Source organism: Dama dama, chromosome 20 (genome assembly GCF_033118175.1).
Source record: "Dama dama isolate Ldn47 chromosome 20, ASM3311817v1, whole genome shotgun sequence".
NCBI lineage: Eukaryota > Metazoa > Chordata > Mammalia > Artiodactyla > Cervidae > Dama > Dama dama.
In genome coordinates this window covers 46553470-46697648 of record NC_083700.1, presented here as the reverse complement: position 1 = coordinate 46697648, position 144179 = coordinate 46553470, and the positions used below count along the sequence as shown (strand labels likewise).

Genomic DNA, 144179 nt, shown 5'->3' with positions numbered 1-144179 from the left:
TCAGATTATAAATCAGACCACAGCATTACATAGTTGAGAACCACCCCCCAACAGTTCCCCATCACAGAATAAAATTCAAACTTATCATCATGGTAAACAAGGTTCTGGTTACTCTCTAGTAACATATCTGGTTACTCTCTAGTTCTCAGACCTCATTCAAAATACTCTGATCTCTTATTCTCTGCCCTCCTAACGTTAGTGTTTTGGTTCTTTGTCAAAAAACCAAGCTTGGGGCTCCCCTGGTGATCAAGTGGTTAAGACTCAGCACTCCTAACCCATGGGGTCTGGGCGTCAAATAAATACAAATAAATATTTTTTTAAAAAGTACCAGTCTTGTTTCTAACTTAGGGCTGTTAAACTGCTCTGGTCATCCATGACCTCATGCTACACATCTTTACTGAGCACTTATCATATGTTAGGCTGTTTTATGCAAAATAGAAAACAACAGTGACTAAAGCACCTGCTCTCAAGTAGTTTACATTTTAGTGCCTAAAGACATTTTCTATCATCTCTCATCAGGACTCCTGGAAGAGCCTCTTAACTGTCTGCTTCTAGTATTAATCCCTTTAAATCTCATGCTTCATCCAACACTCAGAGGGGGCCAATCTCCAAAAAGACAGGCTTTTTCTGAAGATTCTACATAGAACAATGCTCATCTCTCCATGCCAAGTCCCTATAACTTTCTATTCTTCTTTATTTTTTTCATTCCCTTTCAGCAATCTAAAATGAACTTATTTGCTAACTTTTAAGCTTCATAATCGTGGCAATTTTGTTTTTTTTTTTTAATCCCTGTGACCCCAACTTCTTAAACTGCACCTGAAACATTGTATAAATTTAATAAATACTTGTAGAGTGAATACATGAAGAAGGATGTCACAATATGCAACTTGCATAAGAAAGAGCTTAAACTGAGTGGAGTTCATTTCTTTGGGGAGTGTATATGAAATGGTTCCAAGCTTGGAACTATCCAGTACGTAGAGAGGAAGGAGCCTTGGAAGGAAGCATAGCTACTTATTAAGGGACTACCTATAAAAAACCTGGGACACTGGATGAGTGTGTGCTAAGTCACTTCAGTCATGTCTGACTCTTTGTGACACTATGGAATGTAGCCTGCCAGGCTCCTCTGTCCATGAGATTTTCCAAGCAAGAATATTGGAGTGGGTTGCCATGTCCTTCTCCAGGGGATCTTCCTGACCCAGGGATGGAATCCACGTGTCTATGTCTCCTACAATGGCAGATGGGTTCTTTACCACTAGCGCCACCTCGGAAGTCCAGGACAGTGGATCCCAACTCTTTAATTGCTCCATATTGAATAATTTGCATATGCTTGTACCAAAATCACAGTTATCCTCTGAAGAAAGTGAAAACTCTTCTTGAAAGTAACAGTTCAGTTCAGTTCAGTTCAGTCACTCAGTCGTGTCCAACTCTTTGCAACCCCACGAACCACAACACACCAGGCCTCCCTGTCCATCACCAACTCCCGGAGCCTACCCAAACTCATGTCCATTGAGTTGGTGATGCCATCCAACTATCTCATCCCCTGTCATTCTTTTCTCCTCCTGCCCGCAATCTTTTCCAGCATCAGAGTCTTTTGAAATGAGTCAACTCTTCACATCAGGTAGCCAAAGTATCGGAGTTTCAGCTTCAGCATCAATCCTTCCAATGAACACCCAGGACTTACCTCCTTCAGGATGGACTGGTTGGATCTCCTTGCAGTCCAAGGGACTCTCAGGAGTCTTCTCCAATACCACAGTTCAAAAGCATCAATTCTTCAGGGCTCAGCTTCCTTTATAGTCCAACTCTCACATCCATACATGACTACTGGAAAAACCATAGCCTTGACTAGATGGACCTTTGTTGGCACAGTAATGTCTCTGCTTTTTAATCTGCTGTCTAGGTTGGTCATAACTTCCCTTCCAAGGAGTAAGAGTCTTTTAATTTCATGGCTGCAATCACCATCTGCAGTGATTTTGGAGCCCAAAAAAATAAAGTCAAGAACTGTAAACTTGCTGGTGATAGTGTAGAGGGAAGGTGAAGACAGGAGTCAATGTGGACCTATAAGACAAAGGGGGAAAGGAGACAGGGAAGTCAACTCACCTTGGGGAAAATACCCTAAGTGAAGCATGCCTGTTCATTCCTGCACACACAGCTCCAGCCTACCTGCTCCTCTGCTCTCTTAAACACAAGTTTGTTCATCTGCAAGGCACAATTTTTGAGACAGAGCTAGAAATCAGCAATCCCATTCAGGGAAGAAAATGTTTACATATGGATCTGCACAATTGTAATCAGAGTTAACATTTGCAATAGCACTTGTCATGTGTAGGCACTGTTATACATGCTTTAGATATATTAACTTGCTTAATTCTTATTCTCCATGAGGTAGGTACAATTCTTCCCATCCTACAGGTGATGTACAGAAATGGTGCAGTGACCTGCCCAAGCCCTCACAGCTTTTAAGTGGCTGAGTAGGAACTCTATGCCAGGAAGTTTTATTCCATCATCAAAACAGTTAACCTCTACAGTCATGTAAAATAAATTTATGTCAGTTCAGTTCAGTCGCTCAGTCGTGTCTGACTCTTTGCAACCCCATGAATCACAGCACATGAGGCCTCCCTGTCCATCACCAACACCCGGAGTTTACTCAAACTCATGCCCATAGAGTCAGTGATGCCATCCAGCCATCTCATCCTCTGTCATCCCTTTCTTCTCCTGCCCCCAATCCCTCCCAGCATCAGGGTCTTTTCCAACGAGTCAACTCTTTGCATGAGGTGGCCTGAGTATTGAAGTTTCAGCTTCAGCATCAATCCTTCCAGTGAACACCCAACTTATCTCCTTCAGGATGGACTGGTTGGATCTCCTTGCAGTCCAAGGACTCTGAAGCGTCTCCTCCAATACCGCAGTTCAAAAGCATCAATTCTTCAGCGCTCAGTTTTCTTCACAGTCCAACTCTCACATGCATACATGACCACTGGAAAAACCATAGCCTTGACTAGACGGACCTTTGTTGGCAAAGTGATGTCTCTGCTTTTTAATATGCTCTCTAAGTTGGTCATAATTTTCCTCCCAAGGAGAAAGTGTCTTTTAATTTCATGGCTGCAGTCACCATCCACAATGATTTTGGAGCCACCCAAAATAAAGTCTGACACTGTTTCCACTGTCTCCCCATCTATTTCCCATAAGATGATGGGACCAGATGCCATGATCTTAGTTTTCTGAATGTTGAGCTTTAAGCCAACCTTTTCACTCTCCTCTTTCACTTTCATCAAGAGGCTTTTTAGTTCCTCTTCACTCTCTGCCATAAGGGTGGTGCCATCTGCATATCCGAGGTTATTGAAATTTCTCCCAGCAATCTTGATTCCAGCTTGTGCTTCATCCAGACCAGTGTTTCTCATGATGTACTCTGCATATAAGTTAAATAAGCAGGGTGACAATATACAGCCTTGACATACGCCTTTTCCGATTTGGAACCAGTCTGTTGTTCCATATCCAGTTCTAACTGTTGCTTCCTGACCTGCATACAGGTCTCTCAAGAGGCAGGTCAGGTGGTCTGGTGTTCCCATCTCCTTCAGAATTTTCCACAGTTTATTGTGATCCACACAGTCGAAGGCTTTGGCGTAGTCAATAAAGCAGAAATAGATGTTTTTCTGGAACTCTCTTGCTTTTTCGATGATCCAACGGATATTGGCAATTTGATCTCTGGTTCTTCTGCCTTTTCTAAAACCAGCTTGAACATCTGGAAGTTCTTAGTTCACGTATTGCTGAAGCCTGTTTTGGAGAATTTTGAGCGTTACCTTACTAGCATGTAAGATGAGTGCAATTGTGCGGTACTTTGAGCATTCTTTTGAATTGCCTTTCTTAGGGATTGGAATGAAAACGGACCTTTTCCAGTCCTGTGGCCACTACTGAGTTTTCCAAATTTGCTGGCATATTGAGTGCAGCACTTTCACAGCATCATCTTTCAGGATTTGAAATAGCTCAACTGGAATTCCATCACATCCACTAGCTTTGTTCGGAGTGTTGCTTTCTAAGGCCCACTTGACTTCACATTCTAGGATGTCTGGCTCTAGGTGAGTGATCACACCATTGTGATTATCTGGGTCGTGAAGATCTTTTTTGTACAGTTCTGTGTATTCTTGCCACCTCTTCTTAACATCTTCTGCTTCTGTTAGGTCCATACTATTTATGTCCTTTATTGAGCCCATTTTTTCATGAAATGTTCCCTTGGTATTTCTAATTTTCTTGAAGAGATCTCTAGTCTTTCCCATTCTGTTGTTTCCCTCTATTTCTTTGCATTGATCACTGAAGAAGGCTTTCTAATCTCTCCTGGCTATTCTTTGGAACTCTGCATTCAAATGGGAATATCTTTCCTTTTCGCCTTTGCTTTTCGCTGTCTTGTCTAACTCAATGAAACTAAGCCATGCCGTGTGGGGCCACCCAAGATGGTCAGGTCATGGTGGAGAGGTCTGACTGAATGTGGTCCCCTGGAGAAGGGAATGGCAAACCACTTCAGTATTCTTGCCTTGAGAATGCCATGAACAGTATGAGAAGGCAAAATGATAGGGTACTGAAAGAGGAACTCCCCAGGTCGGTAGGTGCCCAATATACTGCTGGAGATCAGTGGAGAAATAAGTCCAGAAAGAATGAAGGGATGGAGCCAAAGCAAAAACAATACCCAGTTGTGGATAGGACTGGTGCTATAAAGAGCAATATTGCATAGGAACCTGGAATGTTTGGTCCATGAATCAAGGCAAATTGGAAGTGGTCAAACAGGAGATGGCAAAAGTGAATGTCAACATTCTAGGAATCAGGAAACTAAAATGGACTGGAATGGGTAAATTTAACTCAGATGACCATTATATCTACTACTGTGGACAGGAATCCCTTAGAAGAAATGGAGTAGCCATCATAGTCAACAAAAGAGTCCGATATGCAGTACTTGGATGCAATTTCAAAAATGACAGAATAATCTCTGTTCGTTTCCAAGGCAAACCATTCAATATCATGGTAATCCAAGCCTATGCCCCAACCAGTAATGCTGAAGAAGCTGAAGTTGAACAGTTCTATGAAGACCTACAAGACCTTTTAGAACTAACACCCAAAAAAGATGTCCTTTTCATTATAGGGGACTGGAATGCCAAAGTAGGAAGTCAAGAGAGACCTGGAGTAACAGGCAAATTTGGCCTTGGAGTAAGGAATGAAGCAGGGCAAAGGCTAATGGAGTGCTGCCAAGAGAACGCACTGGTCATAGCAAACACCCTCTTCCAACAACACAAGAGAAGACTCTACACGTGGACATCACCAGATGACCAATACCGAAATCATACTGATTATATTCTTTGCAGCCAAAGATGGAGAAGGTCTATACAGTCAGCAAAAACAAGACCAGGAGCTGATTGTGGCTCAGATCATGAACTCCTTATTGCCAAATTCAGACTTAAACTGAAGAAAGTAGGGAAAACCACTAAACCATTCAGGTATGACCTAAATCAAATCCCTTATGAATATACAGTGAAAGTGAGAAATAGATTTAAGGGACTAGATCTGATAGACAGAGAACCTGATGAACTATGGACGGAGGTTCGTGACATTCACAGGAGACAGGGATCAAGACCATCCCCATGGAAAAGAAATGCAAAAAGGCAAAATGGTTGTCTGAGGAAGCCTTACAAATAGCTGTGAAAAGAAGAGAAGCGAAAACTTATGTAATTGACCTGTTAACCAACTTTATTTTCCATTCATGAGTAGAAATGGAAACTAAAGGAAAAAAAGACACTTGAGATAAATATACCACACCATAAAGAACCAAGGGAACAAACAAGACAATTAACACTATAGGAAACAAAATTAATTCAAGATGCTAGTAAAATTCTAATAATATCCTTAAAAAATTTTTGAGAGGCTCTTGTGTCCATTAAATACTATCAGAATGTCCTGAGAAAAGAGCAACTGAGAAAAAATTATTCCTGGAAATTTGCAAAATTGTTGCTCAAAAAATTTGAATAGTATATCTAAAGCTTAAAATGAATATCTTATAAGACCAAACAATGGTATAGAAGATAAAGGTAAAGAAATTTCAAGGAACATAATGCAAAAAGATAAGTAGACTTAAAATATGATAAAAGTAGTTAATAAACATGAAAAATTGATTCAAGACATGCAACATCTTACTATTAACAAAGAAAGAAGGTGAGCAAGAAAGTAAGAGTAAGAAATAAAAAGCAAGAAGGAGAGGGAGCAAGAAAAGGAAGAAGTAGGGGGAGAAAGAATGAAAGAAATAATGAAGGAAAATAGAAGTGAGAACACAACATTAATAGAAGACAATGAAAAAAAATGACATAATTAAGCAATAATAGAATAAATAGAGGCATGAGCCTATATTGAAATGCTATGAGTATTAGTGGGGGAAATTTTTTTAGACGTATATGGAAGAAAGCTCATGATATATAAAAACTACAATGATTAAAGGAAAATTCTAAAATCTTAAAGACAGAAACAGTAAGTGCTCTACAAAGAAGTGGGAATCAGAATTGTTTCAGTAACTCTGGATATTAGAAAGCAATAGTGGAGGGCTTGACAAAATCTAAAACTGGAAACTAGAATTCAACATCTAATCAGGGACTGGATGCATGTAAGAACTCAAAAAATATATTCCACAAAAAAAAAAAAAAAAAAGAAATCTTTGAAGGCTTAAAAATGTGCTTTGACGAGTTACGGTATTAATACAAAATAGGATGGTATCTATACACTAAGACTAGAAACTACTAGTCTAAATTAATGCAGAAATGAAGAAGGCTCTGTGAAGCATCACTTCAGAAAGGTAGTAGATTCTTTTAAAAAAATACAAATATGAAATGTGAAATTCTTTTGTCAATAAAGAAAAGAAAAAGCAATCAGAAATTTAGAAAAGCACAAAAAGTTGCACAAGAAAAATTATTCTAGGAGACAAAAAATGTGATATGCTTTTCAATAATTAATTTGTGTTTTGTAAAGAACAACATCCATTTAACTTAATCTTAAAACATTCCATTTTGAGCAACAATTTTTAATCACCTGGGGTTAAACTTTTTCCTCTGCAGTAAATTATACAATTTGAATATCAGTGGATATATTTTATAAATATTATAAATGCTGTTTTTCACTTATAAATTTTAGATTTAAGTTATTATCAAAGGTCATAAAATCTTTGCTTATAGTCATAGAGTGATTAAAGTTAACGGCCCCTTGTTGTTGTTGTTCATTCACTCAGTTATGTCCGACTCTTTGCGACCCTGGGACTGCAGCACGCCAGGCTTCCCTGTCCATCACCAACTCCCAGAGCTTGCTCAAACTCATGTCCATTGAGTCGGTGATGCCATCCAACCATTTCATCCTCTGTCATCGCCTTCCCCTCCTGCCTTCAATCTTTCCCAATCTTTCAGGGTCTTTTCTCATGAGTCAGCTCTTTGCATCAGGTGGCCAAAGTATTGGAGTTTCAGCTTCAACATCAGTCCTTCCAATGAATTATCAGGACTGATTTCCTTTAGGATGGACTGGTTGGATCTCCTTGCAGTCCAAGGGACTCTCAAGAGTCCTCCAACACCAAAGTTCAAAAGCATCAATTCTTCAGCGCTCAGCTTTCTTTATAGTCCAACTCTCACATCCATACATGATCACTGGAAAAACCATAGCTTTGACTAGATGGACCTCTGTCGGCAAAGTAATGTCTCTGCTTTTTAATATACTGTCTAGGTTGGTCATAGCTTTTCTTCCAAGGAGCAGGTGTCTGTTAATTTCATGGCTGCAATCACCATCTGCAGTGATTTTGGAACCCCCAAAAATAGAATCTCTCACTGTTTCCACTGTTTCCCCTTTTATTTACTGTGAAGTTATGGCACCAGATGTCATGATCTTAGTTTTCTGAATGTTGAGTTTTAAGCCAACTTTTTCACTCTCCTCTTTCACTTTCAACAGGCTCTTTAGTTCTTCACTTTCTGCCATAAGGGTGGTGTCATCCGCATACCTGAGGTTATTAATATTTCTCCCTGAAACCTTGATTCCAGCTTGTGCTTCATCCAGTTCGGCATTTCACGTGATGTACTCTGCATATAAGTTAAATAAGCAGGGTGACAGTATACAGCCCCTTAGAATGTGAAATTATAAAAATGACTGCAACTGGAAGATGGCATGAGGAAATATGAAGGATTATGTAGGGGAGATCACTTCTCATACGATATAAAGGGATTTCAGTAGGTTATGCCTAAATTTTATGAATTAAGATATAGAACCATAAATGTTTAAAATCACAAACCTAACCACAAGAGTAATTAAAACCATAAACTGAGTGGTAGAGGAAGGGAAAGGGAGAAGTAGAAAACAGTGTAACTGTGGTCACTTTCTACTTGTAACATTGATACAGCCAATACTGCCTAAATCAAAAAGTACTCCTTCATGTTTATCACTTAGGGATACAATAGTAACCTCCAGAAGAACCAATTTTTATCATTTTTATGATAAGTAAATAGTCAAATGAAAATTGCAAAATTCTTTGTATCAAGGTGACACCTTGGCTGAAACCAAGTTAATTAGTCCTCATGTCATCTGGCTGAAAAATGATAAAATTCTATTATAGAGTGATAATATGTAATCCTAAAAGAATGAATTATAGCAGATGTGTAAATTATTTTTGATGTGAATTATGACCATTCCTCAATTCAGCTAAAGAGCAAGAAATTTAAGATAAGCAAAGATGAATAAATAAAATGCAAAATGTACTTAAACAAACATATTAGTTTTTGCTCCTAACAATATCTCACCGGCATCCAGTAATAAGCTTTTATTACTATTATTATGTTGTTACTATTATTGTTATTATTTTGCTCACAGGGCTGCAGGCTGGCTAGGACAACTTCAGCTTTTGGGTCCACTGCATACTTTTGGGAGTGGTTCAGCTCCATACTCATATTAAGTAGCCCAGGCTGATTTGGGGCAGCATTCATCTGCAGAATGCTTTTCTCATGGTAAAGCCTGGAAGTTCCTGTAGGGATGAGTAAAAACATACTGCCTCTTGGGGCCTCCGTTCAAAATTCACACAATCATTTCTCTCTTCAATCCCCTGGGCAAAGTATATCACATGCTCAATCTCAAAATCAAAGAAGGCAGAGAATATAATTCCTGTGGAAGCAGAGAGGGGAATAAACATTCGCTCAAAAATAATCTAAGCCATCATAGACTATATATGAAGTTATTCCTTTCTATTGAATACTGTTGAATTTACTCAGAAATACATTTCAGAAAATTATTATTCCAATCATGACTTTACCTATATTTGTTTCCCCAAAAGTAAAAAGGCCAGTAAAAGCCTTGCAAGTCAAGTTACCAGTAACATCAAGCTAATAGAGTAATATACAACCAAACCTTTATTTATCATCCCACTGAAACCAACACTAAAACAAACCACATGGTAAATTTTTCTCAAAAAGGAGAAGTATCATTTTTTCATTGTCTCAGCACACACAATTATGTATACATGATATTAGTTCTAAAAACATAACATTCGCCATTTGTGTGAATGAGTATATATACAGCATTTGGCGGGAATTGCTCACTTTGTCCTTTTGCAATGCAATATCACTTAGGATATTAAAAATAAATTAGCGCATTGGACACAACAGAGTCTGGTGAAGGTTGACTAAGAGGAGCAGCATTTCTCAAAACAAACAAACAAAAAAAAATTCTTAGTATATATTTGAAAGCTCTTTAAACATATAAAATGTTACTTTTAACCAAACATATATGTATTTATATATCTATTACATAGTAACCTAACTTTCTTTCTTTCATCTCTGCAAAAGAAGAAATATTATCAACTTTTAGATAAACATTGATTTGAACTTCATAAATCAAGTATGGCTAGTCATTACTTTTTGTGACCCTATGGACTGTAGCCCACCAGATTCCTTTGTCCATGGGATTTTCCAGGTAAGAATACTGGAGTGGGTTGCCATTTCCTTCTCCAGGGGATCTTCACAACCGAGAGATCAAACCCAGGTCTCCTGCATTGCAGGCAGAAGCTCTACTCTCTGAGCCACCAGGGAAGCCCTTACATTATTTAGACATTGCTAAAACAGAGTTCCTTTGCCAACAAAGGTCTGTCTGGTCAAGGCTATGGTTTTTCCAGTGGTCATGTACGGATGTGAGAGGTGGACTGTGAAGAAAGCTGAGCGCCAAAAAATTGATGCTTTTGAACTGTGGTGTTGGAGAAGACTCCTGTGAGTTCCTTGGACTGCAAGGAGATCTAACCAGTCCATCCTGAAGGAGATCAGTCCTGGGTGTTCATTGGAAGGACTGATGCTGAAGCTGAAACTCCAGTACTTTGGCCACCTCATGAGAAGAGCTGATTCATTAGAAAAGACCCTGATGCTGGGAGGAATTGGGGGCAGGAGGAGAAGGGGACAACAGAGATGAGATGGCTGGATGGCATCACCGACTCGATGGACATGAGTTTGAGTAAACTCCAGGAGTTGGTGATGGACAGGGGGGCCTGGCGTGCTGCAATTCACGGGGTGGCAAAGAGTCAGACATGACTGAGTGACTGAACTGAACTGACTGAACTGAAAAGAGAGTTCCAGAAAAACATCTATTTCTGCTTTATTGACTACGCCAAGGCCTTTGACTGTGTGGATCACAATAAACTGTGGAAAATTCTGAAAGAGATGGGAAAACCAAACCACCTGACCTGCCTCTTGAGAAACCTGTATGCAGGTCAGGAAGCAACAGTTAGAACTGGACATGGAACAACAGACTGGTTCCAGATAGGAAAAGGAGTACGTCAAGGCTGTATATTGTCACCCTGCTTATTTAACTTATATGCAGAGTACATCATGAGAAACGCTGGGCTGGTCTGGAAGAAGCACGAGCTGGAATCAAGATTGCTGGGAGAAATATCAATAACCTCAGATATGCAGATAACACCACCCTGTGGCAGAAACTGAAGAGGAACTAAAAAGCCTCTTGATGAAAGTGAAAGAGGAGAGTGAAAAAGTTGACTTAAAGCTCAACATTCAGAAAACTAAGATCATGGCATCTGGTCCCATCATCTTATGGGAAATAGATGGGGAAACAGTGGAAACAGTGTCAGACTTTATATTTTTGGGCTCCAAAATCACTGCAGATGGTGATTGCAGCCATGAAATTGAAAGACGCTTATTCCTTGGAAGGAAAATTATGACCAACTTAGAGAGCATATTAAAAAGTAGAGACATCACTTTGCCAACAAAAGTCCGTCTAGTCAAGGCTGTGATTTTTCCAGTGATCACGTATGGATGTGAGAGTTGGACTATGAAGAAAGCTGAGCACCAAAAAATTGATGCTTTTGAACTGTGGTGTTGGAGAAGACTCTTGAGAGTCCCTTGGAGTGCACGGAGATCCAACCAGTTCATCCTAAAGGAGATCAGTCCTGAATGTTCATTGGAAGGACTGATGTTAAAGCTGAAACTCCAATACTTTGACCCCCTCATACTAAGAGTTGACTCATTGAAAAAGACCCTGATGCTGGGAGGGATTGGGGGCAGAAGCAGAAGGGGACGACAGAGGATGAGATGGCTGGATGGCATCACCAACTCGATGGACATGAGTTTGAGTAAACTCCGGGAGTTGGTGATGGACAGGGAGGCGTGGCATGCTGCGATACATGGGGTCACAAAGAGTTGGACATGACTGAGCGACCGAACTGAACTGAACTGAAAAGAGCATTAAACTTAAACTTAGAGACATAGAGAAATATCACTTGGATCTGGTTGATTGGCCATCATGCTCAACAATATGAGTTCACTTTAGATGCAATTTACACAAGTTAGCTGATAATAGTCCAAGCAGGGACAAAGGCTGATTGAGAAGCATATCATCTTTCTCTTCATGTATCTCTGTTTCTCTTTTTCATCTTCTTTCTTCATTTCCAGTTCAGGAAATACAGTCCTCATGCAAACCTAGTTAAAAAGCTATTGCCATCTTGTCCTGCTCTCTTGGACCTCCCAGCATATTCCCTCCCCTAAATTTCTGAACTGTTGAGATTTACACATATTTTAATGATTAAAACAAATATGCATATCTGTACTGAATAGAATAAAAGCCCTGCAAAACTTTGTATTATCCTCAGACTGTAGAGAACCTATTAAACAAAAAAAAAAAAAAAAATCAATAAAATTTCAACTGATTGAATAATTTAACAAAGCCTTTTGCTGGAAAAAACATATATATAGATACCAATATCTGTCTATCTATAGACAGAGAGGAAGACATGTATACACATATATAAGTAGCTTTGTATACATATGTATACATACATATACATGTGTATATATATATATATGCATGTGTGTGTGTGTACAGATATATATCCCAATAAACTTATGCAAATATAATATACACTATTTTCATGATTTTCCTGAATAAAAAACATCTAGATAAACCTTCCTAAATGTTTTCCTGACTTATACTTTATAACAAATCAATAATTTAGTGCAGTAGCGTCAGTGGGGCATAGAGATTGTCCAAAAAATATATCTCAGGGTAACTTCATAAATTTTGTTTAATTTTTTTGTAAGACATATACATATATTCTTATCTTTTGCTAAGTGATTTGTCCAGTGTTTTTGAGTTGACCTTTTGTCCTTAATGGTCTTTCAGGTCTCTACCAATCAAATATCTCACTCTTATAATTGCAAACTTTTAAATAAATAAATAAATTGAAATTTTCACCAATTCAAATTAATTCATGTCTTCCTAAACCAGGCAAATTTGTGATACTTCCTGGTACATAAATAGAGCAAGTAGAATGCTTAGTTAACAAAGATGACCCACTTTATAGGTACTCACTAAATATTTGTTGAATGATTCAATGTATGAATCCTATAAAATCAGAACTGAAAGACTAACTTGGTTCATTTTTCTTTATTTCACAAAACTTCAACCCCCAAACACGGGGAAAGTCACTCAGTGAAAGAGAATGTGAGTATCTATATTAATTCCTTATGAATGCTTCAAAGATTTAAATACAGATTTACAAGATGAATTTGTCCTGGATGTATTTCTTAAATGATCTTTTTTTTTCCACTATCACAACTGCTTTAAATTATTGATTAGTCAGTAGAATATAAGTCAAGAGTACATTTTAGTGAGAGACATTTATGCAGGAGCACCATGAAATGTACATGAGTTTGAGTAAACTCCAGGAGTTGGTGACAGACAGGGAAGCCTAGCATGCTGCAGTCCATGGGGTGCAGAGAGTTGGACACGACTGAGCGACTGAATTGAACTGAACCATGAAATAGGGTTCTCTTTAAGTTTTTGAGTATGAGGTTCCCTGAAGAGTCAGTGGGTAAAGAATTTACCTGCAATTCAAGAGACACAGGAGATGTGTGTTTCGGTGAAGATCCCCTGGAAGAGGAAAATGGCAACCCACTTGAGTATTCTTGCCTGAAAAATCCCATGGACAGAGGGGCCTAGTGGGCTACAGTCCAAAGAGTCCCAAAGAGTCAGACACAACTGAGTAACTACATACACGTGTAAATATTCCACTAAGTGATTTTGCTGATGTGGTCATGATGATGTGCTGCTTATATCTCTTGTGGGGAGCAAAATTCATTGAAGGCCTCAGCAGCCGACGCTCCTTTAGATCCACCCCATTTGGAGGCTGATTATATCAGGGCTGTGGCTTCCAGACACAAACTGAACATGGTGAAGGGGAAAAGATGAGTCTTACAAGACATGGTACTCTTAATGAGTGGCTTTGGCTCAAGGACTCTCTGTTAGACTGATCAGAACTTTCTCAGAACTGAGCTTCAGTTGAAGACTCTTTGCATTGGTCTATCCTTCCTCCTCCCCTCTTTCACAAGTGTCAAACCCATCTGGCAGTCTGAATGTTCTTCCCATTTTTTTTTGGATCAGTGCACTGATCCCTTTATCTTTTATACCCAATAAATCTCATACACTTCTAATCTCCCATTGGTTTCTCAGACTACCCAAACAAACAGAACTGAACAATTGAGTTGAAAGTGGTTTTTTCTCTTTAAAATCTTCTCCAGGGTTGGAGAATCATGTAGGCTTTTATAGAACTCTTACTCTGTCCAGTACAGATATGTGAATTAGTATTAACCATTAAAATATGAATAGATCCCAACAGTTTGAAACTTTGATTTATAGTAGAAATGGCAGAAGGGCAAGGCAAACCCAAAATAGCTTTCAGCTAAGTCTGCATGGGTATATTAAGCCCCTGGGTTGGAAACAGAGATAGGAGATGAAACAGAGAATCATGGCCTACTTCTCACTAGCCCAGAGTGTCTCTGCTTAGAGTTTCACTGGCTAATTCATTCAAACTGCCTCCAAAGTGAAGTCAGGTAGCTAAAAACACTGGTTGTTGGACACAATCAAATCCAAGAGTTATTGCTGCTTTATTTCTGACCCCAAGAATTAGTATTTTTTAGCACAGTTTGAAAGTGAAAAATTATGAACTCATAAATTAGCATTTCCAGCACAGTTTAAATGTCATTTAAAAAAAAATTTTTTTTTATGGGTAGCCAAGCTTCATTTGTGAAATTCAAAACAAAGTTTATCTTAAAAGATCTGATCAAACTATTCTGTTTTAGTACAGGTAAAAAAAAGTCAAGATTTCTTTTTTTTTTGGTCAAAAAAGTCTGTCTAAGGAGCCCTCAAATACATACTTATATGTTATCTAATTTTTAAAGTAGCATTTTATTCCAATTTAACTTCATTAGGTTGGCAGCAATGCTTTGGATGTACTTTACCTATTCAATGTAGCAATTCTTTTTTTTTTTCCATTAATTTTACATCAAGTTTGTTTTATTGAATTTTACTATTATTTTCTTATTGTAAATATGAAAATAATTTTGAAACAAGGAAGAAGTTATAAATTGCATAAGCTGTAGAAATGTTAAAATATAACATAAAAACTACAATATATAAATACTTGCATTGGTTGACAAAACAGAGGAAACATTACTTGAAGTCATTACAATTGTATACCTACACAACTATCAAAGAAAAATTATTTTAGTATGAACTATTTAACAGACACTACTGGGACACCTTGAGGACATCTAGAAAAAGAATAAAATGGTGTTGAAAATATCAAATGTAAATGAGAATAAATGGAGAGGCCAGAGAGTGTTGCTTGAAATGGGTGTGGGACTCGCTGGCCTATAGAGGAAATCATTACAAAAATCCACTAAGGTAACAAGTTCCTCGGTCCCAGACATATTACAGTTTCTACTTCATATGTACAAAGTTAGTTTTCCTTGCCCCAACAAATATGCCTTTTGGGGGCTTCCCTGGTGGCTCAGAGGTAAAGAATTCACCTGCCAAAGCAGGAGACATGGGTTCAATCCCTGATCTGGGAAGATCCCACATGACGTGGAGCACCTAAGTCTGAGCACTGTAACTATTGAGTCTGTACTCTAGAGCCTGGCAGCCACAACTACTGAGCCCATGCAGTCTAGAGACTGTGCTCTGCAATGAAAGAAGCCATCTCAACGAGAAGCCTGAGTACTGCAACTAGAGAGTATCCTCTTCTTGCTGAAACTAGAGAAAAGCCCACATAGCAAGAAAGACCCAGCACAGCCAAAAATAATAAATAATTTTTTAAGTGTCCTTTGGAGGATGTGTAATCATGATTATATCGTTATTTGCCCATTCAGTGTCTCTATTTGACCATGTATGAGTGGAGATGAGTTATAACGCAACCACTTCAGGTGAGGGGAAATTATGACACAGGCCAGCCATACCTGCCTCCAAAAACCTCTGACAAAGGCAAATCCTGGGTTTAAATCAGAAGATTCATCATTTACTAATATATTTCCCTGATTGTAAATCAGCTCTCTTCCCCAAAACCACTCCTAAGAGAATATAAACTCCTTTGGGGCAGGTGTCTTTGTAGATGTGTTCTACTGTTGCATCCCAAGCACCAAGAATAGTGGCTAGCATAGAGTAGGTACTCAAACAATAACATGTATTGAATGAATAGGTCTCCCTCCCTAAGGAGACTGTAAGACACTTGGGAACAAGAACCATATTGAACTGGGTTTTGTACATCCACCATCCAGTTCATTCTCTGAGACCTCTTTGCATCAGTGAATATTTGTTAAATTAATTATTTGGAAGTAGAACCAGTAGAAAAAAAAATTTCTTTCCAATCCAGAGATAGGGCTTTGGAATCTACCTTTGGGACAAGCATAGATGTCTTTGTTTATCAGGTGTCCTGCAAGCTCTTCTAGTCAGCTGTAGGGTTCAAGGACAAGTATGACAATGCAATTCATTTTCTATGAAATTCACATAGAAGCTGATTCAGTTCTCAGGAGAGAGCATGAAATAAGGTAGCATTTACTGGATCTCAAGCATTTAAACATCACTTTTAAAGTTGCTTCTTCCCCTACATCACAGCTGCACTGATATATTTTTCAATTATTTATTATAAAACAATTTTTTATCTAAAGAAGACTTGTACAGATAGTACATAGAGTTCCCATATACCCTTCACCCAGTTTCCTCTAATGCTGACATCTTATACAACCATGAAACACTTGTCAACACATGGAAATTAACATTGATACGGCACTACTAATTGTACTGTACTTGTATTTTACCAGTTTTTCTACTATCATCATTTTTTGTTCCAGAATTCAACCCAGAATACCACGTTGCATTTATAATGATTCCTTAGTCCCCTTCTAAACTGTTATAATTTCTTGGTCTTTCCTTGTTTCTTCATGATCTTGCCTAACAGACACTTATGAAGATTTGTGGTCAGTAATCCTATAGACTGTCTCTTAATTTGAGTATGTCTACTGTGTCATGATTAGACTAAGTTTATAGATTTGGAGGAAGAATCTCACAGAGGTGAAGTATACTAGTCCATTAATTTTTGTATTCCAAATGATGCTGCTATTTTACAAAACAAAGTGAACATTTTATATCACATGCAACACCTGTCAAAACTGGTGCCAGTGTTGGACTATGCTAAGCCTAGAAATCCCAGTACGTAGTTCTTTTGTTTACTAAAGCAGTGGAATACATGCACTAGAGATACAAGCTGGATGCCTAGCCTGGAGTGGAGGTCAAGGCCTAAATTAATTGTGAGGGTGAAAACACCTGCCCCTGCTTTGGTCCTTCTAGTGAAGGAAGCTTCACTTCTCTCAGAAGCTTCTGGAGAAAAGAAAATGAGAAAGAGACTATTTAGTGGGCAAATATCCAAGTTTCTTATATTGATATCATGAGTAATGACAGTATAATAAATTGCATATTGTAAATGCAATAAGTATTTGTTGATTAATAAACAAATAAATGGCCAGACAACAAAACCACGTCATCTGTATGACTAACAGAATACTGAGCTCTCTGGGCAATGGATCTGGCCCAAGATGTCTGGCAGTTTTTCTCTTTAGATGTCATAGTGACCTGCAAAATTAGCTTTACAATAGGTAGTTGAAGAGAAACTGCTGGTAAGATCACATCAAAGGTTACATTAAGTATAAAAGTTAGAAATTAAGTCTAACCACACATAATAAGCTTCTTCTTGCTGCCTTTTTGGACCAAAAGGAAGATCCTAGGAAAGATCTTTTTGTTTCCCTTATTTTAATTAAATCAATATATCTAACAATCTTAAGGCACTTACATTTTTAATAACATTAAAATGAAGTATATTATAGACATTGCTGACAAGAGCTTACTTTCTCTTGCCAAACTTAATGCAGAATATATTATTGGTCATATTTTATTTTCATTATTTTTAAGGGCTTTACCTGGAGGAATCTAAAAATGCACACATCACTGAAAAGGCAGTTTTGCTCTTTCAGAAATAATTCCTCCTTAAAGAATGTCGCTGGCTTAAAGAAAATTTGGAATAGGTTTTCTCTTTGAAAAAACTCATGTGATTGAAGAGATTTCACCTTCAAAGAGTTTTACTCCAGAGGGAGCCCCCTTTGAGAATTTTAAGCACTGCATGGGAAATGTATTCTTTGAAGATTTTCATGTTAAAAAACAGTTGCATGACTTGGGTATCCTCTTTGAAGTTTTTTTTTAACAATATTTAAAGGATTTCCCCCTTTGAATGTTTTCATGTTGTTGAGTACTGATTTTCTGAAAAATGTTATTCTCTATTCAAGTGGCTTGCTTTTCTTTTCATTTTTCCCTATTATTAACATACCTTTAATTATTTTGTTCTGATAAGAGAGATTGAAGATATTAATATACCAGGACTCCTCCTAACTGCTATAAAACTAGGATTGGATGTCTCAGCCTCACCCTGCATCAAATCAGATTCAGAAGTACTATAAAAATTACTACCCCATTTAAGGAACCAACATAGAAATATGACCTAGCATAGGAAGCTCTGTAAGAATTGTCAGTGTCTGGATGAATTACTCAAGAGCAGCATTAAGTGATTACAGATAATAGAGAACACCTTAATGAATTTTATCATTGTGTCCCTAAATCGGATACAGCTCAAGAAGAGACAAATCTTTTAGAGTAGATTAGATGAGGCATATAAAGACTAATATCTGATTTCTTTTATTTGACTAACTTCTATAAGACTCTACAATATTGTATCAAATAGGACACAAAATAAATAAGATATCAGCCTTACTCTTGAGAAGTTTACAATCTTACAAGAAGGCATAAAATGGACACAAATAGCTATGATGTCAGATTTCGTGTTAATTAAGTGCATCAGTAGTAAAAGCCCTTATCAGTGTAGAGAGAAAAGAAAGACTGTTTCTGATTAGAGGGATAAACATCTTCATATAGGAGGGGACATTTTAGATAAGCATTAAGGCAGTGTTTCCAACTGGAGAATATAACAGTAACCCATAATTGGGTCAAGAAATCTATCTAGTGGGATGAGATTAGCATTTTCTTTTAGTGATATGGAATGGTAGAGAACAGAACACAATACAATCAAAAAGAAGTTTTCTATGACTCAAAGTAAGGGAAAATATACTTTCAGGAAAATTTTGCTTTTTTATTTTTTATGTACATATGTATGTGCATTAGGTTGCAAGTAAAACATGTTTCTTTCAGTAGGTCTCAGTAAAACAAAGCAAACAAAGCAAAAACCATTTGAAACTCACTACGTTAAAAATGGAAAAGATTCAAGGAAGAAAATGAGCTAGGAGAATAGACATAGTTTTGGCAGAGGTCAAAAGATAAAAACATACTGAAGGATAAAATAATTCAGTGTCTTGAAGATAGAGTTCACTAGAGGAGTGAGAAAAGAATGGAAAAGTAAAATGAGGTGAGGAAAGGAACAAATTTTGTATAAACTTGAAATCCAAGCCAAAGACTTCATGTATTATTCTAATATAGAGAGGAACCACTGAAAATCTGGGGGAGGAAGTAACAATATCAGAGTTTGTACTAGGAAGATTAATCCATCAGGGATAGGTTGCAGGAAGTAGAAATTATACATGGGAGAGAGATTAGTCGTATATTGCAATACTGGCTGAACAAGAGTGGAGTTTGTCATTTTTTAACTAAATATTGTGGCTTAAAGAGTAAAGTGTCTGCCTGCAATGCAGGAGACCCAGGTTCAATCCCTGAGTCAGGAAGATTCCCCTGGAGACAGAAATGGCAACCCACTCTAGTACTCTTGCCTGGAAAATCCCATGGACGGAGAAGCCTGGGAGGCTGCAGTCCATGGGATCCTAAAGAGTCGGACACGACTGAGCGACTTCACTTTCACTTTCACATATATATAGACATCATAAATACAAATTTTAAAATTCTAAAGTAGGATTAAGAAGCATAACTTATTGTGTTTTTCTTATAAAGAAATAAGCTTAAAAAAAACCTTTCCTTCTAATTGTATTCTTTAAATAAGAATGAAAAAAATTACACAACATTGTGACAATGCTACAAGTAAACACTGCAAAAACTGGGAATGAATTAATAGGTCTTTTCTTATTTTTTTTATTATTATTAGCTTTCTTTTTCCTAATCACTTAAAAATTAAAACTTCAAGAATTTTTGAAGGTATGTCACTGTTATACTAATAATGTTTATATAAAGACGGAATTCATATTGCTAATATGGCTAAGCATCACCATAACTTAGGAAAACTACTCAAATGCCAGAATTCTACCTCATACCCCACATATTTCAGCCTCTAGCATAATTTCTGATAAACAGTAAGTTCATGGACATCACCAGATGGTCAATACCAAAATCAGATGGATTATATTCTTTGTATCCAAAGCTGGAGAAGCTCTTTACAGTCAACAAAAACAAGACCAGGAGCTGACTGTGACTCAGATTATGAACTGCTTATTGCAAAATTCAGACTTAAATTGAAGAAAGTAGGGAAAAGCACTGGACCATTCAGGTATGACCTAAATCAAATTCCTTATAATTTTACAGTGGAAGGGACAAATAGATTCAAGGGATTAGATCTAATAGAGTGCCTGAAGAACTATGGACAGAGGTTCATAGCATTGTACAGAAGGCAGTGATCAAAACCATACCCAAGAGGAAGAAATGCAAAAAGGCAAAATGGTTGTGTGAGGAGGACTTACAAATAGCTGAGAAACGAAGAAAAGCAAAAGGCAAAAGAGAAAGGAAAAATATATCCATCTGAACGTAGAGGTCCAAAGAATAGCAAGGAGAAATAAGAAAATCTTCCTCAGTAATCAATGCAAAGAAATAGAGGAAAACATCCTGGAGTGTGAAGTCAAGGGGACCTTAGGAAACATCACTAGAAACAAAGCTAGTGGAAGTGAGCTATTTAAAATCCTAAAAGATAATACTACTAAAGTGCTTCACTCAACCTGCCAGCAAATTTGGAAAACCCAGGAGTGGCCACAGGATTGGAAAAGGTCAGTCTTCATTCCAATCCCAAAGAAAAACATTGCCAAAGAATGTTCAAACTACTGCACAATTGCACTCACCTCACACACTAGAAAAGTAATGCTCAGAATTCTCCAAGATAAGCTTCAGCAACTGAGAACTTCCAGATATTCAAACTGGATTTAGAAAAGGCAGAGGAACCAGAGATCAAATTGCCAACATCCATTGGATCATAGAAAAAGTAAAAGAATTCCAGAAAAACATCTACTTCTTCTTCTTCTTTGACTATGCTAAAGCCTTTGACTGTGTGAAAGTCACTCAGTCATGTCCAACTCTCCGCTACCCCATGGACTATACAGTCCAAGGAACTTTCCAGGCCAGAATACTAGAGTGGGTAGCCTTTCCCTTCTCCAGGGGATCTTACCAACCCAGGGATCAAACCCAGGTCTCGCATTGCAAGTGGATTCTTTACCAGCTGAGCCATCAGGGAAGCCCAAGAATATTGGAGTGGGTAGCCCATCTATTCTCCAGCAGATCTTCCAAACCCAGGAATCAAACCATGGTTTCCTGCATTGCAGGTGGATTCTTTACCAGCTGAGCTACCAGGGACTGTGTGGATCACAACAAACCATGGAAAAGTCTTAAAAAGATGGGAATATCAGATTACCTTACTTGACTCCTGGGAAATTTGCATGCAAGTCAAGAAGAAACAGTTAGAAATGGACATGGAACACCAGACCGGTTCCAAATTGGGAAAGGAATATGTCAAGGCTGTATATTGTCACCTTGCTTATTTAATTTATATGCACAGTACATCATGAGAAATGCCAGGCTGGATGAACCACAAGCTGGAATCAAAGTTGCAGGGAGAAATATCGATAACCTCAGATATGCAGATGACACCACCCTTATGGCAGAAAATGAAGAGGAACTAAAGAACCTCTTGATGAAAGTGAGAGAGGAGAGTGAAAATGCTGGTTTAACACTAAACATTCAAAAAACAAAGATCATGGCATCTGGTCCCATTACTTCATGGCAAATAGAAGGGGAAACAATGGAAACAGTGACAGACTTTATTTTCTTGGGCTCCAAAATCACAGCAGACAATGACTGCAGCCATGAAATTAAAAGATGCTTGTTCTTTGGAAGAAAAGCTATAACCAACTTAAACAGCATACTAAAAAGCAGAGACATTATTTTACCCGCAAAGGTCCATATAGTCAAATCCATGGTTTTTCCAGTAATTATGTATAGATGTGAGAGTTGGACCATAACGAAAGCTGAGCATTAAAGAATTGATGCTTTTGAACTGTGGTGTTGGAGAAGACTCTTGCATGTCTTGGACTGTAAGGAGATCCAACCAGTCCATCCTAAAGGAAATCAGCCCTGAATATTCACTGGAATGACTGATGTTGAACCTGAAGCAACAATACTTCTGCCACCTGATGCAAAGAACTGACTCATTGGAAATGACCCTGATGCTGGGAAAGATTGAAGGCAGGAGGAGAAGGGGATGACAGAGGATGAGTTGACATCAGAGGATGAATGACAGGATGGATGACATCACCGACTGCATTGACATTAGTTTGAGGAATCTCTGGGAGTTGGTGATGGACAGGGAGGCCTGGTGCTCTGCAGTCCGTAGGGTCGCAAAGAGTCAGACACGACTGTGCAACTGAACTGAACTGAATTTTTCTATGCTTGCTTGGCATGTAGAACTACAGGATTCCCACTGAAATTTGAATTCATATAACAATGGTATTTTTGGTATAAATATGTTCCATTTCAGAAAACAAATACTTTTTTACTATAAGGATGTTCCAAATATTCAAGTTACACAAAATTACACTAAAAAAATTGATTTTTCTGACATTCAAATTTCACTGTCTCGTATTTTTATTTGGCGAACTGTAATAGTAGGAGTTCATTAATATTAAATTTTAAAAATGAATGCTTATATATGTTTTTTTTTTACTGGTGCAAAATAGACATAATATAAAATGTATAATTTTAACCACTTTAAGTGCACAATTCAGGGGCATTTAGTACATTCATGTTGTTGTGCTATCATCACCATGATCCACCTCCAGATCTTTCACCATCCCAGACTGAAACTCTGTACCCATGCACACACTATTCTACCTTTTGTCTCTATGAACTTGTCTATTTAAAGTCTCTCATATAACTGGAGCAGGCTTCCCGGATGGCTCAGTGGTATAGAATCCACCCGCAATATAGGAGACACGAATTCAATCCCTGGGTCAGGAAGGTCCCCTAGAGAAAGAAATGGCTTCCCACTGCATTATTCTTGCCTGTGAAATTCCCTGGCCAGAGGAGCCTGGAGGGCTACAGTTCATGGGGTCGCAAAGGAGTTCAGCATTACTTAGTGACGAAACAACCACAACAACAGCTTAACTGGAGCCCTGAACCCCTGACACAATGTCTGACCGTGGATCCCTAACAAAGCCTTCTTCCCAACTGCCACTCTGGACTGGCACAATAACCTGTTACAACATGTTCAGTAAGCTACTAGAGCAAATATTTGTTAGTGTAAGTTGCATTCTTTTTTATTATTTTGAAAAATTTACAATCGCTAATACATCACTGGGCATTTTGAAATGATGTGTGGAGACTATAAATTTAATATTTAAAAATCTTTGTTTAATTTTCAGCTCTATTAAAGCAATTTTGTACAATTCTCCATATATATGAGATGGTTGCTAAGGAACTATTCAATGTAAATATCAAGTAATTCAGGTTTGGGCTTCAAAGGGCAAAGAGCTAAATTTTAGAGATCTTTGGAAGATAATAGTGGTTTTCTTTCTTTCTTTTTTTTTTTTTGTCCCCAGCTTGAAAATGCAGAGAGGTATTCTGAAGTCTCCGTTTGTTTCTGTGCAAGATGGATCAACCATGACGCCCATGCTTGTCTATCATGACACTCATCCCATCTTACAGTGATTAACACCCTCCTTTGAACTAAGAATTATGCTGTGTGAAAACTGTCTTGTGTACCCTCCTCAGTTCCTTGGGTCTAATAAATTGCTATTTATTTTTGCTTTAAGAAATCAATTATGTTTTGAAGAAATTTTTTAAATGAAAAAAAAACCTTTAAATATACCACATATTCACCTTTTCAGGCATTTTTATTCCTTCATTAGGATTTAATTCCCTCTCTAGTTAATTTTCCTTTTATCTGAGGAAACCATAGTACCAATATGCTGATAATTTTCTCAACTTTGTCTGTCTGGAATAGGATTTCATTTTCCTTAACTTCTGAAAGATATTTTCTCTGAGTATAGAATTCTAGTTTGAAAGGAAAAATTTTCAACACTTTAAAGATGTCATTGCACATCATCTGGATTGCAATTTTTTCTGGAAAGAGATCTGCAATCATATTTTATTTCTTCTGTCTGGTTTTAAGATTTTCTCTTCGTCACTGATTTTCAACAATTTGATTATGATGTGGCATATGTAGGGGTTTTTTGTGTGCTCATCGTGATTGGTGTCTCTTGAATTCTTGAATCTGTGAGTTAATAGTTTTATCAAATTTGGAAATTTTTCATTCATTAATTTGTCAGGTATTTCCAGTCTTCCCTTCCCTATTCAGAACTTCAATTATCCATGTTTTAGACTATTTACTATTGTACCATGGGACATTGAAATTCTGTTCATTTTTCTTCAGTCTTTTCTTCCTTTTTATATATCAGTTTGGATAGTTTCTATTGATTTTTATGTCTTCAAGTTCATTGATCTTTTCTTCAGCAGTGTTTAAAAGCTCCATTAAACCTATCCACAAAATATTTTATTTCAACTATTATCTTTTTCAGCTCTAGAAGTTCCATGTGATTTTTTAATTTCTTAGTTATATATATTATATAAAAATGATTTTATATAAAATAATCTTTTAACATCTTTTATTTCTGTCATTATATTTATATTTGCCATTATATTTATAAGCCTATGTATAATCACTTTTAAAACTTCTGCTAAAACCCAACATCCCTATAATTTTGAGGTATATTTCAATTAATTTACATCTTTCTTGCATGAGTCTCTTTTTCTGCTGGCTTACATGTCTTGTAAATTTGTATTGAGTTCCGGACATAACAAAGTTTACTTTGGTCTGTATCATGTTTCACTGTCTTTTAAAGAGAGTTGAATTATTTTGGTAGACATTTAAGTTAGTTTTGGGCTTCCCTGACAACTCAGATGGCGATAAAGAATCTGACCACAATGCAGGAGACCCTGGTTCAAGCCCTGGATCAGGAAAATCCCCTGGAGAAAGAAATGACAACCCACTTCAGTATTCTTGCCTGGAGAATTCCATGGACAGAGGAGCCCAGTGGGGTACAATCCATGGGGTTGCAAAGAGTTGGACAAGACTGAGTGACTAATACTGACTTTCAGATCAATTTAGCTACTTTCATATCAATTTAACACATTTTTAGGGGGAGGGGTGCTTGGTCAGGGAAGGTGAAGAGTAATCTTAACACCGCAAGGGTTGTTTAGCTCCACTGTTAGAGCATGACATTTCTGTGGTCTCCACTGAATACACGGGAAATTCAATGAAGACTCTACCACGGTTTGTGTGTCTGTTTAGTCGTTCAGTTGTGTCTGATTCTGTGTGACCCCATGGACTGTAGCCCTCCAGGCTACTCTGTCCATGGGATTCTCTAGGCAAGAATACTGGAGTGGGGTGCCATTCCCTTCTCCAGGGAATCCTCCCGACCCAAGGATGAACCTGGTTCTCTTGCATTGCAGGCAGATATTCTTTACCGCCTGAGCCACCGAGGCTATACCCAGACAAAGATACTGGAGCTCAAATATCTCCCCACCCTGTGAGAGCAATGATCACTACTCAGCTTACAGATCATCAGTCATTCTTTGACCAGCTTTACAGAGGTTTATTCCATGCATGTGTAGCTCAGTATTTGCCAGTAGACTCTAGGGTAACTCTCATAGATTTCTGGAGCAATTCCTCTGCTTTCCTTCTGTTTCAGATTCTCATCAGTTCAAATTTCAAGTGATTCAGCCTCTTCTAAATCTGATATCTGTCACTTCAACTTAGTGAGACTGTCATATCGTGCTTTGTTTAATTCTCTCCTCACCATATTTCAGAAAGTGCCTTCAGGGACAAATTGGACAGATCATAGGGCTCACTTCATTTTTTTCCTTTTCTCAGTCTTGCACTGTTTGTTGTCCAGTGTATGAAAACATTTGTTTATATTTTTCAAGTTTTACAGTGTTTCTTATTTTAATGGTAGGAGGGCATGTCAGGTCCCAATTACTTTTTATGGCCAAGGATACTAATGAGCCCAGCCCAGATTCTTATCTGTGATTGACTTGTCTTGGCTATTTACAAACGAAATTTCCATTTTTCCCTGCTATATTAGCCAAGAACTCTGATCTCACTATATAGAAATGTGTTCAGGTTGATTACTCCTGAGAGCTAGAGATAGAACACAGCAATCTTAGAAGAAAAAGTATATAGAGTGGCCTACTCCCTGTGGACATAATTTCTGCTTTAAGGAAAGGACCTTTTCCACATTGCAGCTGGGCCAGATGCCCAGATTGGTGAACTTTATGGCTACCAGGGTTCACTCAGGTCTTGGCCGCTATTTCTTAACCCACGTGGTATTAATTCCATTAATATTCTTTGTTTATGAGCACTTGTGTCTGGTATGGATGAAATATTTCACAGCAAAAATTCAGAGTTTCACACTGCAATACAATAAAGGATTTGGTAGATCAAGGTTTTAAAAAAATGTAGTTTCTACCCTCAAGGACCTATAAGGTATGTGTGGTAATATAGTTGTGGGCCCAGACTTAAAGAGAGAATTAGAAAACAACAGATAAAAATAGGTGATGGAGAGCCACAGGATATCATTACAGCAAAAAAAAGAAAGAGTTTTAGTGTGACTTATTAAATGACTCCAGTAAAGTAAGCAGAAATTAATTAGGCAAAGGAAATGTGTTATTCAGTGTGGTGTACTGTGGGAAAGTTGGGAAGGTCATAAACAGGTGTAAACAAGGGCGTTGAGGCAAGAATGATATGCTAGGTGCAGGAACTATTGGTGTCCTATTTATCTGGGGCATAAAGTGGGAGACTGGGAGTGTCCAAAAGTGAGGTTCAACAACATGAAGAGTTTGCATACCATGTAAATAAAGCTTGGACTTTACAGTGAAAGGGAGTCATTAAAATATTTTGAGAAGAACGATTCCATATTCAGATCTGGTTTTACAGAAATCCTGTGGAGTGTAGAGTTCATATGAATAAGAATAGTGGTTAAAAGAGTCAAAAGTTATTATAGTAATTGAGTTAAGAGAAGATGCTTGTCCCTGAACAAAATTAAGTGATAGTGGGAGTCATTGACAGATTAAGGACCTGGATGATATAATATCCAGGAACTATAAGAGGTACCCTTCATCCTCAAAATTAGAGGAAATGAGTAAGGGTGAATGGTTTGTCTAAATTATCTCATAGGTAAGGGATGTCCAGTTAAGAGAGATTATATATCATGGCCTCAGTTTTCTCAGTGGAAGTAGCCTGAAACTGAATGGAGAGTTTGATAAGATTTGTGCCAATTTGGATTCGGAGCTGAGGGAGAGGATGCTAAGTACCACTCAAGGGATTAATAGAAGAAGCTGAGGATCCAACTGAGTTTTTTGAAAATATGATTTTATGGAGGCAACATCTGTAAGACTGGGAGATGTTTCACCAGTGGCACTTAACTGTTCAGGTGGAGGAAAGAGAAGGTGATACATTAGAGCTTTGATTGGAATGCTATCGGGAGGAATTGGGAGTATAGCACTTGGGAGTTTTGTTGTTGTTTTTGTTTTGAGCAGTAGTTAAAAGCTTTCTCTAAATAATCAAATCTACCTTCTAAAACTTCTTTCTCATACTCCTATAATGAAGGGAAGAGAAATGTATTCATCAGAATTCCTCTAGGGAAGAACAGTATTACAAGGAAGAATTATTTCTTGATGTTTTGAGTGAGACCCTCAGAGACAAGTTGAAGCAATAAATGATGGTTACTAAAACTATGCACATGAGAGAGGAAGGACATTTTGTTTTGCTTCAACGGAGAGAAGAGCACAAAATCAGGAAGAGAGAAGAAAAAGAAAGTTGTAGAAGTCTCACCTCAGCACAATATAACTTCATTGTCACCTCCAAATATTCAGGATCAATCTCATGGATGCTTGGTGGAAGCCAATTTATTACGTAAACTAAACAAGGGATTGAATTTCACATATATGTTAGTGCAAGCTGTAAGGATGTAGGAAATATAGACACAGGCTGCTGCTGCTGCTAAATCGCTTCAGTCGTGTCCAACTCTGTGTGACCCCATAGACGGCAGCCCACCAGGCTCCCCAGTCCCTGGTATTCTCCAGGCAAGAACACTGGAGTGGGTTGCCATTTCCTTCTCCAATTCATGAAAGTGAAAACTGAAAGTGAAGTCGTTCAGTTGTGTCTGACTCTTTGCGACCCCATGGACTGCAGCCTACCAGGCTCCTCCGTCCATGGGATTTTCTAGGCAAAAGTACTGGAGTGGGGTGCCATTGCCTTCTCCAATAGACACAGCAGCTGGAGGTAAAGTAGATCATAAGAATCTAAGCTTCCAGGAGTGGACACTGGTGATTCACATCAACTTTATCTATAGTGGCAGGAAAGCCTCCACAATAGCTTCTCAGGGGTAGAATTCAAACCAGTCCCTCCATATCTCCTGACTGCCTGGCATATGCCTTACACATGGGAAGCATTCAATAGATAAACTCCATTCTGAGTCATCTGTCTCAAAGATGCATGCTACCTTTTACAAGAGAACAGGAAAGAAAATAGTGACTGGATCTGTAACCTTTCACTGCCTTCAAATAAACAACTCAAAGCACAGTTCCGCACTGTCATTTTCATATAACAAGGGCACAACATTTTCAAGCATTGGAGTGCTACGAAAGCACAGGTAAGTGTTCTAAGAAAGACTGGACTAACAGAAACATGCTTGCATTAAGTATCTATTGTGAATTTATGTGGCTAGGCTGTAGGTAAAGCCACTCATAGCAATCTGCACCCAAAGCCATAGGTGTCTGTTTCTAAAGGTTAAATGCTGGCTCTCTGTTCTCCTCTGGCTGGTTCAGGACATTATCTGCCAAAAACTTATCATGTTGGCCACTAAAGTGCCTAATACCAGGTTAAGCGATAATCAAGCTAAATTCATGCTTAGGATTCTAGCAAGATAGGAGTGTCACATTTTTTGCTTGTTTGTTTCAATGAAAGGCTTTCAAACAGTCACTAGAGGAAAATGCATTGGTCAAGGTTTAGGGGTTTTTCCCCCATCCTAAATTTTGGATTAAATTGTGAGCTGGAGAGATTTGAGGGGCCGGGGCAGTTTTCTTAGGCCCCTTTAGAGTCTCTGGATGGGTCTGATAATCAAATTGACAAAGATTAACAAGAGAAAAGCACACAAATTTTATTGAATTTTTACATGTACGGGGAGCCTTCACAAGAGAACAAAGACCTGAAGAGGTGCCTAGAACAGGAAACTGTTATTTTATTCCTCTTAGAAAAAGAAGTAGTAAGTTTGTGAAGAATTGACCAAAGCAGTTTGGGGTATGGGTGGTGAAGAAATAACTAGGAAGGTAAGGGTGAGTTTAACAAGGTCTGTTTGTGCAGATTTCCCCACCTCTGGTAATAAGAATGTTGTCTTTCATTCTGGTACAGGAAGTGAATCTTTCACATATTTTTCTTCTTCTTCAGAGAAGAAGAGTATTGGGGGGTGATGGGAGGTCAGAGTGACCTTCCTGCTTCTGCCCTTTTCAAAAAATAAGATATTAACTATAGTAAGGTTACCTATTTTAGTGAGTCCAGACCCCATAAGATGGAAACCTTAATTTTGTAACTAATTATGTCTTAAAAAAACCACTCTGGCTTATAAAATATCTGGTGGATATTTTCAGCAGACTTATCCAGCTTGGTGGCTCAGATGGTTAAGAATCCACCTGCAATGCAGGAGACCCAGTTTCGATCCCTCGGTCAGGAAGATTCCCTGTAGAAGGGAGTGGATACCCACTCCAGTATTCTTGCCTGGAGAATTCTATGGACAGAGAAGCCAGGCGGGCTACAGTCCTCAGGGTTGCAAGAGTCAGTCATGGCTGAGTGACAAACACTTTCACATTTCAACAGACATAATGGTGATGGGTCCTAAGCAAAAAGGTACCAAACAAGATGAGGTAGTCACTGAAGAAAGGGGAAATAAATGTCCAAGTTCACTTGACAAAGATGAAAGGCAGCAACTATTTCACCATTTCATCTTATTCATTTGCTGTCAAGTCTGAAGTAACTCAAACTTTTCCAGCTAACAACATGTTGACTAATAAAAATCCTTAGGGGACTGATTGATCAAATAGATAAGAATTATTCATAAATTAACCATAATTATCATATCAATTGTATGTAAATTAATTACTTCTGAAGTACTTAAGGGTGTTGAAGGTGCTTAGAAATAGTTTATAGTTAATGTTATTTTAAACATTCTGCTTACACTTAGACAATTAAGTCGTGTTGTTTGTAAGTAAGGAATTCTTTTGGGGAAGATGAACTTTATATAAGTATGACTCAATCTCCGAAGTTCTAAAAGCCACAAAAATCTGAATATTGTGGAGTTTTTCTTTTAAAAGTTTTATTGTAGGCTTCTAAATCTTCTCTCTCTCTCTTTTTTTTTAAAGAGATTTTGGGAAGGAGATCCAGAAGATATGCCTACACTTGACAAGTATTAAAAAAGGTCCAAAGATATATTTCATAAATTATTAAAACCTTGGCTTAAAATATACCCAAATTGGTCACTTTGCATTCCAAAGCACATACAACATCAGAGTAGCCAGGCTGCCATCTTCTATTTAACTATATTCATGTGTCCAATGGAATGTAGGGAGAGAATAATCTCTTCCTCTGCTTATTTAAGTTCTCCAATTTGGACCTGTAAATTAGACTGACAAAAGACAGATTAACAAGAGAAAAGCAAACAGAAGTTTATTAACATGTATATCCCAGGTATGAAAGGAGAGACTCAGGGATTAGTAACTCAAAGGGATGGCTAGACCTTCAGTTCATACAGTATTTTAACAAAGGAATAAAAATTTTTAAAGAAGTAACAAGACAAAGGAAAAGGAACCTCTAGGTCTCAAATTGTTAGAAGATAAATATCTGTGTATCCAATGGTTAGTAAAGGCTAGTTAGTAAACTTTGTTATGCTGATTCCTCTGGTGCTGTCTCCAAGCTGATAAGGGTCTAAATTTCTAAATCTGTCTCTAGTGGGGGACATCTTTGTAAATGTTTGTCCTCCTTTTAAACAAATTAGGAGGAGAACAGAGGACTTTTCTTTCATCTGCTTCTTCTCAATTGCCTTCAGCTCAAAATCATTCTTATGCCAAAGTGGTGTATTTGGGGTGGCAAATTCTTCTACTCTCAGGGACAAGATTTTGTTTGCTGCTGTTAAAACAGCAAACTTCTGTATTGGTAGACAATAGAAAAAAGAGATAGCTTTTGATGAGACATAAATAAGCCACGCTGCTTGTTAATAACAAAAGAAAATATTTGTCCATTGCATTAATCAAGGTAAAATCAAAATAATATCAGATTACTAGCATTAACATTGTTACTGATCTCAGGTTCAGCTTTCACTGCTCAAAAGCCAATAATTTGAGAGACAAGTGTCCGTAGAAGGAAAGGTGCTTAATCAAAATAATATCAGATTACTAGCATTAACATTGTTACTAATCTCAGGTTCAGCTTTCACTGCTCAAAAGCCAATAATTTGATAGACAAGTGTCCACAAAAGGAAAGGTGCTTTAATCAGAAAGGCAGGCAATCTGGGGAGATGGTGGATATGTGTCCAGAGACTAACTCCAAAGATTCTGCTGAGTCAGGACAGTTTTTAAAGTTTTAAAAGGGGGAAGAATCTCAGTAAGTCATCAGGTCAGGAGGTTGGGTTCTAGTCATTCTCCATTGAGTGCCGACTGGCTGACTCTCTCTTCAGATGTTATTTTACCAGAGTGATCTGCCTGGAGGAATCCTTTGGGAACTGTTAGGAGTAGAGAGCTAATTATTCTTTACTTAATTCTTCATTCTTCTTTATAGATAGGAAAAAAATCAACAAGTTAGACAAGGCTGGTGTGCATTCAGGAGAGCATAAGTCAGGTGTTAGTTTTGACGGCTTAGTGATCTCTTTCCTATAATTAGATTCTTTTAAGGTTAGAGGAGAATAGAAATTGGCAAACAGGAAAGGGGCAAAAAAGCTGCTTTCAATATCAGTGGGAAAATACCCAATTCTCCTTTTTAGAAGCTTCAAATCAAAGACAATCTCCAGGCTATACTAAGTGTCATGAAAAAGTTGCTGACATAAATATCTTGGTGCTTTATGTATTTCAGTATTTTAGAGAAACTATGAACTCTTTATTTGGCTTTTCCCCCTCTTCAGAGATATCAAGAGTCTCCAATGGGTAACAGTTTTACAAAACAGTCTTGTAACTTTCAAAAATTTAAAAGTGGAAATATCTACCCTGATTTCCTACCAAAACATCTTATAGGAACCTCACATATTCTGCTGCTTAAAACCTTCCAACAGCTTCTTGTTGCATTGCCTTTAGGATAAGGTTCAAAATCCTTTCTTTTTGTTGTTCAGTTGCTAAGTCATGTCTGACTCTTTGTGACTCCATGAACTGCAGCATGCCAGGATTCCCTCTATCTCCCAGAGTTTGCTCAAACTTATGTCCATTGACTCGGTGATGCCATCCAAACACATCATCTTCTGTCCTCCCGCTTCTCCTCCAGCCCTCAATCATTCCCAGCATCAGGGTCTTTTCCAAAGAGTTGGCTATTTCCATCAGGTGGCCAAAGTATTGAAGATTCAGCTTCAGCATCAATCCTTCCAATGAAAATTCAGGGTAGATTTCCCTTAGGATTGACTGGTTTGATCTCCTTGCTGTACAAGGGACTCTCAAGAGCCAAACTTCTTAGGTAGGTACACACAGACATTTCATTACCAGGTTGTCTCTTTACACTCCATTCCTTACAACAAAATCTCCAACACCACTATTACCTCTCTGTACAGGTTCCATGGAGAAGGAAATGGCAACCCACTCCAGTATTCTTGCCAGGAGAATCCCGTGGACAGAGGAGCCTGGCGGGCTATAGTCCCTGTGAAGACAAGAGTCAAACATGACTTAGTGACTAAACCACCACCACCACAGGTTCCAAACACTTCATTCTTTCTCCTGACACCCTCTTTTGCACGTGCTGTTTCCTCTTATCTGAAATGCTCTTGCCTGTCTCATTTATTGGCAACCTGAGGCCTGAAGCTTCAACCACCCAGAGAACTCTCTCCATCTCACATTCTCCCCAATACTGCAGGCCTTCCTTTATGCTTCCAATTTTACGAGAGCTGTACTGAATTTTCTTTTTTTTTTTTTTTTTTTGCACTGAATTTTAATAATTGATTTTCCTAGCTCCTCCTTAACAGTTCAGTTCAGTTCAGTTGCTCAGTCATGTCCAACTCTTTGTGATACCATGGACTATAGCATGGCAGACCTCCCTTTCCATCACCAACTCCAGGAGTTTACTCAAACTCATGTCCATTGAGTCGGTGATGCCATCCAACCATCTCATCCTCTGTTGTCCCCTTCTCCTCCTGCCTTCAATCATTCCCAGAATCAGGGATTTTTCTGATGAGTCAGCTCTTTGCATCAGGGGCCCAAAATACTGGAGTTTCAGCTTCAGCATCACTCCTCCCAATGAATACTCAGGACTGATTTCCTTTAGGATTGATTGGTTGGATCTCCTTGCAGTCCAAGGGACTCTCAAGAGTCTTCTCCAACACCACAGTTCAAAAGCATCAATTCTTCAGCACTCACCTTTCTTAATAGTCCAACTCTCACATCCATACATGACTACTGGAAAACCATAGCTTTGACTAGTAGGACCTTTGTTGGCAAAGTAATGTCTCTGCTTTTTAATATGCTGTCTAGGTTGGTCATAACTTTTCTTCAAACGAGCAAGCTTCTTTTAATTTCATGGTTGCAGCCACCATCTGCAGTGATTTTGGAGCCCCCCAAAATAAAGTTTGTCACTGTTTCCATTGTTTCTCCATCTATTTACCATGAAGTGATGGGACCAGATGCCATGATCTTAGTTTCTAAATGTTGAGTTTTAAGCCAACTTTTTCACCCTTCTCTTTCACTTTCATCAAGAGGCTCTTTAGTTCTTCTTCACTTTCTGCCATAAGGGTGGTGTCATCTGTGTATCTGAGATTATTGATGTTTCTCCTGGCAAACTTAATTCTACCTTGTGCCTCATCCAGCCCAATGAAGTACATTTCACCTGATGTACTTTGCATATAAGTTAAATAAGCAGGGTGACAATATACAGCTTTGATGCACACCTCTCCCGATTTGGAACCAGTCTTGTTCCATGTCCAGTTCTAACTGCTGCTTCCTGATCTGCATACAGATTTCTCAGGAAGCAGATCAGATAATCTGGTATTCCCATCTCTTTCAGAATTTTCCACAGTTTGTTATGATCCACACACTCAAAGGCTTTGGCATAGTCAATAAAGCAGATGTAAATGTTTTTTCTGGAACTTGCTTTTTTGATGATCCAACAGATATTGGCAATTGAATCTCTGGTTCCTCTGCCTTTTCTAAATCTGGCTTGAACATCTGGAAGTTCACGGTTCACATGTTGTTGAAGCCTGGCTTGGAGAATTTTGAGCATTACTTTGCTAGCATGTGAGATGAGTGCAATTGTGTGGTAGTTTGAGCATTCTTTGGCATTGCCTTTCTTTGGGATTGGAATGAAGATTGACCTTCCAGTACTGTGGCCACTGTTGAGTTTTCCAAATTTGCTGGCATATTGAGTGCAGCACTTTCATAGCATCACCTTTCAGGATTTGAAATAGCTCAACTGGAATTCCATCACCTTCACTAGCTTTGTACATAGTGATGCTTCCTAAGGCCCACTTGACTTCACATTCCAGGATGTCTGGCTCTAGGTGAGTGATCACACCATCATGATTATCTGGGTCATGAAGATCTTTTTTGTATAGTTCTTCTGTGTATTCTTGCCACCTCTTCTTACTATTTTCTGCTTCTGTTAGGTCCCTGCAATTTCTGTCCTTTATTGTGCCCATCTTTGCATGATGATCCCTTGGTATCTCTAATTTTCTTTAAGAGATCTCTAGTCTTTCCCATTCTATTGTTTTCCTCCACTTCTTTGCATTGATCACTGAGGAAGGCTTTTTTATCTCTCCTTGCTCTCCTTTGGAACTCTACATTCAAATGAGTATATCTTTCCTTTTCTCCTTTACATTTCATTTCTCTTCTTTTCACAGCTATTTGTAAGGCTTCCTCAGACAAACATTTTGCCTTTTTGCATTTCTTTTTCTTGGAGATGGTCTTGAGCCCTGCCTCCTGTACACTGTCATGAACTCTGTCCATAGTTCTTCAGGCTCTCTGTCTATCAGATCTAATCCTTTGAATCTATTTGTCACTTTCACTGTATAATCATAAGGGATTTCATTTTCCGTATTTTCTTCAGTTTAAGTCTGAATTTGGCAATAAGGAGTTCATGATCTGAGCCACAGTCAGCTCCCGGTCTTGTTTTTGCTGACTGTGTAGAGCTTCTCCATCTTTGGCTACAAAGAATATAATCAGTCTGATTTCAGTGTTGACCATCTGGTGATGTCCATATGTAGAGTCATCTCTTGTGTTGTTTGAAGAGGGTGTTTGCTATGACCAGTGCATTCTCTTGGCAAAACTCTATTAGCCTTTGCCTTGCTTCATTCTGTACTCCAAGGCCAAATTTGCCTGTTACTCCAGGTCTCTCTTGACTTCCTACTTTTGCATTCTAGTCCCCTATAATGCAAAGGACATCTTTTTTTTTGGTGTTAGTTCTAGAATGTCTTGTAGGTCTTCATAGAACTGTTCAACTTCAGCTTCTTCAGCATTACTGGTTGGGGCATAGACTTGGATTAGCGTGATATTGAATGGTTTGCCTTGGAAACGAACAGAGGTCATTCTGTTGTTTTTGAGAATGCATCCAAGTACTGCATTTGGACCATTTTGTTGCTTATGATGGCTACTCCATTTCTTCTAAGGGATTCTTGCCCACAGTAGTAGATATAATGGTCATCTGAGTTAAATTCACCCATTGCAGTCCATTTTAGTCCACTGATTCCTAAAATTTCGATGTTAACTCTTGCCATCTCCTGTTTGACCACTTCCAATTTGTCTTGATTCATGAACATACCATTTCAAGTTCCTATGCAAGAGTGCTTTTTATAGCATTGGACTTTACTTCTATCCCCCATCACATCCACAGCTGGTTGTTGTTCTTTCTTTCTGGAGTTATTTCACCACTTATCTCCAGGAGCATATTGGGCATCTACTGAGCTGGGGAGTTCGTCTTTCAGTGTCCTATCATTTTGCCTTTTCATACTGTTCATGGGGTTCTCAAGGCAAAAATACTGAAGTGGTTTGCCATTCCCTTCTCCAGTAGACCATGTTTGTGCCTCTTGGAGGGCACAGGCAGAACCTTGTGTGCACCAGGACCCAGGAGAAAGGAGCAGTGTCCCCACAAAAGACTGACCCAGATTTGCCTGTGATTGTCCAGGAGTCTCCAGCGGAGGCGTATGTTGATGGTGGCCTGCTGTAGGGTTGGAGGCACTGAGTGTAACAGTGCATGGAGCTTCTGAAGGAGGTCACCATTATCTTCATTACCTCCACCATAGTTTGGCCCCAGGTAAATAACAGGGAGGGTAGGCAGCCCCACCCATCAACAGAAAATTGGATTAAAGATTTACTGAGCACCAGCCCAGGTGAGATGCATGAGACAAGTGCTCCGGCCTGGTGCACTGGGAAGACCCAGAGGAATCGGGTGGAGAGGGAGGTGGGAGCGGGGATTGGGATGGGGAAGACGTGTAAATCCATGGCTGATTCATATCAATGTATGACAAAACCCACTGAAATGTTGTGAAGTAATTGGCCTCCAACTAATAAAAAAAAATAAAATAAAATAAAAAATAAAAAAAAAAAAGATTTACTGAGCAAAGCCCTGCCCATCAGAACAAAACCCAGTCTCCCCCTCAGTCAGTCTCTCCTGTCAAGAAGCTTCCATAAGCCTTCTATCCTTTTCCATCAGAGGGCAGACAGACTGAAAACCACAATCACAGAAAACTAACTAATCTTATCACGTCGACCACAGCCTTGTCTAACTCAGTGAAACTATGAGCCATGCTGTGTAGGGCCACCCAAGATGGATGGGTCATGGTGAAGAGTTCTGACAAAACGTGGTCCACTGGAGAAGGGAATGGCTTCTCCTTCTATCAGAAGTCAAATTAGATGAGGCTGAGGACTGTTGGACTGTTTTGTTTCTTTGCTTGTTTTCATCCTTATGGCTTCAGTACCTCACACAGAGATTTAAGATATGGTACATTTCTAGTAAATTATATGTTAAATAACTTAATTTTCAAAAATTTTGAACAGCCACAGTCAATGTATTTCCATACTTAACACAGACAGTGTTAGACTGCAGTCTCATACTGTTTTATCTTCTTCTAAGTTTCTGCTTAAATATTATTTTATCAGAATTGGCTTCCCTAATTTCCCTATTAAAACACATCACTCAGTTCTCATTTATTGCCTTTTTCCTAACCTGCCTTGCTATTTTTCTATCTAGCAGTTATCATCTCCTGACATATATATGAATATATATAAGTTTATGCATACATGAATATATACACACACACATATAGTGTGATCATATTCCTAGTGCCTAAAATAGAGTCTGAAACATAGAAAGTGTAAATTCTTTCATTTAACAAATATTTATTGTTAATAAGATTAGTATTTTGTAGATCCAGGCACCATTCTAAAGGCTTGGGGTACATTGATGAGCAAAGAGCTTTCCCTTGTGAGTGTCCAGGGTGAGAGACTATTGAAGGAAAGAAAGGAAACAAAAAATAAGTTTAATACAAAAGGAAATTGTTTACTATATTGAAAGATGTTATGAAGAAGTGAAAGTAGGGTAAAGAGGATCAGATTTACTACAGGGACAATTTACACTATTATTAAATAGGACAGTCAAACAAATATTTATGAATAAATAAACATTTATTGATTATATAAATATGTATTGTGTGAATACATACTTGTCTAATGAATGAATGAATATCTCTTATTGCATGTGGTCAACTATTTTATACCTATTTAAACTTGCAATAGTTAAATAACTTTGGCTCACCAACAACAACATGAATGGTAACTTCTAGAGTGGAAACTTATTTTTGTTTGAACTGGATATTTCACCTCATGTAAAAAGGAATCGAAAATCTATATTTTCAAGTAAAATAACCTGATCATAGACTCTTCGAGTTGGAAGGAAACCTATACACCTCTAATCATGCCATTTCACAATATTTCTTTTAGCAAAAAATCATTTAGTGCCACCCAGTTTAGGCAACTGACACAAGAGCCAGCTCTCCTGAACTACCCATCCTTTGCTCTTTCCATTTCTAATTCAGACAGTCTTTTCTGAGTCAAATTACTAGCTTTATATAAATGCAACACACTTTATATCAATAGGTAAAGTCAATTTGTTTTTCTGTATTTCAGTCTTCCAAACTATGAAACAGGATAAGGAGGAAAAGATATGCCATCTACTGTTCAGCCAGATCACTAGAAATAATAATTTCTAAGTAAACTTTCTCCTAACTTTCCACTTTAGCTCATTTGTCTTATATATCTAATCACTTATTCATATATTCAAACATTTTTATTGAGTGTCAATTCTGGTCCAGGCACTGTGTTAAGCATGTACAATAGAGAGATGATTACCACTTGATTTAGCGAAGTCTATTCATTAATTCATTTCATAATGATTTATTGACTATTTGCTTTGTGCCAGGCATTGTTCTAAGTGTTGGAAGAGCAACAAAGGACAAAAAAATGCAAATTTATTGTTCTTCTGTAGTTTGCATTTTGGTCGATGAGACAAATAATAATCAATTAAACATTTAGACATACAGTATACTCTTAGGCTGTTAATTCTTAAGGAGAAAAAAAGAAGTAAGGCAGAGAATAAAGTAATGGAAGAGAGTTGTTATTTCAAGCAGAACTGTTTGGGAAGGCCTCTCTGAGGTGGGGTCACTTCTGAACAAGACTAGAAGGAAGGCAGAAAAACATGCAAAGAGAGAAAAGCATTCAAGACAGCTCAGCCTGAGACTGACATGCTTGGCAGTAGATTCTGGATTCAGCAAGGTGGCCTGTATCAGTGGTATGCTGGAACTGGCTTGTGCACGGGCTTGAGAACCAACTAGGCTCGCATCTTCCCAAATTCATGTTTATGGCTTGAAATCAAACATGGAGGAAGTATTTGAAAGTGCAAGTGAAAGAAAGTGAAGTCACTCAGTCATGTCTGACTCTTTGCGACCCCATGGACTGTAGCCCACCAGGTTCCTCTGTCCATGGGTTTTTCCAGGCATGAAGACTGGAGTGGGTTGCCATTTCCTTCTCCAGGAGATCTTCCCAACCCAGGGATTGAACTCAGGTCTCCTGCATTGTAGGCAGACGCTTTACCATCTGAGCCACATGCAAATCAGCAAACATGACCAATCAGAGCTTTTCTCCCGGTTGTGAAACATTTTCCAGTGTTCAGCCTCTGCTCCCATGCACTGAGGCAGAGGAGAGTAGTGGTGGTGAGATTATCTCAGGGGGCAGATCTGACTTCCATGAGACCGGTTCACATGGTGGAGATCTGGCCAAAAGCTTATGCTTGTTTTCTTAAGCATCCCTACAGTTTCCCCACACTACATTTACTTTTTCCAATTGGCAGAGTATGAGTCCCAATTAATGTGTAGAGAGAATCTTAACCTTTACCCTTTATATATAAACAGTAGATTTCATTTATTAATCCAGAACCTAGAAATGCAGATCAACAGTGGTTAAAAGCAAAATAAAATATTTATTAAATGCAAGTAATACAAAGAATTTGACTAGCTTGCTAGCTTAAGGGGGCAAATAGAGCAAGAGTGAAAATGAGAAAGAGAGAAACTCAAGAACAGGAAAACCATTGGGCCTTAGGAACGACAGAAATAGGAACTGGAAAGCCTGATAGTCGAGCAGCATAAACACTCATTCAGTTTTATTCTTTCTTTGCATCAGTTACATTCTTTTAATCCTTCTACAGACCAGTTATCTATACTCATTAGCTCATATGGTAGAATTCATTTGCTAGAATATGATCGTTTTACTTCTGGATTCAGATGTTACCTTTCTAACCACATAAGAAGGCCAGTTGAAAGATTTTTCTCCTACCTCTAAATTTCTAGGTGGAAGAATCTGACTGATTCAGTTTCCTAAGCTGCACACCCCTAGTCTAATTACCTATGTCCAAAGGAGCTGGGCTCTCACAATACAAATCTGACTGCTGGAAGCCCATCCATGTAAAAAGAGTCAAGGAATGAAGAAGGAGGTAGATATTTTTATGGGTAAAGCAAATATCCTATAAGTGCTCACATCAAAATACTTCAGATCTGATTCTAGAGTAGAAAATAACTCTAAAAATTAGAGTTCAATCTACCGCCAAATGCAGTGACTTCTGCTATCCTCTCTCTGACCCATGGATGTATTCAGTATCTGCTTGGATAGCAGAAAGCTGACTAAAGCCTGAGGCAGCTCATTCCAGAGTGAGGCAGTTTCATTGTTAGAAGGTCCATTCGTATACAGAGCTGAGATCTCTATAACTTCAATCCATTCTGCTTTGTGGAACAATATATGCCTAAATTCTTCCTGGCAGCCCTTTATTTATTAGAAGGGGGTCACAGAGAGTCGGACACGACTGAGCAACTGAACTGAACTGAACTGAACTAACACGTTCTTCACTGATGTTCCCCAGAGTAAAAACATTTCCAACTCCTTCATTCTTTTTCTCTGGTATGAATCGCCTATCCTTCAGTACTTTAATAATTAGTTTGCTTTCAGTTGCCTAAAAAAGATATTTTTGTTTCAAGTGTATAAAGCCCTAAAGGAATCACCTTGGCTCACATCATTGGCAAGTCCAGAGTTTTCTGCAAGTGGGTGATCCAGTAGCTAGGTTGCTCATTCATCCTTTAACAAAGGATTGAGGAGCACCTACTATGTGCCAGGCATTTGTACTAGGCACTTGAGGTATGTCAGGCCCCAAATAAACCACCATTCTACAGCTTATATTCTAGTGGAGAAAGACTGATGGTAAACAATAAATGTAAAAATATAAACAAATTGAATAGTAAGTTAGAATGTGGTAGGTGCTTTTAGTAAAATAAAAAAGTAGAACAAGGAAAGGGGGCTGAGATTGTTGAGAGTGGGGTACAAAGGCTGTATCAGGGTAACATTCTTTGAGATTTGAATGAAGACTTAAAGATGAAGACTTTTTGGGGGTGTACATAGGAGATGGGCAGGGGATATTTGAAGGAAGAGAAGAGAAACAGATTTAGAGAAGATACTAAGGTGAGACAGTGCCTGCAATATTCTAACAGGAAAGGCCAGTACATCAGTAAGGAATGAGTATAAAAAAGGAGAGTCATTAAAGATGAGGACAGAGACAGGACAGGGGACCAGATCATGTCAGATTTATAAACCTTTGTAAGGACCTTGCCTTTTACTCAAAGTGAAATCAAGCTCCATTTCCAGCTTCTGAGCAGAGTAGTAACAAGATTTTGCTTACAAAAGAAACTCCCTGGCTCCTATTAAAAATAGATTATTGGAAGGATAAGGAAGCTGTGGTACATATACACCATGGAATATTACTCAGCCAGTAAAAAGAATTCATTTGAATCAGTTCTAATGAGATGGATGAAACTGGAGCCCATTATACAGAGTGAAGTAAGCCAGAAAGATAAAGACCATTACAGCATACTAACACATATATATGGAATTTAGAAAGATGGTAACGATAACCCTATATGCAAAACAGAAAAAGAGATACAGAAGTACAGAACAGACTTTTGGACTCTGTGGGAGAAGGCGAGGGTGGGATGTTTCAAGAGAACAACATCGAAACATGTATATTATCTAGGGTGAAACAGATCACCAGCCCAGGTTGGATGCATGAGACAAGTGCTCGGACCTGGTGCACTGGGAAGACCCAGAGGGATCGGGTAGAGAAGGAGATGGGAGGGGGGATTGGGATGGGGAATACATGTAAATCCATGGCTAATTCATGTCAATGTATGACAAAAACCACTACAATATTGTAAAGTAATTAGCCTCCAACTAATAAAAATAAATGAAAAAAAAAAAAAAAAGAATGTAGTATAAAGAAAAAGAAATAGATTATTGGAAGGGAAGAGTTTCTTTCCGTCCTTCTGAGGGTTTATGTTTAGGTAGTCTCCTGTTGTGATTTTAGTGTGGTTACCAGCACTGATCAGAACTACATGCTTCCATGTTCGTGTCTATGAGATTTCATGCTGACTGACCCATCCTTGACACAACCTCTGTTTTCAATGGAATGCCATGCTCTGATTAGCCTTAGGTCTGGATGACCTGAAATTATCACTATGGAAGGAGGGGGATGATTACTTTGATTGGCTTACCCCTCACCAAATTGCATGGCTATCCATAAAGAGGAGAGGTCTGCCAACAACAATATTGTTTTCTACAATTATCCTTGTACAACTTTTTTTTTTTTTTTTAACACATTCCAACTAAACAAAGTCCATGGGAAAAATTTGAGTCAAATATAATGGAACTATTACCTTCTTAATTGAATACTTTTATTTTATTAAGAATCCTAACTGCTTTGGGTCAATGCTTCATTTTTTCTGTATAGAATGTATCGTCAAGCCACATACCCCTTAACATGTAGAACCTTTTACAGTTGATTTTTTAAAACCTAAATAGAAGAATTTACATTTATATTCCTATTGAATTCCTTTCAGTATCATTTTGAATACTGATTGTATCTTCCTAATATAAAGTACCTGTCACTTGCAAATTTGGAAAAAATATTAAATACATTATAAATATTAAATACATTAAATAAGGACAAAATCATATTTGTTTCTTCTTCTTTAAAACATACCTTATTTTCTCTAATAGAAAATGGGTGTAGAGGGTAAGAGAATCAGACTTGAAGTAACAATGCTCCAACAGAAATATCTGTTGCAAGATAATTAAGAGATTTAGCCAAATCTGAACAATTTTCAGCTCTCATTTCTCATTTTTCATTGCTGGTGTTACGGAGCAAATGTATTCAAATTACTTTGAACACTCTAGATTATTAAAATGGATTTTGAAAAGGCTGAAGGTTTCCATTTGTTATTTGGTTCCTTACTGTGTGAAGTTACCAAAGAAAGTTAGTTTGGAAGAGTTACTCATTCCGGGAATGAGCTTCAAAGCTGTAGTTTTATTTGCAGACCACTTGTCAGTCATCATTTGTGTGGTTATTTGCATAAAGGTAAGTAAATTATAATGTGGATTTTATAATACATTTATACTATTTCATAGTTTATGATACTATAAAACAAAATGATGTTGTTTCTTTTGTATTTAGCATATTTTTCATCTTTTACTTTTCTGCACATTTTTCTTTATTTTTCACATTCGCTCCCTTAGTTTAGTTCTTTATGCATGATCATTCTAAAAACTGCTGATCCGCTTAAACTATTGTGTTCTCTTCCAAGAATAATCTTTATTATATGCACAATATAGGAAGGACAGCCAGCTATGCTGAGCTTTTTTCAGTGAACATGTAGATAAGCAGTCACTTTTGCAGAATACAAAAGAGGCAATGTTTGTGCTAAGACAGTCCTTTGCTCGCTGCCATCTAATCCTTTCTTTTTTTAATGTAAAATTTATTTTTACCAAAGTAACACATGCACAAAACTTAAAAAGTAAATAGTTTTGGAAGATTTATCATGAAATAAACAAAATCCAAACTATATTCTTTTGTCTCACCCTTTTCTTATCCCCAAGTATTATGCCGCAGAAACAACTGCATTCAACTCTTTCCTGATTTTCCTGGTATTTACCTCCATGCTTCTGAACAGTATGTTCATCTGCCATTTTCTCACCTATAAATGCTAGACATTATCTATTGGCTTCCTACTTTGGAACAGGAGAATTTGCATTCCCATCACATACACATATGCATACATCCATGCTTCTCCTCCATCCTCCCATGAAATTGCTTCACACTCTTAATTTTATTAATATTCAGTGCTTACATTTTTATGGAGATGTAACTATTTTTATAACTGATTCACAGTGTACATAATTATATCTCCTTACAACTTTTTATTTATTTTGAAGCTAATTTTAAAAAAATTTTCATGTATCTTTTATTAATTTTGCCCCTAAGCTGGCCAACAGTGCTATAAAACTCTGCTCAATATAGTCAGACATTTTCAGTCTATAAGTTCCATGTTTTTCCTTGGAGACATGTTTTCTGGAGCTCTCTGGTCTCATACTGCATTGGAACCCTAGGACTGCTATATGGCTGTATAGCTGTTGGTCTACGCCTTCTTTCATTGGTACCTAATTTTCTTCTCTTACATGTTGGATCTCTGGTTTCCTGGGTACCATGTCTTCTTTACTGATACAATGCTTCATTGGGAAATATGTCTTTCAGAAGACTGACGAATTACAAGTGTGTAGGGAATAAACTTTTTGACATTTAGTATATCCAGAGGTGGGTTTCCCTGGTGGCTCAGCTGGTAGAGAATCCACCTGCAATTTTGGAGACCTGGGTTTGATCCCTGGGTTGGGAAGATCCCCTGGAGAAGGGAAAGGCTGCAGGTCAAGAAGAAAGAGTTAGAACCAGATATGGAACACCAGACTGGTTCCAAATTGGGAAAGGAGTACGTCAAGACTGTATATTATCACCCTGTTTTTTAACTTACATGCAGAGTACATCATGAGAAATGCCAGGCTGGATGAAGCACAAGCTGGAATCAAGATTGCCAGAAGAAATATCAATAACCTCATATACACAGATGACACCACCCTTATGGCAGAAAATGAAGAAGAACTAAAAAGCCTCTTAATGAAAATGAAAGAGGAGAGTGAAAACCTGGCTTAAAACTCAACAATCCCAAAATGAAGATCATGGCATCCAGTCTCATCATTTCATGGCAAACAGAAGGGGAAACAATGAAAACAGTGACAGACTTTATTTTCTTGAGCTCCAAAATCACTGCAGGTGGTGACTGCAACCATGAAATTAAAAGATACTTGCTCCTTGAAAGAAGCTATGACCAACCTAGACAGCATATTAAAAAACAGAGACATCACTTTGCCAACAGAAGTCCATCTAGTCAAAGTTATTTTTCCAGTAGTCATGTATGGATGTGAGAGTTGGACTATAGAGAAAGCTGAGCCCTGAAGAATTGATGCTTTTGAACTGTAGTGTTGGAGAAGACTCGTGAGAATCCCTTGGACTGCAAGGAGATCCAACCAGTCAACCCTAAAGGAAATCAGTCCTGAGTATTCATCAGAAGGACTAATGCTGAAGCTGAAAGTCCAATACCTTGGCCACCTGATACAAAGAAATGACTCATTGGAAAAGACCCTGATGCTGGGAAAGATTGAAGGCAGGAAGAAAAGGGGACAACAGAGGATGAGATGGTTGGATGGCATCACTGATTTGACGGACATGAGTTTGAGCAAGCTCTGGGAGTTGGTGATGAACAGGGAAGCCTGGCATGCTGTAGTCCATGGGTTGCAAAGAGTCGGACTGAGCGACTGAACTGAACTGAACTGATATCTAGAGGTATCTTTATTCTACTTTCACAATTGATACTTTGGAAAGGAATCCTTTCAGTACTCAGCTTTGTGTGATATTTGCCTGAGGTGGAGGAGGGAGGTGGGCATTGACAGGTGAAATTAGTACAGTTTTACTTCGGATGTTTCTTATTATAAGTGAGGCTGAGGATTTATAATTTTTGCTTTTACTTTCCTATGATGTTTGTTAATATTTCATTCATATGCTTTCCCATTTTTAAAATTTGGTTGTTGGACTTTGATTTTTTTATTTTTAGGTGTATATTAGAGATATCAGCCCTTTTTAATGATAAGGATTGGTAATATTTTCCAGCAAGGACTCAAGGACCTGGAAGGTAATTTGGTAGGATCTTTTAAAATAAAAAGTGTATTCTACCCAAAAATTTATAGTATCTATCCAGAAGATATATTCATACATGTGAAAAATGACCTAGAAATAGGAATATTCATCACAAAATTTTTTGTAAATAGCAAGATTGGAGGCAACATAAGTATTATCTATGAGTTCTAGTTAAATAAATCATTATTCTTATTTGATGGAATATTATGCAGCTATATATAAAGAATGGGGGCTTCCCTGGTGGCTCAGTGGTAAAGAAAAACTGCCTGCCAAAGCAGGAGACATGTGTTTGATCCCTGGGTTGGGAAGGTCCCCTGGAGAAGAAAATGACAACCTACCCTAGTATTCTTGCCTGGGAAATCCCATGGACAGTGGAATCTGGTGGGCTATAGTCCATAGGGTTGCAAAGAGTCAAACACGACTGAGGAAATGAGCTTGCACATTGACATATACAAAGAATAAAATAGTTCTTAATGTGGTTACTGATAAGGACAGATCTCTAAAATATATTCTTAAGTTAAAAAATAAGTTATAGGACAATGTGTACTATGGTTAGTACTTATTTTTTAACTCTGTATGTAGTCAATTTATACATTAAAATATATGTGGAAGAATATACCAGTAAACTGGTAGGATGGGTTTCCTCAGTAGCTAAAGATATGTGCTTTTTTTGGTTGACAGATTTATTGATATACAAATTACATATTATGAAAATCATCAGTATTAAGTATATAATTCAATGAATTTTTTTATATTTAGTATATTGTATAACTATCACCACAATTTACTTTTAGAATATTTCCATTAGCCTAAAAATACATACTCCCCCAGAATTATCTAATTGACCCTATGATTATTTCCTCTTTTCATAAGAAGAAAAGCAGCATAAAAAAGTTAAAGGAAGTCTTTAGTAATATAGGCAGGAAAGATGTAAAGCTAGGAATAAAATCAGAATATTATGAAAAGATCCTATCTCCTATTTTTAGTGCATCAATATTAGACCTCATTTTGACTTAACATACACTGAAATTTAGATTTAATCATTGTTCACATAGGTGTAAATCTCTGTAAAAGGTCAAAACATTTACCACTCAGAGGAGAAAGATCATTATACTGAAAAAAGATATTGAAATGAAAATAATACTGTACAGGCACTTCAATTTTTATTGCCTTATTTTGTTAGGAAGTCATAAACACTAATATAGTCTTGTCATATATTACAAACGTTGATCATCTGCTAATGTTGAGATTAATAATTTCCACCATGGTTAACTCATAAAATCACACAAATCTCGATTTGGATGAGGTTTTAGAAATTTATCTATGACATTTTCCCAGATTTATTCCACTAGATATCAGCCAATCTAATTATGTTAGTGATGTGTTTAACCTTTGTGAAAGTCTTCATATAGGTTTATTTATATGAATATTATTGGTGCTAAAAAATCCAAGGGCCAAAAATTTGCAACCTGTTCCTTCTCAAGTGAATAATAATACTTAGTAACAACAACAACAAAATAGGATGATGATAGCACCCTTTATATTCCTTTATTGAGCATTTACTATATGCTCTAGTGAGCTAGAGTTCTGCTTTACATACATTAGGACTTTTAAGTTCAGTCATCTGGGAGGAAGGGCTTATTTTTAATCTCATTTTTATTTACAGTAGAGGAAATCCCACTAACATCAGTAAATGAAACTTTTTCCTGGAGAGGTTAATGAACATGTCTAGTGTCACACATCTACTAAACGAAAAGAGCTCTCATTTGATTCCAATATTTAACCAGCATGCTTTTGTGATGTAGTTGTTGCATTAGTCTCACTTCTGGTTTTATGTTGTATCATCCTTTTATTTCTTTATTTCACTTGATATATTTTACCTACTACTTTTTGTGTCTTGACTTGTAAGGAAACTTAATTTTTTTCTAGAAAGTGATGGGTTTAAATAAGTAAGCACACTATTTTCTCTCCATAGTCTTGTATTTTATTAGGAGAAAAAAAAAAAAAAGAAAAACACGTTTTTGTGAATATTACAGTTTGGACTTGGTTAACAGGGTAAAGTTTTTTGTTTGTTTTGCCACCTAAAGACAGGTTTCCTTTGGTGGAGCAGTTTGTCTTTCCCAAGATAAAACAAGAGCTAATGAATCAACATTGATTGAGTCACTGTAGGGGAATACAGAGAATTATGGTAGAGTTCCTGCCCTTTGGGAGCTTACATATTTAATTGTTGAGTGAAAATACATGTTCAAAACCACAAACGCTTGAAAAGTGATTATTAATGGCACTGATAATGGGTCCTCTATGTATCATAAGTTAATGTTAAAAGCAAAGGGAAGACACTGTAGGAAATAATGGTTATTTTTTTTTTTTAAGAAATTCTAGTCCCTGAAGCAAATCAAGAATTTTTAACATTTGAGTGCTTTGAAGAGTTCTATTTGGACCAGATGTTCTATAAGTTTTGTTCAAGTTAAAAACAATGTAATTTCATGAATCATAAAGTATATTTAGTACAGTAAAATTCCAAATAGTAAAAGGATAAGAGGTTTGTATGAAGGAGTTACAGGAAAGCCCAGAGTAGTCACTGAGAGTAACTGGAGAGACAAAGAATATTTTTCATTTCCCGGTATTAGAAGTGTGCGTATGTGTGTGTTGTGGTTGCGGGGGAAGGACGGAGGATAGAGAAAAGTCGCCAACTGAGCAAAGTTTTCAAAAACAGATGCCTTTTCAAACGTTGAGCCTCTGATAAAAACACTTTAAAGGAATTGTCTAATATGCTTTTAAAATTTAAAAGGAGACAGGTGAGAGATCTAGAAAAGGGAGTCAATTTGAGTAGCCCATCGTAGTGTTTCCTCCATCTTTAACCAATGGTAAAGATGGAGCTAGTACTTCCATCCCCACTTGCTCTTTCAAGCCCCAAATGGTAGATCTTACTGTTGGTAACAGATTTCTTACCAACTTTTTAATACATCTCTCAGCCTGTGTTCCCTTCCATCCAGGTATTGTGAATATTTCCTACAGGTGCCCACTAATCATCAGCTGAGTGAGGTGAGAATCATGTCTTCCTCCACTTGGAACTTCAAGTGTCCGGAAGCAAAGGCCTATGTTTCCATCTAATGTCTACTTGCTTCAGAAGCACTGTTTTCATTGAGCAGTGGTCTTGGTTAACGGGATAAAGTTTCTTTTGGTTTTGGGTTTTGAGAGGATGGAGAAGTCTGTTAATAAAAGATGGCGTAGTAAAAAAAGAAAAAAGCTATGAAATAGTTTTTGCTGGGCCCATCTAAGTCAAGGGTAGCCAAGTTGGGACCTGCTTTGGAGGGAAAAGTGGAGGAGGTCTTTGGGCAGTCCTGCGGTCCAGGGAACACCTTCCCGAGGTTCAGGGCAGTGGGTGTGGAGGGCTGGGTGCCCTCTCGGGGCAACAGGGACTTCGGGCACGAACGTACACTAGAAATCAAGCAAGCCACGCTGCTCAGCAACAGGCCGAGGCCCAGAGCGCAAAGGGCGGAGGGCCCCAGGCGCGCGGCGGCGCGTAGGAGGCCACTGCGGCGGCGCCCCCTCCCCGTCGTCCTCGCGCCCCGCCGCTCGCCGCCCGCAGCCGGGCGCCGGCGCGCTCGGCTCTTTCCGCCGCCGCCGCTGCCACGCGCTGCCCCGTGCGCTCCGGCACCTTCGGCAATTTCCGTCGGGCTCTAGCCGCCATTTTCTCTCCGCTTGTGTGTCTCGCCGGCTGCGTGGCTCGGTTCTTGTGAGCGAAGCTTTGTTCGGTTCGGCAATGGACGGGTAGGTAACGGGGTTGGCGAAGTGGTGTGTGAGAGGGGAGTGGGGCCCGCCTGTGGCCCCGTCCGGGGTCGGGCAGAAACCCTCTGGCGGCCCCTCCCAGGGCTGGGCTGCCGTTACCCAACCCCCGCCCCATCGCACACACCCCTCCCTGGGCTTCCTCCGGCGGGCTCAGGTCGAGAAAACGGGGAGAAAGCGGACTCTTAGGCTTGGCCGGCATTGGGGCGACGACCCCGGAGAAGCAGCGGGTCTTGGAGGGGCGGCGAGGGATGGGGTGGGGGCCCCAGAACGTCTCGCCCGGCCCTTCCCCCCTCTAGGAGCCATTTCGATCCGTAACCGGGGACCCGGACCCCGGACGAGCGGTTCTGGTGGGAGCGAATGTAGCGGCCGGAGAGCGAGGCCTACGTTGGGGGGGGAGGGCTTCCCGCTGAGAGGAGAGAGGGCCCCCCGGACCCCCTCCCTAGAAGTCCCAGGCCTTCTTGGCCACGCCTGGCCCGCCCTGGCTGGGGGAGATGCCGGTGGCGGGAGCTCCGGGGAAAGCTAAGTGGGAGCCGCGGGGGAAGGGGGGCGGGGAGGCGTGCGGCGGCGGGAGGAAGGGGGAGGGCAGATGTCACACTCCTTTGTTTTCACTGGAGTCTGCTAGTGGGGGCGGGAGGCTGAAAAATGCCTTTCTGTGCGGCCTAAGAACGTTGAAGGCTTGGCAGAAGGGCCCAGAAATTAAATCATCTCAAATACGAAGTGTTTGTGGTGGACATCAGTCACATGGGCAAAGGCTAAGAAAGAGCTGTGGCCGAAAGAAGAGCAGATACTCAACACAGGGCCATTTTTTCAGCTACTTTGATCAGTTTCTGGAAAAACAAAACTCTTAAAAAGCCAGAACCATCTGCACCTTTGAGGCTGGCGATAGAATGCTAAGTAAGTGAGGTGAGGCAAAGGCTTCGGGAAATGATACGGGACCAGGGTCTCCCTGGTACTTAACGTTCCACACCTGAAGACTCTAATAATTTAACTCATTGTTAAAGGAGACACCCTTTAGGGCGAAATATAGCCGTATTCAGCCCGTTTGGGAGCATAGGAAAACAGTATCTTTTATTGGTATCTGTGACTGTATTTGAAAGGTCAGAAGTAAAATACGAGGTTTTTTTTAAGCATCTGGAGTTCGATGTTTTTTAAAAGATACCAAGTGCAGATCTAATAAAAGTTAACAGACTAACGAAATTTGAGTCATCCTAGAGGATCTCTAAAGATTATTTTCTAAATGAAACATCCAAATTTCCCTGTTTTCCCCAGATCCACATGGAAATAGATGGCAAAATTTGTACAGAATTACATGTTTCCTCATCCTATTAAGATAACTAAAGAGTTGAATTAAGTTTTAAATTAGTAACCTAAGTGTAGCGGGACATTATGTAGGCTTTGGGATTTTGTTCTTTTTGCTATTTGAAATTTAAAAAATACCGAAACTGAGTTTCCTCACGCGTTTGAAAGTCATTTCTAGAAAGCCAAGTTGATAATGTTCCACTGACCATCTTTATGTGTGTTTTCCATCTGCATTTTGAGTGGAAGCTTTATGAATGATGAACTATCATAAAAAGTTTCAGTCAAACAAGGACCATTTGAAGAACTAGAGGTTGAAGCTTTTTGTTTGTTTGTTTTACAGAATTGTCACTGAGGTTGCAGTTGGCGTAAAGGTAGGAAAACAGTGTTTAAAATTAATGAAAACTGGGTTCCTCGATCTACTCAGTGTATTATCATTATTAATGGAAACTTTCTGTTTTGAAAACTATAATATAGCTTACAAAAATTCAAGTGGAAAGTATTTGTTGAATTTTTAAAATTGGTTTATATAAATAGTTTTAACCTAAATTGACAACCATAAATTTTCTAGCAAAGCAGTCTCTGAGAATAACATTTTAAAGTATGAATGGTGCTCAAGGAATTGAAAAAGCTTTCAGACATGGCTTCTTGTAAATATAAAATGATAACCCAATTTTCTGAGGGGAAATTATGGTTTTAAATGGACAAATAAGTGATTTGACATAAATGATATAATTATAGTAATAAAAGATTTTTTTCACTCTGCTTTTCTGTTATGAAGTCTTGAGATATGTTCACCAGTAATAAGCTTCATTAGAAATCAGTTACCCTGATTTTTTTAAAAAAATAAACTTGTTCAGGCACTTCGCTTCAAATTTGAGTCAGAAGTTATAGAGTTGGTTTGTGTGTCTATTAAAGAAAGTTAGTCCTTACAGTAGAGATTGTTTAGAATCTTGTCTCACTCACTCTGGCCAGAAAAACTATTCATACTTTAAACCTTAGATGTAGTGCTTAGGCCTTTCATTTCCTTGAATGCTTGTACATTTTAACATTGGGATGTATTACAAATTTTCGTTTGTAAACCTTTCTGCCCTGTTAGGGCACGATTCTTAAATCTTTAATTTTCCAAGCCTGGCAAAATGTCTTCCAAGCCTAGATCTCAAATACTTGTTGGATGCAAGACATTTACCTCCTTCAAGTGTGAGTGGTCATGAGAGGGAGTTTGCTCTTGAGAGTCTAGTTATGCCTGACTATTCTAAATAATTTTTGGAATTCTTAAAATTTCATCAATAACAATGTGACATTCTTTAGAACACTTGGAGATATTTTGTGTTTTCTTGCTTATTTTCTGTCCTCTCTAGTAGATTAAAGTCCACACTGTACTATTTTGCCTTATCTGTTAAGTTCATATTATGTAGATTGAGGGAGAAGTAATGAGCTTTTTGTGGGAAGGTGTATTTATTTTTATTCAGCAGTGCTATTTTCTAAGTTAAGAGGGTCAGATGTAGTAACCATCCAGGCATATCTTCTGGAAGTGAATTTTTAAAAAGAATATAAATGATGCAAGTTTGAGTTGTCAATTACTGGATAGGGAGAAAAGGAATTCACAAAACCTAGAACAAGCAGAAAGAAATGAAGATGCTTGGAAGAGGGTGTTCAGATGTGGTTTATTGGCAGTTTTCTACATCAGTAGTTTGAAGAGGGAATGTTAGAAAATGATGTTAAAGTGGTTACTAGCCTTTTTCTGGTCTATTGTTTAATATAAAAGTTTTGATAACTGAAGTTGTATTTTTATAATCTGCTAGGATAGTGGTTAAGAATTTTTCCTTTGGCATCAGATTTATGTGCAAGTAATTAAGTTTTCATGAAATTTAAAAAGTAGTACATGTGTGTAGTTAAAAAAAAATTCAAGTGAAAAATATTTCTCCCTGATTTCCAGTCCTTTTTCTTAGGTGTAGGTAATTACGTTAAAATCTTTTTGGTGCATTTTTTTTTTCCCTGAACTTACTAGTTTACATATTACCACATACAAACATCCTTGTTTAGTTACACAAATGGATTTATGCCATGTGTACTGGCCCATATTGTGCCTTAAAAAAAAAAGCTTTATTGAGATATAATTTGAGATAAACCACCTATATTTAAGGCATACAATGTTTTGACATATATACACCTATGAACCACTGCTATCAGGATAATGAACCCCAGGAGTATCATTTTGCCCCTTAGTAATTCCTCCCTTCTGCCTTTCTTTGCCCAACCAACCCCTGATCTGCTTTCTGTCACTGTAGATTAGTTTGCAGTTTTCAGAATTTTAAACAAAGAGTCATACAGTTTGTATCTTCTTTTCCCCTGGATCATTCCACTCAGCATTATTATATTGGAATTTCACTCATGTTGTGTATCAATAGTTGATTCCTTTTTATTGCTTAGTAGTACTACATTGTACAGACATACAGCAGTTTGTTTATCCACACAGCTCTTGAGGGACATTTGGATTGTTTCCAGTTTGGGTCTATTATAAGTAAAGTTTCTGTGAACATTCCTGTGCACGTCTTTTTGTGAACAAATGCTTTCATTTCTCTTGAGGAAATACCTATAATTAGAATGGCTAGATGATACAGTTAGGCAAATGTTTAACTTTTTAACAAATTGCAGTTTTCCAAAGTGGTTAAATTTTTACCTTGCTACCAGTTTACTGCTGGTGGCGTCCTCCATCTGCATCCTCTCTAGTGCTTGTTACTGTTTTTTTCTTAATTGTAGATAGTCTCATGGATGTGAACTGGTAATCTCTTTGTGGTTTTATTTTTCATTTTTTTAGTGTCTTTGGTGTTGAACATTTTTTCTTGGACTTTTTTGCAAGCTGTATGTCATTGGTTAAGTCTGTTTAAAGGTCCACTTTTCAAATTGATTTATTTCCTTAAGTTTTGAGAAGTCTACATTCTGGTTACAAGTTCTTTATCAGATATATGGTTTACAGTATTTTCTGCCTTTTTTGCTTTGATTCTCTCAACAGTGTTTTGAAAAATAGCATTTTTAAATTCTGATGAATTTAAGTTTACCAGGTGTGTGTTAGTGTGACTCATGCTTTTGGTCATATCTAAGTCATCTTTAGGGCTTCCCTGGTGGCTCAGCGAGGGCTTCCCAGTGGATCAGGGGTAAAGAAACCGCCTGCAATGCAGAAGATACAGGTTCAGTCCCTGGGTTAGGAAGATTCCCTGGAGAAGGAAATGGCAACCCACTCTAGTATTTTTCCTTGGGAAATACCATGGACAGAGGAGCCTGGTGGGTTGCAGTCCATGGAGTCACAAAAGAGTCTGAAGTGACTTAGCGACTAAGTAACAAAAACAGGCCATCTTTGTGAAACTCCAGGTCACAAAGATTTCTCCTTTGTTTTCTGATAGATTTTATAGTTTTTAGTCTTACATTGAAGTTGTTTTTAACTTTTTTTAATATGATGCAATGTATGAATCAAGATTTTTTGGATTTGAATATGGACATTCACTTTTTTTAGCATGATTTGTTGAAAAGACTTTTTTTCTATTGAATTGACTGTACATCTTGGTCAAAAACAGTTATGTATCTATATATGATTCTGTGTCTGTTACATATTCTTTTCCATTGACCCGTTTTTGTCTATTTAGTAGCCAAAAATGTACTGTCTTAATTACTGTAGTTTTATATCAAATCTTGAAATAAAGTAGAACTTTGTTCTTTTAAAAGTTGTTTTGGCTCTTCTGGGTCCTTTACATTTTCCTATGAGTCAGTTTCTACAGAAAGGCCTGCTGGAATTTAATTGAAATTAACTTGAATCAATAGAGCAATTTGGGGAAAATTAACATCTTATTGTTTATTTTTCTTCACCCTTGAACACAAATTATTTTAACATTTAATTCATTCTTTTACTTTTTGGAGCAGTGTTTTTAGTTTTCACTGTACAGATTTTTTGTTTTTTTACTCAGATTTGTCCTTATTTTGTATTTTTTTGGGGTGCTATTCTAAGTAATTTTAAAAAATGTCCATTTGTTATTAATATATAGAAATATTATTTTTACTCATTGCTTTTGTATTTTGCACATTTGCCAGACATTTTTATTTTTGGTAGACGCCATCATTTCTGTGTACACTGTTTATCATATTTTCTATCTGGATGTCTTTCCTTTTTCTTACCTATGGCATTTAGTTGTTCAGTCACTAAGTATGAAAAGGCATCTAGTGCAGTGTTTAAATAAGGAGAGCAAGCATTCTTACTTTGTTGCTGAAATTAAATACCTTAAATGACATTATTTTTTTCTTAAATGTTTGGTACAGTTCATCAGTGAAGCTGTATGGGTTTGCTGTTTTTGTGGGAAGGTTTTAAACTACACATTCAATTTATTGTATAGATATAGGACTATTCAGATTATCCTTTTCCTTTTGAGTGAGCTTTGGCAATTTTGTTTTCATAGAATTAGTCTGTTTCATCAAAGTTGCTAAACTTTTTCATCAAAGTTGCTAAACTTATTTGTAGGGTTGTTTAAAAAAAATTGCATTACATTTTTATGTTTTTAATATGTAGAATCTATAGTGATGTCACCTCTCTCATTCCTGATACTGATAATTAGTGTCTTCTCTTTTCCCTTATCAGTCTGGCTAGAAATACATTGATTTTGTTAACTTAAATAATCAGCTTTTGGCTTCATTGAGTTTTCCGTGTTTTCCATTTCCCATTTTATTGATTTCTGCTGTTGTAATGTTCTGCTTTGTATTTAGTTTGCTTTTTTCTTGTTTAATGTTGAAGTTGATGTAGTTGACATGGTATCTTTTCGAATACAGCAGATTAATGTTATATATTTTCATACAAATATTGCTTTCATGGCATCCCTCAAGTTTTGACATGTAAGCTTCTTTTCATTCAGTTCAGAGTACATCTACCATGTTTATTTCTTTGACCCATGGGTTATTGAGAGGTATGTTATTTAACTTCCAAGTATTTGGAATTTTCCATATGCTTTTTTTTGTTTGTTTGTTTCTAATTTAATTCATTGTGCCTGGAGAACATATTTTGGAAGACTTAAATCCTTGTAATTTTTTCTTATTTTATGGTTTAGATATAATATATCCTGTTAGTTTTAAGTGCTTTATAGAGAGGTGTATTCTGTTGTGAGGCGATATGTTCTGTACGTGTCAACTAGGTCGTGCTTATTGGTAGTGTTGTTCAAGCGATGTCTTTCCTAATCTTTCTATTGCTGTCACTTACTGTAAAAATGATATTGAAATCCCTTATATTATGCATTCATTTGTTTTGCCCTGCATTTATTTCATTTTCACTTTATATTTTTGAAATTACAATTAGTACATAAATGTTTAAGATTACTATGTCCTCTTGATTCATTCACCTCTTTATTATTATACAGTGACCATTTTTATTCGTGGTAATCTTCTTTGCTTTAAGGTATACTTTTTCTAATATTAATAGTCATCTTGGCTTTGTTTTGAGTAGAGTTCACATGGTGTATCTTTTTCCATTATGTTACTTTCAGACTATTTATATCCTTCAGTTTAAAGTGTAGTTCTTGTAGACTACAGGTGGTCAAAGTATTGGCGCTTCAGCTTCAGCATCAGTCCTTCCAATGAATGTTCAGGGTTCACTTTCTTTAGAATTGACTGGTTTGATCTCCTTGCTGTCCAGGGGACTCTGAAGAGTTTTCTCTAGCACCACAGTTCAAAAGTATCATTTCTTAAGCGCTCAGCCTTCTTCACAGTCCAGCTCTCACATCTGTACATGATTACTGGAAAAACCATAGCTTTGACTATAGGAACCTTTGTTGACAAAGTGATGTCTCTGTTTTTTTAATGTGCTGTCTAGTTTTGTCATAGCTTTTCTTCCAAGGAGCGAGTGTCTTTGAATTTCATGGCTGCTCATTGCCTGAAGTTATTTTGGAGCCCAGGAAAATAAAATCTGTCACTTGTTTCCACTTTTTCCCCTTTTATTTGCCATTAAGTGGTGGGATCAGATGATTGATCTTAGTTTTTTTAATTTTGAGTTTCAAGCCAACTTTTTCACACTCCTTTTTCACCCTCATCATGAGGCTTTTGTAGTTCCTCTTGGCTCTCTGCCATTAACGTATTAGAATACTTCTCCCCTTTTGGCCTGTGTACTATTGTTATTGTAGCATTTTACTTCTACATGTTATAAATTCTATAGTGCATTCTTTAAGTAGCCATTTATCTTTTTAAAAGACTTAAACAACAAGAGAAATAACCTTCTACTTTACATAGTTGTGCACTTGCCTTGAATACTCAGGGAGGATTCTCTGCAGATTTCCAGAGTTCTCTTTGTGCATCTCTCTCTTGAACTCTGCCAAACAAACTTGAGCTGTTTTGATCTTGGCTTTTTGACTTTTAACTCTCAGGGAATTTTTTGAAGTTCAACGTGGTTTCCTCATCAGAGATGGGCCTTGATCTGGACTTTCTCAAGCCAGTAAGCTGGGACAGTCATGGCCTGTCCCATGGTCCATCATTGTCTAGTGTCCAGTGGTCTTGAAAAACAGTGTTGTATATATTACATGTGACTTTTTTGTTTTCCTAAGTAGGGTAGATTGGTCTATTGTTACACCTTCTTGGCAAGAAGTAGAAGTTCACTTAAAAAATTTACTTAATATGGTCTCTGCAATTATAGTTTTGTCTTCTTTGTTACATGGGTGCATCACAGTGTAGTTGCTTTACACATCACCATTTAGTTCCACATTGACTAATGCTTTGATTTAATTATTTTTGCAGTTAACAGGTGAGCATATTAAAAGTAAAAGTAAAAATGCTGTGTCAAATTAAATTACAGTTAAAGAGTTTATTAAAACCGCAGTGCCAAAAAGATTCTTACTCATTTGTTTTCTACAATTGTGTATGGGAGTGCTTGTTTTTCTGCACCCTTACCAATTCTGAGTTTTAATGAAAATTGAGAATATTAGCTAATTTTAGGGTAAAAAAAAGCTTTGTAATTTATATTTTGAAATAGGTGAGGTTTTAAAACTTTGGCTTTCTGTTTCTGTGAACTGCCTCTTTGAATATGTAATCTATTTTAATGATTATCTTGTTGGTCCAACTCTATATAAAAAGATAATTGATTCATATGCATTATAGGTACTTTTTCCCTACAGTTTTATTACATTTTTGGGCATTTAGATGTTGCCCACCAGGCTCCCTGGTCCATGGGGTTCTCCAGGCAAGAATACTGGAGTGGGTAGTCATTCCCTTCTCCGGGGGTTTTCACCAACCCAGGAATTGAACCCGTGTCTCCTGCATTGCAGGCAGATTCTTTACCCTCTGAGCCACCAGGGAAGCACATTTGAATTATTAAGTAGTATAATTCAGCTTTTTTTTCTGTTTGATACTTAAACATTTTAAACTTAAGTTTCTTTAGAATTGAGATTAAATTCTCAATTTATAAATTGAATATTAAATGTGATTGTACATAAAAAGTATTTTCCATGAACTAAGTCCTTTATTAATATTAACCAATTTATACTACATGTAGAATATCCAGTTTTTGTATCTTGGGGGTATGTTGAAATCTCATTTTTCATTATCCCTATGAATGTTTTCATTGATGTTAATTAGTTTAGTCCCTCAATTGTATACAACTCTTTGCGACCCCACGGACTGCAGCACACCAGGCCTCCCTGTCCATCACCAACTTCTGGAGTTTGCTCAAACTCGTGTCCATTGAGTCGGTGATGCCATTCAACCATCTCATCCTCTGCCGATCCCTTCTCTTCCCGCCTTCAGTCTTTTACAGCATCAGGGTCTTTTCCAGTGAGTCAGTTCTTTGTATCAGGTGGCCAAAGTATTGGAGTTTCAGCTTCAGCATCAGTTCTTCCAATAAATATTCAGGCCTCATTTCCTTGAGGATGGACTAGTTGGATCTCCTTGCAGTCCAGGGGACTCTCAACAGTCTTCTCCAACACCAGAGTTCAAAAGTATCAATTCTTGGGCACTTAGCCTTCTTTATAGACCCCTTTTTATTTGGTTAGATCAGTGAGACTGTGAAACAGAAAAATACAAATTTCTGTTTTGTAGATTTTAATAGAAAGTTTGTTGCATTTCTTAAAAAAATTTTTTTTTTTTAATCTCTTGGTGATTTGTTTCAGAGATTATTTCTATACTCTTAACCGTTTTGCCTCTCTGAAATTCTTGCAGAATAATGGGCCCAAGTAGTTAGCTTTTTTCAGGTTAAATTTCACTAGAATTTTGAAAGCACCAGTTGTAAACTGCTGAATGCCAAGACAGTTTAAGTTGTAATATGGGTATTTTATTCAGCATCATTGGCTTTCCTAGATAATTGCAATAAAATAGTACTAAACATAACCTTTTCTGTAGTAGTTGAATATAACTGATTGATGACCAGTATTTTAACCATAAACTGTGTTATTTGGGTTTTTAGGTTTTGAGTTTTCTTAAAATGTTACATAATGCTTGCTAGGGTATTTATATTAGAAATTCAAATTAAAGACATTTGTAGTGTGTCTACTAAATGACAGCACTGTGTTAAAACCTGGTGATTGCGAGGACACTGACAGTAGAATGTCTGTGTCTTGAGGACAGAGACCTCACTTGTTCTGTTGATTTCCATCATTGGTAGTACATATTACATGGTACATACTCAGTATACTTAATGATTCCCTGAAGGGTCTCTGCCTTCAGTATGCTCATAATCTCATGAGCTACTTATCAGTGAAAAGGTCAGTGCCAATTTTATTGCTTAACATTCTTCCTTTTCCCTGGAGATCCAAAAGAGCTATATCTTCCAGGACCTCATCTAGTTAAAGACATAAATATACTAAAACAAGGTTTATGAAAATGCCCTAAGGCTACAGTAGGGAACATTAGTTGGTAGAATCAGAGTAGATTTCATGAATTTGGTAGATTGTGACCAGTACATGTAAATGTTTGGGAGCAGAACTGAGCAATATATGTTGAGGGAAAGACATGTCTAAGGTTGTGTCAATAGGCTGCCACAGATTCATAACCATTGAATAATCAGCTGAATCATTTGAATTGTACTGCATAGTTTGTATGTGGGAGGGAGAGAAAATATAGGATGTCAGATAGGTAGGCAGAAAGTTTGTACTTCATGTGGTGGGCAGTATTCCATATACCTGTTCAGTTCAGTTGAGTCGCTCAGTTGTGTCCAGCTCTTTGCGACCCCATGGACTGCAGCACGCCAGGCTTCCCTGTCCATCGCCAACTCCCGGAGTCTACTCAAACTCATGTCCATTGAGTCGGTGGTGCCATTCAACCATCTCATCCTCTGTTGTCCCCTTCTCCTCCTACCTTCAGTCTTTCCCACCATCAGGGTCTTTTCGAGTGAGTCAACTCTTTGCATCAGGTGGCCAAAGTACTGGAGTTTTAGCTTCAGCATCAGTCCTTCCAGTGAACACCCAGGACTGATCTCCTTTAGGATGGACTGGTTGGATCTCCTTGCAGTCCAAGGGACTCTCAAGAGTCTTCTCCAACACCACAGTTCAAAAGCATCAATTCTTCTGCACTCAGCTTTCTTTATAGTCCAACTCTCACATCCATACATGACTACTGGAAAAACCATATACCTGTAAGCTTCCATATATGAAAGTAGCTCATTATTCTGTTTTTAGAATGTCTAGACTGAGCTGCAAAATCCTTAGCTTTGGCATTATATGGAGCACTATGATTTAGAATCATGATCCTCTGTAGTTAACTGTTCACATATCTTTTTTGGTTCATTTGTGTGGCTAAGTTAAAAGCTGAATAGCTTTCTTAATTTAGTTTTAGCTATTCATGAAGGGCTAAGGTGGCTAGGTAATCTTTTTACTTGAAAAGTAATAAAATAGAAAAGTTACGGAAGAAATGTGTTTTTGAGTAATGATTCTTGTTATAGCTATTGTGGTGAATTTTGAACATAGAAAAAAGACGTAGTAGTATCAGAAACTGTTATTTATTTGTCACTCAGTCCAAACAATCATCAACAGACAACCTATTGCTAAAATTTAGGCTCTCCACACTCTACTTTTCTTCTCTTATGTTATTTTGAGAAAAATTCTGGGTATTTGTTTTCATTCGTAAATGCTTGGTGTGTCTCTTTTAAAGATAGAGTCAGTTCTCTCTCCTTCCCTCCCTCTCTGATTTGAAGAAATACAACCACAATGCACTCCCTCCAATAGGAAAAAAAAAAAAAAACAACAGCATCAGTAATTGCTTAATGTTCTCAAGTGCCAGATTTGTGTTAAGATTTCTATTTGCCTTGTAAAAGTTGTAGTATGTTTACTGGTTTTATTTTTAGGGGTACAGAAGGTTGAGGATCAAATAAGTTCAACACATTCAGTAAATAAATTTTTTCAGTCTGCAAATTATCCTTTTATCCTTGTGAGGTTTTTATAATTATATTTTATTTTTGAAGAAAACTGGTTGTTGGTCGTACAGAGTTATCCATGGTCTGCATCTACTGATTGTATTCTGATGTTATAATTATTATGTTCTCCATATATGTCAGTTGGTGGATGGATCTAGAGACCATCACGTTCTCTTGATTTTTAGTAATATTTTGTAAGTGATGGAATGTTTTTCCATTAAAAGATACATAATAGCTGATTTTTTATTTTTGCGTATGTCTGCGTGACACTTTTTTCAAGAACATTCATTTTAATAACTTCGTTAAAAAACCTGTTTATGCTCAGCATAGTCTGCTCGGTAAGTATCTGTTCATCAGTCTTCTTAAAGGGTATATGTGAAGATGTGTATCTTGAAAGGCCAAATAAAATTTTTATAATAAAGATGCAGTATTAAAATATGGGTTGGAATTATTGATGGTGAAAAAGAAATGTTTTGTCAGTGTTCAGTCGCTCAGTCGTGTCTGACTCTGTCAGTGTAGATCTTGTCAAATTAAAAACACATGATTTAGAATTAACAGACGAGTTAATATTGAACAAGGAAACCTCTGAGTTTCAGTTTTACAACTTTTAAAATGGGTTTAACGGGACCTATTTCAAAAGTTGTCTTGATTGAACAGTATGTAAAAGAATTAGCACAGAATGGTACATAACTGCTCAAATGATGGTGATGCTTTTTATTATAGTTCTTTAATCTGTAAGTGAGCGAGTGAGTGAAGTTGCTCAGTCATGTCTGACTCTTTGCGACCCCAGGGACTGTAGCCCACCAGGCTCCTCCGTCCATGGGATTTTCCAGGCAAGAATACTGGAGTGGGTTGCCATTTCCTTCTCCAGGGGATCTTCCCGACCCAGGGATTGAACCCAGGTCTCCCGCATTGTAGGCAGATGCTTTACCGTCTGAGCCACTAGAGATTCTTGTAAATCTGTAAATCCTGAGAAGGAGCACTTTACTAGAAGTCAGCTTCAAAGTTTTCATTTATTTTCTTGGAGTTTTTATATATTGATTTAAGGAGCTTTTCCTTTTATTGATTCTTAGGAGTTTTTATGTATTGTGGGTACTACAGCTTTGTTGTACAAGGTACAGGTAAACTTCCTGTCGTGGCTATTTTTTTTTTTTTAATGATGTTAGATTTGGAAATACTAACATTAAATTTGTTTTAGCTTTAAGAAATTTGTTTTAAATTGGTCTTTTATATAATCTTCCAGATTTTATTTTGAACATTTAAAAATTTTGATTTTCACATTTAGGGCCTCAGTCTACTTGAAATTTAATTTTAGTGTGTTATAAAGGTTATATGATTTTTTCCTCTTATGGCTAACAAATTTGCTACAAACTTGATTGATTCATGTTTTTCCTACTGATCTGCAGTATTAATTGTCATATTTCCATGTGAGAAACTTCCCTGGGCTAGCTCTTCTGTTTCATTGTTTGTGACTATCCTATTGCTATCAATACATGTCTTAATTTAATGTAGCATCATGATAAGTCTTGGAATTTTGGTGAGTAAATTTCACAACTTTTCTTAAAAACTGTCCTTGGCATTTTTTTTTTTCATATAAATATATTTATGTGTATGTGTATAATATACAAGATAAGATGGCTGGGTTCCATGAAGACTTTTGATTTTTGATTATAGTTGTACTAAATTTATAAATTAATTGGAGAGCATATTTCTTCTCCATGATATTTTCTTTATTTGTAAAAGACATGCTCAATGCAGAAACTTAATGCTTTAGGCAAAAATGAAAATAAATCACGGGCAATTTTACCAAAGCTGATGCGTTGTACTTCCCATCATTTGTCCTACATGTTGCAAGGATTTTAAACAGCTTGTGTGTAAGGCATGAGGAGAGAGAGAGGCTTTTTTAGACAAATAGTTTGATTTCTTCCAAAGTTATTTTTCAGGTTTATTTCTTTTTAATTGGAGGATAATTGCCTCTCAATATAGTATTGGCTTCTGCAATACAACAACATGAATCAGCCATAGGTATACGTATGTCCCCTCCCTCTTGATCCTTGCTCCCACCTCGCATCAAAGTTTACTGATTTATTCCGTTATTCAGTACTTTGCTATTTCTCAGAATTTTATAGCATTTTTTAATTCTCCCTTTTTTATTTTTACTAAAAGCACATATTCATATTTTACCCTTTATTTTTCTTGTCGGAGGCCTTATTTTACTGGTTTTCTCAAAGTACCAGCTTCTGTAATTTTTTTGTTTCAAATTTCACTGATTTCTGTTTTTATCTCTTTCTACCCAGCTAGCTTTGTTTTATTATTTTTTGTCACTTTACATGCTAAACATGTTTATTTTCTTATTTAAAAATGCAATTAAGATTAAGAAAAATCAGTTGATACTTTCAACAGTAAGCTTGGATTTATAGAGTTCTTTTTCCTTTTTTTTTTTTAGATTGTGATATAATTGACATATAACATTGTATTATTTTCAGGTATGCAGCATGATTTGATGTATGTATAAATTGTGAAACAATTACCAGAATAAGTTTAGTTAACATCCATTGCCATACATAGTTAAATTTTTTTCCTTGTGCTGAGAACTTTTAAGATTTACTTTAGGCAACTTTCAAAAACTGTTAACTATATCAGCATGTGTACATGGTCAGGGCTAATTTATGGGCTTCCTTGGTAGCTCAGCTGGTGAACAATCCGCCTGCAACGTGGGAGACCTGGGTTTGTTCCCTTGGTTGGCAAGATCCCCCGGAGGAGGGAACGGCTACCCACTCCAGTATTCTGGCCTGGAAAATTCCGTGGACAGAGGGGCCTGGCAGGCTACAGTCCATTGGTTGCAAAGAGTTGGACACGACTGAGTGACTTTCACTTTCTCACTTTATGTCAGAATTCCAAGTTTGTACCTTTTGGCCACCATCTTTACCGCCTCCCCCCACCTCCTACTGCCCCAGACTGTGGTTCTGGAATTCAGTGTTTTGGGTTTTTGTTTTTTAAGAGTTTATAGGTAAATGAGATCATACAGTGTTTATCTCTGTCTGACTTATTTCACTTAGCACTATGACTTCATTTGCATGTTGTTGCAAATGGTAAATTCTTCTGTTTATGGTTGTTACGAAGATTAACCACATTTTCTTCATCCATTGATGGAGACCTAAGTTGTTTCCCTGTCTTGACTGTTGTAAATAGTGCTACAGTGAACATGGGGGTGCAAATGTCTAGATAGTGATTTTATTTCTTTTAGATAAATATCCACAAATGGTATTACTGGATCATGCAGTTATATTTTGTAAAATTTTTTGAGAAACTTGCATAGTGTTTTCCTTAGTGGGTACATCAGTTTACAGTCCCATCATCACTGCCCAAGTGTTCCCATTTCTCCAAATCCTTGCTAATGCTCGTTATTTCTTTTTTGATAGCATCCATCCACCTAACAGGTGTGAGGTGATACTTCATTGTGATTTTGATTGGCATTTCACTGATTTATGATTGAGTACCTTTTCATGTACCTATTATTGGTCATTTGTATGTCAATTTAAGTCCTCTGCCCATTCTTTAATCGTACTATTTATTTTTTCTGAGTTGTATGAGTTTCTTATATATATTTGATATTAACATTTCATGTATGATACGCACATTTTTCCTTCCACCCATCTTGTTGATGGTTTCCTTTACCCTACAGAAGCTAAAGTTTGACATAGTCCTAATTACTTTTGCTTTTGTTGCCTTTGCTTTTGGTGTCAAATCCAAAAAGTCACTGCTAAGATTGATTTCAGGGCGCTTACTACTTACGTTTTCTTCTGGGAGTTTTATAGTTTCAGCCTTTTTGTTCAAATTTTTAGTACATTTTGAGTTCATTTTTATGTGTGGTGAAAGATGGTGGTCTAGTTTCATTCTTCTGCATGAGGCTGTCCGGGTTTCTCAGCATCATTTTGAAGAGACTGTTTTTCCTCACTGTATACTGTTGGCTCCTTCTTTGTAAACTGACCATGGATTATTTCTGAACTCTGTACAATTAATCTATAATAGTCTGCTTTTATGCCCATATTATACTGTTTTGAGTTACTCTGTACAGTTTAAGACCAAGAGGTGCGCTGCCTCCACTTTTGTTCTTTCTCAAGATTGCTTTGGTTCGTAGGGATTTTTTGTTGTTTCTTTTAGGATTTTTTCTATTCTATTTTATGAAGAATGTCGTTGGAATTTTAATGATTGCTTTGAATCTGTAGATTGCTCTGTGTAGTATGGGCATTTTAACAGTATACTTCCAATCCATGAGCATAAATGGAAAGAATACCTTTCCATTTGGGTCTTCTTCAATTTCTTCCATCAGTGTCTTTTACCTTTGTCACTTTTTTAAGCTTTGTGAAAGCTTCAAAATGTACAAACGTGGGGTGAATGGTATAATAGTACACTTCTTTTGCCTTCCTTTGGAAGAATATTAAAGCAAATCATGGCGACAATTTTATATCATTCCTAAATATTTCAGTGTGTATCTCTAACAGATACAGTCTCTTGAAGATACTTTTATCATTATACCTAATAAAATTTTAAAGAATTTTTTTGTTGTTGTTTAAGTGTAGTTGAGTGTGTTAATCGCTCAGTCGTGTCTGACTCTTCGCAATCCCATGGAGCCTGCCAGGCTTCTCTGTCCATGGGATTCTCCAGGCAAGAATACTGGAGTGGGTTGCCATTTCCTCCTCCAGGGGGAAATGTCAAATGTAGTTGATATACTATATTATGATTTAGGAGTACAACATAATGATTCAACATTTATAGGCATTACAAATAGGTCACTGTAAGTCTAGTAACCATTTGTGACCATATAAAATTATTACAATATTGTTACTACATTCCCCATGCTGTGCATTACATCCCAGTAACTTACTTAGAACTGGAAGTTTGTATCACTTAGTTACCTTCACTTATTTTGCCCATCCCACCCAACCACTAAAATATGTTTTTTAAGTTACTTTTTGGTTGCACCGGGTTTTCGTTGCTAACTTAGGTTTTATCTAGTTGCAGTGTGCAGGCTTCTCATTGTGGTGGCTTCTCTTGTTGTGGAGCAGGGACAGGGACTCCATAGAGTGTGGGCTCAGTTGTTCTGGTGCATAAACTCAGTTGCTCTTCTGCATGTGGGATCTTCCCGGACCAGGGATCAAGCCCGTGTGCCCTGCATTAGCAGGTGGAGTCTTATCCACTGTACAACTAGGGAAGTCCCTAAAATATTTTCTTAATACCATGTAATCTCCAACAGTAGTAGTCAGAATTTCCTGATCCCTTTAAAGAAATCTTGTATATTTTCTTTTTAAATCAGGGATCAAGGAAAGGCAGCTTACTGATTTGGTACTTTTAGGTCTATATCCCTGCTGGAGGGCATGACAACCCACTCCAATATTCTTGCTTGGAGAATCCGCATGGAAAGAGGAGCCTGGTGGGCTACAGTCCATAGGGTGGAAAAGAGTCAGACGCAACTGAAGCGATATAGCATGCATTCAAGCAAGTCTATTTATAGGGCATTTTTTTCCCTCCCTCCCCCTTTCTTGATTTTCTATTAAACTGGGTCATCTGTTCGTATAATTTCTTGAAAATTATGCTTTTGCTGATTTTACCTCTATGTTGTCATTTTGTCTGTTTCTCATATCCTTTATCTCTTGTGTACTTGTGTGTGTCGTGTTCAGTCGTATCCGACTCTCTGTGACCCTGTGGACTGTAGCCTACGAGGCTCCTCTGTCCATGGGATTTTCCAGGCAAGAGTACTGGAGTGGGTTGCCATTTCCTTCTCCAGGGGATCTTCCCAGTCCAGGGATCAAACCCAGGTTTCCTGCAGGTAATAGGACTTGATCAGATTGAGGTTTAATTTTCAGCAAGAATACTTTGTAAATGTGCTGTGTAATTTCTAGTGTATCACCCTAGAAGGAACATATCTAGTTATCTTTTTGTGATGTTGATATTTATCAGTAGGTTCAGGTGTTCTCAGCTTGATGCATCCAGCATAGAGTGCTCCATCATCTTTTTGCACTAGTGGGTTTTAGCAGGTAATAATTGCATAATTCCACTGGGTGTTGCAAAAATGGTGATACTCTTCTCCTGCATATGTTACTTAGTATTTTTCTATTCAGGAGAACTTTTCCTCTCAAATACTTGGTTATACCAAAACACCCTTACTAAAAAAAAACAGGAGAGATTTTTGTTAAAAATTTTCCTTATGAGCTGCTAACTCTAGCCTAAACTCCAGTGTAATGGGAATTCTTTATTGTTGATGAAAGTGTCATTGTGAAGGCAAGGATTTTTACATTTAGTCTTACTGCAGTGATCATTTCTTTAAAAATGTTTAAATTTCCTCATCTTGGGCCATCAGCAGCTCATAGTATCACTAGCTTTGCTACTTACCTAAAGTATTATTTTTTTCTCAAAAATTTTAGTTAGCTGGAAATCATGGGTCCTTTAGTGGGACCTGGTCTTTAGAGACAATAATAATGTGGGTGCAAAGGTGCCAATGACTTTTATGTTTGTTATTGTTTCCAATTTTTTTAATTGACAAAGCTAACAAAATAGGACATATATATTTGTGTTCATTTCCAATTCGTACATAATTTTACTATTTTTCTTTTTCCAATTTTTTGTTGGTATCTCTTGTAGGCTGAAAATGCTTGCTAATGTTAACATAATTGCATATATATTTCTTTAAAAAGCAACATCAGTGTTAACATTGTAGTATATTTTTTGTAATATAATGTAATTTTAAGATTTGTTTTGTAATTATTTTTGTTCTCAAAGTGTATTTCATGAAAAATGTATAATAGGTTTGCCAAGAGGTACATTTGCTTTTTTCCATAAGATGACTCTAGTATTGCTTAGTTATCTTTGTATTAACTTCAGTTGAAACAATTTTGTTAGTTTTTTCTTTTTTGATTTTGTTTACTTGAAACAATTTTGTTAGATTGTATTGTGACAGCTATCATATCAGCATGCATTTTTAAAAAGCTTACTAAAATTGTTGAATTTTTGTGTAACCATTTTACAATTGAGGATGGAGGGGAAAGCAACATTTTCAGCATATTATGCTTTATTATTTCAAGGAAGGTAAAATGCAACTGAAATACCAAAAAGGACTTGTGTAGTATATGGAGAAGGTGCTGTGACTGGTCAAGTGTGTCAAAAGTGGTTAATTGAAGTTTTCATGCTGGGGATTTTTTGCTGGATGATTCTCCAAGTTTGGGTAGACCAGTTGAAGTCCATAGCGATCAAATTGAGACATTCATTGAGAACAGTTGATGTTATACCATGTGGGAGACAGCTGACATACTCAAAATAAGTCACATCAAGCCTTGAAAATCCTTGGCACCAGCTTGGTTATGTTAATTGTTTTGATGTCTGGGTTCCACATAAGTGAAAAAAACCTTCTTGATGCTGTTCTCTACTTGAACATAACGAAAACGTTCTGTTTTTAAAACAAATTGTGCCAAGCACTGAAAAGTGGATACTGTACAATCAGGTGGAATGGAAGAGATTGTGGGGCAAGCGAGTTGAACTACCACCAGCCAAACACCAGTCTTCATCCAAAGAAAGTGATGTTGTGTATATGGTGGGATTGGAAAGCAGTTCTTTAATAAGGGCTCCCTCTGGGGAACCAAATGATTAATTTCAGTAAATATTGCTGACCAACTGAAAATTAGACCAACAGCACTCGATAAAAAATTGTGGATTTATTCAACAATAAAATGATAAAAAATTCAACAATAAAACGATAAAAAATTAGAAAGCAGCACTCGATAAAAATTGTGGATTTATTCAACAAAAAATGCATCATCTTCTATCAGGATAATGCAGTACTGCATGTTTATTTGCTGACCAGGCCCCCCAAAAAAACTACTACAACTTATCTGGGAAGTTCTGATTCATCAGCTGTATTCACCAGATTTTGCACCTTTGGATTTCCATTTATTTTGGTCTTTATAAAATTCACTTAATGGAAAAGATTTCAATTCTTTAGGGGACTGTAAAAAGCACCTGAACAGTTCTTTACTCAAAAAGTCTTTAGATGATAGAATTATGAAGTTATGCCTGAAAAATGACAGAAAGTAGTGGAACAAAACAGTGAATGTGTTGTTCAATAAAGTTCCTGGTAAAAATGAAAAATGTGTCTTTTATTTTTACTTAAAAACAAATTTTTTGGTTAGCCCGATACAATTACAGGATGTTAAAGTTTATTGAGATAATTTTGTGTGTGGCTCTACCATCACCCTGATAGATTTATTTGTTACATTTTGATTTTCATTTTTACGGAATATTTTTTCACTTTGAATAAATTTTCCAAAGTCAAAGTTGCAAAACAAGCTACATTCATAGATGACTTCTACTGTTCATTCTACTTTGCTTGCTCTATCCCCTTACAAAGAGTTTCTACTTTGATTAATTTTTGGTTTATTCTTTTATTTAATAGAAAATGTGAGCTTTTTCTGCATGCTCCCTCCTAGCATCTTAGAGAAAAGATAGCACAGAATACACAGGGTTTAATATCTTGACTTTTTAAGGTAATGATCAACATACCCTGGAAGGTAAATATGCCCTGAAAATCACTCCATGGCTATACATGGAAAACCTTCTCATTTCTTTATCCTACTGGTTAGAAAGTATGCAGGTTCCTCAGTTCCCCATAGCCTGCCCAGCATATTGAAATGCTTGGGATTTTGCCAGTCTGAGAAGTGAGATGTCATCTAAGTCTAGTATTGATTTTTTTTCTTTCTTTCTCTTTTTTTTTTTTTTTTAACTATGAGCAAGATTAAGGGTAATTTTCATTTCATGTACTGAAAACTAATTTCTTGCTGCTTATTTTATGAGTAACTTGTCTTTTAAAGTTTCTTATTACTCTGTGAAATTTACAGTCATTTTTGGCTCAAATTTTTATAAACAGTTTCAAAATCTTAACTGAATAAACTACAACAATTAGATTTAGTTCTGTTTTTCTTTTCTCTTATTTTCATTAAAATAATCTTATCATGTTTGATCAAATATTACGATCTGTACAATTTCTTATTTTTGAAATTTACTGAGGTATTCATTACATAGTATGTGATCCACTTTTGTGACTTACATATTCATAGATAAAAAGATATTTTCTTCTGAAAAGTTTTATAGTCTTATCTATTCTGTTTGTCTCTAATTTACCAAAGAAAAATTTTAGTTACTACACTGTATTAAGTGGGGATCTAGTTTTATTTGTTTTTGCTTATATAGAACAGCTAGCCAATTGAAATATGCAGTGTCTTTTTTTTTTTTTTCTTCACATTACAGGGGTATGTATATGTTAAAGTGTAAGCTACTGTAACAAAAGGTAAATGCAGAACATAGTGGCATGAATAGCCTAGAAGTTTATTTTTCATAAAAGTCCTGCAGCTGTAAGAAAATGGCGTCATTGTGCTCCATGAGGTTTTTCACTGAGCTAAGTGTTTTTCATCTGGTCGCTTCAGTTTTTCCCCTGAGCATTTTTTCTTATGTGCATGACTTAATGAGGTATAATTAGCTATTTTTTTTGTTTGTTTTGTTTCTTTTGTTGTCTTGTTTTCAAAAACTCAAAAGCTTGATTTTATTGATCCTCTTTTGTGTGTCATTGTTAAATTTATTTTGTATTTTTATTGAATATGTGAGTTTGTGCTCTCGTGGTGTTTAGCAGGTAGATTCCTCTCTCCATGGAATCTTCCAAATGAGAAATACTGGAGTGGGTTGCCATTTCCTTCTCCAAGGGATCTTCCCAACCCAGGGATTGAATCTGCATCTCTTACATCTCCTGTATTGGCAGGTGGATTCTTTACCACTTGCATCACCTGGAAAGTCCATATTCATATATAGAAATACTCAATATTGTCAGGATGTCAGCTCTTCACAAAATGATGTATAGAGTCAATGCAATCCCAGTCAAAATCCCAGCAAGTTATTTTGTGTGTATCAACAAACTGATTGTGAAGTTTATACAGAGAAGCAAAAACCTCAGAATAGTCAACACAGTATTGAAGGAGAATAACAAAGTTGGAGGACTGATACTACTCAACTTCAAGATTTAATATGAAGCCACAGTGATCAAGGCAGCCTGGTTTTGGTGAAAGAATAGACAAGTTGATCAGTGAAACAGAATAGATAGCCCAGGATAGAGCCCCTTTATAAATAGAGTCAAACCTATTTTTGACAAAGAGGCAAAGGCAATACAGTGGAGCAAAGATAGTCTCTCTGACAAGTGCTAGTGAAATAACTGAAATCCATGTGCAAAAGAATGAATCGAGACAGATATAAACTTTTCACAAAAATTAACTGAAGGTGGATCATATACCTAAATGTAAAATGCTGAACCATAAAACTCTTAGAAGATAACGTGGGAGAAAAATCTCGATAACTTAGGCATAAAGGTATCTTTTCAGGTACAACACCAAAGACATAACCCAAGAAAGAAATAATTGATTAGCTGGACTTGATTAAAATCAGTAGTTTTTTCTCTGTGAAAGATAACTAGAAGACAGGCCACAGACTTGGAGAAAATACTTGCAAATAATACACAGGACAAAGGGCTGTTACCTAAAATACACAGAACTTTCAAACTCAGCAGTAAGAAAGTAACCTGATTAGAAAGTGGACCAAAAATTTGACACCTCACCAAGGAAGATATACAGATGGCAGATACACATACGAAAAAATGTTCCACATCATATGTCATTAAGTAAATGCAAACAGAAACAACAGTGAGATACTGCTACACTATCAGAATAGCCAAAATCTGAAACACTGGCACCCATAAAGGCCGGGGAGGATATGGAGTGTCAGGAAATCTCATAGATTCCTGGTGGGAACGCAGAATTATATAGCCACTTTGGAAAAAGGTTAAAGTGTCTGCCCACAATGCGGGAGACCCAGGTTTGATTCCTGGGTCAGGAAGATCCCCTGGAGAAGGAAATAGCAACCCACTCCAGTATTCTTGCCTGGAAAATCCCCTGGATGGAGGAGCCTGGTAGTCTAGAGTCCACGGGGTTGCAAAGAGTTGGACACGACTGAGCTACTTCACTTTCACTTTCTTGGAAAACAAATTAGCTGTTTTTACAAAGCTGAACATACTTGTACTATATGATCCAGCAGCTCCTTGATATTTATTCAGAGGTGTTGAAAACTTAGGTATACACAGAAACCTGCACATGTATCTTAAGAGCAGCTTTATTCATAATTGCTAAAACATGAAATCAACCAAGATGTCCTTCAGTAGCTGAATGGATTAGTCAACTGTGGTACATAACATTGTGGTATTTATCAGCAGTAAAACAAAATGAATTTTCAAGCAACGAAAAGGTGTGGGGGTATCTGGTAGCATAAATGCAGATTACTAAATGGAAGAAGCCAATTGAGAATGCTGCATACTGTAAGATTCCACCTGTATTCTGAAAAAGGCAAAACTATGGAGACAACAAAATTCAGGATTTGGAAGGAGTTTGCATGAATAGCCAGAGCACAGAGGACTTTGGGGGTAGTGAAGATAATGTTTAAAAAAAAAATGTTAAAAGATGGATATATGTCACTACACATTTGCCCATACCCATTGAATGTACAGTATTAAACCTTAGGTAAACTGGACTTTGGGTGATTATGATACATTAATGATCTTTGGTAATAAATGTACCAGTCTGGTGGAGGATGCTGGTAATGGAGGAGGCTATGCATGTGTGGTGGCAGGGAGTATATAAGAAATCTGTTCCTTCTTCTCAATTTTATTTTAAATCAGTGTTCTAAAAAAATTAAAAAGAAAGCAAACTAGGAAACAAGAAGTTGTTGATAGTTAACCAGTAATGTTTATTAGCAATTCTTAAACTTTAGCATTCATCAGAAACACCTGGAGGGCTTGTTAATGAACTCAGGTTGTTGGATCCTGTCTCTGTTGTTTTCTTCAGTAGGTCTAGGATGGATCTGAGAACATATTTTGCTAAGGAAATTTCCAGGTTTTTAATGTTGCTCTAGGGACCACAATTTAAGGATCTCTTAAGTATCTAATTCTGTATGTTATGTCCTTATAAAACAGTGCCATGTTGTATCTTTCATATCTTGATTAAAAAATTAAAGATGATGTAAATATGGCATTAATGTGACTTGATACTGTGTGTTTATTTTTCTTGTACTTCTCTGAGCTTGATGTTAGCAAATAGTTTGCTTTTAAAACAATGAGGACAATGACGTATGAATATTTATCACTTTTATATTTATTGTAATACAGCTTATTAAAGAATGAGTTTAACACAGATTAGCATGAAGCTTATGGTTAATTAGAATTATTTTGGACTTTCTGAAATGCTCTGATAAATTACCTCCTTTGTATATTTTTTTTCCATTTTGGTGGTTGCATTCAACTTTGTACTGTTTGTCTAAATCAGCTAGTATTGATTTAGTTATTTTAAATATTGCTTACCAGTGTTTGTAAGTACATACATCAAATAGGCAAAACAGTTGATTTAGCTATTTTAAATATTAGTGTGCTCGTATGTACTTTCGTAAGTACGCACATTTTAAAAATAGCTGAAACGGCATTGCTTGGTTTGAACAAACCATGTAGTTCTAAGAACATATAAACATATGATTCATATGATTTTTCTTTAAAGGATTTGAAGACATGATTTTCTCTTCTTATATTGGTAGAAAGAAATTTCTCATTCCATAGATTTTGCCTTTGCTTACAGTGTTCTAGCCATTGAAACATATACCTGTTTAAAATTTCAATGATTATGAAGATGAGTTGCCCAGATCATTACTGTGAAGTTCTCATTTTCTAAAGACCTGAATTACCTGGATGAGTAAAGGATATGAGGTTGAAGGTTCACAGTGTCTGTGAGAAAGTTCAACTGCTTTGGTATTTGCTTATTAAAAAATTGATATAGTTTTCCAAAGCTTTTGATTATGAAACCTAGTCATTTTTCCTACTTATTGTCTTTTGGACTTGGGTGAATGGAAGGAAGGAGATACTGTTGGCTTTGTGAGAAAGGAAGTTATGGATAGGAGAGTGGAGTTAACGTATTATTTCAGGAATTAAATTATTTTTATTCCCAGTAGTGTAACACCTGACATTTTTCAGTGACACTATTTGAAAAGTTATAGAGAAGTGACTTTCAGATTAACATTTTTAAATTTAAAGGGGTCTTATGCTAGTCTGTTCTTGTTTTTATAGAGAGGATCTGACGAACTACTCTCAGGCAGTGTTCTCAGTAGTCCAAACTCTAACATGACCAGCATGGTGGTTACAGGTAAGTGTTACTCTCTTAACAGTCTCATTATTTGCCATTGTGCAGGGCAGAATGTTACAAGTTTGGTGTGCTTTACCAGAATAGCCTTTATTTTTAAATGCTTTGTGTTGAAACATTTTAGAGGAAATTTTGCTACAGTATATATGTATCAAGTGGAAAAAAAAAACTGAAGTGGATGTCTTGTGGTCAAGTAATTACATCTGATAGCTTATTTAAAAAATGACAAATGTAAGCTTTTTTTTCTTTCATTTACAAGTTTCCTTACTCTCACTTCTTTTGTACTTTCGTGTTTAGCTTTCATGTTTGTATGTCATAAAATATTTTTACTGTAAGTATTTCTTCTCAATCCCACAAATCCTACAGCCCCAAATACAAGATTCAGTTGCATAGTTGTCTTTTTTATGTAGTTTCAGTATGTTTCTCTGCTGTAACAGTATTGTAATTCTTTGACTTGATTTCCTTTATTTACTTGAAAATGTAAGATTTGTTTAATCTTCACAAGGTATTTAAACTTTATATATTTGAAATAATTGGTTGGTTGTATTGTCTGTCTGTAAATATGTGGACCAATATTTAGACCTTAGATTTTTGGCCAGTGGACCAAATTTGAATCTGATGAATGAATGAGTTTGCTTTATAACTGTACATTTTATGTTATTTACCTTAACCAAGATTTCTTTTTACTAAACCCTTTCCTGAATTACTTGTTTGAGGAATTAGTTACATTGGGCAATATAAAGATTGTAAAAGAATGAAAGCATTTTGATTTTCTTTAGATAACCTCGCCCATGTATTTGTACACCTCATTGCACACATACAGACCCTGCAAGTTAAATAAAAATTATAATGAAGTATTCTCCAAATATAGTTATAATAATGATAAGATGAATTTTTCTTGACATTGTCATTACTGAGTTTTCCATGTCACAATTACAAAGCAAAATTACTGACCATGATTTTGAAAGTCAGGGTACCATGTGCAGATAATTGAACGAACAAGCTCAGATGTCTGTATCTCTGCCAGTTTCATTTTTTGGAAACTGGACATTTAATGATTGATAATGGAAATGTTTTTAAAACTGATTTGTAGGGCTATGACAGACTAGTAGCAGCCTTTTCTTCTTTCCATCTTCCCTCAAAATGAAAAAATATAAAATAGAGTAAAATATGTAGGACCGCTGTTGTCTGGAATTGATGAGTAAATAGTATAAGATGGTGATCCTTGAGATAAAGGAAACATGTGAAATGAATCTCATAGTTTGGCTTTTCTCCTTTGAGGTACCCTACTGTTGTAGAACATGGAGGTGGAACCCAAGCAGAGCATGAAGGTTTCACTGTGCTGAAGAGAGTAAGATTGGAATTCAGAGCTTCTGAGACATTTGGAATTTATGGAGAAGGATCCTGAAAAAGGAACTTGTTCGAGGGTTTGGGCATAGGTCAGAAGGCAGAATTTGGTGTAGGGATTCTTAAATCAGAATTTTGAATAATGACTGGGCTGCGCATGTGCAGGTTAACACTCTCATAGTCTGTCAGGAATGACCTACTGTGGGGCTGAGAGTTAGAATGGTGATTCCATAGGTTGTACAGTGCTCTGAGACATTGGAGTTCTGGAAAGTTAGAATGCATACGTCTTGTGGATTACCTCAAACATTCTCTTTAGGCTGCAGAATGCTCAGGCTTTCAGAGAAAGGATCATACACCAATATTAATAGTAACAATCATAAGACTAAGTCAAGAGACTGTGATAGTCCAGTCTGACAAGACGTGAAGAATTCACCAGTAATTTAATAGCCTGCCTAAATAAAACAGTATCCCCTAAGGGAGACAACATGATTCAGTCTTCCCACAATTATCCACAATATCCTACCTACATCAAATGTTACAATCATGTGAAGAAGTATTCAATAAGAATAGACCTCAAAATGTTCTAAATATTGGAATTTGTAGACAGAGACTATAAGTATTTTTAAAGCTGTGAAAGAAAATATTGAAAGAATGAATATGGAAGACTGTGTTGAGAAAGCTATAAAGAAAGCATATAGAAATGCTGTAACTGAAAAATACCATATTCACACAGTATTTGGAATGGAAAATTCACTAATTGAGACTAACAAGTTTGGAGACAACTGAAGAAAGGTTAGTGAACTTGAGTACAGATGGATAGAGATTATTCAGTTTCCAGAGAGAATAAAATTATGTCTTTGGATGATCAGGCAGTCTCATGTATGTGTCCTTGGAGTTCTCAGAGAGGGAGTAAAGAGAATGCTGCCAAATATGTATGTAATTGAAGCAGTAATAACTGAAAATGTCTAAAATCTGAAGAAAAATACCAAGTAGGATAAAAAAAAAAACATTTTGTTGTTCAGTCACTAAGTCATGTCAGCCTCTTTGCGACCCCATAAACTGCATTACTCCAGGCTTCTCTGTCCTTCACCATCTCCCAGAGTTTGCTCAAACCCATGTCCATTGAGTTGGTGATGCCATCCAACTGTCTCATCCTCTGTCGCCCCCTTCTGCCCTCAACCTTTCTCAGCATCAGAATCTTTTCCAATGAGTAGGTTCTACACATCAGGTGACCAAAGTATTGGAGCTTCAACAAAGATGCATAGTTAAAAGCTAGTAGAAATTCGGAGGACTGACTCCTGTTTTCAAGTTATTGTAAATCCTAAAGTAATCAAAACAATATCATATTAACATAAAGGTACGTAGATTAGTGGAACAGAATAGAGAGTCCAAGAAAAAAGCCACACAATTATGGACAACTGGTTTTTGACAAAGGTACAAAGGCAATTCAGTAGAGGGGAAAAATTTAGATTTTTCAGCAGAGAGTTGTATCATATCATAGGATATCCATATGCTGCCAACAACAGCAGCAGCAGCAGCAAACTTCTTGGATCTATGTTTTGTTGTTTAGTTGTTAATTTGACCCCAAAAGCATGGTCTATGAGAGAACAAATGGGACTTGATCAGTTTTAAAAACTTAACATTATTCAAAATACAGTTAAGAGAATGAAAAGACAAGCCATAGAGTGGCAGACATCTTTACAAAGCATGCAGTTGATAAAGGATTTTTATCCAGAGTAAAAATTAAAGCTAAAGTGAGACAACATTGCCTATTTCTACAATAGCCAATATTTAAAAGAGTGACCATACTAAGTGTTGAAAGGATGTAAGGGTACTGTAACACTCATATACTGTCGATGGGAATGTAAAATTGTAGAACTATTTTGGAAAACAATTTGACAGTTTCTTAAAAACATTAAACATTTACTGTATGATCCAACTTTGTTTCCTAGGTACTTAACCCAAGAAAAATGATAGCACATGCTCATCACTCATGTAAATGTTTATAGCTTTATTTGTAATATCTAAAGCCTAGAACAACCCAAGGGTCCATCAGTGACTCTTTTGGCATTGAATTTCATGCATACAATGAAATACTGCTCAGCCATATAGAGTGGCCTATTCTATGAGCTTTCCTGGTGGCTCAGTGGTAAAGAACCTGCCTGCCAATACAGGAGGTGTGGGTTCCATTCCTGGGTTGAGAAGATCCCCTGGAGAATGAAGTGGCAACCTATTCCAGTATTCTTGTTTGGGAAATCCCATGGACAGAGGAGTCTGATGGGCTACAGTCTGTGCTGTTGCAAAAGAGTCAGACACAACTTAGCAACTAAACACAACAAAGCCAAGGGTATGGGCCGGGGGGCGGGGGGGGAGGGTTTGTAAAGGACATAAGGAATTTGGAGATGATGGGTATGTATATTCTTTTATGCTGAAGGTTTCATAGATGTAAACATATGTCAAAACTTGTCAGACGACTGTAGCTTTATATGAAGCTTATTTTACGTGAATTGTATCTCAGAAACACTGTTTAAAATAAAAAACCCATAGAAGAATTAAAATGGAATACTGTCAAATATGGCAAGAGAAGAACAACAAAACACTGGACAGTTAGAAAATTAATGGCTAGATGTTAAACCCAGTCATAAATCTCTAAATGTAAATTGGCTAAACTAACATAGTCTCGTAGTAACCACTGGTTATATAAGGCTATAGAGCATGTAGAATGTGACTACTCTTAATTGATAAGTGAATGGGTGGTGTGCTTCAAAGATGTCATACTGAAAAAATAAGGATGTGAAACATCTCAAAAATTTTTTGAAGTACTGATTATATGTTGATGTGGTTGGTGGCTTAGATTGTGAAGAATCTGCCTGCAATGCAAGAGACCCAGGTTCGATCCCTGGGTCAGCAAGATCCCTTGGAGAAGGAAATGGCAACCCACTACAGTGTTCTTGTGTGGAGAATTCCTTGGACAGAGGGTAGGAGCCTGGTGGGCTACAGTCCATGGGGTTGCAAAGAGTCAGATATGACTGAGTGACTAACACTTCACTTTCACAGTAATATTTCAGATATATTGGATTAAAATATATATTAAAATTAATTTCACTTTCTTTTACTTCTCAGTATGGTTACTAGAAACTTAAAAGTATGTGGTTTGTATATTTCTTTTGGATATTAGTGGTCTAAGAAGTTCAATTAAAAGACAAAGTCATACTGGATTAAAAAGTACTACACTGTCTACTTCTGAAGTCAGGTTGAAGTACAGAGACACAAGTTGGAAAAGGATGGAAAATAATATTTCATGCAAATATAGCACAGGAAAGTTCATGTAACTATATTGATATCAGATGAATTAGAATTCAAGACAAGAAGTATTGGCTGTATTGTTATTGGCTGTATTGTATGTTTTATGTTATAAAAAGACATATTTCTTAGTGTCAAAAGGGTCAGTATATTGGAAAACATAATGTTCCTTAATCTGTATATTAGTAATAACAGTTTCAAAGTACATTTTAAAAATGACAAAAGAGAAGCAGAAGAATCTACAATTTTAAATTTAAAACTGGGCATTTTAATATTGTTCATAGTAATCAATAAGACAAATGAATCTTAAAAAAATACATGGAAGTTTTGAACAATGCTATTGGCTCAGCTTAACTTACATTTATAAAACATGCAGTAACTGCAGAATAACTTTTAAAGCCAATATAGGATGTTCAACATGATTTTAAAAGTAGATTTCAAATGATAGAAAGTTTGTACAGTATCTGATTATTCTGGGATTTAACTAAAAATAAAAAACAGTAAGAAATCTAGGAAATTGCCAAATATTTAGAAATTTCCATAATTCTGTACAGCACATGAATCATAGGATATTTCTGATTGAGTAAAAATGAAAACACAACAAAATTGTATTTTCTCAGAATATAGAAGAAAATATAGAAATGTTCCCCACACCACCTCCAAGAAGTGCATGGGGGGAAATAGTTTTGTACCTACATTAGATACTTATCTACCTTTGTTGGCTCCATATTAAAAAAAAAAACGGTTTAAAATTCCTTTTGAGAAAGAAAAAGAAAACAAATTACTGGTATCAGTAGTGGAAGTGGAGGTATTACTATAGATCCTATACAGTGATCCATAGATCCTTATTATAGGAAAATAAGACAGTATTAAAGGCATCAGTCATGCCAATAAATTCAACAAATAGAGAATTTCTTTTATAAATTTAGTTTAAAAAACTGATATTTTAGATTAACTCTCTATACATTAATAGGTAGTATTATAGGCACCAGTAATGCCAATAAATTCAACAAATGAACTAGACAAATTTCCTTACAAATCTAGTTTAAAAAACTGATAGATTACCTCTTAAATATTATTATAGATACAGGTTATCTTAATATCTATTATCAGAATTGAATTTTTAATTTAAAAAAGTGTTAGTCACTCAGTTGTCTCTGAGTCTTTGCTTTGTGACCCTGTGGACTATAGCCTGTCAGCCTCCTCTGTCCTTGGAATTCTCCAGGCAAAAATACTGGAGTGGGTAACTGTGCCTTTCTCCATGGGATCTTCCCAACCCAGGGATCAAACGTGGGTTTCCTGCATTGAAGGCAGATTCTTTACTGTCTGAGCCACCAGGGAAGCCCTAAGTTATTTTTCCACAAAGATTTCTCAGACATAGGTGATTTCACTGGTCAGTGGTTTTCTCTTGAAGGTGGTTTTACTCGGGCATAGGTGGTTTCACTGTTGAATTGTATGAAATGTCAAAGAAAGAAATAATCATCTTTTAACCTTTTAGACAAAGAGAATGCTCCTTAATTCACTTTATAACGCTACTGAAATCAAAATCTAACAAAGATAATATAAGAAATACAGATTTCACACTAATACTTTTCATTTACATAAATGTGGACATTCTTCACAAGATATTAGCAAATCACATTCAGCAGTATGTAGAAGATAATTCATGATGACTAATTGAGATTTACCCCTTGATTGTAGGGTTTACCAGTGGCAAATGAACTCTACATAATCACAGTAATAGGATAACAGAGGAAAAAAAATCACCAGGTTAATAGAAGCAGAAAAAGCATTTGACAAAAAATACAGCATCTATTCATGATAAAAAGTTCTCAGAAAGCTAACAAGAAAAGAGAACCTTCTACAAGATACACAGAGGGGATCTACTAAGAGCCTACAACAAATTTCATTCATGATAGTGGAACACTGAATATTTTCTTAAAATTAGGAATGAAGTAAGGATGTGTCTTCCCAGAATATTTCTAGCTTTTACTTTCTTTAAGGCAAGTAAAATAAATAAAAAGCATAAAGTTTAGAAGGGGAGAAGTAAAACTGCCTTATTCACAGTCAACATGATTTTTAAAATAGAAAACTCAATAGAATCCAAGTGATTTTTAGAACAGATATGGGATACAGTTCAAATTTTTTTCTGATAGTCTTAGCAAATTTTTGGAAAATGAACTTTTAAAAAATCCATTTATGGGAACTTTAGAAAAAATATCAAGAACTTTAACAAAAAGTTGCATGTGTTATACTAAGGAGACTGAACTTTTTTAGAAAAGATTTACATTTTAGAAAGGATTTTTGTTCTGTTTGTGTGTGTTTTTTTGTTTTTTTTGTTTTTTTTTTTTTTTTTTAAGGTGGCAGAGGCAAATTGAAGATATCAAGGTCCTTAATTTTAGAGTCTGAGAAGTAGAATTTGGAGAAAATGATGTATCAAGAAATTAGAAGAATTTCTGAGTTGGGAAGTAGACTTTGATAGAAGTATTAAGAGTTTTGGCCTGGAATCACTGGGTAATGGATAGTACAATAGTTCTGTTAACAAAAGGAACAAAGTAGAGAAATCTGATTTGATTTTGTTGAAAAGAAAGAACAGTCTGTTAATTGTCTTCCTTTTTTTTAAAGGATGTTTAGAATAACAATACTTTATGACTAAAGAATGATTCAAGTCTTTTTGTAGTGATGGAATAAAGTTTCTTAAAGCCTGTTTTAACATGAGAAATTTATATGCATTTACTTTATTTTACCTTTTCTGTACAGAGGCATTGAGTTTTAAAATTTTTGTGTTCTTCCTAACATAGATCAGGGTAGGATCTGTGTATATGCAGACAGATGCCAATTGGAATCATAAGACCTTTGAAAACCAGTAGCTGTACTTAGCTAGAAAAATAAACAGTTGTCATTCAAATGTCTCAAAAATGGACTTTACAGACAATATTACTAGGACATTTTTATGATTGTCAGATGCAAAATAGTATTTCATTTTTATGTTCCAGCTTTTTCCATGTCTGTTCTAATTGACTTTATAGAATTCTTGCTTCCAGTAGCATGTCTCAGCAGCCTCTCCCTGTCTAGACTGTCTTCCTCTACAGCTGTATTTCTGTCAAAGAAAAAAAGAATTTTAGACGTGGGGGAAGTTAATGTTATTAGAAACTTAGTCTTGGGGAAATAATCTTGAACTATTTTGTATTAAACTAGTTCCTTTAGAAGTTAAACATTTCAAAGACACAGCGCTGATGGATTGGAATTGGATTTTATTGGAAGGAATGTGTAATTATTTGAAAGTGGGGAGGAGGCTTGACAGTGGTAAGATAGGGTCTGTCTTGAGTCCATTTTATATAGGTATGGAGATGGGATACCTCTTTAAGTTAGGTATATTTCTGTCAGTGCTGGTGTTAATCTATAATATCAGGATTTATTATTGCTGAAAGTATGACTTTTTATTTCATTATGTGAATCATTTTCCAGATTTTGTTACATGTTACTCAGAACTGTTTGAGGTATGTCTGTTTTAACTTTTATATATAGACATTTTTGATATGATGTCATTTCATTTTATTGTAATGTTTTGAAACTATTCCAGCACATTGTTTCAGTTTGAATCTCTATGAGGGTCCTAACAACATGTCCTCTTGCACAGCGGTGATGGGAGCCTTCCTCTAATATAGTCTGCATGCTTAGTCGGTCAGTAGTCAGTCATGTCTGACTATTTGTGACCCTGTGGAATGTAGCCCGCCAGGTTCCTCTGTCCTTGGAATTCTCCAGGCGAGAATACCAGAGTGGGTTGCCATTTGCTCCTCCAGAGTATCTTCCCGACCCAGGGTTGAACCCACATTTCTCCTGTATTGGTACGTGGATTCTTTACAACTGAGCCACCTGGGAAGCCCCTTTGTTGTCCAGTTGCTCAGTCATGTCCAACTGTTTGTGACCCCACAGACTGCAGCACGCCAGGCTTCCCTGTCCTTCACCGACTCGCAGAGTTTGCTCAGACTCATACCCATTGAGTTGGTGATATCATCCAGCCATCTCATCCTCTGTCATCCCCTTCTCCTTCTTTCCCAGCATTAGGGTCTTTTCTAATAAGTCGGCTCCTCGCATCAGGTGGCCACAGTACTGGAGCTTCAGAATCAGTCCTTCCAATGAATATTCAGGATTGATTTCCTTTAGCATTGACTGGTTTTATTTCCTTGCAGTCCAAGGGACTCTCAGGAGCCTTCTCCAACATCACAGTTCAAAAGCATGAATTCTTTGGTGCTCAGCCTTCTTTATGGTCCAACTCTCACATCTGTACATGACTCCTGGAAAAAATCACATCCATAGCCTTGACAATACCAACCTTTGTCAGCAAAGTAATGTCTCTGCTTTTTAATGCACTAAATTTGTCATTGCTTTTCTTCCAAGGAGCAAGCATCTTTTAATTTCATTGCTCCAGGCACCATCTGCATTGATGTTGGAGCCTAAAAACATTGTCACTGTTTTCATTGTTTCCCCGTTTATTTGCCATGAAGTGTTAGGACCAGATGCCATGATCTTTGATTTTGAATGTTGAGTTTTAAGCCAGCTTTTTCACTCTTCATCAAGAGGCTCTTTTGTTCCTCTTCATTTTCTGCCATATGGGTGGTGTCATCTGCATATCTGAGGTTATTGATATTTCTCCCTGCAGTCTTGATTCCAGCTTGTGCTCCATCCAGCCCAGCATTTCTCATGATGTACTCTGCATATAAGTTAAAATAAACAGGGTGACAGTATACACCAATTTTGTGCCCAATTTTGAACCAGTCCGTTGTTCCACGTCTGGTTCTAACTGTTGCTTCTTGACCTGCATACAGGCTTTGCAGAGGCAGGTAAGGTAGTCTGGTATTCCTGTCTCTTTAAGAATTTTCCACAGTTTGTTGTGATCCACATAGCCAAAGCCTTTCGCATAGTCAATGAAGCAGATGTTTTTGTAGAATTCTCTTGCTTTTTCTGTGACCCAAAGAATGTTGGCAGTTTGATCTCTGATTCCTCTTGCCTTTTCTAAACCCACCTTAAACATCTGGAAGTTCTGGGTTCACGTACTGTTGAAGCCTAGCTTGGAGAATTTTGAGCATTACTTTACTTGCATGTGAAATGAGTGCAATTGTGCGGTAGTTTGAACATTCTTTGACATTGTCTTTCGTTGGGATTGGAATGAAAACTGACCTTTTCCAGTCCTGTGGCCACTGCTGAGTTTTCCAAATTTGTTTGCACATTGAGTGCAGCGTTTGCACAGAATCATCTTTTAGGATTTGTAATAGCTCAACTGGAATTCCATCATCCCCACTAGCTTTGTTCGTAGTAATGCTTCCTAAGTCACACTTGACTTCGCACTCCAGAGTGTCTGGCTTTAGTTGAGTGATCCCACCATCGTGGTTATCTGGGTCATAAAAATCTTTTTTTGTATAGTTCTTTTTTGTATTCTTGCCACCTCTTCTTAATATCTTCTTCGTCTGTTAGGCCCTTTATTGTGTCCGTCTTTCCATGAAATATTCTCTTGGTATCTCTAATTTTCTTGCAGAGATCTCTAGTCTTTCCCCTTCTGTTATTTTCCTCTATTTCTTTGCATTGTTCACTTAGAAAGGCTTTCTTATCTCTCCTTGCTATTCTTTGGAACTTTGCATTTACATAGGCAAATCTTCCCTTTTCTCCTTTGCCTTTCACTTCTCTTCTTTTCTCAGCTATGTAAGACCTCTTCAGATAAACATTTTGCCTTTTTGCATTTCTTTTTCTTGGGGAAGCCCCTAGCCTTCTATTATTTTCCAAGTCATGCATAAGTTACATTTGGCAGCTAGGCTGTGCAGCTTCTCAGAAATAGAGTTACAGGCAGGTTTTACAATAAACCTAGTAAGATTTTTTTTGTTCAGTGTCTGTTGAAATTAACTAACAGCTAAAAAGTATTCTCTAACAGTGTATACTCACATTTCTGGTTAACTGTTCTTTGAAATTTATTTTCCCACGTAGGGATGGAAAGATAAGAAAGATAAGTATGATCATTCATTTTCCTTAGCTCAGATTCTTTGTTTTTTTTAAAGCTAGCAGCTTGTGTAACACTATGCTTTGCCTTGAAGTCTAACTAAAACTTCTAGTCATACAACTCAATACCAGGAAACAACCCAATGAAAAGTGGGAAAAAGACCTAAACAGACATTTCTCCAAAGAAGACATACAGATGGCTAACAAACTCTTGAAAAGATGATCAACATCGCTCATTATTAGAGAAATGCAAATCAAAACTACAATGAGATATCACTTCACACCAGTCAGAATGGCCATCATCAAAAAATCTACAAAAAATAAATGCTGGAGAGTGGAGAAAAGGGAATGCTCCTGCATGGTTGGTGGGAATGTAAATTGATACAGCCACTATGGAATACGGTCTGGAGATCCTTAAAACACTAGGAATGAAAGCACCATATGACCCAGCAATCCCACTCCTATGCATATACCCTGAGGAAACCAAAATTGAATGAGACACATGTATTCCATTGTTAATTACAGCACTATTTACAATAGCTAGAACATGGAAGTAACCTAGATGTTCATTGACAGGTGAATGGATAAAGAAGTTGTGGTACATATACACAATGGAATATTACTCAGCCATGAAAAGGAACACATTTGAGTCAGTTCTAATGAGGTGGGATGAACCTAGAAACTGTTATACAGCACAAAGTAAGTCAGAGAGAAATATCATATTCTAATGCATATATATGGAATCTAGAAAAGTGATACTGAAGAATTTATGTACAGAGCAACAATGGAGAAGTAGACATAGAGAATAAATTTATGGACATGGGGAGAGGGGAGCAGAGGGTGAGATGTATGGAAACAGTTAACATGGAAACTTACACTACCAATTGTAAAATAGATAGCCAGTGGGAATTTGCTGTATGTCTTAGGAAACTCAAATGGGCTCTTACCAACCTAGATGGGTGGGATGGGAGGGAGACGGAAGGAGGTCACAGAGGGAGGGGGTATATGTAAACCTGTGGCTGATTCATGCTGACGTTTGACAGGAAACAGCAAAATTCTGTGAAGCGATTATCCTTCAATAAAAATTAATTTAAAAAATAAAACTACCTGGGAAAATAAATTTCAAACTTTTTAGGATTAAAACTGCATTGCCTTTCAGTTACCGTATTTGATAAAGGAAGTTACTAGTGCTTTTTTATAAGTGCTTGCATCTGAAAGACTTGGAAAATGAAAATAAGGAGAGAATACTTACGTTTTATTAAATAATTTTCACTGAACAAATGAAGTATGTTTTGAGATGTTGCACTTCAAGTTGGTATATACAATTGGAAGTACACAATTAGAATATTGGTCAAATGAGTGAGATTAAAATAATGGGCATATAGAAAAACTTTTACTGGAGTGTTTATATGAGCAAGTAAGGATAGGAAGGACATGGAGACCAGAACAACTTGGGGCACTAACCATTTTGAGACATAAATGAGTTAGCAGGTGGAGGTGTGTGGGGGGGGGGTAGTTGTCACTGTAACCATTTTGAGAAGTAAATGAGTTAGCAAAGGGGTCAGTGTGTGAGTATGTCTACATCCACATGTGTGCATGCCTGTTTGTTGTGTGCACTCAGTCATGTCCAACTTTTGTGGACATGAACTGTAGCCCACCAGGCTCCTCTATCCATGGAATTTTCCAGGCAAGAATACTGGAAAGGGTTGCCATTTCCTACATCAGGGGATCATCCTGACCCTGGGGTTAAACCCAGTCTCTTACTCCTCCTGTTTTGGCAGGCAGATTCTTTACCACTGCATCACTGGGGAAGTAGCAGAGGGGTCCAAACAGGTATTAAATGAATCAGGAATTAAGGAAACTGGAATGAGTATTACAGGTGCTGTGAAAAAAGAGATTTGGTAAGATGAGAGGGCCCTTGGCTCTTTGACCACATGTGGATTTAACAAATAACACAGAATCTTGGTGAGACCTTTTTTGTGTTAAAACTACAAGTATAAAAGCCACTAGAAAATAAACTGTGGAATATTCTGAAAGAGTTGGGAATACCAGAACCTGCCTTTTGAGAAATCTTTATGCAGGTCAAGAAGCAACAGTTAGAACTGGACATGGAACAACAGAGTGGTTCCAAATAGGAAAAGGAGTACTTCAAGGCTGTGTATTGTCATCCTGCTTATTTAATTTATATGCAGAGTACATCATGAGAAACACTGGGCTGGATGAAGCACAAGCTGGAATCAAGATTGCTGGGAGAGGTATCAAAAGCCTCAGATATGCAGATGACACTACCCTTATGGCAGAAAGTGAAGAACTAAAGAGCCTCTTGATGAAAGTGAAAGAGGAGAGTGAAAAAGTTGGCTTAAAGCTCAACATGTAGAAAACTAAGATCATGTCATCTGGTCCCATCACTTCATGGCAAATAGATGGGGAAACAGTGGAAACAGCGGCTGGCTTTTTTTTTCTGGGCTCCAAAATCACTGCAGATGGTGACTGCAGCCATAAAATTAAAAGATGCTGGCTCCTTGGAAGACAAGTTATGACCAACCTACACAGCATATTAAAAAGCAGAGACATAACTTTGCCAGCAAAGGTCTGTCTAGTCAAAGATACAGTTTTTCCATTAGTCATGTATGGATGTGAGAGTTGGACCATAAAGAAAGCTGAGTGCCAAAGAATTGATGCTTTTGAACTGTGGTGTTGGAGAAGACTCTTGAGAGTCCCTTGGACTACGAGGAGATCCAGCCTGTCCATCCTGAAGGAAATCAGTCCTGAATATTCATTGGAAGGACTGATGTTAGGCTGAAACTCCAATACTTTGGCCACGTGATGGGAAGAACTGACTCATTGGAAAAGACCCTGGTTCTGGGAAAGATCGAAGGTGGGACAAGAAGGGGATGACAGAAGAGATGGTTGGATGGCATCACCAACTAAATGGACATGAGTTTGAGTAAACTCTGGGAGTTGGTGATGGAAAGGAAGGCCTAGAAAGGAAGGCCTAGCATGCTGCAGTCCGTGGTGTTGCAAAGAGTCGGACACAACTGAGTGAACTGAACTGAGAAAACAAAGATCAGTCAAAGAGAAAAACAGATGAGACTGGGACTGATCAAAAGTGAAGATATTCACTAGAACTGAGGTAGAAAACTTTGAAATTTATATTCGAATGTTCAGTTAGAAACAGTGTCTGTCTTGTTTTGAATTTATGAGTAGAACAACATCCTCACTAAGCTTTTGTGTTTTAAAAGGGCATATATAGGAACTAGTATAATTAAAGATTTCTACAATTTATATGCAGCTTATCCATATCTGTTTTGCATAAATTCTTAAAATTTGTTTTAATTATTACTGTTTTTATATACCCAAGCCAAAAGTTTTGGGATTTATCTGGGAAATGCAAGGAAAAGGATTGTGGAAAGAAGTCCAAATTAAACTGAGGACCACTCAGTTGTGCCCTTTTCTTTTTCCAGGGTTGGGGTACTTTTATGTATGAAAATCAGCTTAGTTAATTTTAAAGAAATTTTCATTTCTCAGTTTTGCATTTTCATAGTAATTAAGACTTTCATGATATTTTGCACTAAAATATGAATATGTGAAAGTCACCCTTTCTGAAGAGGACTTTCAGGTAATGCAGAGAGTCTAAATATTGTTAGTTACATGGCATTTGGAAGATTCGAACAAAGATTCTTTAGCCATTATATGTTACATGAAGTTTGTCTTTAGAGTCTTCCAGTGGTATAGTGGGTTGAAAGCACAGACTTCAGACTCTTGAGTTTTAATTCTTTTTCTGCCATTTCCTGTCTTTACCACTTTAGTAATTTCCTGACCTTGAGCAACTTCAGAAGCTCTCGTCTATAAATGGGATTGATAAGTCATAAAAGCAATCCTAGAATTATGAAGTGCCTGGCATGTAGGTTACTTTCAGTGAATGTTAAATATAAATGCAAATTTTCTATAAATCTTAAAAAAAAAAAAAAAAACCAAAACCAAGTTATTTGTCGTCTTCTTTGTGAAAGCTGTCCCATCTACTAAACTTTATTATTCAGTTGTTTCACTTACCCTCTACTGTCTAGAAATCATGCAATACAAAATCAAACAGTTAACTCTTCTATTCTTTTAATAATAGGTTTAGGCAGGCTTTTGTCTTTTAGAAATTATATTCTAAGAATTGTTTGATAAAGGTAGAGTTTTTCTCTCCCTCTATGTGTAGTGATGGGTAGTATTTTTATTGTGATTTTTTTTCCTTTGCTTTTTCCCTGAAGGAAAAAAGGCTAAATTAGGAGAAATAGAAAATTGCTGTTTGAATTTCCTCATATTATAATGTATATCTCATGTGACTGTAGGTTGGCCTGTGAAGTATTCATTCTTGTTATTCAAATGAATGTACAAGAACTCAATCTCAAGACTGCTTTACAAGAAAAGGCCTTAGAAGAAAATGCATTTTGTTATGTCAGTTGTATGTTTTATGGTGTATGTATATTTTTTTGATTCCCTGATTTAACTTACATTATCAGTTAAACAGACCCAATGATATTGTTAAAATGAGATGCTACAAAATAAGAAATTCAGCCTGTTCCTGATAATTTCAGGTGCTTGTGCAGGAACAAGTCTTCTTTACTTATGAAAGGAGATGTGGAAAGCTTTTTGTAGATTTTATTATTTCTGGAGTGATGAAGAGCTAGCCAGCAAGATTTTTCTGGTAATATATAGTAGTAAGTAGAACTTAACTAGTTTTCTGTTCAAAGTAACCTATGGAATCTTTATTGCATTGAACAACATTGCATTGGCTGTATAATGCATTGGCTATATAAAGTTCAATGTAACTCTTAAGCTGTGACTTAATTGACACTTCAAGTTGTATGATAAATCAGATGAGTTCACATATCTCTTATCATCCAGTTAAATCACTACAATATCACCCTCTTCAAATCCTCTGTTATGTTACTTTTAATCACATTACTGTGCTTTACTTTCTCCATAGCACTACCACTCTAGAAGTTATCTGGTTCATGTACTAGGTAGGCCATCTGTCTCACTAGACAACAAGAGAACATCAGGGCTCTTACTGCTTGCTGTTCACTGATGTACTCCAGAACCTAAAATGCCAGACATTTTCTTGATATTCAGTAACTGTTAAAAGAGTTGATGTTTGAGTAAATTTTAAGGATACTTTTAGAAGATCAAGATGGTCTTAGAGTTTTATTGTATTGAATGTTTGGGAGTAAGTATGGAGTATACATGTATCTTTCTCTGTGTGTAAGAGTTTTTCATTTTAATAGATTCTTAGAACTATCCTTGAGTCTTAGGTGATGTTCTGTTTATTGTACCTTTCATAAGTTTTGTTTTTGTTTTTTTGTGTTTTGGTAAAGTTTTGGAATAAAGGCAGGCAACTAATTTGTTGTTCAAAATATCACTCTAAAGCTCAGAGTAACAGAGAAGATAATCAAGTCCATGAGTGATAATATAGTACGTAATTGTTGATAGTGATAAAATATTTAGGTAGAGGAATATAAGCCATACTGTGGATTGACTGCATAATAATTTTTAAAGCATTGTCTGATTCCATTTTTTAGTACATTTTCCAATTTGAGCAGTTTAGAATTTTTCAGGTAAAATACAGTATCCCTGACTTTGCTAAGTCAAAATTTTCACTGTTTTTGTGTTTTCCTTATTCTGTTAAGGTGATTGAATTGTAAGATAATTGTTTTGTGTAGCCATTGACCATTTCTTTATGAAATTTCATTTTAATGAAATTGTTACTTGTTACTTGTCACTTGTTACTCTACATATGCTATCCAGAAATACCTCTACCCAATAATAATCTTAATTGATGAGTTCATTTAGTAGTAATTGGTGGATGTGAGTTTTTTCCATTACTCTGCAAACCATGTTTTCAAGTTTTTAGGAAGTATCACAAGTATGCTCAGCTATGTTTTTTTTAAGTTCTCTATTGAAGTTTGTTTTGTGATTTTTATTTATGCACATAAGATAAACATAATAACTGTTTCTTTACTTTCTTTCAGCCAATGGTAATGATAGTAAAAAATTCAAAGGAGAAGATAAAATGGATGGTGCTCCTTCTCGTGTACTTCATATTCGAAAATTGCCTGGTGAAGTGACAGAAACTGAAGTTATTGCTTTAGGCTTACCTTTTGGTAAGGTGACCAACATCCTTATGCTGAAAGGAAAAAATCAGGTACACTTATTTCTGGACTTAGAAAATGTTAAGCTCCAAACTGTCCTGTAAGTGTGAATTAGCTGTCGCCTGATGAAATGATAGTTTATATAATTATACATAGTAGGTTACTTTTCTTAAGGAGCATGACAAAAGTTCTGCTCTGACTCTTCCTAGTAGCTGTGTATAAGAAATTAATGCTAGGGAATTAAAATGAGTAAGTCACTGTAGTTTTAAAATTTTGCTTTGTAAATTCACTTTAGAACTGTAGTGGAACTATTGTTCAAGGAGATTGTGGGAAATACAGATGTAATAACTTTTTTTTATTGTGGCTTTACTCTTTGTAATATCAGAAATCAGTAGGGACATTAGTATCATCTTACCTTTAAGCTTATCCCAGGGAAATATTTATCTGATTGCATTAGAAAAAAATAGTTATTAGTCCCAGATAATCTATACTGAATAGATACATCTGTAGCAGTAGGGTCCAGGTGTATTAAAAATCAAATTTTGTTTTAAAGTTCCTAATGATACCATTTAGAAGAATTTAGAGAAATTTAATGCTCTCTTAAATATAGTTAATATTGCTAATAAGATGACATTTAATTTTTTTCTTCTACTAGATTATAAATGCTTTAAAAACAACTTGGAGATCTCATATTTTCTAGGTTAGGCATGGTAAAATTCTGATTTTAGAAAATGTTTGGGTTTTATTTTCTCTAGCCTTTGTTGGAGGAGTTACATTTGTAATGTATGGAAATCCGAGGTGGAAGGCAGAAATGCTGTGTATGCTAAGAGCTATCTACTGAGGTTAGCTTTAACTGTATCTCTAAGCTTCAGTAAGGATTTCTGATTGTACTTATTAGGGCAATTCTCGGTAGTGATTTTTTTAATGAACCAAATAGATTACACAGATATTGAAGTTTATTTGAATTTAATTCATAGTATTATAATTTTTGCTATTGCAATTTTCAGGCGTTTTTGGAACTAGCAACAGAGGAAGCAGCTATTACCATGGTTAATTACTATTCTGCTGTGACACCTCACCTCCGTAACCAACCAATTTATATCCAGTACTCCAATCACAAAGAACTAAAAACAGATAATACATTAAACCAAGTGAGTATGTGTAGGTTCATAAATGAAATGTCCTAGAGCATATTAAGACTCATATTAGGAGAAAAGATATTTTTAACCACTGAGGAGATTTCTGTATGATCTTTTAAATTTTTTGTTGTTGTTATATTTTCTTGCAGTATGTCCCTAAGTATTAAATGTTATGTTACTTTACAGAACATATGTGCAGTCTGTTATTTTCATATTTTAAATTAGTATTGAATAAATTAAATAGTATCTTTTCAGTTTTTTTAAGGTTCTAGTCAAAGTTCTTTTTCTTTGTACAAATTAAAACTTTTATATAGAAACTGTCTGAGGTGGGACTTAACTATAAACTGTTTATACAACTTTGATTAGATTTAATGTATGAAATTCAGTCCCTTTGGTTATTTGACTTTTTATAGGTTTTAATTTCTTATGGATAAATTCCTATTAAAGATGAATTAATGATTTTCCTGGAGGGAAATATAAGAATTAAGACTATATGAATATGTTGATCTTTTCAGGTAGAAGTTTCTAGTTATTTAAAATTAATGTTTCTTTAGAAAAGTATCATAGAAGAGTGGTTTTAGATATAAACACATAGGATTGCAGTAAACAGTCATATAGAAACTTTAGTTCTTTTAATGTAGCTTTTAGCTAATTATATCTGTTTTAGTAAAATAAAAAGCTGTGTCTGGCTCTTGACTTAGCAAATGGAAAATAATCCTCACAAATTTTAACCTTTGTAAAAAATAACTGAAGATCATTTTGATAGTATAATAACAATAAGCTTGTAAAACTTTTTGCCTAAAAGATAAGGCTAAGATTTCAGGTTTTTTTTTTTTTTTTTAAGTTTGGTAATTTTCATTACTTTTGAACCAGAAGTTGTACTTCTTACAATTTATCAAAAGAAAATACCTATTCTCTATTCCTTTTACTTAAAGTGGCATTTAGTATCCCAGTTGGGTTTAACATGTTAATATTTTCAATAAAGTAATTAGTGAATACACTCTCATTTTAAAAGATTGAAATGAAAAGGATGTGGAAAGGATAAAGATAAGGCATCTGTAGATATCTGTGGTGGGGTGTGAGGGTGGGGGCTGTAATTTCAAATAGGATAACCAGTGGAAGCCTGATTGACAGGTGACATTTGAGTAACAAACCTCAGAGATTAAAGAGTAAAACACTTATTACAGTTTTGGTTATTTTTGACATCAGGAATAATCAGTGCAACGTTCCTTCTGTTGAGAAAAAGGTTACAGCCATATTTTTGACTTTCCAAAGTTCTTCTTTGATAGCCTTTTTGTATTACAATTGGTCATTGTTTATAGATACTAATTAATGGTATTTTTAAACACTCTGCTATCTTTTACTTTCCTTAGTATTAGCTGTATGTTTATCTTGCTTTCTTTCTTCAACCCACCCGCTCTCATTGCCCGTTTTATATTTCAGAATCGACAGTTAGGTTTTATTGGACTTTACGTGCTTTCCTCTAGAGTAAAGTAATGAGTTGGATGCTGAACTAGGATTCCCCCAAATGCCAAAGAGGTTTTTACTTTGGCCTTTAAAACCCTCTTTAGAGTTTCTGTTCTTTTAAGGGGGTGTTTAATTGTTGCTTTTGTTTTTACTAAGTTGGTTGATGGTGAGGAGGAAGAAGAGTTTAGCTGTTTGTTAGCCAAGCTTTCTGTTAATCCTTTTATTTTCACATTCCATTTCACCTCCTTCTGTGTACCTGCCAGTTTCTAATTTGACTCCTATAGCTGCTACCAATGCAAACGCTCTTTGCTATGTGTTCACTGTGTCTTCAGTCCATGCAATTTCTGTGTTCCAGGAATCTGATAAAATTATTCTCAGCCAGTGATGACCTGTCTTCAGTGTCTGCATTTATTCCATTTTGTATTTATTTATAGGCATTTTAATAGTGTTTTATAACAAAAGAGAGATGAATGTGTACATCAACCATAAATTCTTCCACAACTTTTTATCAAGTTGCAAGTCCTATGAATTCACTCTTCTCAATATCTGCCCAGTTTTCTTTTCTTTTTTCTACTTCAGTTGCTCAGACACAGCCATCTCTTACCTAGTAACTCTTGAAGTGAAATGAAGTTGCTCAGTTGTGTTTGACTCTTTGGCGACCTCATGGGCTTTAACCTACCAGGCTCCTCTGTCCATGGGATTTTCCAGGCAAGATTACTGGAGTGGTTGCCATTTCCTTCTCCAGGGGATCTTCCTGACCCAGGGATCAAACCCAGGTCTCCTGCATTGTAGGCAGATGCTTTACCATCTGAGCCACTAGGGAAGTCAGTAACTCTCTTACCGACCTTTAATTTTTGTCTTGAATACTTTCTCCCTAGTACAGATGTGTGTGTGTATCTTTCTAAAATGCACAGATCTCACTTGCTCCCCTGCAGCAGTTTCTTTTCATGCTCAGGATAAAGGCTCTTTCTGAGATGACTACTGTTTCTGACTGTGGCTGCTTCCCCCTCCATTTTCCTGTGCTTCTATCTCAGTAGTAATGGCATACTTTCTCTTATTTTGTCTTTGGAGGCCACTGTGTTTCTGTGCTGTCACTTTTGCCTGAAATATTGTGGCCTGCCTATGTTTGTGCCAAGTTTCCATCCCACACTTCATATGACCAGTTGTTAGACATCTTCAAGTTTCCGTAAGCCAGTTTCCTTGAAAGCCATCCTCTGATCTACGAAGTAGATTAGGTTTGGATTAAGAACCTTTAATGCAATTTAAAATCACTGTGAGATACTGCCATGACTACCGTATTGGATACAATGAGGTAATTCCAAGTGTTGGAACAATGTAGAAAAGCTTGAACTCTTATAAATAAGTGATGGGAATGTAAGTTGGTAGAATGGTTTTTAAAATCTTCATTTGTCTGCTAAAGCTGAGCATATTCCTGTTCTTTGACTTAGTAATTTTACTAGTCACGTATCTGAGAAAATTTATATATATGTGCATCAAAAGATATGTATGGGAAAGTTCATCGCACACTATATGTAATTACCCAAGGCTGGAAATGATCTAAATGTTGAGCAGCAGTAGAATGTGTTGTGGTATATTTATTTGTTGGAATACTCTCTGGCAAAAGAATGAACAAGCTACTGGTGCATGCAAAACTTGAATGGACATCATAAAAATTATGTTTATTGGAAGAATCCAGACCAGAGTAGTACATTCCATTTATATAACTGGGAGAAAACATGTGTGTGGCTTTTGGAGTGTTGGTAATGTTCTGTTTTTTATCTAGATAGCGCTTTCACAGATACGGTTTATTTGATATTTTATTGAGCTGTGTATACTCATGATTTGTGTCCTCTTATGTGTATGATTGTTTCAATACAAAGTTTAATTAAAATCTAGATTGGCAGGTCACCTCTGCTCCATGAATATTTTTAAAACATGTATGAAACATGAATGAAGTTATTTGTTAATGATAGTAGAGAACATAATTGTTAAGGTAAAAAAGGAAGATGTAGAAGAGTGAATATAGTATTGGAAAGAAAAATATGCAGTAGATAAGTACTTATGTGCTTGTATGGAGTATGTATATACATACATGCTTGAATATGTAGGTGATGTCTCTGGAAGAATACCCAAGATGATTGTGAGGGTTCGTAGGGGAAAGCATACAGGATGAGTGAGTTGCAGAGAAAAGTTAACTTCTTACACTGTTTGGATAGTATACCATGATCATGTGATTCCTGTTTAGAAAGTGTTCAATTATTTGAAATAGCAGGTGTTAGAGTTGTTGTAAGTTGTGATATTTCCATGCTTATTATAATAAATGTATGTAGACATGTTCACTAATGAAGAAATTGATATTGCAATGAGCTACTTAAAATACTTTATTTAAATTTGTATTGGACTAAATATGTTCAAATATTTAACAAACATTGTTCTAGAAATACTTTCATCTCTCTTTTATAATAGCTATGTGTTCTAATAGTAGTGTAAATGTGTCCATTGTATTAAATATTTATCATATATTTCAAAATGTTGGATTTTAGTCACTTTAGCTAACATAAATTTATAGGTCATGTTTTATTTAATTACCATTTAGATGATGAAGTTTGACTAGAGGAGTGTGTGATCTCTTTGAGATTATGCTATGTGATTTCCTAGTTAGAGTATATATTATTTCAGTGAAATGAGCATCCCCTCACCTTTGTTGAGATATAATAGACATATATATTGTGTAAGTTTTAAGATACACAACTAACTGATGTGATTTATTTATGTTTTGCAAAATGATTACCAGCACCACTTTAGCTAACAGGCCCAGAAAATGACACTTCATGAATTTGGGGGTCATATTTGCATAGGACCATGCTAAACTCTGTATTGTTTCAATATTGGTATGTGTGCTGCTAAAGGGAGCACTGATCCTTCCTTACATAAGTGGTGGTATTCTTTTGTGTTTGTCTTCCTTTTCATTTATTGCTGTGCTTTGTTTATATGCCTGTTCATCTGCCAATATAGCTTCTTCAAACTATAAAGCTAGCGTAGAGGTGTTAATTACTATTATATTTAACAGTTATTTGCCTTTATATAAAGGTTTTTTGACCCCAGATAAGGTAGAAAACAAACTATTCCTTATCAGTGAATCTGTCAGAGAAATAGAAAAGACATAATGGTAATAAAGGCAGTCTTTTTGGAGCATTTAACATAGATTTAGTTGACATATTTCCTAAAAATACTGTGTTTTCTCAATTCCATATATATTTTTTTCGCTTTTAAAATCTCAGAAATCAAGATGTGTCTTATAAGTTGATCTGTCATGGTTCAATTAGCAATATCTTATTAGTCCTACATAAAAGGATAGTGCATTTTACCATTAATGATGTATTAGAAACAATAACATGGATGGAAGATTCTTTATATTTTATCTTGAAGTATTCCTGAGAATTTTATGGCTGTGTACTGTGGTATACATCAGTTTCTGTTGTAAAAATTTTGGTTTCAAAAGTTACACTAGTATAAAAAAAATTTGTATCTGAATATTTCTCTTTTAGGATTTATTAGAAATAATAAGCTTTATAGGAGTTCTTTTGGATAATCTAGTAATTTCCTTTTAAGGTTTGCCATCTGCCTTTTTTATGGAATGAATAATGTTAAAGTTTCATTGTTCTCTAAGTTTCTGTTTAAAACATTTTCTGAATCTGTCAGACCACATCTTGTTGTTTTGAGAATAAATTACATGGCTTATCTATCTTATTCAGCATTGGTCCCAAACCCTCAGCAACTGTTTCAAGGTAAATACTAGTATTATACTTGAATTGTAAACAGACAATATGTGGCTTATGGAAGGTGCTTAAAAGTATATTTACTGAATGAGTGTTAAATTTTATTTAATCCGTATGTGTTCTAGAAAAGAATTTAATACTGTAGCATGTAGCAAAGTATCAGTGAATATACCGGGAATATTCTAAAGTGCTTATGTTTTGATTTTTAGCGTGCCCAAGCAGTTCTTCAGGCTGTGACTGCTGTCCAGACAGCAAACACTCCTCTCAGCGGCACCACGGTCAGTGAGAGCGCAGTGACTCCAGCCCAGAGTCCAGTGCTCAGAATAATCATTGACAATATGTATTATCCTGTAACGCTTGATGTTCTTCACCAAGTAAGTTTAATTTAATTTGCATTTTATCTATAAAATGGAGAAATAATAATACAGTAGATATAATTTGTTTTGATTTTAATATTTTAACAGATATTTTCTAAGTTTGGTGCTGTATTGAAGATAATCACATTTACAAAAAATAACCAGTTTCAAGCTCTTCTCCAGTATGGCGATCCAGTAAACGCTCAGCAAGCAAAACTAGTAAGTCTAGGTTTTTTTGAGAGCAATAATTTTCAGTGGTAGATATATACACACACACACACACACATATATAACTAATATCATTAATATTATAATTACAATTATTATTTATATATTATTAATATTACTATTATGTCAGTAACTAATACTGACATAACAGCAATACCATATAGCATTTTAGATGACATAGATCAGTGCCATAGAGATAGTATTAGAAAGCTTAGTATTTGTGATAAAAAGAAATGTTTATTTTTAACAATTGTCATATTTGTAGTTATCTATAATATAGGCTTATATTCTGCATTTTTGTTTTATTTAGGTCCAAATATTTTGTGCTTTTGAGGATATAGCAGGATTATATTATATTATGCATGCATACCTGTATAAGATTTTACATTTTCCAGTGGGAGTTTCAAAGTACTTAATTAGCTGTAAGGTACTTTGGCTGAAATATATCAGTACTCATGTGGCTCAAATGCTGTGATAAGCTCTCAGTTGATTTCCAGTATTCTTTTTAAGTATTTTTTTAAAAGATAGGTTCTTTCAATACATTCTTGGGCTCCTTTTTATTCCAATCACTTACTTTTTGTTGTTGTTGTTATATATGGAGGGTAAGAAACTATTCAAAGCAGTAAAATGTACCCGTGTCACGGCTACTACCATTGAAAACTGCATACCAGTCTTTGTCTTATTTAAATCTTCCTTTGTCTCTTTAACTTCTTGTGCTGTAGTATAATACCGTTATTTTCATTCCACTATTAAAAAATTAAATATTTATTGTGTGTGTGAAGTGTTAGTCACTTAGTCGTGTCTGACTGTTTGCAACCCCATGGACTGTAATAGCCAGTCCCAGGCTTGTCTGCCCATGGAATTCTCCAGGCAAGAATACTGGATTGGTTAAACCTTTTTAAAATCAGCGGTCTCTGCTTAAAATTGTCTTACTTCTTTTTTCTCTCTTTCACTCTTTTACTTTCAGACTGATTACGCTGTATTACTTCAGTGCTTCCTCCAGATCAAGATAGCTTGTTTGAAACCAGGCCATTTTTAACTACTGTTTCATTTCCATTCTTAGAATCTCATTTGGGGAGCAGAAGTAGCTTCAGGTAGCAGACAGACTTTACTAGTAATAATAGCATAATTGAAATGATTTACCAAGTGCTGTTATCTCATTCTTTTTCTGACTACTATGTATTGTAAACTGAACAGGAATTTTTCCTGTTAGCAGATGCTCAAGATTCAAAGTGGTAAATGATTTATAATGTACACATCTGTAAAGTAGACATTTTTTCAGTCTACTCTTCTTCACTGTTTCTACTCAGTGGTTCCCGGTTGCATGATCTAATCATATTTCCTTTTTCAGGAATAAATTAGCAATTATAGTTATTTTTTCAAAAATAATTATCTTTCCTAACATGCTTCAGCCCTCCAGCTTTGGAGATAAGAGATACCAAAATAATTGTGGTATGAGGTTTGATCAATAGCAGACAGTCTAGAAGCCATGTTCTTGATGGCATTTTTCACAACTTCAAACAAATTTAAATATAGTGCACATTTTTCTTAATGTGAAATATTTTCTTTTTGTCATTCCCTTCTGATCCAGAGGAAGACTGTTTAGTAAAGGACCAGTGAAATGGAATTTGATTTAGAATTGTACCTCATTTGGGCTCTGGGATTCAATGGGGAAAGTAGTTTATATATATTTTTCAGTATTTAATAGGTTTCCATTTAACCAATCTTCTGCACAGAAAATAAGCATTAAACTGCTGGTGTTTATGAATGTTTATATACACTCAGGTCTTCTCTACAAAAATCTGCAAAGAGATAATTACTTTATTAAGCTTTTATTCTGGTATCTGAGCTCAACTATATTTCACTTATTGGAGAAGAAAAAAGGAGTCTCTTTTCTAATCTTGCTTGTCCCATTGTCTTGTAATCCAGACTCCATCTAAAACCTATACTTCTGATGACTCCAGTATTTTTCTTCATACCTTTATCTGGACTATTGAGTGTAGCCAGAGAATATCACATAATCTAACCAGTTGATACCAGTTTAAACTCATCAGCATTAACTACAAATAGGCCCTCTACTCTGCTTGCAAAATCTTACCACGTTTCTTCAGTCAGCATGTTCTCCCGTTTTCCACAGTTGTCTGTATCAGATAGAAATTTGTCTTTCCATCGAGTTGCCTTTCACTCTTACGACCTTACCTACTCCTTCTCAGAAAAAAATAGAAACTATCAGATAGAAACTCTTATCAACTTTTCTCACAAAATATACTTATACCCACAGATTTCTTTCTCCTAAATATAAGGCATAGATATTTCTAAGACCAGTAAACACCAGATACCATCCTCTTCTGCCTCCTAGGAGTCTTTGTACTTTTATTTCTCCTTTCTCTTACATTTTTCTCCATGTTAGTTACTTCTCACCAGTGTTTCAAGCGTGCTTAAATGTTTCTCATTTTTTTTTAATGAATTTATTTCCCTTAACTCCATATACCATTTATTTGTCCATCTAACACCTTATCTCCCTTTCTTTTCATTTATTACCAGACTTCTTAAATAAGTTGTCTTTGTTTGCTTATTATACTTATTCCCTTCTTATTTCTCTACTTAACTGTAATTTGGTTTCAGCTCCCATATACACAAAAAATTCTCCCCCAAAAATTCTACTCCAGGGGCCACTGGAGTAGCTAAATCTCAACAGAATTGTTCAGTCCTTATCTTTGACATTGAATCTGTCTTTCCCTTTCTTAAAATCCTCTTTTCTCCTGGTCTTTAACACTTCTCACCTAGATATATCCCACCTCTCTGTTCATTCTTTGTTACATCCCTCCCCTTCTTCTAGGGGGACCTCACCTGTTACACACAGTTTAGCTACACTTTGTGATTCTGACAGTACTCACATCCCTTTATTTCTAGGTTGCACATTGGAGAGACCCAGGCTAGAACTGTGGAGCACCTTCAAACTTAGTGTGTTCAGTTAAACTCCTGTCACCCCCACCACTACCAGCAAAAATACTAAAATCTGTATTTCATATATCAATTTCCAGGTATTGATCAGGTCACAGGTCAATCTAAGAAATAAGACAGGAAGCATTGGATCATCTTTTATCTTCTTTTACTCTTCCTCCTTTCAGCCTATCACCAAGTCTTAACTGATTTTAGATCCTAAATTTCTGTTCAGGCTATCCTTTTGTCTCTAACTCTTGTTGTCGTCACCATAGTCTAAGCTAGTGTTTTTCAGAGCGCTAGTCTCCAGCGCTGTAAGAAGCTTGTGCCAAAGTACAAACTAGCTGACTTTTAGCTGTGGTTTGTTTCATGCAGGATTGCTCATGAATTCTGATAGACACTTCTTGTCATGCGAGGTGAACTGGGCTGCTGGTCCATGAACCACAGTTTGAGTAGCACTGATCTAAGCCATCAAGCCATCTCTTAAATCTGTGCCTCATTGGCCTTCTAGTCTAAATCTACCACTGTGAGTTTTAAGAATGATCTCAACTTAAAGTCATATTTCTTCCTTCTCTGTACCCTTCAATGACTGATTTTTGTCCTGGTATAAAAATACTCTTCTTTAACATAGCTTATAAAAACTCTAACTCTTGTCTCTCCAGTCTCATCATATACCTCTGTAACCATATTGGGCTTTTTTTTTTTTTAATGTTTTTTTATTGTGGTAAAAGTTACATAATATAAGAGATACTATTTTAACCATATTTAACTGTACAGTTCAGTGGCACTCAGCGCATTCATTGTTGTGCAACTTTCACCGTCATCCATGTCCTGAATTTTCCACCTTCCTAAACTGAAACCGTCTTCATTAGACACTACCTTCCCAGTCCCCTCCCCAGCTTCCACTCCCAGTCCCCTGGCATCTGCCACTGTACTTTCTGACTGTGAATTTGAGTATTCTAGGTATCTCTTAAATGGAATCAACAGTATTTGTCTGCACCTAATGTGTATTGGACTTCTTTAATTCTTGGGTATGCTGTATATTCTCTGATCTCATGGGCTTACAACTTGCTATATTCTATGTACTAAAATACTTTTCTCTTCATCTCTTTATGACCAACTCCTCATTTCCCTCTTTCAAGTTTCAGTTTAGAAGTCTCTTCTCCAGAGAGGTCTTCTATAAGCTTTCAACTAGATTTGATCCCTTCTTTCCTTAGTTCTCACCACCACAGATCAAAATTATATTCACTTACTAAGTGTCTGAATTCTGGAGAAGGAAATGGGAGCCCACTCCAGTATTCTTGCCTGGGAAATCCTATGGACAGAAGAGCCTGGTGGGCTGTAGTCCATGGGGTCGCAAAAGAGTTGGGCCTGACTGAGCTACTAAGTAAAAAAGTGCCTGTGGTCTGCTGGACTGTGAGCCGTGTGACAGGGGTCGTCAGGCCTGCGGTGTTCTCAGAACTCAGCACAGTGCATGGCACATCACAGGCAGGAGGGCGTTGTTCCAACATGTCACAACTAACCCAGCATCTGGCGTGCTGTAGATCTCTTCCTGCCTTTCAACCATCCATGTACATCTCAGTGTATGATAAAATGAGTTAGATCTAAACTTTGTAATTCAGTTGCTATATTTTTATGCTTGTTAAAACGGTAGAAATCATGTAAAATTTACAGGTAAGCAATAGTAGTTTGGGAAGAGAATTTCAAGCCTGCTTCTCCACTTCTATAGTGATAGTTGTTCAGATGATTGAGAGAATGAAAAAATGTCACCTGTGCCTTGGGAATTCATTTAGCAAGCATAGTGTATCTTTAGGTTTGGAGGGAAAGAGAACTTAGAGGGTTCTTTTAAAATATGGTTCAGAACCTTCTTATCATATAGATTGCTTATAAAAGATGGGACTCAGGCTCCTCTGAGCTAACAGTTATAATCTTTGGGGTTGGGAGCCCACTGCTCTGTTCTGTTTTAAAAGCCCTGGGAATCACTGCCTTGTAAAGGCAGTGTGAGTGACATTGCCAACCAGACTCTTCCCATGTATTAGTTACGATCTTTGGCAATTACTTTCAGTTAATTGGAATTCTTTCCCCCAGCATTTTATTTTATAAGAGAATAGTAACTCAGGAAAAAAAAATCTTAAAAATGGAGTTTTATTAGTGAGCGTTGGAGGGGAAAAATGTAACCATCTCCTGAATTTGTTCTGAGGTTCATGTATATTGCAATCCAGTCTCTTTAAAAACCTCTGAAGTCAGGGGGACACATGTACACCCATGGCTAATTCATGTCTATGTATGGCAAAAAACATTATAATATTGTAAAGTAATTATCCTCCAATTAGTTAATTAAAAAAAAAAAAAAAAACCTCTTAAGTCAACCAAAAAGGTAATGTTATGTATATTGAGGTTGGCATTTAGGGTGGTAGTCACCACCAGTAATCACCAATCATTGTAAAAATGATAATTATCAAATAAGAAATTATTTTAAATGATCCTTGCACTTATTAATGAAAATGCCCTAATGCCTTTTTCAGAAATCTTTTTCAGTGTATTGGCAAACAAAAATATCACTCACTTAACTGTGGCTTTCTAGTTCAGTTTCTGTATTTTCAAGGTATAGAAAGTGAAGTCGCTCAGTCGTGTCCGACTGTTTGTGACCCCACGGACTGTAGCCTATCAGGCTCCTCCCTCCATGGGATTCTCTAGGCAAGAATGCTGGAGTGGCTTGCTATTTCCTTCTCCAGGGGATTTTCCTGACCCAGGGATCGATCCTGGGTCTCCTGCATTGCAGGCAGACGCTTTAACCTCAGAGCCACCAGGGAAGCCCTCAAGGTATAGAAGTAGACTCCTTTTCACCTGAATCTTTAAAAATTATTTCATTTATACAACCCTGAAATTGTAACACACTTGGTAGAAAATTGTAACACAGCTTTTAGGGGTACTCTCTACTTTTATTAGGAATGTGTGCAGTTGACACTGCACAGTGACACTGTATCTTTTGGAAATCCTATCATTAATGGTTCCTTCCAGGAGAGTATATTTCTTTAAGTTTCATTAGTGGCTTTTGTATTTAACATCTTTATTGAGTTTATCATGTTTTTGACATAAATCTTATATTTACTATGAAGATATTTTTTCCTGATTGTTTTCATGTACTCTCCAAACTTTCCCTTTGCATAGATACACTTGAGAGGCTTTTTTGCAAATTAACTTGGGCTTTTACTGTCAGAAATCTTTGCTCCAGCAAGATCACTACAATCTTGATTGCTGAACACTGACTGACTTGTGTGCCTACTGTTATTTCCTGGAAGTTGGCAAATAACAATGAACTTAAAGTGAGCTTGCATATATAGTTTAATTTGATTTTTCTTCTTACTTCAGTTGTAGTCATTTTACCTCAGCCAGCTATTGAAAATGCCTGGATTTCTGTTATCATGTATCCTCAGCTCTTTTTCCTCTTCCCTCTTGCTAATATACATATTGTTTCCTGATTTCTCTAGCCCTTGTATCTTAGGTACAGTTTTGTGTATGCCTAGTGTGTATACCTTGTGTGTATCTTAGGTGTACCTGTGTATAATACCTACATAAAGTGTGGGTTTTTTTTTTTTTTTTGGTTAAAGGTTTCTAGACAGCTTTCAAGCAGTTAGCATAGTCATTGTAGATATTTGGCAGTCAACCTCTTTGATAGAACTTGGCCCCAAAGAAACTCTGCTTGTTTTGAAGTTAGTCATTTTGTATCAGTATGTTACTTGCATTAATCAAGGTACTATGATCCAAAGCCAGGTCTTTTCTTACAGTATATCAGATTTTTTGTATATTATTGAAATAGTCACCTAAGAGTGATGACATTCATGTATAAGGTAGAGACAGATTCTATTACCTGGCTCCCCATTTCTCCTATAGGTATGAGTAAATGAAGACCTATTTTCAGTGCTTTGTTTGCTTTTACAGCATAGTATTGAATTAATTACTTATTAAGTATTGAATAAGAATTACTTATGAAGTATTGAATTAATACTTATATTACTCTGCCTGAGAGAGTTGATACTTCCCATTCTCATGTGATGATAGGTGCTTTCCCTAATTCAAATAGAATTCAAATCCTGATGTGTATGTAGTCCTTTTATGTGAGTATTGAAATGGGTAAACTCGTGTTGAATTGTATTTTTAAGTTAGCTTTTAGCTTGGTAAATATAGTCACTTAAATCTTAATTTTGTATATTAAAGGATTTTCCCCTTTTCACAGAGTGGGAATATTTTAAATAAATATTTAAAATATTTAAATATTTTAAATTTTAAAAATATTTTAACTATAAACTTTATATACATAAGCAGCTATTGAGATTTCCTTTTTCCATAACAGAACACTCTTGACTATTTTTAAGTCTGTTTCAGTTACGTTCCTTTTCCAATAATATAGCCATTAAAGTAGTCATACTGAAGTAATATAAAAATTCTTCTTTCAAACATCAAGTGTGAAAAATATGTTTGTCTACTATTAATACAGTTCTATATTTACACACCTAGTAGATCTTGATCTACATAGGTATCAGGCTTGATCTATTTATGTATTGTTACCAGAAGAATTGTTGTTTTATTTTTGAAGTAAATTAGAGCTAAACATGTCCTTCATTTCTGAACTGTTACTTTATACAGAAAATATTTATTCTTCTAATAAAAAATCAACAATATATTCCCCTGTTCTCTAGTTTGTTTCAGGTGTCAGTCTAGCTGGAGTATAAATGGCGATTATATAGGATCAGAAAAAAACATACAGCAGCATTTTTTTTCTGTGCTTTATATGTTTTTTTCTATGCTTTATAATTCATGATACACTTGCACACATGTGGTCTTTTATCTAATCCTTACAATAATCCTGCAAGGAAGCATGGCAGCCATTGTCATCTGTCTTGCAGATTCTGAGATTAGAAAAGATTAAATAACTTGTTGAAGGTGACCTAATTGAGTGTAGTCTTTCAACTCTAGAGCATAAGTATTACCATCTGGCAAAAAATACGTGTGTAATAAAATTAACTTTAAACTATTGTGCAAACTATTGATATTACAGTACTACTTTGGCAGGATGACCTATATTTGTGACCTTTGTTTTTTTAAAGTAAAATATTTGCAGGTTTTTTAAGTTAAAAGTATATTAGCACGTATATTTAACTGGTTATATTTTATATTTAAGTAGCATTTTGTATTTAAAGACAGTAGTATTTGTGGAAAACAATATACATACAGCTAGTGTAGCAAAGAAAAGAGTATGGAATTTGATCCCTTTTCTGGCAACTTTTATTATGTGCAGCTTTTCATTGTTGAATTTTTTGTCAGAGTCGTACTTTTTCTAATTTTTATCTCTGAAAATTGCTGATATACTTTATTCACTTTTACAGGCCCTAGATGGTCAGAATATTTATAATGCTTGCTGTACCCTAAGGATTGATTTTTCCAAACTTGTGAATTTGAATGTAAAATACAACAATGATAAAAGTAGGGATTATACTCGACCTGATCTTCCATCTGGGGATGGACAACCTGCATTGGACCCAGCTATAGCTGCAGCGTTTGCCAAGGAGACTTCTCTCTTAGGTATGATTTTTATTGTCTGTACCACTTCTGCCAAATGGGCAAGTGCCTGTTAAACTGCAGTAAGTATAATGAATCTCCCATTTTGAAATTTAAGAAATTATGTTAGATATTTTTCCCCTCTTCAGGTAAGAATGTATATGAATACTGTTGGAAGAAAAACCTAAATTCATAAGTATAATTAAAGTTGTGTCAGCATTCCTTTCACCTATCTCATCTTCTCTCCCAAAATAGAAGAGGAAAAGCTCTAATGAAAAAATACTGTTGCGTTCTTAAGAAAACATTTACACTTTAAAGTCATGCTATCTAGAGGCCATTGTGCATATTCAGTCTTAATTGTTTCAGATAGACTGGTGAGCCAGTCTGATTGTTTCAGTTTAGCCCTGCACAAAAAAACAGAAAGTTAACAGGGGCAGCATATAATGGGAGTAGGTGTATGGATTTTTCAAAGCATATTGTAGTCTTAAAACACAGTTTTAACTAGGAAGAATTTTATATAAAATTTATTTTGGTATTTATTTGCATTTTGTCTTAGTTATTATATTTCACCTCATTCTGCAATGGATTAGACCCACCTAATAAAAAAACACAAATATTTGCAACTAATAGTTGACAGAGTCAAGATGAAGAAAAAATAACAGAAAATGTTATTTTGTAAGTAAAATAAGTGATTTATAACTTCAGATGAAATTTTAGTTTCCTTTTGATGTATTCAGGAAATTCTTGGTTTCTGGTTTGTAAGATGATCATTATATGAATGTTTCTGGACGTATGGAACCTAAGATTGATGAATCACAAACTTGTTCTTATAGTTTAGCTTATTGCTATTATTCAGTTGCTAAGTATTGTCCAACTCTTTGTGTCCCCGTGGACTGTAGCATGCCAGGCTCGTCTGTCCTCCACTGTCTCCCGGAGTTTGATGAACATAAGTTGAGCTTATATTCATCAATTTAAAAAGAAAAAGCATTAAAATAAAATAATTTTTGGAAATACCTATTTAGTGTGGATATGTAACGTTATCCATTTATAAATACGTTATATAAGTGATACATCATCTATGAACAGAGACACTAATGCACAAGAGAAGCATTTGATATGTGAAATTAATTTTGATAATTTTAGACAAAACTGACCCCTTATTCTGATTGTCTAATACAACTTGCAGAAGTTATAGCAGTTTATCATAATAAGTTTATCATGATAAATTTATCATAATGAATTCTTTAGGTTGATAACATTCTTTCCTGAGAGAATCTCCATCACTATGTGGGCTTAGTTTAAAGCTTTATTTCTTCCACTTGGCTTGTAAGTAAATAATATTAACTATTTTATGGTGTACCATTTTTTTTAAGTTAAGAATGAGACAGTAATGAGTGATACATGGCCTTTGGTTGTAATTGTTACTGTGAATTCTTAATTTTTTGCTGATAGTACTTACAGAAAAGACAAAAATCAACATTTATTGAATAGCTTCTAGATCCCAGGGGTTCTGCAAGGTACTTGGCAGATACATTATTTAATTCTTAAAATAACCAAAGTTGAAGATGATATCAAGATTTTATAGTTGTTTCTATGAAGTTTAAAATTTTACATTCAATTCATTAAAGAAACAATGGTAAAAGACCGAGAAATTTCAGCTAGTTTCAAACATAGGACTTCCTTAGACCCATAATCACTTCCTTGGACCCTAAGAGCCCATTGTGGGGGTATTTGATGAATTTGTGTATGTTTTTTGGATTCTGGGTGGAGTCATGGATTTGTCTATGGAGTTTATCATCATTTTTCTTGTAATGGCCTTGGTGGAATTCTTTTTTAAAGTAATAATAAATAAGAACTCTTTCTCATAAAAGATTATACAGTCCTGGCATAGCTAACTTTTGTTTTATTCAGTGCTTTTATCATTTCTCAAGTGTTCTACGTTTTTGCATTGAAAGAGTAAAAGTTGCTCAGTTTTTAGTAAATTTGGTGTCTTCTTGCTGCTCTGTCTTGAAGATTTCAGTGTAATATTCTGGCATACCTTGTTTCAATGTGCTTCACAGATACTGTGTTCTTTTACAGATTGAAGGTTTGTGGCAGCCCAGCATTTTCAGATGATAGTTAGCATTTTTTAGCAATAAAGTATTTTGTAATAATGGTATATATATTTTTTAAACATACTATTTGCCCACTTAAACTACCATATAGTGTCAACATAGAAAAGTATTTTGGGGTGAAAATATGTGAATTCTTCTTCCTTGACTAAATGACTTCATTGTTTACATGTTTTAATGGTTTTAACTGGGGTTTTTTAAATTTTAAATATCCTCAAGTAGTTTTTGAAAGGTGAGTTATAAATTTTAAAAATCAAATAAAGGAATTTATAATTCATAAGAGATAACTATCTATATTTTGATATATTTTTTTCTTATTTTCTATGTAAATACACTTGTAAAATATTAAAATCACACTATTTGCTGTTTTGTGTTTCATTTTATTGTTTTGTTTTTTTTTTTTTGAAAAATGGTAATTATAATAGCAAGATAGCCTGCAAATGGATATATAATACTTTTGGATATATGTTGGACGTTTAGTTTCCCTTCATACTTTTCATTAATGTAAGTGGCATTGTGACCACCAGTACCTGTATGTAACATTTTTGTCCCTTACTTAGACTAGATTCTAGAACTAGAATTGTTGTGTCAAAGAAATGTTAAAGCCTTGTGATTCTTGTTTCAGATTTCTTTCCAGAATGGTGATAATTAATTTAACATACATGGTATATGAGACTGGCTGTTCTACTTTTTCCTGTTCCAACATTAAGTATTAATACTTTTATTTGCTAGGGTATTAACATATGATAAGGATGTCATATTATTTTAATTTTTATCATTTTATGAACTAGTTTATAATTTCTAAATGCTCATGAGATATTTACAAATCTGAATTGGTTGTGTGGATTCTTTCTTTTGGAATATACAACACATGTTAAATGTATATTAAGGATATTTTGCTCATATTTTATGAGCTAAGCATTCAACTTCATACTGTTACTGTAGATTGGCCAGTTATGGAACAAAATGTTTTAAAATAATTCATCATAATCCAAGCATTTCCATTTATAGGACATTAAGATAACGTTTTTTGCACCCCTACCCCCTTCACTCACCTTTGGTGGATAGTATAATCTTATGAAGAATCACTTACTATTTTACTTTTTAAAGTAGTCATCAGACACTGTTTGTAGTAACATGCAGTATTGCTCTAGTAAGGTCATACCTTCTGGAATGGTGACTACATTTTTTTCTCTGTTTATTTGCTTCCATTGATATCTAATCAGTCAGATGACTTCAAATTATAACAAACTAATATTGATAGGATCCATTTTCAGCTTGAGTATTTCATAAGCAGTACTTGTTCAAAGTGAAATAATTTATAGGTATCCCTGTATTTCAGAAATTCTGTAAGAACACAGATAGAAAGAAAAGAGAGTGAAGTCGCTCAGTCGTATCCAACTCTTGTGACCCCATGGACTAGAGCCCACCAGGCTCTTCCGTTCGTGGGATTTTCCAGGCTAGAGTACTGGAGTGGTTTGCCATTTCCTTCCCCAGGGGAATCTTCCCGACCCAGGGATCGAACCCGGGTCTCCCACATTGTAGGCAGATGCTTTACCATCTGAGCCACCAGGGAAACATAACTAGGTGATATTTCTTTTCTGCTAAATATTTAGGAGGATTCACTTTATTTTGTGTGGTTTTTATATCTAAGCAGTTGACTTAAGTTTAGTCATTTTGGAATCAATATTACAAATTTTAATAGGTTTATTTTACACAGTAGGTTTTTAAAACTAGCATTTATACGTGGCTTCTCTGCTTCTTTCTTTCAGAGTTAGGAATCACTGTGTCTTCAAAAATGTAGTTTATTTAAGAATGGAGATGAGTGCTTTGTAATTAGTTAGAAATCTGATGTTTAAATACATAATCACAAACCTGACAGACTATTAGTTATTCATATTCTACATCAAAGAACAAGGTAATCAAAAATCCTTGAGATTATAAATTGAGATGTCATTATAATGATCATTTTATCATGTTTAAGAAGTGTAGTTAATTTATTAAGGGGTGGATCACTTTTAGGAAATTGCTAAAAGTAATTTTTCATGCTCATGCTATCTACATTTTAAAAATTAATCCAGTTAATACGTTCCAAGAGCACTTCAGAGCCTTCTGTGTAGCAGTCATTCTCATCATACAGTTTTAAAAGAAAAGCAAACTTTGTGTAAGAGATTTTGATATTAAAATAATTGATGATTGAGAATAGATGTAACAACCATCTAGGTAAACCTGTAATCCTTATAGATCTGTGCTTCTCAGAGTTTTCCTGCACATCAAAGTCACCAGGCCCTACCCTAGACTGAAAATCACTATGAGTGGGGTTCCATGCATTTCTAATTGTTTAAGATTCCAAGATGGTTTTACTATGTAGTGGGAGTTGAGCATTACTGCTATAGAGAAAGTATGTAATATTTTAGATGCTTTATTTTAGCTTTTTAGCACGGTTATTAATGTTCTCATAAAAACATTCTTCATACCTGTTGACCCAGTATTTTAATACTTTTCTTTATTCATGCCTTGTGACTCTGCCTTGATACAGTTCCACTGATAGATGTTCAGTTTAACTTAAATTGAATTTACTTTGGTTTTCTTTTCTGTGTGTTTATGATGCATAAAATTAACAAGCAAACTCATTTTTTAAATATTTTTTAAAACTTAATATATTAAAACTTACTTTAAATGACTTGTGAATGCTTTTTTTTAATAGGTTATTTACATGGTGATTTTTTAAAAGCTTTTATTATCAAAGTTTTTTTTTTATCATATACTGATGTAATAAACCCTATATATTCATCATCTCAATTCACTAGTTTCCACACTTGTTATATCTGTTCATTTTTTCTGTTACATTTTATTTTTTTCTGTTATATTTAAAAGCAAAACCTCAACATTATGTCATCTCAAACATTTCCATAATTTCTCTAAAATAATGACATTTTCTTACCAACCATACCTGATGGAAATCGAGTAAAACCTGGTAATAAAAACTTACCAAAATTGAGAATGGTCTCTTAATGTTCAATACGCAGTTCATCTTGAATCTCCCCAGTTGTCTCAAAATACGTTTTGTAGGGTTGATTTGTTCAGAATAGGATATTTTCAAGAGCCACATATGGCACTTGGTAGCTGTGTCTCCTGAGTGTTATTCTGAAGATTATTAATATAGAGGTTATTTTTATATAAAGGTTATTAAAGTCCTCTCCTTCCACCCAACCCTCAGTTTCATTGACTTATTTATTATAGAAACCTAGTTATTATATCCTTTTAGAAAATGCCACAGTCTGGATTGGTCTGGCTATTTCCTTTTATAGTAAACTGTTCTTCCATCTACTGCATCTTTTATATAAATAAGAAATTAGCTCCAAAACCTTGATTAGATTCAGATTCTGTTGTTTACATTTTTAAAGCAGGAATATGGAATATGGATGTTCTTTATGATCTCAGTTGGAAGCATAAAATATATGGTTGGGTCACTTTTAGTGATTTTAGTGATGCTTTAAGATTGTGGTTTCAGGTGGTGACATTCTGATCCTTCCATTTTATTTTTCTATTAATGGTTATAATATCGACTAATGGCTGCTGCCTTTATTTCATTTGAAGGTTGCAAATTTTGGATTTTTCTTCTGATTTAAACATTTTTTCTACAATAATTTGTTGAAAGTGTTTAGTGTTCCTTTGTCAACTAGGGCTGTTTACGGTTTGTGCAGGACAGTTAAGTTCTTGAATTTATTTGCTAATTTTTAGTGGAAGAAGTTATGTCCAGCTTTTGTTTTTAGTTTATTGTGTATGAGTGGGTACAAACTAGATTCTTCCCTACTTCTTCTTTAAACTTGAAACTCTTGGTTACCTCCAGGTTTTGATAGCCCTAGAGTGGTTTGAGATGGTGACCTTACCCTAGAAGTGAGTGTTTTTTTATTTATTTATGTTATTATTCAGTCTTAATGGCCCCAAAAAGGAACAAGGGTGGTTAAAGGACTAAAGAGAGCTAATTAAATTTAGGTATGTTTATCTCAAACAAGAATTCATCCCATGAAATAACCAGGAAGCATAAAAACTTTTTTTGTAAAACCTAATGGACTAAAATCACTTCTCTCTTAAAACTAACTGGGGCAGGGGGTGGAGCCTCCATCTGTGTGTTATTAATTCAGTCAAAAAGTTAGCATCTTTTTCCTTGTATCCATATATATGTTTGTTCTGTGTCTTTTTATTCTTTTTTTAATATGATTCCGTAGATGTGCAGTAAAAAACACCTGTGAAACATTACTGTCTCATATATGCCATTACAATAGAGTGATGGGGGCAGGGAACTACAAAATTGGAGGTTAGTATTGAGCTAATAGAGCAGTAATCAAATATTGTCTTAACAAATATATTTTAAGTGCTGCCTGTGATTTTCCTTTTGTGTATGTGTTTTAGAAAGTAAAATATATTTAGTGTTGTTTGTAGATACTTTGTAATAAATTTAAACTGTTCATGGTTTCAGTATCCTCCAAAGATGAATGTTACTTGGAAATTCTTGTTTGTTTCAGTGTTTTTACTGAACCATTCAATAGCACCAGAGCTTAGAAAGAATAAAATTGCCACTTGGTATATTGTAAGGCCACTTTTAGTTCCATCTTTGTGATATAGGTAAATAAATACTTCTGAGAAGGAAATGGCATTCCACTCCAGTGTTCTTGCTTGGAGAATTCCATGGACAGAGGAACCTGGCGGACTGCAGTCCACAGGGTCGCAAAGAGTCAGACACGACTGAAGGACCCACACTGTGTAGAAAGAAATGATGGTGAAAAAGGAGTCTTAAAGATACACATGTACCAGTTTCTAAGGAGTGAGATTTTTTGGATGATTGGTATTGATAGAAGGGATTAGCCTTTTTTCTTCCACTGTTTTCTCTCCCTATAAAAGTTTGGCTCCACTATCAAAGTGCCTTAGGGGATCCTTTTTGGGATAGTTCCTATCTGTTCAGAAAAGTAAAAAGTAATTATTTAGATTCCACCTTTGTGGCTTACAGTTCTTCATTTCATTTATTTTGTGGCAAAAACATTTAAAATATTGTGCTGTAGAATGGAATTGTCCCAGTCCCAGGAACCAAAAGGTTGATGCATATGGATGTTGATAATAGCCTACCATTTATTGAGTAGATTGCCAATGCATCATTCTTAACCCTCTTGTGAGTTAATCCCCACTATTCCTAAATGAATTTATCCTTATTGCCCCCATTTTATAGATTTAGAGACTGGAACACAAATTGATTAGCAGTTTTGCTCAAATTCCCATCATTAGTGAGGGCCTGAGCCAGCCAGGCAGTATGGCTCCAACAATCTGTCCTCCTAATAAACATTAAAATGAAATGCGCTACAGATTAGCTAAGCCTTTTAGTCTGCCTTTTTTCCCCCTGTGGAGTTCATGTAGAATAATGTCATGCATATAGTAAATTGGTAAGCTTTGTAGTTTTAATTTCCTTTTTTTATATAGTGAGATATTTTCTGTTGCCATGACAGATTTTTTGTTGCCAAATCCATCCAGTGTTTAACCTGGTTATTTCATGATTACAAAACCAAATATGAGTATTACTCATATACCTATTCTGTAATTAAATCCAGAACAGGAGCTGTGTGCCTCTGTATTTATATATATATGATCATTCATATACATATGATATATGTAAACCAATATATATATATGGTCATTCATATACATATGTATATTATAGTAAACTGAATTTATATTTTTATTTTTTCACAAAATATACATTGAAACTTACATACCAAAATCTTAAAACTTAGCAAAACCCTAATCTATAATATTCCATTATAAGACTAATTATAGCAAAGACAGTTATGGCCAGAAAATCACACCAAATAATTCATCTACTGCAGTCACATTGAAAGCTCCTAGAGACCAAAATAATTACTCACAAATATGAAAACATCCTAGAAATATTGCCTGGAAGTACTGAACCACACCCTTTTAAAGTATATCACTGAGTCTCAAAAAAAAAATAAAAGTTTTTAAAAACTACATAATTTAAAAGCCAGTATTTTATCATTTTCAACATAAACCAGAATTTTTTCATCCAAAGTTCGTGAAAATACCTGTCCAATAACTTTGATTTTCTCATTTTATTTCTGTTTTAACATCTAAGGGTTTAGAAACTGTAGTTGATTGAGCTTGCCTACTTTTCCATGTGTGCATTTTAGAAAATGCTGAGTTCTTTGGATTATTAAACTATCCTCTGTTTTTCTATGGCTGAATTTTAAAAATATTGTTTTGTTTTGTTTTCAGTTTTTAAAATCTCTCTTCTAAAAAGGAAGTTGCAAGAGCTGAAGTTGAACTGTTCATTTTTAAATTTGGATAAAATTTTCACTTGTGAATCACAAATTAACTTGAAGAAGTGACTTTTAAAGAGTTTATTTAATTCTTTTAGTATATTTTAAATAATATTTGAATTAATGTTTTAAATCTGGAAATTGTTTTTCTTTTTTTTTTTGGTCTTCTGAGCAAACGAAATGGTAATAGCATACTTTGAAGATACAATGGGCTGTAAACATTAGGAGAAAACATTAATGCATCAGTTTGCATTTACTTATGCACCAGCATTCTCAAATGGAATAAACTTGTAACTGTAGGACTAAAATGTTAATTCATAGGCTGCTTTTTAACTATCTTGGGTGCAAATTTTCATTCCCAAGTTTTTTGCCTAACTGATTTCGTTATGGTCATTGATTATATTGTTCTCAGCTGTAGCTTTAAGGAATTTCTTTTATTAATCCCGTGTTTACCTTCTCCTTTTCCATGATAGCCTGTCACATATTTGAAAACATTTTTCCTATTTATTCTGGCTTCATATTTTTAAAGCTAAACAGCCTGAGTTCAGTGGTAATCAACTTCCGCCTTTGGACGTAGAAAATAATTCTAAATTAAATCAGATGGTAAATTTAATCTTAAAAAAATTTTGCTTTTAAGAGTTGACAAGTATGTATATATGATACGACTAAAAGAAAAGCCTTCTAAAGTATATTACTGCTATCTCTGCAGTTATTAGAAGAAAAATTATGTATTTGCGACCAAGTATGAAATGAGCCTCTTATCTGAAGGAGGTAAATATTATGCAGAAGGTTTTGAGTCTCTAAAGATGCACCAAGAAAGCAATAGATACATATAGGAAATTTCATTTAGAATTTTTTGTGTGAATTCTTCCTAGTTTCATATATCTCTTTTAATTTGTCAATATTTCTTTTTCCTGTTAATCTTAATTTTTAAATGGTATTTTATCTCCAAGTCTTCCTTTCCTTTTTAGCCCCCTTGTGAATTTTTCTTACCCTTCTTAAGTAATTGCACTGAGCTTTTCACATTCCTAGAAGGATTCTGCCTCAACTCAGTGGCATCCTGCTTTATTCATTCATTGCGTTTTGTTTTTTTTTATTGTTTTAGCACTGTGCTGGGGACTATAGGGTCTCAGAAAAATTACACAATTTCTGTGCTTATAATCTGGCAGCAAGCATCTGAATATATATCTATTATGAGGCAAACTGAAATATGTAATCGTTATTATACTATTAGAGCATAATCAAATGGGCACTTTATCATCCAAAGGAGAAAGTTGAAGGGCATTGTAGGCCAAAAGCCATTTGATTGGGATAAAAAGACAGGATTTATTTATTTTTACTTACTTTTTTTTTTTTCCTGGCTGGGCTGAGTCTTCATTGCTGTGTGAGGGCTTTCTCCAGTTGGAGCGAGCGAGGGCTACTCTTCATCATAGTGTGCAACTTCTCCTTGTGGAGACTTCTCTTGTTGTGGAGCATGGCTCTAGAGTTCAGGCTCAGTAGTTGGGATTCACAGACTTAGTTGCTCTGCAGCATGTGGGATCTTCCCAGACCAAGGATTGAACCCGTGTCCCCTGCACTGGCAGGCAGATTCTTAACCACTGGACTACCAGGGAAGTCCAGAAGAAAGGATTTTGAAAACACTGCATGAGCAGATGTGATGAAGAATATATCTTGCATATTTAGGAAGTGACAAGTATTCAATTGTGAATGAGGCATGGGGTAATTAGGAAAATATGAAAGGCAGTGAGGAGAAAAAAAATTAAGTTTGGGATCTTAGAATGGATGCTATCCTAAGAAGTATGCTGGAGACTGTTAGTCTAAGTAAGATAAAACTGTGAATCTATACTAGGGATAGAAATGAGAGTGGAAAGAAAGAAACAGGAAAATTAAATGTAAAAGTAGTAAGACTTGGCATTTATGATATGATGACTCACGAGGAGTTAAACTCAAGAAGTTGACCTAGACAGTAGGAAATTCAGCCTAGAACTTAGGCAAGAATTCTTTGGGGTTGAGAATTTGAAAGGCCAGAGGATTGATACTTAAAACTTTGGTTTAAAGAGATCAGATCAGACAGAGGGCTTGAGGATGGGGAGAAATTGGATAAAGGTGGACAAAAAAGTACAAACTTCCAGTTACAGGGTAAATAAGTACTAGGGTTATAAAGTATTACATGATAAGTATAATTTACACTGCTCTATGTTATATATGAAAGAGTAAATCCTAAGAGTTCTCAGTACAGGAGAAAAATTTTTTTCCTGTTTCTTGTTGTTATCTATGAGATGATGGATGTTCACTATACTTAACTGTGGTGATCATCTCATGGTGTATGAGTCAAATCATTATGCTGTCTGTACACCTTAAATTTATACAGTGCTGTATGTCCATTATCAGTAAAACTGAAAGAAAAAAAAAAAACTTTGGTCTAAGATTCCCAAGTGTAAAAGAGCAGGAGGGCTAAAGTCTTGAAACTAAGCAGTGTACATTTATGTTGTGGGAAAAATAAAGAAGCAAGAGATCAAGAGATAAAATAAGATTAAAATTAGAAGTGCCTTTTCAGTTTAGTAGTGACCATAAAGTTTTTTCTTACTCATAAGAATCGGTATAAATCAAATTATAATGAATTAGGAATGTAAATATGATAAAATACTCCTCTTTGAAGTAATGTGCTCTTGGAAGGAAGGAGAAATGGGATGGTAATTGAAAAGCGAGGAAGTATGCATAATTATTTTGAGTGTAGGCTCAAAAGCCAGACATCCTCAATTGAAAATCTGGCTCAGCTTTGCTGTCTTAGCTTTCGCATTTGTCATGGATATGATAGTAATCCCCATGTTCTAAGGCTAGTGTTGTGGGGATTAAATGTGTTAATGCATACAGAGAACTTTTCATAATACCTGACATATAATGAGTGCTAATTTCATATTAGCTAGTATTTGTTTTGAAGGCTAGCTTAAATCCTAGAACTGATTGTAGTGGATTGGATTGAGAATAGTGAAAGTGTTGGGGCAAAATATATAGAAAATTTTTAGGGCCGTTGTGAGAACTAAAAGGAACTTTTGTCAAGCTCACATAGAAATTTAGGAGCAGATTTGGAGCCAGAACTGAAGTTGTCAGTTTTCTACAGTCTGTATTCTTTCTTCTCACCATTTATATCTTTACAAAGAAAGGGGAACATGAAAGAAGGGAGAACTTTTCAAGTTGGTTGAACATTTTGAGGGAATTCTCTTAGTCTTCCAAGATATTTGCTGAAGAATGCATAAGAATGAGGGTTGGGTACAGGAGTCTAGTGTGTTTTTAGGGAATTCTTGAAAACAGACTAGTAAATCAGCTGATGTTGAGTAACAAAATGTGGACTCAGTTGGTGGGGTGTGTGTGTGTATTTTCACTTTAATATTTTACAAACCCAGATGAAGGTATGTTCTTTAATTTATAAGCTTTAATTTATCCAAGCCTAGCATAGTAGAGCATTAACAGATAAGTAGCGAGTGAGCCAAAATGCTCCAGCTACATAGTAAAGTCTAATCAAGGGAAAATAGAAAGGGAAGTGGATTTATCATATAGTCTAAAAATGGCTTAAGTGGTTGGTATAGAAGCAGAATCAAGAAGATAGAAGAATGAAGTCAGGAAAGGGGATTTAAATGTTAGCAATGAATGGCGAAAGAAGAAAGTCAAAGATGTAGTAAAAGAAGTTGATAAAATAGATCAATATAGAAAAATCAAGGGAGAATTTGTTAAGGAATCGTGAGACCAGCATGTCGGACAGATTGCAGGATGAAAAGAGCTGAGCGAGGAGAAGGAAATAAGGTGTGAAAGTCTTTATGGCATGAGAGACAATGTCCCAGTGACTCTGACTGTTTTGATGAGAGATGTTTACATGGTATTAACCTCAATACCATGGCGATACCATCAATACCATGGTGATAATAGACCAGCAGGTGGAAAGTAACATTGGGTGGTGGGATAATAGGATGAATAATGCATCCTTTATTTCCCTTTGGGGAAGAGTTTAGGGAGATAAAAATGACTGAGAGGGTTACAAGAGAAGTTTTATTAGGATCAACCAAGCTTTTAGTTAAACATTTTCTCTAAGGAACACATTGAATAAAAATGAAATTGTTAATGACAGAAAAGAAAAATGGGTTCTAGAGGGTAAAATAGAAATTAAAGGGAAAGTTGGTGGGAGAGGAGTTATGGGTTGTTTCAGGAAAGAATAGCAGTTGTCATTCTTGTCAAAGGTAAAGTTTTTATTTTCAAATCAGGAAATATATTGTAAAAACTGCATTCCCCACCCAGGACCCTATACTACATGAATTAGGATAAACCTCAGACGTTCCACCACCAAATCCTCTGTTGAGTCATGTGAGAGTAACAATCAACAGATAGATGTCTTGAACAGGGAAAAGTATTAAGATCAAAAGATAATGGTACAGTTGACACTGAATGAAAGTTTTAGAATAGGAAATGAAAGGATAAAACAAATCATGCATCTTTAAAAAACAAAGATAAAACTGCCATAGTCAAGAGGAGCCTTAAGGAGACATGACTAAATTTAATAATAGGATCCTGAAATAAAAGACATGAATATATTCTGTGCTCAATCATGTCTGACTCTTTGCAACCCCATGGACTGTAGCCCACCAGGCCCCCTCTGTCCATGGTTTTTTCCAGGCAAGTATACTGGAGTGGGTTTGCCATTTCCTTCTCCAGGGGATCTTCCTAACCCAGAGATCAAACCCATGTCTCCTGCTTTGGCAGGCAGATTCTTTACCACCGCGCCACCTGGGAAGCCAGGAAAAGAGGACATTAGATGCAAATTAAGGAAGTCTGAATACTTTATGGACTTTAATAATAACATATTAATACTGATGAATTGTAGCAAGTATATCATACTACTGCAAGATGTTAATAATGGGGGGAAAGGGGTGCCCAGGTTATAGGAATTTTGGAGAATGTTTTTCTACAAATCTAAAACTGTTCTAAAATAAGCTTATTAAAAATTACAGATAAAATTGGCAAGTGGTTTAAGAGAAGTTATCAAAAACAGTTTAATTCTTCTGTTGTGATGGACAAGGAATGTCTGTGTGCCTCAGCAGAATGTGACCTGAGGGGACAGAGGGATAGATGTATAAATTAAAATCACTTCATCCGCCTGGACTTTGAGTCTCTATCAGATAGATACGTGGCAGTGTGACCATCAGTTTCAGTGGAGGATTGGCTAGTAATGTGTCAGAACCATTACAGGAAATTTATAAAATGACTGAGTCACTCAAAATGCTGGGTGGCCCAGCTAATGAAGATCATTTCACATAGAAAGGATCCTTGTGACACCTTCCTTTTCCTTAGCATCTGGCAGTATATGAAGCTCTTTGATGTTACTTGATTCTTATAACAGTAGCAGTCCTAGAAGTAAAACAGGTGTTTTTATCCCCCATCATCGGTATGCACAGTGTTTTTTTCAGCACATTTGCTACCTTAAAGATGTTAATCATTAAAATTATTTTTACAGCTAAAAGTAATCCATTAGCGCCAATGTGTATAACATGTTCTATGTGTTTTTTTACAAAAGGAAGATTATGAATGTATTGTTTTCTCTCACGGCTAGAAGTTAACATTACTATGAAAAATACAATACAGAATTCCTTTCCAGAGTTCTTACAGTATAAATAGTGCATCATGAAATACTTTATAGGTTTTTGTTTTTATGTAGTACAATTTGAGATTTACCTGGTTGACAGAATTTTTTAGAGAAGAACATACTGAAAGAAATTGTGGGATCTACAGAGGCTTTTAAAGGTCCAGTAAAAACTGCAAGACTATTCTAGTGACTTACAACTGCAAAAGATGACTGAAATAGTTTCTCTAAGTTACCAGCCTGGGAGAAGGAATAGTGAGGGAGAAGTACACACTAGTGGCACTGAGGACAGTGACTGCCCTGTATTTTGCACCATGCTCTGGACTGCCTAAAATGAAGGAAGATCATTTGGCAAGAGGATAGATCATCTGGCTTAGTAGCAAGTGATCCAACATGGTAAGAATAAATGGAGAAATATGGAAACTGTGAAGTAGCATTTGGGCAGTAGCAACAACATTGGAGATGTCACAGCTTACATTCCACTTCTTGCTAAGCTTTTCCATTGCTACTTTACTAGAGGGAGGTAAATTGTATCTGCTTTGAGTCACAAAATTTCATGAGAGAATTAATAGTCTCATTTTTACTAAAATGTAACGTTTATTAAAATCTGGCGTTCTGGCTTTTTATTTGTCAGGTTTTTCACACTTAAAAAGGGGCTTTAGCCTAGACTTTAATTCTTAATTACTATTTTAAATTAATTTTACTTATTATTTTAATTCTCTGATTATTTTTCCATGATAAGGCTTGATAATTTAATATTGTACTACCGAGGTATCTCCATTACAAATCCTAGACTTAAAGTTTCTTTGAACAAAATTTCCATCATCTTTGAATATTTTGGTGAAGTTTTATGATTGTTTAATTGTGTATTGGCATGGTAGAGATGTATTTTAGAAGAAACCATTTTCTGTAGAAAGGAAGTGTTTGTTTACCTAGACTGTTGTGTGTAGACTGATGTATCAAATGTATTGATATTTTATACGTGTTTCATGAATTAGTAGTTTTTCTTGAGTTAGCAACAAAGAAAAATGATAAATTACCTAGAACTATAAATTTGGGAACCTGCATGTCTCAGAATATGCAGGAACAAAATGACTGTGAGTATATACCTAGGAATTAGGAATGTATCTTTACATTGGCAGCATTTTAAGATATCCACTGTATATTAAATGGGAACAACCTATGAAGTATAGTGAGATCTATGGTATTTAACATGGAGAAGTTAGTAATACCATAGAATAAAATGGTAGATCCTAAAAGGTGCTAAAGATTACTTAGTATGTATAGTAATTATTAGACATGAGGAGTTTCTATGTTAAAATTAGATCCTTATTTCTGCAGTCACTTTAAAAATAAAATGAGTGGATGAAACAGTTGTGATGGATACATGGGGCTCATTATTCTAGTCTGTGTACTTGTGTATATGTTGGAAATTTTCCAAAACAAAGAGTAAAAAATCTAAAAAATAAAAGTGAAGAAATACTAAAAAGAGGGGACTCCCAAGATACTGTATTGGGGGAGAAAAACTGTAAACTCACCCAGAGCTTGAACATACATGAGAAACACCATTCCACTGATGAAAGGTGCTCAGTAAAGATTAAAGGAAATCAGAGGGAAAATGTTTACAAGTCGAAAACTAAAGAGGTTAAGAATTGTCAATCCTGAAGAAGCTTCAGCCTGCCAATAAAAGGTCATAGTAGTTTTTGTAAAGTAAAAATATAAACAAACTTGGCTAAAAGAGTAAGATCTAACACCAGAGTTAACAGTCCATCCTTATGACATGTACAAGAAAGCTGAAAAGAAGAAATAAAACATGAACTTATGGGACAACAGTACTAAGGGCCTGTTCTACCCAGGTATGTCATGAATTAATTTTGTATAGGTTAAATGTTTATCTCCTTTATCATGGGAAGAAAAAAAACAAACGTAATTTGTTTCTTTACTGAACTAATATTTATTAACAAATAAGCTAGTATGAATATAAGGGATGAAAGGAATAAAAGTTTATTGATTATTGATCAGTAGATTAAAGATGCTGAGGCAAAGGGAATTCTATGGAATAAATGAAGAATCCTGAAGATGACAGAGCAATAGTAAGACTGGAAAGTAGAACAGTAGAAATAAGAAGAAAATGTTCAAACTGGTAGGTAAAGGATAGGAAAATACTGGAAGAGAAAGCTGGTGTGCTATATTGACTTTTTCTTATTCTTTCTGTGGGGCAACTATTGTGTTTGAAAAGCATATTACACCTACTTGAATATGGAATTAAGGAAAACAAATTTTGGTAAGATTTTCTTTAGGTCAGTTGAATACATTATATAATGTATGTTCAGGGTGATTTGTTTCTAAGAATAAAGGATTGCTATATATGTTTTGTGAGCTATAATTGTCTGATTTCAAGTAAGTTTATGAAGAAGATAGCACTTGTTATTTTTTTTAGATTTGACTCCTATGTGAACCATGGAAGTGAATTTTACAAGTCTCTGACTTGGAAATACATTCTTTTTGCTTTGTTTGCGTTTCCATAGGAAATGGAATGTTATATATTTAATATTGTGACATAATACAGGTATGTACCTTGGTTCTAATACTTAATGATTGATTTCATTGAAACCAGTGAATTTTCTCTGCTACTTACAACAACAATTTTTCTTAATGTTATGAAAATTAACTTTCAGGAACCATTTGGAACGGTCAGCCCCAAGCCATCAGCCATCGTGCTTAAATTGGTTTTTGTAAACGACTTGTGTGTGTTTCGTAAAATATGCTTTATTTTAAAATTAGGGCTTCCTGTTGCAGCTGTTCCAGGAGCTCTGAGTCCTTTGGCTATTCCAAACGCTGCTGCAGCAGCTGCTGCAGCTGCTGCTGGCCGAGTGGGTATGCCTGGAGTCTCAGCTGGTGGCAATACAGTCCTGTTGGTTAGCAATTTAAATGAAGAGGTTAGTAAAATAATTTTCTAATGTCTGTTTTTTAACTCCATTTCATTTGTGAAAGTTTTTCATGTTTATTTCATTTTGCACTTGCCTTTCTTTTTATGTACATTCATTAGTCAAAGTATTTTCTGTGTGTTTCTACTTCCAAATAAAATCTATGTACTTGTTTAGGTAATACTTTATTTCTGTAGCTAGTCATATCTCTTTATATATATATATATATATTTTTAACCTAACTACCTATTTTTCCTAAGAAAAATATGGTGAAGTACTGTAGTTTGGCTTTTTATCTTTTTGTTGTTCTCAGAGGCAAATATCTAATTTGCAGATGTAACTGTAAAACAGTTTTGCTCTTTGCCTTTTCTAATTATTTGCTTGTTCATTTCATGCTTATGTGTCATTGCATTTTTTTAAATCTTATTTTATGTGAACTACTCTAATACATTTTTCTTTGAAGGTTCTTCCAAAGATCTTGACGAGGCACTCTTCCAGTCTTTCTTAGTAATTTTTTCTTTGCAGTTATTAGTCATTGTCTTCTAAAAATATTTTTCAACTTTACCTCTCCCCAAACCCCTCCCACCCTGTTATATAAAATTTATTGCTGAGTTATTTTCTTTAGTTGTACATTTTATGTCTGGTATATTTTATTTTGATTGCTATGGAAGCTGGTATGAAATGTGGGAAGCTCTATGTATCAGTTTATGATGTCTAATTTGAATATTTGTTTCATTTTTAATCGGCCTCTGTTAATACGAACATTAAGCTATTTTATCATTTAATACTATAGTCATTCACAGTTGTGCATGCTAAAATGTTTGAATCAGAGTGCCTTTGTTTTTCTTTTTAAGAATTTTGCCTGCATTTCATAACCAGCCATGCTTATGCAGTTAAAAGTTCAAAGTTTAAAATTCCTATGCATGCTTTCCTTCCCTATGTTGAGATGAAATGCTGTAATTTACTCTTTGATATAGATGTACTTTACCCATATTTGTCTTGGATGACTACATTTTACTCAGTTTTTCTTGTACAGTACATAAACCAACCATTTTCTGACCAAATCCTGCATTTCCTATGTACTGACCTATATTTTATTTTTTTTTTGTTCCCCGATTCCTTATTTTTTTCTTCTGCATTGCTGTTTCCCTTCCCCATTTCATCCTTTTCCCTGTGTGTTCACCTTCCCTTTCCTTGTCTTTTCCCAAATGCCCATTCCCTTCCCTGTCTTATCCTTTATTTTCCTTGTCCTTGTCTTCATTCCCTGTCTCCATTCCCTATGTTCATGCTTCTGTGCTTGAACAAATGTTCCTCGGACCAACTTGCCCCAATTAACCGCCTTGAACCATGATCCATGACCACCTCACCATTCTGCGGGAACCACCCTTCGTTATGGATGATCTGTTCATCTCCGCTCTTCCTCGACTCTTCTCTCTTCTTGTCTTACGCTGCTTGCTCTTCTCTCCTTCTAAAGATGGTTACGCCCCAAAGTCTGTTTACCCTCTTCGGTATGTTATTGTTAGCACTATACTTTTATTATTGATTTGATTTTTGTTTCACCTTAATTCTTATTTGTAGCTAGCACTTTGGCTTAAAGTTGAATAGTAAATCTTTTGCTATTTTTCTTTGCTATTTAAAACTTTCCATAGACACAAAATTTGTTTTAATGCATGCTGATTTATTTTGCATGGTCTTTAATTTAATATCATTCACATAGCTTTGAGGGTTTATCAGAAATTATTCTTTTCAAAATTCACTGTTCAAAATCTTGATCTTCTTTATTCATTTGTGAGAATGATGAGTTTGAATGAGTGATCATGTTGATGTCTGAATGTTTCATTAATATGTCAGAAAGATAATCTTTAGCTGACTTGCACGTAAAAATTAATTCCATTTTTGGATTACCTCTCTGTGACTCCAAAAAAGGTGTTTATGGAGATGTGCAGCGTGTGAAGATTTTGTACAATAAGAAAGACAGTGCTCTAATACAGATGGCTGATGGAAACCAGTCACAACTGGGTAAGATTAAACTATGTGTCATCTATATGGCTTCAATCTGATTTCAAATGTATAATGTAAACCTGTGAATAAAAACAAACTTCTTTATATCAGTAAGAAGCCGTTTATTAATAGCCAGGGTTCACAGTGTCATGTTAATTTTCACATTTTAATGTGAATAGTTGTACGTGATGAACATATTTGTATTTTTGTGCTATTCTCTTACCATTTCTTGCTTGGAGTTTAATGGAAAAAGGTTTTGCCTTCAAGATTGAAATAACAGTTTCACCTAAGAATTATGATACACGTATTAAAAGATTCTAAGCATTTTTCATTTCTGGTTACTCCCTATAATTGAAGTTAACTGTTTATATAGTCCATAGAATCCAGATTAACGCCATGTTAATTTTAATTCTTCTAAGGTCATTTGAAAGTATTTGACTGAACTTAGTAGAGTTACATGAAGTGTATTTTAGAGATACCAGGTTATTATAAAATGAAAAACTTAAACCAAGTGCCCCACTTTAATCCTTTTTGGAACCTTAAAATGTACTTCAACAAGTTGCACTTAGATTATTAGATAAATAATTGATCACTTAATTAGCATCTCATTCAACTTTATACACAAAGCCAAATCACATAAATCCAGAAGGTAGTTGCATATTCACAGTGTGATTGACTGTAAATGTCAGTATGATCTTAGCTTATAAGTCTGTTTATTAAGATTCAGGGATGATGGTACTTCAGACCATGTGTATTCACATTATTAATTTTGAAATTTACCATTTTTGGTGTAAAAACTGGTATATTTTTGCTATTATATCCAGTGAGACTCACAGACTAACAACATGATAAACCAGACCTTTTAGTCTTTGGCTTCAGGTAGAAGTTTGAAATTCAGTTTCTTACCCACTGTTAGGGTAGCCCAGGCAATGTATTACCAGCAACCCACACCAGGACTCTTGCGTGGGAAATTACGTGGACGGAAGAACCTGGTAGGCTATAGTCCATGGTGTCAATAAGAGTCAGACACAACTGAGCGACTTCATTTTCACTTTTCACTTTCATGCATTGGAGAAGGAAATGGCAACCCACTCCAGTATTCTTGCCTAGAGAATCCCAGGGACGGAGGAGCCTGGTGGGTTGCCGTCTGTGGGGTCGCACAGACTCGAACACGACTGAAGTGACAGCAGCAGCAGCAGGCAGTGTGTAAAATTTTACATATCTGGCTTTCAATTTAAAAAAATGGAGATGTCTATCTTTAGTGGAAATTATATAAAAGTGCTGATTGTGTCGTCGTGTGTCTGTGTGTGTTAGTCATTCAGTCCTATATAACTCTTTGTGACTCCATGGACTATAGCGTGCCAGTCTCCTCTGTCCATGAAATGTTCTTGCATGAAATGCAAGAATACTAGAGTGGGTTGCCACTCCCTTCTCCAGGGATATTCCTGACCCGGGGATCAAAGCCAGGTCTCCTCCTGCATTGCAGGCAGGTTTTTTAGCACCTGAGCCACCAGGGAAGCTGCTTGATTATGTCATAGATGCCCATTATTCTTTTCTTCTTTTTCTGCTTATGTACACTTCTGTACTCTGGTTAGGGATAGTCATTGCCATTATCTTTATGTACTTTATAAGAAGTCTTTTACAGTGTTTCATAGTTGACAAAGCATTCTCAAATTTTTATTTCTTTTTTCTCACTGTGTGAGCTGTGGGTAATTTGTTGTTCAGTTGCTAAGTTGTGTTCGATTCTCTGCACGCCAGGCTCCTCTGTCTTCCGCTGTCTACCGAAATTTGCTCAAATTCACATCCTTTAAATCAGTGATGCTATCTAACGGTCTCATTCTCTGCCACCCCCTTCTCCTTTTGCTTTCAGTCTTTCCACATTACCCTTATAAATAAGGGATACACAGTCATTATGGTTGAAAGTACCTGTTCATCAAATTCTTCCGGATACTTTTTGGTTTTTTATATAAGGACTGTTTAAATAAGTGATGCTTTAATTTTTACTATACTTGTATTAGTCTGCTTGGGCTGCCATAACAAAATACAACAAACTGAGTGACTGAAAAAACAGAAATTTGTTTTCTTAAGTTCTGGAGACCAGTTAGGTGACAACAGATTTGGTTTCTGGAGAGGACTTTCCTTCCTGGCTTGCAGACTGGCTTCCTTCTCCATGTGTCCTCACATGGCCTTTCCTGGGAGCCTTCCTCAGCCTCTGAGGTGCTGATATCCTTTCCTGTACTTACAAGGACATCAGTCTTACTGGATTAGGGCCTCACCCTTATGACCTCTTTTAACCTGAATTCTGTCTGTAAAGGCCCTGCCTCCAGATAGTCACATTGAGGAGTTAAAGCTTCAGTATATGAAGTTTGGGATAATACAATTCACTGCCTAACAGTATTTACTTACATTTTAAAATCTTTTATGGCTAATTTTTATAAATTATAAAAGATAAAATTTTTATCTTTTCACTAAAGCTTTGCTTACTAATAGCATGACATAGTTTTTGGACTATGTGTAGTGGCAAATTTCTCATTGCTGCTAGGTTAGATTTTGCTTTCTTGAAGTATATGTCCATAAAAATACGGACTCACACCATTAAATCCTTTAAAACACAAATCCTATGCAAAACTAGGATGTGCTATGGAAAAAAATAAGTGAAACTTTTTTTTAATATAATATACTTTGTTTATGGACTCTTCTTTTTGGTTTTCATGGGACTCTTACTTGGGAAATACTCAGTTGTTTTATAATATAAGCAAATATTTTATGCTCAGAAAGTAGTATGGGAGAAATAAATGGCAAGGTATAGTCAGTAGTAGTCAAGTGTGAATGGAATTATTGCAAATCTTAAAGGCCCTGTTAAATCATTTTAGACCAGAGTTTTAAAATTTGCAAACATTAAAGATGTTTCCATTTCTACTATAGCCTATTTAACTAATATACTAGAATTTTCTTAAATTAGGTAGTTTAGGAATAATAGAATTTGTAAATTATGTTTGAAATAGTATACTGATCTTCAGTGATTAAATGAATTCTAAGTACCAAAGAGTAGTTCTTTGTTAAAATAATTATTTCTCCAATTCATATTTTCAAGAACTACTTACAAAAGAGCCTCAACTGTTTTTAGATCATGTGTAGCTGCCATCTCAAAAGTATACTAAGTTTTTCATAATAGATCTTTACCTACTCTCTAGCAAAATGTGCTGTAGCGGGAGTATTTATAACATACAGCAGTGTTAAATATATTTGTCATGTTGTACGTTACATCCTTAGTACCTCTTTGTCTTATAACTGGGAGAGTAAGTTTGTTTTTACAAATTAGGGGAGCTATAAATGAAAAAGATTTTTCAGAATGGTACCTTATACTTTTATAGCATTTTCCTTTTCAGACCTGTTTTATATTTAACTGGTTTATTCTATACAAGTAAGTATGACAAGATGCATGGATTTAACAAGTTCTGGGTATCTCCTGTGTCAGACTGTGTACTGTAGTGTACTAATCAAATTAAAAACATTTAGGAGTAGGGATTTTGTTCTCAATTCCCTGCTCTTCCATATTGCCTTTACCTCTCTGTTGTTAATACTCTAATACTTTGATTTGAGTAGTCAAATAGACATTCAGTTTAGCTAAACTATATGACTTATGACATGGTTTTCTTCAGTTGTGACTACTTGAATAAAACATAAAACATATAACTGTTCTCTAATCTCAGACCAGTTCATTTAGTTCAAAAGTAACCCAGCTGCTGCCTCAAGAAGTAGGCATGTGATGTTCTGTGTTTAGGCACTGTGCTGTGTGCTGGGGTAGAGACACTGGTTCCTGCTTTCCTGTATCTTACAGTCTGAACGAGAATAATAATGAAAATGTGTTGAATTTATAAAAAGAAATAGGGACTGTATGGGGACTATCTAGTAAGGTTCTGAACCTTTTCTGAAGAGTGAAGAAAGAGTCCTCTTTAGGAAGTAACACTGACGAATAGCTTAGGAAAGATAGTGAAGGAGATAGGAAATTGTTATAAATAGAAAAGCATGCATCAGGCTAAAGATAAAACACTAGTATTTGTTTAAAAAAAAAAATGTTTTGTACACCTGAAAACTTAAGTACAAGGAGGATAGTACTAAGATACTTGTAAGTTCCATGAGGGTCAGGATGGTTCTTATCTTAACATTTGATTCTCAACACTAAGAAAGTTACTAGTATTATAAAATATCAATAAAATATTTATTCCAGGAGGCTTGAGAAAGATGTTAGGGTCAGACTGAGAAATGTAGAAGATATGTTGAAGAATAAGTTGAGTCTTCATCCCTAAGGATTTTAAGCAGGTAGTGATACAGATTTGTAAGAATGGGGAAACACAGAGAAAAATCCAACAAGACAAATTGGGAGACTGATTTGAGTTATACAGATAAAAAGTAATGGCAGTGGAAAGTGTAGAAATAGATGAATTTGAGGGATAATTAGGAGGAAGGGTTTCATAGGACTTGGCAGTTAGGATATTGAGCAGAAGGGAGAAAAAGTTAAAGTTTCTGGGGCATTATCAGCAGGCCTGTCAAGGAAGATACTCATTCTGGATTTTCATTCTATGAAAGAAGCTGGCTTCTTTGCCTCAGTGCCTTGTTGAGTGCAAATGAATTTGTTTTGTCACCAGTGGCTATTGTAAATTCATGATTTATTTTAAAACCATAGCAAAATTAGGTATTTCAACTATTCTGAGAATTATTGTAATATTTTTGCTTTGAATGGTGATATTGTTTATTAATAGGCATTCTTCCTCTTTATAGCCATGAATCATCTTAATGGACAGAAGATGTATGGAAAAATTATTCGTGTTACTCTGTCTAAACATCAGACTGTACAACTACCTCGAGAGGGACTTGATGATCAAGGGCTAACAAAAGATTTTGGTAATTCCCCATTGCATCGTTTTAAGAAACCTGGATCCAAAAATTTTCAGAATATTTTCCCTCCTTCTGCAACCCTTCACCTATCCAATATCCCGTAAGTATTAAAGACAGAGTAGTTTATTAAGGATATACATTTTAGGAATAAAATATAAAATTTTTTAATAATGTTTTTACTCTTTTTTTCCATCTAATTTTCCCAGTCCTTCAGTAGCAGAAGAAGATCTCCGAACACTGTTTGCTAACACTGGGGGCACTGTGAAAGCATTTAAGTTTTTTCAGTAAGCAAGCTTTCTTGTCTTTAAATTAGTGACTTGATAGAAGTAAAAGTTTTCTTCGAGTAGTTGTTTTCATTTCTAGATATCTTTTGATCCTGGAATGAGCAAAAGTATTTAAGCCATTCTGATTTTTATGAAGTATCTAATTTTATAATTTTGTTTCAGAAGAGATCACAAAATGGCTCTTCTTCAGATGGCAACAGTGGAAGAAGCTATTCAGGCCTTGATTGATCTTCATAATTATAACCTTGGTGAAAACCATCATCTGAGAGTGTCTTTCTCCAAGTCAACAATTTAAAAAGGGGGGGAGATGAAGATTGAGGGTGAATCACATTGTTTGGTGTCATCACCTATTGACTGTTCAGAAAAGTGGGGACCAGAGTTTGATTTTTTGTTGTTTTTTTTTTCCATGCTGTTATCATTCCTTGGTTATAAAATGAAATGGCGTATGTAAAGGCAGAGTTATTAACTGCTCTCTTTCATCTGTTCTGTAGGGAAGCCATTTTTGTCTGTTTGAAATTTTAGTTTAATTTTACTTTCCTTTTTCAACTTAGTTGACATACGTGCCTTAAAAAGGAAACTAGTGTTGCTATTGTGCATTTACTAGAAAAAAGGAATTGGTTGTCTAGGGCACATCGTTAAATGGGAATTAACAATATGTTTAGGCAGGGGTGTGTAAAAAGGTTAAGTTTTTTTTTCCTCCTGCTTGGAACTTACTTTGAATTATTGGCTTGTCATATTTCTTTATTTAATCAGATAAGATACATGATACTGAAAGAATAAAGCAGCTTTTTTTTTCAGTTTTTACTACCTTAGGCTTTATTGCTTTAAAAAAACATTGGCCTTTTATATCTCACAGTTCTGGTCTAGATTCAGTTATGAATGTAGGCATTAGTTAAAATTAACAAGATGCAGAGTATTACTTTCTTAAGACAACAAAGTGATTTCTGTAAGTTTGAGCCCTATGTGGAAAAGCATTGTGGAATCTTAACCTTTTTGTACACACTCTTGTGGGACGTATCATATAAATGTCAGCACTAAGTAATGTCTTGTTTGTGGCTGAATATTTTTCGTAGATGTTTTTGAAGTTGACATGACTTATGTGCATTTAAATATATATTGCCATCCTTAGTTTGTAATTAAGATTTGGAATATGGTTGTGGATTTCTGAGCATGTGCAGACCGGTCTAGCTAGTTCAGGAACTGGTGCATGTATTTTTCAAAGATAAAAGAAAGTGTACTGCGAAAATTTGCAGGAAGATTAATTTTGTGGCAGTTTTCTAAAACTGACAACCAGGTGGGACCAAAGTTTATGTGCCTTTAGTCTTAATTTACCTTGCATTGTAATATTCAGTTTTAATAAATCTTCAAAATATTTTGTATTTAGGAATAGATCTGACTTTAATAAAAACATGGCTCAGAATCTACAGGTCAAATTAATTTGAACAGTTCTTGTCAATCTGAATTGTTGATTCTGTTTAAATGACCAATACTTTTTTGAAATTGATGTACTTAGTTTCAAGATTCATAGATTCTGTTATCTATGTAGACAGAATGGTCATGTATATTTTCTATTAGTTGAGTTTTTACATCTTTAGAAATGTAAAATTCAGTATAGTTTGAAAGCGGCACAATTAAAAATTAATTTTCTAACAAAGTTGGGAGGTTTGATGGTTGTTTAATTTCCTTTTGTGTGTACTCTGCTTACCTCTGTAGCATGCTCAATAAACACTTCTGTAGCTCTGTACTCACCTCTTCTGTCTTTCTCTGCTGCCTTTTCTCTCTCTTTGTTTTCACTCCACTGTGCTTCTGAATTCATGTTTATTCTCTGCCAGGGTGGGAAAGGAGTAATAGTAATACAATTCTATGACTTTATACCGTAAATAAATCTAGATGCTGTGAAAATATACCAGCTGTTTTTTTTTTTTTTTAATTTGAAAGATGGTAACTGCTTTTCAGGAGGACACATATTAAACATTTCCCACCCTGTTATAATCTACTGCTTTAAAGACATAACTTTTATTGTATCTTGTTAATTCTTTCTATCTCTTTTGTTGTTGTTGTTTTTTTTCCAGTAGACTTCTGCACTAATAGATCTTTTGGATTTGCCATGCTCTCTTGCTGCAGTTTCATCTTTCATCTTTTGTGTCTGCTAAAGATTTCCTACTTTGTGAGTTTTAACACAGGATACTTGATGTTACTGAGAAGAAACAGAATCACACCATCTGCTCATGCTTTGGGTGGGAGGGAAGATGCACATTAGGGTATTTAAAAACTTAAGGGTAATTTGTGATATTACCGTTTTCACTTTTTAAATGGTTTCAGTTAGGGTACTATTTTGTATTAAAATATTTTGGGGGGGGTTCACTTTTGTCAGTAGTTAGGCATATTGGTGTCAGATAACTTTGCAGTTACTCATGTTCCTTAAGTTTGTTCTGTTATAACTGACAAATATGCAAAACTCACACATTAGGGAAATTAAAAACAAACAAAGGAGTATGCAGCACCTTTCAGTGTGCTATATTAATGCAATAATTAGTCATCTCCAAAAAAGAGAGTCTAGTAAATAAAAATAATTGTGTACATTTGAGTTAACATGAGGGTGATTTGAAAGCTAAGTAATCAAATTTTTTTTCAAGTTATCATTGTAGTACAGAAGAACTCTAGCAACAGTAGATGTGCCTAATATCTATTTAAAAAAAAAAAAAAGCCTGTACCATGAATGACTAGTAATTGAGCAGTTTCTTCAAGTGAAGTTTTTCTCAGAATGATTGGGGCAGTAGTTGAAGTATCTGAAGTGAAGTGAAAGTCGATCTGTTGTGTCCAGCTCTTTGTGACCTCCTGGACTGTACTTCTCCAGGCTCCTCTATCCATGGAATTCTCCAGGCAAAAATACTGGAGTGGGCTGCCATTTCCATCTCTAGGGAATCTTCCCAACCCAGGGATCAAACCCCGGTCTCCTGCATTGCAGACAGACTCTTTACCATCTGAGCCACCAGGGACTCAAGTAGGTGCTACCCCTTTTCAGATAGTCCCTTACGGCGGCAGGGATTGGCTTGTAAGAAGAAAACAGAGGTCCTGAAATGTGTGTGGGAAATGAGGTTGCTTCCTTACTGAGCTGGGAAGAGTTCCCATTGTCTCTGAGAGGGGAGTGACCAGAAGCCCAAGTTTTTCCTGCCTAGGAGTAACAGATTCTTCAGCTTTCTACAGTGCACTCCAGTGCAACCTTCCTTCCAAAGTTCAAGCCCATGAAGTGGGAGTTTTGACATTCTAGAATATTTTCATATATTAACTCAGTCCTTAGCATATAGTAAATTAAGTGTTAATGTGAAAACAGCTTTGTCCTTGTCATTATTACCACTTAGATGCCTCTGTCTTATCTCTTAGATATCTCTAAGATAAGAGGAGTGAACTAGCTAACAGTGACCTGTTCTTAAGATACACTGCTTGTTCCTAGAGGCCTTTCCTTGAATATTAAGCAACTAAGAACACCCTAGCTTAACAAGGGATAATAAGGAATCACTATATTTAGTTAACATTAGAGATATTAATACTTTAGAGGCATTTTAACTTCAAAATATAATTTATATTAACCTTATGAATTTTATTAATTATGTGGTGGTTAATTTGTTCATTAGTTCTATTCTGGGTCACCATACAGTTTGAAGGAAAAGGACAAGTTACTTTTCTAAGTCTTAGTATCCCTTATGTATGTATACAAAATGTAGGCAATAAATTCTGCTTTTCCCACCTCACAGGGTACTGTGAAGCTCAAATAGTATGAATGAAGAAATACTATGCACTTGATAAATTTGTAGGAGGAAAAGTTGCAATGCCAGTTTCATGTCTGCCAGATCGAGTTACCAGCAATAAATAATACCCTGATGTCTTTCTTTTTGCTACAGAGGAATATTTTCATGTTTTTAAAAAGTGTTGCATCTGGTAAAGCAAAAAGATGTAGAAAGCAAGTCTATAATGCATCCCAAAGCCAAATGAAAGGAGACTGGATTTAGCCTTATATTTCCTGTTTGAATTATTTGGTAGCCCAGTAATAAAACCATAGATACGTAATTGGGAACTTCATTAAAAATTAGATCTTCTATGTACACACCTTTAAAGGTGCTGCGCAACTTGGAGATAACCCTAACCCTTGACGTCCTGGAGCACTGTGAGAGGGAAGGTGGTCTCATGAGCAGCTCGGACGTCAGGATGGCCTCACTGCCTTAGTATTTTTAAATAGCGTAAATCTGAAAACATGTTTTTCATTCAGGAGAAAAGGATATGGAACTGTTCAGGGAGATTGAACATACATGGGTTTCTATTTTGGCTAAATATCTGTTTCAAGACATATTCAGGAGAAAAATCTCAATTTTAAGTCACAGGATTAGAGTATATGTACCAATTAGCTAAACCTTTAATTTTGGAGTTACTCTTTATTTTCCTAAATACACTTATTCCCTTTATCTTTTTTTTGTTTTATATTTTACAAATAATGTACAAATGTTAAAGACAAGAAGAGGTTGCCCCACATTAAAGACAAAATGAAGTATTCAAATATGCAGAAAAATATGAAGAGCATATAATAAACACCTGTGCACATTTACTCTTGCTGCCTAATACTTTCCATACTTTGTGTAATTTTAATGTATGACAAAACAGATTGAACTGACATCATTTTTGTACTCTCTCTGATATTAACCCCCATATACTCCTTCTACAGGTAATCATTACCTTGAATTTAGTATGTTTTAAACTCAGTGGTTGTTTCCAAAAGGAATTTGTTCTGTAGTCTATGGCTTTAAAAAAAATACTGCAAAATTTATGTTTAAATGGTACAATATTTTGTTCAACACACTTTAAAATTTTTTTAAGATTAGGATGTCTGAACATTTATGGCTCCTTACCAAATCTTATGACATTTAACCAGTTTTAAGATTTTTAAATCAATTCCTTCAGTAAATATTGTTTAAGTTTTTTGAGTCTCAAGTTTCTTCTAAGGCAAAGTTGGGAAAACTAAACGAGAAATTTTTATGTGTGAGATCCTCAAATACAGATATACCCTTTCTAGCTTTAGATTATAGCCGCCCTTGGTGCAACTTAATGCCTCCCTCTCATTTCAATGGACAGAAAGAGTATTCCCCTTAATTGGTGTTAGTGCTTAGAAAACAGTAACAAACCTCCATCATTCAGCTTCAGTTACCAACTAAATGTTTCTTGTTCTTCTGTCCACTTACCGCCCGTATTAGCACAAATCCCAGACATATTACATCATCAGACTTTTTGGGATATTTTCCATGTCATGTTTTACTCCTGCTCATAGTTGCAATTGTGTAAGAATATCAGGGCTAGCCAAGCTTGTCAGCATTACAGTTTCTTCAGATCTTAGAACTTTACTACTCAAAATGTTGTCCCTGTACTGAGGGCAGTTAGTATCACCTGGGAGTTATTAGAAACTCAGACTCTCTCAGCCTTGTCTGTGACTTACTGAATCTTCGTTTTTACAAGATTGGCGGGTGTGACCCATCTGGACATTAAAGCTCTATGCTGGTAGAACATTCTTTTCAGTTCAGTGAAAACCAGCTTTTTTCCTTCTTGTGAAACAATTACAAAGAAAATTTAACAAGTTATTTGAAAGGCCTGTACTGTTAATAACACTAAGGAATAACGGTAGAGCTGAAAAGGACCCTAGGTATATGGTTTTAACCTGTAGTTGAGGTAGGTCAAATGAATAGTTTAGCAACATGTTTGTATAGACTTATCTGTAATTAGAATACAGGTCCCTGGGTTTCCAGTTCAGTCCTATAATGTGGTATATTAATTAAAGCAAATAGAGACCTGCTGTTATTCATAAATTAAAACTACTGGAATTCAGATTCAGTGTGCAAGTTAATAGGTAAATAGCTAATAATAATAATCAATGATTTTTTTTTTTATTTAGTAATAAATCCCAAGTTCATGAAAGATCTTCCACATGAATTGATTTTGTTGAATGACTTGAAATTAACACTCTAAAGCCCTGTCTGTATTACATCATGCTTGCATATGTGTATGCTCACTCAGTCATGTCCAACTGTGTGACCCCGTCGACTGCAGCCTGCCAGGCTTCTCTGTCCGTGGGATTTCCCAGGCAAAAATACTGGAGCTGGTTACCATTTCCTTCTCCAGGGGATCTTCCTGACCCAGGGATCCAACCTGAGTCTTCTCTGTCTCCTGCATGGGTCGGTGGGTTCTTTACCACTGAGCCATGTGGAAAGCCCTGATTACATCATATGGTATAATAAAATGACCCTTGAGTCATTTTGGTAAATGGACAGCTTGCCTATTCATTGGGCTTCCGTGGATTCATTGAGTGCTGCTTCAATTCCTTTCTCCACTCCAATGAATAGCAAAGTTCTATAGTTGAAATACCTAAGCTTTTTTGAGTGATGCTGCTGATACTCTTGAGTTAGAGCTGTGATATATAAATTCAGCTGTGCCATACTATGCTTTCAGGGGCTATTACCCACACCCTTAACATAGTTTTTCATGTTCTTGTGACTTAACAGTTTTCTCCATTGTCTTGCTGAGTATTTCCTGCTTAACCACTCCTATTGCTCTCTCAACCTTGCTACTGCTTTAGCTATCACTTATATTTATCTTTCTCTTCACCTTTCTTCTGTCTCTTCTTTGCAGCTAATTTCTTGCTCCTGTGACTTAGGTTTTATAACTATAACCAATTAAAGTCTTTTCAACTGGTTAATGAACTGATAAATGATACTGCATTGTATGTAATATTCAGATGTTCTGTTTTTGTCTAGTTCAGCTTAAAATCCTTCCTTTTTAAAAATTTTGTTTTTTGACTTATGGTATTACAACAATTCCAGGTTGTAGAAACCACCAAAGTATCCGGAAATCTGAAGTATTAATGTATTTATCGCTAGTGTGTTCAGTGCTGGTGGAGGAGAATTTGTCAAAAGAATTGGGGTTAAAGAGCTCCCTATCAGGACACTTGTAAAGTTCTAAAAGGTGGTTCCAATTCACTCAATCACGATTCATAGAAGTTAAAGTGCATATGTTCAAAGGAATAATTACTGTTGTTTCTTAAAGATGTAAGTAAAACAGCCCCATGAAGAGCATAGTTACATTGCAGTAGTTGTCTCTTGCCTAAGTTTGGCGTTTTATAATTATAAATGCATTAAATTATAACTTTTTTCTTCTGGAAAAAGCAGAGGCATTGACATTAGACTAAACTATTCAAAGACCTTTTTCTGCTACCCAGTAGTTATGAGACCTTTCAAAGCCTTGATTTTCTCATCTGTAAAATAGAGAAAATATCTACCTCGTATAGAAAGATCCCCTGGAAAAGGAAATGGCAGCCCATTCCAGTGTTCTTATCTGGGAAATCCCATGGGCAGTGGAGCCTGGCAGACCACCGTCCATGGAGTTTCAAAGGAATCATGCTTAAGAAGATAATGCCCAATAGTTTATTTTATAGTTTTTGTTAATCATACTCTCCTGAGCATTAGTTTCAAATTTTGGCATGGTATTTATCTTTCTTGAAATAATAGCAGCATTAATTTCAACCAGTCATGAATACTAAAAATATTACACTCTGTAACAGTGGTATATTTATTGCTAAATCAATATATAGATTAACAGCACCAGCAATAAAACATGGCAAATGTTAAAATACTTTCAAAATAAAAAGGATTATTTTTAGTTTTAAACAATTCATGCAAGCACTTTTTAAAATATCAACTGCTGTAGAAACACAGCTTTGGGAATATCTAGTAATATTTTTAAAAATCACCTTTTGAATCAATTTTAGGGTGAGATGATTGTAATGTTTTTCTGAACAAATGGAGGTTTTTTTTTTAACTCAAAAGTCCGTGGCTGTTTCCTCTGTCCACCACAATGATATAGATTATTTATTGTTAGTTTTTTCCTTTCCTCTTTTTGTTTGGTTAGATAGTAGTTGAGTTTAATTATTTGTCCACATTTATAAAATTATAGTAGAGCCCCTGAAGAAGTAGATTTCAGTTTTAAAAGATTGTCAGTATAAAACATCCAGTATTATGCTTTCAAATGAACCACTAACTTCTAAACCTGAATTTCTAACCAGAAACATAAACCATACTGACCTGTTAACATCTTGAACAAATACTATTAATACTACATGCTAACTAGATGCTGTGATTAAGCATGAAACACAGTTCCTTCTTATCAAGAGGCTTTCAGTCTGGTGTGAAATAATAGCAGTTGTATAGTTGAATAAGTTTTATGGAAAAATTACTGGGTGCTATTGACTTCCCAGGTAGCTCTGTGGTAAAGAATCTGACAGCCACTGCAGGAGACCTGGGTTCGATCCCTGGGTAGGGAAGATCCCCTGAGAGATGGCAACCTACTCCAGTATTCTTGCCTGGGACATCCTGGACAGAGGAGCCTGATGGGCCACAGTTTATGGGATTGCAAAGGAGTTGGACACAACTTAACAGTTAAACAACAGTGGGGTGCTATTAGAATATATTCAACTTTTATCTGTAAGGATTCCTGGAGGTACATTTGAAACTTGAACAACATGGGGGTCAGGTGCTTATAAAGTTTTATAGTCCCTCTGTACCCTTGGTTCCACATGTGGGGATTCAACTGAGGATCCTGTAGTACTACAATATGTATTTATTGAAAAAAGCCCATGTTTAAGTGGACCTGTGTAGGCCAAACTTGTGTTGTCCAAGGGTAAACTAGTTATAGTTGAGAGCTGGGTTAGAGGGAGGGGTGAGGAAGGGAAATGTTGAAGACTGAATAGTTTGTTAAAAAAAAAAAAAAAATAGTACTGAGTCAAGATTGTGGCACCCTGGAGAAACAAAGTTCAACATTGCTAGGTCATATAGAGATGACACAAGGAAGCAGTAGAGAAATGTATTTTGGTATGAAAAGTTCAAATTATGGGCCAGGCTAAAGCACTTGGACTCAAGATCATGAGTAAAATGAATATACGAGAAGGGTCTGAGTTGGAGTGACAAAACTGATCAATTTACCCTGCTTATTAAAATATCTCTTTTAAATGTAAAGCTCTTTGTTAATTGTAAAAAATCAAACAAGTATTAAATTTGTTTAAACATGTCCTTACAAGAAACTCAAAACTTGATTTTAAATACTTTTAACGAATATAAAATTAAGACTTCTAAAAATACCCTGTTGGATGTCATTAAAAGGAAGACCCTTACTCTAAGGCTGCATTATCCTCTGATGATTTAAATGCCATGGCCATCCTATTCTAATTATATGAAAAGGATTAGAGAAATTCATGAAACAAACATACATGATTTTGGATTATCTTTTTATATGGTAATTTAAGAATATTTTGCCACTAAAACATAGAAGAATGGGAAACAAAGCATGTAAATTACAACAAAAGATTTAAAATGAAATCTCAGACCCACTTTAGTCACTGTACTTTTAGGACCATTTTAGACTAACTCAGATTCCCCTAGGAATATTGGTTCACCCTACTAAGCTATTTATGGTGCTCTTTTGGCTTGAGAATTCTGCAGTAGGATCCCTATTCTTACGTAACACAGAAATTTTAAATTTGAAATAGTTTTGTTGAGTCAAAAGTATTAATGTAAAGGAGCAAAGATCCCCTCCATAAAAATGTTTTAACCTTTAAAAATAGTGTCAAGTCCCACCATAAGTTTAAATATTACTTGCCAAATAAATATATCAACCATATTTTTAGTTTGATTCAAGCAGAATTACACATGCAATGTATTTTTGAGTTTACAACCACACTCAAAACCAGTTTGACTGAAAATTCAACATAGTTTTCTTCACCATCTGAGATTCTAAATTTGCTCTTTACCTCAGCTTATCATTCTGTACACAAAAGCCAGATATATTTGAGTTTAACGAGAATTACTGACACTTGAAGTCAAATAAGATGTCCTTGGAAATATTGACTTTAATAATAAATAGAATTGCCAACAATATTTGTGGACATTTGCTTTCTGATCACTGAATCACTGGAACTCTAGAAGTTCCTTACCAATATATCGTCTCCCTCTGTTTTCTTTCTGCATCTCGTCTTTGTTTTTAGGTCAAGTCCCACTTTAAAAATTCTAAAGGATGTCAGTTTTTTTGACACTTATTTGAATTATCACTAAACAAGTTTTAATTAGTTTAATAGTGTTTGGCCTAAGGAGATCAAAGGACTCATTCATCTATATTTAATATATTTACTTCATAAACTCCATACCATCCTGGTCTAACTCATGGTGTAATAAATGCAAAAAAATTGGCAAAATTAATCCAGATTTTGTTTTCATTTGCTGTCTGTTTTTACTGAATTCTTAATCTGAACATGTATACGCAAGCACTAGTATACCGGTAAAAAAGAGTTTTTTTCTGTTAGGGAAGGAGAGTTTAAGTATGTGGTTCATTGTAGATTTGTTGAAGCAAGAGATAAGAGACAATTCAGATGATACAACAAGACAGAAAGCGGCAGTCAAACAATATTGTAACAGGATTTTTGAAAGAACACAAGGTTAGATGTGTCCTTTTCTTTGTATTTATACTCAACACCATTGTTGAATATAGAGGTCTGGAGTCACACGTTGTACCCTTTTCTTTCCCTGTCTGAGCGGGGGGAAAGTATTATGTGTTCTCTAAGAACCTAAATTTATAGTTTTATTTTCTATGATAAAGACATGATCAAAATCAATCATGGACCTAATCTAGCTCTGTTAGATTTGTAGTGCTTGAAGGAGACACATTCCTTTAGTTTGTCTATACAACCAGCACTAAAAGCAAGTCATCCATGCCCTTCAGTCAAAGGAAGATGAAAAAAAGATGTTTTTTTATTCTTGGTCCTGGTTGCTTTTCTATATACCTTTTATCCCTGACAATTTTACATATGTAACATTTCTTCTGTCCTTTCAGAAAATCTTGTACATTTTTATCGTAAGATCCTTTTAGTGCATTTTTGCACAGGACAGCCAGAACTTTCTGCTGTATTCCATCTTTCTCCTATAGGAAGGATGATCATGAAAACATCTTGTCTCCTTTCTCATATAATGGGGGTGAGGTGGTGGTATGTGGGTTTAATAAAGCTTCAGGAAATGACACATATTGGAGCAGTAGCAACAGGAAACACAAATCTGATGTCCTGTGGCTCTGGATTTACAGTTGCGGTCCTGTATTATGTATTATAATAGCTAGAACGTGAAGAGCATTTGATAGTAACACAGTGCTGAATCTTGTATACACGTACATGTTTAATTCCTGTGGCAACAGAGTGCGTGCAGACTCAGTCACTTCAGTCGTGTCCAACTCTTCATGACCTTATGGACCACAGCCTGCCAGGCTCTGTCTACGGGATTCTCCGGGCAAGAGTAGGTTGCCATGCCCTCCTCCAGGAGATCTTCCTGACCCAGGGATCAAACTGTGTCTTTTATGTCTCCTGAATTGGTAGGTGGGTTGTTCATCACTAGCCCTACCCCAGAAGCCTAACAACAAGTGTGAGGCACACATTTCGGTTACTAGAGAACGAGGCTCAGGAGATGTTACTACCAAAGTTGCAAGGTACACAGCAATGCCTGAGCCCATGTTTTAAAAGCTAATCCTTCTACTATCATTTCAGCCCACAGACCTTCAGAGAGAACATTTTATCAGACACCTCCATAAATATGCACAGTTTTCTTTTTACTCGAATGTTTTTTATCCTGTCTTCCTGCCTACCCCAGCTTCTAGGGTTTAGAGCCAAGTGATGAGACAAACACAAAACTAGCCTCACTTTCTGGTGGGGTTGTGTTATCAGACACTAGGTGAGGGTATTCTTTGCTACCAACTCTTTAAGTTGGGCATTTCTGTTTTTGTTGATATTAATGCACTGAGACCTCGAGTCTACTCTGAGTTTCTCAGTACACTGGCCTCCATTTCCACCAGGGACCTACTCTTGCCCTGGCTTCAATATCCACAGATCAGACCTCCCAGGGCATCAGCCTATAATTGGTAACTGGCTCCATTCAACTTGGCAACACTCCCCTGGACGTTCAGTTCAGTTCAGTTCAGTCACTCAGTCGTGTCCAACCCTTTGTGACCCCATGAACTGCGCCCCGACAGGCCTCCCTGTCCATCACCAACTCCCGGAGTCCACCCAAACCCATGTCCATTGAGTCAGTGATGCCATCCAGCCATCTCATCCTCTGTCATCCCCTTCTCCTTCTGCCTTCAATCTTTTGCAGCATCAGGGTCTTTTCAAATGAGTCAGCTCTTTGCATCATGTAGGCACCTGCTGTGAAGAACTGACTCATTGGAAAAGACCCTATGCTGGGAAATTTTGAAGGCAGGAGGAGAAGGGGTTGACAGAGGATGAGATGGTTGGATGGCATCACCAACTCGGTGAACATGAGTTTGAGCAAGCTGCAGGAGTTAGTGATGGACAGGGAAGCCTTGAGTGCTGCAGTCCATGGAATTGCAAACAGTCGGACATGACTGAGTGACTGAACTGACTGATAACAGTGCATAGTTCTATCCTTTCTTGTTAGCATATATTTAAACTTCAAAGGAGAACAGGAGAAGTAACAATACATCATTAGCATTACTTTCCAAAAAAATAATAACTTTTATATGTTCTTGAAAAGTCTCTAAAGTGAAAGTGTGTCTGGAGATATATGGTAAGTTCCACAGAACATTGAAATTTTTCCCTATAGTGGTATTTCATAATATTACATTCTTCACCATAAATTACTTTCCAAATTATTCTCTGTGCTGAATTGAACAGAGAGCATAAGCAAACCTAAGTGCTTTAGAGATAAAAAAGCAAAGAGGGTGGAAAAAAGTTCTTTAGCAAATACTCATTCCTCTTGGAAAGTATCATTTTCTTGTGCTGGGTTCTTATAAATATCTGAAATTTGAATCAATCCTAGCCCTCAAAGAGCACACAATTTATTTTGGCAAAGAGGACTGATAGAATACAAAGTAGATAAAAATAACCTTTGGTGGTGGTTTAGTCACTAAGTCGAGTCTGACTCTTGTGACCCCAAGTCTGTAGCCTGCCAGGCTGCTCTGTCCATGGGATT

At 35.9% G+C, this 144179-nt stretch overlaps 1 protein-coding gene and 1 pseudogene across 4 annotated transcripts; one reads left to right on the top strand and one right to left on the bottom strand.

Moving 5' to 3' along the window:
* Positions 1–49640: 49640 nt before the first annotated feature.
* PTBP2 (polypyrimidine tract binding protein 2) lies at positions 49641–133932 on the top strand. Of its 4 annotated transcripts, none has more exons than XM_061121318.1 (14): positions 49641–49750; positions 51408–51438; positions 74623–74698; positions 91354–91526; positions 92481–92624; positions 98068–98232; positions 98323–98433; positions 106773–106968; positions 123813–123952; positions 125415–125448; positions 125867–125959; positions 130724–130940; positions 131047–131124; positions 131290–133932. In XM_061121318.1, exons 1-14 carry the CDS (start codon positions 49743–49745, stop codon positions 131417–131419), a joined length of 1596 nt encoding a protein of 531 aa, XP_060977301.1. In that variant the 5' UTR covers positions 49641–49742; the 3' UTR covers positions 131420–133932. The 4 variants fall into 4 exon arrangements, with proteins under 4 accessions (XP_060977301.1, XP_060977300.1, XP_060977299.1 ...); XM_061121317.1 differs by having other exon boundaries at positions 131287–133932; XM_061121316.1 differs by having other exon boundaries at positions 123798–123952.
* On the bottom strand, positions 96896–96995 carry LOC133041815 (U6 spliceosomal RNA; annotated as a pseudogene).
* Positions 133933–144179: the final 10247 nt, after the last annotated feature.

Excerpts from the sequence above, each read along its gene's own strand:
- PTBP2 (XM_061121315.1), top strand. Across the intron at positions 106,969-123,797 it reads CAAGGAGACTTCTCTCTTAG|GGCTTCCTGTTGCAGCTGTT; the intron begins GTATGATTTTTA and ends TTTTAAAATTAG. Across the intron at positions 123,953-125,414 it reads TTAGCAATTTAAATGAAGAG|ATGGTTACGCCCCAAAGTCT; the intron begins GTTAGTAAAATA and ends CTCCTTCTAAAG.